Consider the following 114510-nt stretch of genomic DNA (forward strand, 5'->3'; position numbering starts at 1 on the left):
ACTGTTTGTCTCTTTGCTCTTGGCTTTGGTGAGACTTATCTCCAATAATCCACCAGAAAACCAGAAGTGGTGCTGTGGCTCAAGTGGTAGAGTGCTCACCTTGAGCTGAAGAGCTCAGGGACAGCACCCAGACCTAGAGTTCAAGCCCCATGACCAACCCCCCCCCCAAAAAAAAGGTCCAATAAGTATTCAGATAAGAAAGCAAAGAGAAGGGGCAAATAACTCAGGAATTCAAGGGTAGACTCAGGGAGATGTTCTGCCAGAAGAACCATCTAAGATTAGATACAACAAAGAACATCTGGCCAGCCAATAATAGAGCACACAACAAGACCCAGTAGCAGGAAATAACACCATGGGTTAGGGCCCTTGAGAAACTAGTTTGAGTACAGACACCCAGGAAACTGGTGGGAGAGAAAGGGAGAAGAAAACCATTCTTTGTATTTTATTTTAACTCAATCTGCTAACAGTATATCCAGCATTATAGCTACACTTACAGCTCCTATAGTCATATTTGATGTTTCAGAGCAAACCTAGAGACAGGCTCTGGTGGCTCATGCCTGTAATACTAGCTACTCAGGAAGCTGAGATCTGAGGATCATGATTAGAAGCCAGCCTAGGCAGGAAAGTTCATGAGACAGTTCAATTAATCACCCAATGACTGGAAGGAGGAGAAGGGAAGGGAGGGAGAGAGGGAGGAGGAGGAGAAGAAGAAAGAAAGATAAAGAAAAAAGCAAGCAAGAAAGAAAGAAAGAAGGGAGGGAGGGAGGAAGTGAGCAAGTGAGCGAGTAAAAGAAAATAAGAGAAAAAGAAAGAAAAAGAAGGAAGAGAAAGAAAGAAAGATGGAAAGAAGGAAAGAGGAAAGAAAGAAAGAACAGAAAAGAAAAAAGAAAAGAAAAGAGCAAACCTAGAAGCTCATGGTCTTGTCCAAGCATGTGGGAGAAAGCTGGCAGAAAAGACCCTTATTGCCAGTCTAGAAAGACCCCAGGGCACAGAGTGGCAGACGTTGACATAAGATTAAGGCTCTGTCCTACCAAAGTATAGGGTTTATTCTAAGTCCCATAAGAGTTGCCACTCCACAATGAGGCTCAACGAAGTCGCACATATAAAGTTCATTTTGTGAGTGATCAGTTTGTGCATTTCCAGTAGGGGCTGCTTCACATGCTTTTTTTTACAAGTCCACTCCATTTCTTTCAGGTCACTTCCTCAGTGGTCATGGTCTAGTTTCTGGATATCCTAAGGAAGATTTCATCAGTCTCTTACTTTGTTTCCTCTCAGGGGATTGGTGATGAAAGTCTTTCTCAAAATTCTTTACAGTCACATCATGATGATCAGATTATAAGACACTGACAGGTGGGCATGAACATGGCCATAGCCAGGAGATGTAGAATTCCACGTTACCTGATTGTCAGAGGCCTCTGAGTCTTGGTGATGGTTCTCCTGCCTCCTCAAAGAGATGAAAGTCATCATGGTGGCAGCTTAAAATGGGTGCTGAGTCATGGGAGGTGTCATGAGGATGGTCTGAAAGCAAGGAGGATTGTCTGTGAGGAGGTGATGGAGGGCTGAGTGTCTATAAGTTTTCCCACAGTGGAGGTTTGAGTTTCTGGTAACATCCACACAGTATTGAAGCAGGAAACTAGTGTGACTCTCCACAAAGAACATCTAGCCCACATAATCTCTGTCAGGAAATGCTTGAAATGGAGATCTTTTACAAGATCTATAAATGGCTTCCTTTTCTGGGTTGCCATATCACTTTAGAAAGAATCACAGTAAAACCTTAATCATTCTTTTCATTGATGTGACTTTCTCCACATACCCTCTCTCCATTCCCAATATCTTGCTTATTACCTGGAACATGAAACAAATAGACTATTTACTGCCCAAATGGCCTGAATCAGCACTGGATTAGATTAACTGCTAAGTAAGCAAGGGCTGAACTAAGCTGGCATCCTGACCTTTCAATCAAGGTCCAGAAAGGAAGTCATAATGATGGAGTCAAGCCAGTGCTGGGAATACAAGCAGGCAAACTGGCAACAGTTTAGAGTGTTGTCATATATGGTCTAATTACTAAGGGATCCAGGTTTATGCAATGGATGAGAGCCTAATATTATTGGAACCAATGATATGCCCAGGAGAGATCTCTAGAAGGAAAGAAGAACCCACCTGGCTCTTGAGTACTGAATGTGTTATGTTGTCAAAAAGAAGGAGGAGAAAGAAAAGGAGGAGGAAGAATTTTAATATACATTGAGGTAGAGTTTATTCGTTTACTAATAAACTGAAGTAAAGTTTATTGGTAAAGCAGAGCCAGGGCAGACATATATATGGACACATCTGACAATAGGTGGATGAGTGTCCTAACATTCTGAGTGCTTATGGTGGAAAAAGTAGGCCACAGGGTTAGTTCCAATTCACCTTAGGGTAAGTGATCCCCATTGCTCTGATACCCAGTATGATTAGTAATTCTTGCTGTCACCTTGTCTTATTAATTGGGCCCAGTGATTTCAAAGTGGATCTGCTTACTAAGTTTGGGTGTGTTATGACATAGAAAACACCTTTTAAACAAAGAATGGGTCTACCCAATACTCCATTCAAGACAGGTGTCCATCTTGGACTAAGTATTCACCTTTTTAAACACCTTTTATACCCAGAGGAGTCATTTTTCCCCAAGGATACATTTTTTTTTCTTTAAGATATTCCAAAGTTCCCCAAGTACACTAAATATTTTGGCAAGTGAACAAAGTCAGAAGGGAAAAACTGTAGTTTTCCCTCTTTAAAAAAATCGGCAGCTTATTGAGAAATTATAAGACTTAAAGGAAGAAGTACCTTTGTGGTTTCAATCATACTACTTGTTAATATAGTGTTTATCTCTGAATTCCTGGCTCTAGTTTCTCATGCTTCATTTTTCTTGATCTATCCTGCCTCAGTACTATGGGCAAACTACATACCTCTCCATGTAGGGTCAGTATAATGGGGTGAAGTATGGACTTCTGGGATGACATTGCCTTCAGAGAAAATTTGTTTAATCTCTCAAAACCTGTTTTCTCAGCTGTAAAGTGAGGGTGGTAGCATCCCCTGTATCATATTTATTTTTCTCATTAAATGAGATAATGAATGTAGATTGTTTAGCACGACGTACATAGGTATATACTCAGTATCTGGTATATTTTTTGTTACTCTGGCTATGGTTTTTAGTCTGCCTTAGGCAGCAATCTATGCCCTTCAAGAGATTATCACTGCCTAATTCACTCAACTGCAATTCTGGAATCAACGTTGGAAAGTACACATAGGTGAAAACTACATATTCCACATTCAGAATTCCCTTTGTCACTTAGGTATTCTATATAATCCACTTTTAATGCCCACTATGTTACATAATTTATGGCAGTAGATCTTTTTTGTAAGCCAATTACTAATAGATGGTTTTTAACAGCTAAATTATTAGACAAAAGTAAAAATTTGCTAATTGACACAGAAAAGATTCCATTTGCAATATATTATAATGCCTTTTTAGTGTTTGGCATAAATATTTTGTACAGTTAAATCAAGATGGCTGTGAAATACCCTATTTTAAAGTACTAAGGGTATCTAGAGTCAACATTTACATTCTTAGCAAATCTGGAGCAAAATTCAATGCCTTACACTGAAATCCTCTCATAGAATAATTTGCTATGATAATTGCCTTTTTAACTCAAATAGAATTGTAATTATAAGCTATGGTTACAGCGAATTAGTGTATGAACCACAGAAAAATAATCAATTAAGCAATTATAAGAAATATATTAACCTCATTAGAATTCAATTCCTTGAGAATAGTTGAGAGACTGCCTTTCATTGCTGAGTCATTTTTATTGAAGTGTGTACACACACACACACACACACATAATATTATATATATTTAAAACATATGTTCTAAACTGAAGTTGTGACTAAATTATACTTTTCTTTCAACTTAAAAATCAGATGTAGGCTGGGAAGGTGGCTCAGTGATAGAGTGCTTGCCTTCCATGCATGAGACCCTGGATTCAATTCCTCAGCACCACATAAGCAGAAAAAGCTGGAAGTGGTGCTATGGCTCAAGTGGTAGAGCTCTCACCTTGAGCTGAAGAGCTGAGGGACAGTGCCCAGGCCCAGAGTTCAGGCCCCACAACCGACAAAAAAAAAATCAGATGTAGTTGCAACATAAAATACATTTAGTTCTTTAATTGGAAAAAAAAAACCCACTACAATCCTGAGCAAGGCCAATTGAATTAGCATGTTGACATACAGTCTGAGTATCACTCTCTAATCCCTTTGAAATCATGTTTGCAAGAATGTTGAGCCTTGATATTGTACTTCAATGTAAAAATTTCTTTGAGGTTATGCCAGATGTTTATGGATATCAAGCACATCTTCGAGACTTTTTGACTACACACAAATTTCTAGAAGTATAATGAGTGAGGTGCTAGTGTCTCATATCTGTATCCTAGCTACTCAGGAGGCTGAGATATGAGGATCTGGTTCAAAGCCAGTCAGGACAAACAACTCCAAGAGACTCTTATCTTCATTTAACCGGCAAAAGGCCAGAAGTGGAGGTGTAGCTCAGGTCATAGAGTTCTAGCCTTGAGCCAAAAAGGCTAAGCAAAAACTAAGTTTCTGAGTTCAAGCCCCACTACTAGCACAGAAAAAGTGGGGGAAAGGCATATAGTGGAAAAGAAAAAGGAAATCTAATTGCTCAGAAACCTTTAAATTTAATATTACTGGTTTGTTTGTTTGTTTGTTTTTTTGTCCTGTTGTGGGGCCTGAACTCTGGGCCTGGACACTGTCCCTCAGCTCTTCAGCTCAAGGTTGGAGCTCTACTTCTTGAGCCACAGTACCACTTCTGGCTTTTTTCTTTTTGCTTATGTGGTGCTGAGGAATCAAACCCAGGGCCTCATGCATGCAAGGTAAGCACTCTACCACTGAGCCACCTTCCCAGCCCTTAAATTTAATATTAACAAAGGAAAAATAGTGTTTGGATTTCTGGGAGTAAAGGTTGGGGAAATTTCAAAGATAAGACTTAGACCTCAATCCAGTGTTTCCAGCTTTTTATCACCATCAGATTAAGAATTCAAACATGACCAGGTGCCAGTGGCTTTTGTCTAGTTACTCAAGAGGCTGAGATCTGAGGATCATAAGTTCAATATCAGCCCAGGCAACAAAGTCATTTTTTAAAAAAAGCCAAAAAGCTGTGGCTCAAATGTTAGAGTGGTAGCTTTAAGCAAAAAAACTTCAGGGACAGTGCCTAAGACCTGAGTTCAAACCCCAGGACACACACATACACACACACACACACACACACACACACACACACACAATTTACACTCTGTCATTAACTCCCATTTCCTGCATGGGGAATAGGAAATATTTCTTTCTTTTTCTGTTTTTCCCTACTTTAACTCTGTTTTACTAATTTATTGTTAAAACTAATTTTTAAAATCAGACAAAGCAAGACAGTAGGAGGAAGTTTTCTTTGGGGGCAGAAGGAGGGAACATCACATCACTCAAGATTTTGGGTAGCACTTTATGGAAAATGAGTTAAGGAGAGGCAGAGAATTCCAGGAATGAGTCACAATTTTTCCAAAATAGGGTTTAATTCCCTTTTGTACTTTTTATTGGTTTTAACTGCTACAAGACAAGGTGGAATAATAGAACCAAGTGGACCTAATTCTACCAAAATGGGTACTTCTCAGCATCTGTACATACATAGTATATTACTTAACTTCTCTGACCTGGAGATAATAATGCATACATGTCTTTGCAGTACTGTTTAGGAAACTGGGACTTAATGGTGTTTGACACCCTTTTATAGGGTCCTTTTATGGGGCTTCAGATGTCTCTTAGTCCCAGATGAGTGATGGGAGTAACCAGTTTTGCAAGGCTATTAATATGGAGACACCATTAAACTAAACAAATGACGGTAGTCCCAGCTGGCTTGGGATGTCTTGGACATTTTACCATTTAAGAGGTCATATGATGTCTTGCTTGTAACATAACTCTGCCACTGTATCAACCTCTAGCCACCATATGGTTTACCATTTTCCCCCATGCTTGTTGAGCCTTTTATATGAATGACTCAATTAAAAGTCCAGTGCCAAGTCTACATCTTCTGGCTTCTTGCTTCATATCCAAGTTTCCTTTTGCACTGATATAGGTAAGAGGTGAAAATAAATAGATTTGTAGAAAACATGATAAATAGTTTCCCACATCTTCAAAAGAGATCTTATAAAATTACCAAAATACTGGTAGCCATAATAACTCACCACATTTCTTATTGCCCATTGTGTGCCAAACATTATCTGGTACCAGTTTGCCACAACAGTACTGCAAGACATGCATTATTATCTCCAGGTCAGAGAAGATAAGTAATATACTGTGCACATGCAGATACGAAGAAGCATAAGTGGGTGGAATTGAGTCAGCTTGACTTTGTTATTCTTACCTTGTAACAATGAAAACAAAATAAAAACTTCTCATGAAGGTTTCCCTATGATCAAGAATGGATTCAGATTTTGTGGAGCCTATGCTTACATACTATAGAATATAGAACTTCTCCTTTTATATAATAAATACAAAAAATCTCATTTTGCAAGTTTTATAAAAATATATGTGTTCACTTCAGGAGACACAGTAAGTGATACTTCAGCTTCTTAACATAAAAAATTCACTTCTGGGGCTGGGAAGGTAGCTCAGTGGTAGAGCGCTTGCCTTGTATGCATGAGGCCCTGGGTTTGATTCCTCAGCACCACATAAGCAAAAAGAAAAAAAGCCAGAAGTGGTGCTGTGGCTCAAGTGGTAGAGCGCTAGCCTTGAGCTGAAGAGCTGAGGGACAGTGCCCAGGCCCAGAGTTCAGGCTCCATGACCGGACCCTCCCCAAAAAAATCACTTCTGCTGGGCATAGTAGCTCACATCTGTAATCCCAGCCAACCAGGAGGAATAGACAGGAAGACTGGACTGAGACCATAAGACCCTACCTGAAAATAGCTAAAGCAAAAAAGGGGCTGTGAGCTGGGCACTGGTGGCTCATGCATATAACCCTAGCTACTCAGGAGGCTGAGATCTGAGAATCAAAGCCAGTCCAGGCAAGTTCATCTCCAACTGACCACCAGAAAACCGGAAGTGGCACCGTGGCTTAAAGTGGCAGAGCACTAGCCTTGAACGGAAGAGCTCAATGACAGTGCCCAGGCCAAAGTTCAAGCCCTATGACTGACAAAAAAGGGGGGAGGGCATTGTGGTTGGGGGGTCAAATAGTACAACAGTTACCTAGCAAGCACAGGGTCCTTAGCTCAAACTCCAATACCCACAAAAAGAAAAAGAAAAAAAAAACATTTCACTTTTTCAGATTAAGAGTATGTAGGAATTACTTTTGTGAAGCAAGAGCACATTCTGACGACACCAGACAATTTCTTCTACCAGAAAATGTAATAGCCATTGTTGAAATTTACATGTTTCCAGGAAGGAGCTTCTATTGGTCAGCATAAGCAACAGGTGAGAGAGAATTACTCCTGGAAAGTTTGGAAGAACTTGTTACTTTCTATTCCAAATTCAAATGTTTCAGAATTGATGGCCTTGATTGTCATAACCCAAATAGAAAGCAGATAAAAGCAACAAGATAGATCTCTAGGAGATCATTTACCAGAAAGATAAAGAAAGACAGGCTGAGATCAGTTGGGAAAAGTGAATCTTAAATCTGGATTCATTAACGGATCTGCCCTTAACATAGCCAACTTAAGGTAGAGTCCAAGAAAGAACCCAAATGAATCATAGGAGTTTGAAAGCGAAGAAGCTTGGCCTCTTTTTGTACAGACCCATTTGACTACAAATTTCACACATCTCTTCTATCCAATGAAGAATCCATACACTCCTCAACACTATATCCCTGGTGGCCAAAATTAAAACGGGGCCCAGCTTGAACACAGCTGTTTGAGTTGTTCTATTGGACAGCACTCCTGAGGTTCTGCTTCAATGACAACGTGGAAAAGGTGGGCAAAGTCCCTGGGAAGCAGGAACACGGCATGGTCAGGTCAGCCAAATGGCTCTGCATGTGGGGCACTGGCCATCTATTAACTGTACCAGCAGCACATTCTGAAATTGCAGCAAGGAAGTAACTCTGTGGGTTCCTTTAGCCTCAAGGGGCCACACTGCATTTGAAATCTGAAACAAAAAACCCAGTCCCCTGGACATGAGCCAACACTCCTAGGGCTTCTTGGATCCACTTGGGAAGGTAAACTCCAAGCATGACTAGACTTTCTGCAGCATGTATGGCCATGCCAAAGCAAGTGCGTCTGTGTCTAGTTAGGATCATGTGAGGACATGTTTTTCCATGTCACTCAGAACACTTCTTTGCCTCTGTTGTATTCTTCCTATTCTTCACCTCTCATTCAGTAATTTGTTTTTTTTCATTTATTTTTTTTCCTTAGAGGTCTGCACTGTATCTTCAATGGCTTTCTGGACATGTTTGCATATATATATATATATATATATATGCAAAAAATAAAATACCTAGGAATTAACTTAACCAAAGAAGTGAAGGACCTCTAAGATGAAAACTTTAAAAACTTGAAAAAGGAAATCAAAACAGAACTTAGAAAGTGGCAATACCTCCCATGTTCCTGGATTGGAAGGATCAACATCGTGAAAATGGCAATACTTCCCAAGGCTATCTACAAATTCAATGCAATACCTATCAATATTCCAACCTCATTCTTCAAGGAAATAGAAGAGTCAATCCAAAAATTCATATGGAACAATAAAAGACCCCGAATAGCAAAAACAATCCTCAACAGAAAGAACACTGTTGGAGGAATATCAATACCAAATTTCAAACTCTACTATAAAGCCATAGTAATCAAAACAGCTTGGTACTGGCACAAGAAGAGACCTCAGGACCAATGGAATAGAATTGAAAACCCAGAAATGAACCTACAGACGTATAGCCATCTAATCTTCGATAAGGGAGCTAAAAAATAGAATGGAAGAAAGACAGCCTCTTCAGTAAATGGTGCTGGCAAAATTGGTTAACTACTTGTAGAAAACTAAAGTTAGATCCTTATATATCACCCTGCACCAGAATCAACTCCAAATGGATCAAAGACCTCGAAGTCAAAGCAGACACTCTGAAAACATTACAGGATAGAATAGGAGAAACCCTAGGTCTCCTTGGCCCAGGCTGAAATTTTCTTAATAGAGACCCAGAAACACAACAAATCAAAGAAAGGTTGGACAAATGGGATTGCATGAAATTGCATAGCTTCTGCATGGCAAAGGACATAGCTAGCAAGATCAATAGAAAGCCCACAGATTGGGAGAAGATCTTCACTAGCCATACAACAGACAAGGGTCTCATATCTAAAATATACCTGGAACTTAAAAAATTAAATCCCCCAAAAACAAATCTTCAAAGAAACAACTGCCCAATAAATAAGTGGGCTAAAGACTTAAAGAGAAACTTCTCTGAAGAGGAAAGAAGGATGGCCAATAGACACATGAAGAAATGCTCAACCTCCCTAGCCATAAAAGAAATGCAAATCAAAACAACATTGAGATACCACCTCACTCCAGTTAGAATGGTTAAAATCAAGAACTCTAATAACAACAGATGCTGGAGGGGATGTGGACAGAAGGGAACCTTACTGCATTGTTGGTGGGAATGTAAACTTGTTCAACCACTTTGGAAAGCAGTATGGAGGTTCCCCAAAAGACTCCACATAGAGCTCCCCTATGACCCAGCAATCCCACTTTTGGGCATTTACCCAAATGTTTACAAACAAGACCACACTAAAGCTACCAGCACAACTATGTTTATTGCAGCATTATTTACCATAGCTAAGATCTGGAACCAACCCAGATGCCCCTCAGTAGATGAGTGGATCAAGAAAATGTGGTATATATACACAATGAAATTCTATGCCTCCATTAGAAAGAATGACATTGCTCCATTTGTCAGGAAATGGAAAGACTTGGAAAAAATTATATTAAGTGAAGTAAGCCAGGCCCAAAGCAACATAGGTCCCATGGTTTCCCTTATTTGCAATAACTAGTATATGTCTGAGTGAAGCAGAAAAGGTCGGATAAGTTGATGTTAGGGAAATGAACCCTAAGATATATATTCAAATGGTTTTTTTTTCTTTCATGTGATTGTTTCTAACACATTTATAAGATTATTTCTTTGGGGGCTGGGAAGGTGGCTCAGTGGTAGAGCACTTACCTTGCATGCCTGAGGCCCTGGGTTCATTCCTCAGCACCACTTAAGCAAAAAAGAAAAAAGCGGAAGTGGTGTTGTGGCTCAAGTGGTAGAGTGCTAGCCTTGAGCTGAAGAGCTGAGAGACAGCACCCAGGCCCAGAGTTCAGGCCCCACAACCGGACCCTCCCCCCCCAAAAAAGATTATTTCTTTGTTGCTTTGTATGTCCTGCCCCCACAGTATAACACCTGCTTTCACTGTATTTGATGTCGGTATAATTTGTGGAGGGGAAGGGAAAAAACAAATCATTTAAATAGGGATACAGGTGGACCCATTGCAACAATGAGATATACAAGTCATTACGTTGAAAATGAACTTTACAACTTTGGGGGGGGGCAGGCCGCGGGAGGAGGATTGGGGGGGCAGGGGGGGGGGGAAGAATGGGAAAGGATGGGAAGGGGAAACAAAGGAGGAGGCTAAAATCTTGATAAGAAATGTACTCATTGGGGCTGGGAAGGTGGCTCAGTGGTAGAGCGCATGCCTTGCATGCCTGAGGCCCTGGGTTCGATTCCTCAGCACCACATAAGCAAAAAAGAAAAAAGCCGGAAGTGGCGCTGTGGCTCAAGTTGTAGAGCGCTAGCCTTGAGCTGAAGAGCTGAGGGACAGCGCCCAGGCCCAGAGTTCGGGCCCCACGACCGGATCCCCCCCCCCAAAAAGAAAGAAATGTACTCATTATCTTGCCCATGTAATTGTAACCCCTCTGCACAGTATTTTCACAATAAAAAAAAAAATCAGCTAGTTAGAAGATCATAGACTGTCATCATCTATACTACACTAGTTATTTTCTCATTGCTGTGGACAAATGCCTGTCAGAAAACCTCAAGAGAGGGTTCAATCCATGGTTGGTTGGTCCCATGCACTTCTATGGGACATTACAATAGTAGGATCACGTGAAGAAGTAAAGTCTTCAGACAGAATGAGGGAGGAGGGGAGAGAGAAAAGGAAGGAGGGAGGGGGAGGGGGGCAGACTAGGTATGACCTTCAAAGGCACATCCTCCAGTAGCCTATTTATTCTCAGTAAGCTCCACCTTCTGAAGTTTCTAAAATCTCTCAAAATAATGCTATCAGCTGAGAACCAAACATTAAAACCATGGTCCTGTGGACAACAGTCTATAATCAAACCTCACCATTGCATCCCTGGCTCCCAATCACTTAATAGCCATTTTATAATGAATAATATATTCAGTCCGTCTCCAAGAGTCCTGAATGTTTTAACACTTTTGAATCATTGTTTAAAAAACCCAAGCTCAAAGGGGCTGGGAAGGTGGCTCAGTGGTAGAGCACTTGCCTTGCATGCATGAGGCCCTGGGTTTGATTCCTCAGCACCACATTAGAAAAAAGCTGGAAGTGGTGCTGTGGCTCAAGTGGTAGAATGCTAGCCTTGAGCTGAAGAGCTGAGGGACAGCACCCAGGCCCAGAGTTCAGGCCCCAGGACCGGACCAAAAAAAAACAAAAAAACCCAAGTTCAAAGTCTTGAGAGTAAAGGCAAATTTATAACTATAAGTCCTTGTAACAACTAAAAAAAAAACAAGTTACATACTTACAATATACAATAACAGAGTAAATATTTCCATTCCAGGGCTGGGAAGGTGGCTCAGTGGTACAGCACTTGCCTTGAATGCCTGGGGCCCTGGGTTCAATTCCTCAGCATCACATAAGCAGAAAAAAAAAGCCTGAAGGCGCTGTGGCTCAAGTGGTAGAGCACTAGCCTTGAGCTGAAGAGCTGAGGGACAGCTCCCAGGCCCAGAGTTAAGGCCCATGACTGAACACCCCTCCCCCGAAAAAAAAAATCCATACCAAAAGCGAGAAATAGAGCATAGAAAAGTGGAATGGACCCAAACCAAGACTGAAACTCAACAGGGAGAACACTAAATTCTACAGCTTCATGTTCAGCATCTGGGACACAAGGTGTTGTAACATAAACTTTAATGGGCTAAGGCATACCCATCTCTACGTCCTTGCGAGATGCAGTCCACATGGCCTGTTCCCTCTTGGTCTGGCTCCTATATTGATTAAAGTGACTTGTGTCTAGTTGTTGGTATGACTGTTTTTTTGTTTTGTTTTTGTTTTTGACAAACATCCTCTCAGATGTGATGTCCGGAACTTGGGACTAGTGTGTGTTTGGGAAGTGACCGTTTGTGCATTTCTAGTTAGCTGTATGTGTGGTTCATCTTTAAGGGATAAGTTTTAGTTAGAGTTAATGCTTAAGAATTAGAATAGGAGCTGGGTGCCAGTGGCTCATGCCTATAATCCTAGCTACTCAGGAGGGTGAGATCTGAGTATCCACGTTCAAAGCCAGCCTGAGCAGGAATGTCCCCGAGACTCTAATCTCCAATTAACCACCAGAAAACCAGAAGTGGCACTGTGACTCAAGTAGTAGAGCGCTAGCCTTGAGCTGAAGAGCTCAGGGACAGCACCCAGGCCCAGAGTACAAGACCCACAACCAACAAAAAGAAAGGAAGGGAGAAAGAGAGAGAGAGAGAGAGAGAGAGAGAGAGAGAGGGAGAGGGAGAGGGAGAGGGAGAGGGAGAGGGAGGGAGAGAGGGAGAGAGAAAGAGGGGGAGGAGGGGAGAGAGAGAGGGAGAGAGAGAGTGAGCGAGCTAGAGAGAGAGAGAGAGAAATAGCCAGGTGCTGCTGGGAGGCAAAATGATCTTTAGTTGGAGATCATCAAAGGACCTCAAAAAGAAGAGAAGAAAGAGGAGGAAATGAGGGAAAAAAGAGGAGAATGAGGAGAACAGAAGAAGAGTAAAGAGGAGCTAGATTGGCTATTGGAGAGATGGACTATTACAGATCAACACAGGGCCTCAGTAGGAGGGCACTCTTAACATTTGAATCATGCCTCCAGGTCTACTTTTTGTGAACCATTTGGAGATAGAATCAGATTTATCTTGCAGGGCTGGGTATGAATCACAAAAGATTTTAACTCTAAGTGTCTTAGAGGCTTGAGCCACTAGTGCCTGGCTTATTTTAAGTCTTTTATCTTTTATCTTTTGTGTCTGACCAAACATTCTAATGTATTATTAAGCTTAGAAAACCTCTAACTTGGGCTGGGAAGGTGGCTCAGTGGTAGAGTGCTTGCCTTGCAAGCCGGAGGCCCTGGTTTCGATTCCTCAGCACCACATAAGCAAAAAGAAAAAAGCCGGAAGTGGCGCTGTGGCTTGAGTGGTAGAGTGCTAGCCTTGAGCTGAAGAGCTGAGGGACAGCGGCCAGGCCCAGAGTTCAAGCCCCACAACCGGACCCAAAAAAAAAAAAAAAAAAACCTCTAACTTCTATCTTTCTAAAGTTAAAAATGCTATTTAAAGTTACATACTTCCAAAACAACAACAAAAAATGCTATCACCATCTAAAACCTGTAAATTGCTTAGCACTGTTGCAGCCTGTATACCTGGTAATCTCACCAACGTATTTGGTAAAGATATTGATTTATGATGCATTTATTCCATGATGATAAAACTTCATGTAACCTCTTCACATTGTACATGACATTTAGACTGAGTCAAATCTGTGTTCCAAGGCTATAGACACTCATGTTTGGCTTAAAGAAACTATTTTCTCTAAAACAAAAGTGTGATGTAGACAATAATGAATACTGTTTTACATAAAACATGTCCCTATAAAGTCCTATATAGATCTAAATAATAAACTAAGGATACGTAGAAATTTTCAGAATAAAAGCATATAATACCAAATAATTCTGTATATATACCTAAACACCAAAAGCAATAAAACTATAGTTGCAAAGAGCATTTCCCAGCTTGGTGGGACAGTTCTATGTTCCCTTAGAACACTTGGCAAAGCCTAACTGAAGATTTCTGGAGATAACACCCAATTTCAGTTTTAACAGAGTTAAGCCCATCGCATAGGAGATGCTGTGTTCTTGCATTATGAATCCCCAGCAAATACATCTTGCGTTCCGTGTAGTAAACCCGTTCCTTGCAGTACATCTTTAATAAATAATAAGTTCTGCGAGGGCTGGGAAGGTGGCTCAGTGGTAGAGTACTTGCCTCACATGCATGAGGCCCTAGGTTCGATTCCTCAGCACCACATAAGCAGAAAAAGCCAGAAGTGGGTGCTGTGGCTAAGTGGTAGATTAGCTACTTAGGAAGCTGAGATCTGAGGATCGCGATTGGAAGCCAAGCCTGGACAGGAAAATCCATAAGATGCTTGTCTCCACTTAACCATCAAAAAAGCTGCAAGTGGAGCGGTGGCTCAAGTGGTAGAGCACTAGCCTTGAGCACAAAAGCTCTGGGACAGGGCCCAGACAAGCCCCAATACCAGCACCCACGAAAGAAAAAGGGACCGGAGACAGCAAGGCTAGGCTCTGTGTCACAGGGAAGAAAACACCAACGCTGCTCTCCACGAACTTCCTTCAGGAGAGATTTTACAGAGTGATCCTGTGATCTAAACCGGGAATCTCCTTGGCACGCGAAGGCACGAGCGACCTGGGACCAACTCCGGAGCAGTAAACAAACCACTCTGCTCTGGGAAGAAAAAAAAAAATACCAGCCGCACCAGCTGCACTCAGGCGCAACCGCGCTGGGGGGGGAGGGGGGCACGCACGGCGGTGACGTGCTCCCTCCAGCTGCCCCTCCCCTCCCCTGGGCGCAGTGCGCAGGCTCCGCTGCTGGCCAGCACTCAGCGGCGGACGTGGCTCACCCGCAACGTCTCCCCTCACGCTCCGGAGCTCCAGAGCGGGCCGCCGCGGGCCTCGTCCTCTCCCAGCGGTCCGGCCGGCGGCCCCCTACCCCCCTCCCCCTCTCGGAAGCAGCCCTGACCGCCCCCTGTCCGTCGTTACCAGCATCCCCAGCGAGCTCGGGGAAGCGCTAGGCCCTTGCCCGTCCCGGCGAGACCCCCCCCCCCCCCCCCCGGCGTCCACCGCGCAGTGGGAGTATGGCAGCCTCGGGGGTGGAGAAAAGCGGTAAGAAGAAGTCCGAGAAGAAACTTGCTGCTCGAGAAGAAGCTAAATTGTTGGCAGGTTTTATGGGCGTCATGAATAACATGCGGAAACAGGTACCGCCTCTGTGGGAGTGACGGCCGGCGTGGGGGGCGGGGGTCGGGGCGCAGGCCCAGGCGCCCGGGCCGGGCCGCGGGCCGCGGGCCCCGGGCACGGTGGACCCTCCTCTCCCCGCCTGCTCGGCCGCTCGTCCGGGCGGGATCTGGTGGGAGCGGAGGGGGGCGCTGGACGGTTCTCGAGCCAAAGCGCCTCCGCCGCTGTGGTGGCCTGCGAGTCCGACTCCCGGGATGGCGGGGGGCTCGGGCTGGCCGGGCGTCGGGTGCGGGTTGTGTAACAGACCGCTCTGCCCTAGTTATCTCTTTGTGAAGCGAGCAGCCTGCCATTTGGCGAGCCCTGCGTAAGGTGGAGCGAGATCTTGGGGCGGGGGGGGGGGGGCGGCGGAGAAGCGCCCAGCTGGCATAGCCCGATCCGCAGCCCCCGGGGGGGACGGGCTGCCGGCCTGGCAGTCAGCTGCTCTTAAGTAAGGATCCCGCCCCCACCGCCTGCGCTACCCAGGTGGAACTAGTTGGCGACAACCCTCCTTCCTGTACGTGTTCATTCAGAGCAGAAACAGCCATTGGTAAATGCCATCTTGGAAGGGACATGGGGTTATTAAAGAGGATGTCTTTGTTCTGTCTTTGATGTGTGGTGCGTTCTTGAAAGTCTGCGGCACGTCAGCGGCGAAAGGTGGGTTTGAAAGAACGAGTTTGAACAGTGGAAAAGGTGATTTGGTAAAGGATAGGTTCTGGGTTTGTAGGTGTGTGTTGATTTCATCACATCTGATCCCTCCATCAGCATAGAAAAGTAGTTTACTCACTTTTGGAGTCTCTTGTAGAAAACATACGTGTAAGGAGGTGGTGTAATATTTCTGTTTTGTTGATTGTGGTCCTGTTTTTCAAGAGGAAGAGGTGATGGATGTGAGCAAGACTAAGAAACCTGGTTTGTTCCTTTATCTATTGGTTTCGCTGTGAGTGTGAAGCGTAATAGAGGAATTTAAGGAGCTGCTGCTGCTGCTTCTGCTTCTGCTCCTGCTCCTCCTCCTCCTGCTCCTGCTCCTCCTCCTCCTCCTCCTCCTCCTCCTCCTCCTCCTCCTCCTCCTCCTGCCCCTCCCCCTCTTCCCCCTCCCCCTCCCCTCCTCCTCCCCCTCCCCCTCCCCCTCCTCCTCCTCCTCCTCCTCCTCCTCCTCCTCCTCCTCCTCCTCCTCCTCCTCCTCCTCCTCCTCCTCTTGCTGCTCCTGCTCCTCCTGCTCCTCTTGCTCCTCTTTCTCTTCCTCTCCTTTTATGAAAGCCTTAACTCTTGGTTTCTTCACTCAAATGCGGGCCACAGAGATCGTCTTTATTCACCAACTGCTAGCACAGTGTACTAGTTCAGTAGCTATCTATGGGAATAAATCTCCCCTGGCCCTTGTGCTGAAGTAGCTGTGAATGGCTCGATTAATTATTTTATACAATTTTTCATGTTATTCACATTCCTGCTCTTTCTTTCATGTAACCATTTTGTATTGCTCAAGTCTTTGTCTGCCTGTAAAAGTAGTTGAACACAGTTACCAGTGCTTAAAATTGGTGAAGATTCCTTTATGGAAACCTCCCCCAAAACATATCTTCATCGTGGACTGTACAACTGTAAACCATTACCTCATTCCTTAAATAGGTACAGTGCAACTGGGCTGCAGCTCAGCTGTTTACTTGCAGAGGAAGGAATTGTCTGAGGCTATATGGTTAGCTTTTGGGATTTAAATTTGGATTCACAAAGCTGGAGGCATGGCTCAGCAGTAGCCCTACCAAATGCAAGACATTGAATTCTGAATTCAAACCCCAGTACCACCAATAAGGAAATTAATTAACTCACATAATATTTCTTAGAGTTTGTCTTAGGCCTTTTTTTGGTGAGCAGTACTTACTGGAACTTAAACCCAGTATCCAGGGTTTTTTGTTTTTGTTTTTAAATCTTTTTAAAAAGTTGTAATAATTCCAAAAAATCATACACCACGATCAAACAGGATTCATTTCAGGGATGCAAAGCTGGTTCAATATACACAAATCAATTAATATTATTCATCACATCAACAGGAGCAAGAATAAGAACCACATGGTTATCTCAATAGACGCAGAAAAAGCATTCGACAAGATCCAACACCCCTTTATGATGAAGGTTTTGGAAAAATTAGGAATCCATGGAACATTCCTCAATACAATAAAGGCTGTATATGACAAACCTACAGCCAGCATTATACTCAATGGTGAAAAACTAAAGCCATTTCCTCTTAACTCAGGAACAAGACAAGGATGCCCACTCTCTCCACTTCTCTTCAATCTAGTATTAGAATGCCTAGCTACAGCAATAAGACAAGATGCAGACATAAAGGGGATCCAAATAGGAAAAGAAGAAATAAAACTCTCCCTCTTTGCAGATGACATGATCTTGTATTTAAAGAATCCCATAGACTCCACTCCCAAATTACTCAAGCTGATTCAAAACTTTGGCAAAGTAGCAGGTTATAAAATTAACCCCCAAAAATCAATGGCTTTTCTGTATGCCAACAATGAGAAAAGTGTGGCTGAAATTAGGAAAGCAACTCCATTTGTAATAGCCCCACAAAAAATAAAATACCTAGGAATTAACTTAACTAAAGAAGTGAAGGACCTCTATGATGAAAACTTTAAAATCTTGAAAAAGGAAATCAACACAGAACTTAAAAAATGGCAAAACCTCCCATGCTCCTGGATTGGAAAGATTAACATCGTGAAAATGGCAATACTTCCCAAGGCTATCTACAAATTCAACGCAATACCTATCAAAATTCCACCCTCATTCTTCAAGGAAATAGAAGAGGCAATCCAAAAATTCATATGGAACAATAAAAGACCCCGAATAGCAAAAACGCTCCTCAATGGAAAGAACACTGCTGGAGGAATATCAATACCAAATTTCAAACTCTACTATAAAGCCATAGTAATCAAAACAGCTTGGTATTGGCATAAGAACAGACCTCAGGACCAATGGAATAGAATTGAAAACCCAGAAATGAACCTACAGACCTATAGCCATCTAATCTTCGATAAGGGAGCTAAAACAATAGAATGGAAGACAGACAGCCTCTTCAGTAAATGGTGCTGGCAAAACTGGTTAACTACATGTAGAAAACTAAAGCTAGATCCTTATATATCACCCTGCACCAGAATCAACTCCAAATGGATCAAAGACCTTGAACTCAAAGCAGACACTCTGAAAACATTACAGGATGGAATAGGAGAAACCCTGGGTCTCCTTGGCTCAGGCCGAAATTTTCTGAATAGAGACCCGGAAACACAACAAATCAAAGAAAGGCTGGACAAATGGGATTGTATAAGGTTGCAGAGCTTCTGCAGGGCAAATGACATAGCTAGCAAGATCAATAGAAAGCCCACGGACTGGGAGAAGATCTTTACTAGCCATACAACGGACAAGGGTCTCATATCTAAAATATACTTGGAACTCAAAAAATTAAACCACCCAACAACAAATCCTCAAAGAAACAACTGCCCAATAAGTAAGTGGGCGAAAGACTTAAAGAGAAGCTTCTCTGAAGAAGAAAGAAGGATGGCCAATAGACACATGAAGAAATGTTCAACATCCCTAGCCATAAAAGAAATGCAAATCAAAACAACATTGAGATATCACCTCACTCCAGTTAGAACGGCAAAAATCAAGAACTCTAACAACAACAGATGCTGGAGGGGATGTGGACAGAAAGGAACCTTACTTCATTGTTGGTGGGAATGTAAACTTGTTCAACCACTTTGGAAAGCAGTATGGAGGTTCCTCAAAAGACTCCACATAGAGCTCCCCAACGACCCAGCAATCCCACTTTTGGGCATTTACCCAAATGATCACAAACAAGGCCACACTAAAGCTACCAGCACAACTATGTTTATTGCAGCATTATTTACCATAGCTAAGACATGGAACCAACCCAGATGCCCCTCAGTAGATGAATGGATCAAGAAGATGTGGTATATATACACAATGGAATTCTATGCCTCCATCAGAAAGAATGACATTTCCCCATTTGTTAGGAAATGGAAAGGCTTGGAAAAAATTATATTAAGTGAAGTAAGCCAGGCCCAAAGCAACATAGGTCCCATGGTTTCCCTTATTTGCAATATCTAGTATAGGTATGAGTCAAGCGGAAAAAGTCAGATAATGTGATGTTAGGAAAACGAAACCTCAAGTATGTATTTTAATGTTTTTGTTTCTTTCATGCATGTGTTTCTAACGCATTTATAAGATTATTTCTTTGTTGCTTTGTATGTCCCTCCCCCACAGTGTAACCCCCGCTTTCACTATATTTGATGTCAGTATAACATGTGGAGGAGATGGGGACAAACAAGTCGTTTAAGGATTCAGGTGGACCTGTTGCAACAATGAGAAGTACAAAATGTCATGTCAAAACCAGCTTTACAATGTCGGTGGGGGGGGGGAGGGGGGGTATGATTGGTTGGGAGGGAGGGGGGAGGCTGGGAAGGGAGGTGAAGGGTAAACAAAGGAGGAGGCTGCAATGCTTGGTAAGAAATGTATGCATTATCCTGCCCATGTAATTGTAACCTCTCTGTACAGTATGTTCTCAAATAAAATAAAATAAAATTAAAAAAAAAAAAAAAGTTGTAATATTAAGGTGATGTACAAAGGGGTTACCATTTCATAAGTCAATAAGTTACCGATTTATAATTCAGATAATGAAAAGTCCTATGTTTTGAATTATATTCTCCATCTCCTAGACTTAGCTTTTTAGACTACAGTATCATCTACTATTAAAATAGAAATACAGACCAGGAGCTGGTGGCTTATGCTTGTAATCTTAGCTACTCAGGAGGGTAAAGGTCAGAAGTGGAGCTGTGGTTCAAGTTGTAGAGCTTTAGCCTTGAGCAAAAAGCTCAGGAACAACACCCAGGCCTTGGGTTCAAGCCCAATGACTGGTACAAAAAAGAAAAAAGTAGAAATATGGTTACTAAATCACTGTTACTGAAAAATCAAGGTTCTGCTACTGAGTAAGAAAGAAAAATGAGTATTTGATGATCAACCTGGGATCTCTTTCACAAAGATGTTGCCTTAATCTGCCTGATTCTCCTTAAATTATTGGTTTTGAATGTGTTACAAACTGTCCTTCAGTAGCACATTTTGTGTGTATGTGTGTGTCAGTGCTGGAGCTTGAACTTGGGGCCTGGGCACTGTCCCTTAGCTTTTTCACTTAAGGTAAGCACTGTACCACTTCACCTATAGCTCCACTTCCAGCTTCTTGCTGGCCATTTGGAGAGAAGTCTCATGGACTTTCCTATTAGTCTAGCTTTAAATGGTGATCCTTATATCTCAGCCACATGAGCAGCTAGGATTACAGGCTCAAGCCACTGATGATCCAACTTTTAGTAGAACTTTTAACAGCCTCATGGACTCTACGTCCTTTGCAAGATACAGTTTCACTTTGCAGTTGACTTACATTATATTGTTTAACATTGAAACAGAAATAAGATTTCACCAAAAATGACAGAGCAGATGATGGGAATTTGGAGAAACACAAACTGTTCTGAATCAGAGGAGGAATGTTTTAGTGAGAGTGAGAATTTTATAAGTGTTCTTGATAACCATTTTATGTGTTCTTGTTCTTTAGTAAATGTTTTTGTGCTATGACTATTTTTGTTTACCTTTACAACCTCATTGCTTTAGGGATCAGGATAATGAGTAGATGACAAGGACCATCTGCATATTACCCAAAATCATCCTTTCAAGACTATGAGAATACTCTGAAATTAGCAGTCCTCAACTGCAATCCCTGCTCTACCATTCATTTGTTTTGTGAGTTTAGCACGCCAATTCATCTCTTTCTAGTTATATTAGTCATTTGCTGTTGCTATAACGAAATATCTAAGGGAAAGAAATTTATAAAGAGGTTGACTTAGCTTACAGTTCTAGAGAGCCAAGACATAGCCAGCATCTGTTCAGCTTCTGAAGACCCCCTGACTGCACCATGAAAACCAGAAGGGAATCTGATACATGTAGAAGATAAGTCATGTGTGAGAGCAACCAAGCAATAAGCTGTCATGGTAACTGAGCCACTCATGTGAAAGCTACATCAAGCCTTCATGAGTATAGATCCTTCATGACCTAATCACCTCTTAAAAGGACAATTACAGGCCAAATTTGTCAATGTATGGATTTCAACATTAGTTTTAGCAAAAATACAGTAACCAGTTCTATACATGAAAGCAAAAGGAGACCACAACCTTAGCTTCTTAAGATCTTTTCTTCCACATCCTTTTTGGTCATTTCTAGCCTTTTGTTTTTTAAGTAAACCATCCCATGAAGTATAGACTTCATAGAGACCACATATCATAAGCACAAAGCACAATAACTATGGCAAAGTAAATATACCATCAACAAGAGGAATAGCATGACCAGTACACAAAAAGTCACCTAGTTTGTCCTTCTGAGTTACTAATTTCCCATGGTAATCACTGTTCTATCACCATAGATTTGCTTTTATAAATATAAATGGAATCATGCAGTATATACTCCTTAATTTTATTTTTGTTCTCTTTTTGCACAACTGAGGATCAAAGCTAGAGCCTCGTACATGCTAGTAGGCAAGTGGTCTACCACTGAGCTATACCCCTAATCCTGTGTTCTGTTTCTTAAAACCAACATTGAGATTCATCTGTGTTGTGATTTGTAATACTAGTTTGTCCTTGTGGTGTACACTAGTATTTTATTGTGTGGCAGTGCCATTCTATCATTATGGACATTTCAGTTGTTTTCATCTTGGTGCTATTGAGTAGTACTACTTTAAACAGTTTTATATGATTTGTATATGCCTTGTGTGCTCATGTAATTTTTGTTTGGGAAATACTGAGAAAAGGTGTCTTAGAGTAATAGAGTATAACACATTCAGCTTTTTTTGTTGTGCTTTTTTGGGGAGAAAGGTACTGAGGATTGAACACAAGAACTTTGTATATGCTAGGATAATGTTCTACCACTTGAGTGGTAGGGTTAGTATAGCCCTTTTGTTTATATTTTGTTTTTGAGATTTGGCTCTCACTTTGAGTTGACCACAAACTCCAGATCCCCCTGCTTCTGCCTACAAGTAATTGATACAGACATACACTATCACATCCAACTATACATTCTGTTTCATTTATAGCTGTCATCAAGTTTTACAAGTGATTATTCTAATTTATACTTTTGCTAGTTTGGTATTACCAGTGTTTGTAACTTTAGCCATTTTCATGAATGTATAGTGGCATCATATTTGATTAGGTTAATATTTTTATTTATTTCCCTAACTCTGAACTACTTTTATTACTTGTTATGTTAGAAACAGACTCTGCAAAGATTGAATCATAATCACTATTACTTGTGATTACCTTCTTTTGTGTTAATGAAGCTAAAAGTTATGAGCATTTTTGAGGGACATGTCTTGAGATCTTCTAGAGCACCAGTATAGTTTGCGTTATCTCCACACTGAATTAAATCATAATTGACACTTAAATCAATCATAATTAAATCATAATTAGCACTTAAAATCTTATATTTGGCCCTTATTATGAGTTGTGCGAGAAAACCACAAAGTTGATTTGAGGTCACCTGGACTTACTAGCTAAAATAGCTTTGCTTCAATTGTGCATTCAACTATCCAAGATTTTAAGTTACTATGTGTCATGGTTTCTTGTGAATAAGCCTTCAGCATTAAACTCTCAAAATAGAAACACTTCTTGAGTATTCACTCTATATCAGGCATTCTGCAAAATGTTTTATGCTTTATAACATTTAATTTTCATGACTCCATTTGGCAGCTCTCATAACCCAGATACTTCTATTCTTAACTCATGTCCATCTGGCAGAATTTCAGTATTGATGATTATTTATGGAAGACTTCTAATCACAACTGGATAATATTTATTATTGGTCAGTCATTAGTGGCTAATTAAGTTCTTTGCCATTAACTTCTGCTCTACTAATATAAAATTACACTTACTATTTACTTAGTTGTTTTCCTCTGGTCTAAGTCCCTTCTCTGAATCCTTTCAGGAAATCACTTTGGGGAAGGGGGAGGTGTTACAATACTTGGGTTTGAACTCAGAGCCTTGGTCTTGCTAATTGCTAGTCTAGCATTCTACAACTTGAGCCACCCATCCAGCCTTGCTTTTTGTTGGTTATTTTAGGATGAAGTTTAGCAAATTTTCTTCTCTGATTCAGTTGAACTGTGATCCTAGGTATCAGCTACTTGATACCTAGGAATCAAGCATGAGCCACCATTACTTGCCATCTTCTGACATTATGGATATGTAGATATTTTTAAAGTGTCTTTTTAAAGTGTCTTTTTTTTTTTTGGCGGTTGTGGGGCTTGAACTCTGGGCCTGGGCGCTTGTCCCTCAGCTCTTCAGCTCAAGGCGAGAGCTCTACCACTTGAGCTACAGCACCACTTCCATGTAGATATTTTTAGCTGGAACTATTTCACCTGTTCCTTTCTACCACCAAGTCAGTGGTAGAAAGTAACACATCCTCTTTTTTTAAATTTTACTACAATGGAGAACCAGCTTAAGGAAGAGGAAGGATTTATTTTGGCTCAAGTTGTACAGGGTTCAATCCATAGTTGCTTGGCCCTATACTTTTTGGCAGAATGAGCCAAAGTGTGTAGCAGAGGACCTTTTACCTCATGGTAGAAATGAAGCAGAGGGAAGGAGAAACAAGAGTCTACCCGCACTGGCCTGTTTTCTAAACTTCGCACAGACTTTCAAAATAATACCACAGCTGAGGACTAAGCATTTAAAAATATAGCCTTTTTAGGTAACACTTTGTAATCCACATCATAACATTCTTCTCTTCACTCCCAAGATGCTCATGTCCATCTTACAATGCAAAATGCAATCCAATAGGTCTATCTTCAAGAGTCTTAATAAGGGCCGGGAAGGTAGCTCAGTGGTAGAGCGCTTGCCTTGCATGCATGAAGCCCTGGGTTCAATTCCTCAGCACCACATAAGCAAAAAGAAAAAAGCCAGAAGTGGCGCTGTGGCTCAAGTGGTAGAGCGCTAGCTTTGAGCTGAAGAGCTGAGGGACAGCACCCAGGCCCAGAGTTCAGGCCCCATGACTGGACCTCCCCCCCCCCAAAAAAAAAGAGTCTTAATAATTCCAGCATTGTTCAGGCATCTAAGCTCCAAGTCTCTCTGAGACTCCAGAAAAACTTTTAACTATGAACCTCTATAAAAATAAGTTACATACTTCTTAATAAACAGTGGCTCAGAGTGAACATTCTAATTCCTGAAGTGGGGAATGGGAACATAGAAAGGAAGGATTACACCAAAGCAAATACATGAGGGCAAACGTTAAATTCTGTTGAATTCAGAACACACAGTTGTATGGTTCAGTGGATTTGGTCAGTTTCAGCCCTGTAAACTTGCTGGCTGCAGTTCATGGGGCTTCTCTCCTGGACAGGCCTTGTTTGCTCCCTGTGACTACTCAACAGCTGTCTTATATTCCTGGCATCACCATTATCCTTGTCACTTGAAATGTGGCACTCCCCCTGCCACCCCACCCCCCACCCCACACCCGCTTCATGAATCACCTCAGAGGCTGATAGTGGGGACTCTGGCCCTGTCATGCAATACCCAACTTCACAGAATTTCCTTTGAAATCTAGATGGAAGTCTCTAGTACCTGTAACCCTTGTGTTCTGCATGCCTGCTAAACCAATGAATAATGTCAGAGTCTGTTTCCATCTTGAGTGATAGCTGTGCTCCTTTGTACTAGGATGTCAGTGGAATCTTGAGTGTCTGGGTGGTAAACTTAGGGGAAATGAATCCTAGGGAAACAACTTCCTTAGGTAGCCTTGTGTACATGGGATGCCATAAGAAGCCCTCTTAAGAGATATTCTTTCAAATGAGTTTACACTTTCAAACCTTTAGCCTGTCATGAGGGGCCCAGCCCGTTCCTGAAATACCTCAAAATGCCTTTTCTTGTTGTCCTGTTGCAAAGCATTTAGCTTATTTTTAATGACACCAATCTCCTCAGAATCCATTCCTTTCTTAGCCCCAACTTGACATGGATTCCTCAGACCAAACTGCAATTCTTTCAGATCTTTCTGCTTTTATGTACTCCTGATTATCACTATAAACCTGCCTAGAGGCAGCCTACAATAACCTGCCACAGCACACTACTTCTACCAGTTAGGCTCTACCTAAATTTTATAGCATTTCCCAAAATAGAACCTACTACTGGGGAACCAAACCTTTTGTGTTTTCTGTTTGGTTTTGGTTTTTTGTCAGTTGTAGGGCTTGAACTCAGGGACTGGAGTCTGTCCCTGGGATTTTTTTGCTCAAGGTTAGAGCTGTATCACTTTGAGCTACAGCACCACTTCCAGTTTTTGAGTGGTTAATTGGATATAAGAGTTTCATGGGGACTTTCTGCACGGGCTAGCGTTGAACCATGATCCTCAGACCTCAGCCTCCTGAATAGCTAGAATTACAGGCATGAGCCGTTGGTGCACAGCTTGTCTTTTCTTTTTTTAATCTTAACTGTAATAATAACATCAGTACTTCTATGTAGCCTTTAGCTTTTTTGATATAGGCCTCCTCTGTTATAACAAATGAAAAGTTGTATTGTTTATTCCATCTTTGTTGAGCATCTTCAAGCATGTTTTAACTTCTTCAGCTCTTGAACCAACCAATAATCTTTTGCATCATTCTTAGTTTTAACATTACTCTCTAAACAGTACTCTCTTTCCCCTGTTGATCTCCAGAGTTGGTTGAGTTCAGTGCTTTTCTGTACTCACTATTCATTATTGCCCTATTTCAGTTTGGCTTTCTAACTCATTCAAATGAATTCTTATTGAGAACCCACTATATGCTAGGCATTTTACTATATTCCAGAGTTGCAGTGTTAAACAAAATCTGATGAGCCTTACCCTTAAATAACTTATAGTCTAGAAAAAGAATGAGACATTAGTAAAGCCATCACACAAAGCAACGTAAAATTATAGCCAGGGTAGAAATTATTAAGGAGAAGGTAATTGAGGGCATGTGGGATGCATGATTTAACCAAAAGAAAAGTCTAACAACAGCTAACATAAGAGGAGGTGTTACCTAGGCACAGAAAAGAGAGTCTCTCAAATGGACCAGTATATATAGAATTGGAGGCCTTCTTTACTATAGAATGACAAGTACAAGAGATTGATTTTTAAAGGCTAGTGTGTCTAGAGCATAGAACATGAGGAGTAGCTAGTAAACTGGCCTTGTGTATCACTTTAGAAATCTAGCGCTGTGGATGCAGCTTAGTGGTAGTGTGCTTGTCTGGCATGCACAGGATCTTGAGATCAGCCCTCAACTTTGCAAAAGGAGGAAGGGGCATCAATTTAGTAGAATTTGCTTTTATTCTAAAAAACCTTTTGTTAATGGGAGAAGGAATGTTGTATTTTAAAAAAGAAAAACATGGCTTTTGCTTTGTACTGGATGAACTAGAGAGTCCTCAGTGGTTGTTAGTAAGCCTTTAGATGTCATTGTTGCAGTACAGACAATGTGACTGATATATATTTTTAATTAGGCAATAAAATCAACAAGGCTAAGTGAGTATGACTAATATATGTGGTTGTAATAAGCAAACTAGGATAACTTAAAGCAGTACTGAAAATAAGACATGTCAATAAGTGTTAATTTGTTGTTTTACCATGGCTAGTGGTTGATTGGATTTAATACAAATTATAATACTAATGAATTTTGGTATCTTATAATGCATAACTAGATGGACATGCACCAGAGAATTGGAGAAAGGTTTATAATTTGTTATTGTCAAGTTGGGATGTCAGTGGGACTTTACAGTATATATGGTTAGTATACAGATCTGGAGAGTTGTGGGTTAGAAGTGTAAACTTGTGAATTATCTGCATTTGAAGCTATGAAGAGTTGAGAGTCTAGGATAAAGGCTGCAATGAGCCTGTGAACGAGATGGGAAAGGAATGGCCAGAAGAACAGGAGAAAAATGTAAGAATTTTGAAAATCATGGAAGAAATAGTTTCAAAAAGAGGATTGCCAATTTTGAAGCTAATGAGAGGTCAAAGTAAGAACATAACTAAAGCTGACAGAATGTAGCCACAGAGGGATTTGCTGACTGTAGTGAGTTATTTGGATGGAGAGACAGATAGGAATCAGACAGGTATGAGTTGAACTAAATAAGACTTGAAATAGAGATAGCTTTTTTTAGATATGATCCTGAAGGGATTGAGGCAGTCAAATGAAGCTTGCTTGTTTGGATTTATTTGTTTAAATTAGTAGAATATAAAATATTTTTTAAAACTAGTGTCATTTGAGATGTAAAGGTTGACCATATGAGGAATAGAATGGACAGTTAATAATTTCTGATTTGAGATCCAAAATAATTGTGATTAATTTCAGTTGGAGGGGTCAATTCCTTTTCTGAAGTAGGAAAAAAGAAAACATTTATATTGGTGATGTGGAATCAGAAAACCAGAAGATTCTATCCAGAGACTTATGTGATAGGATCATGTGCTATCATGGAAGAGGAAGAAGATGAAATGAAAAATGAAAAAACATTCATTGCAAATGGCATAGTGACTGATAGGGTTTTTTTGATGTTATGAATTTATAATAGATATTTTTCCTTTACTGGCTTTTAGAACCTTACCTTTTCTGATCTCAACCTACTCTTCAATCATATGTTCATTTAGCCAGTTTTGTAGTAGTGTTTTTGTATCATTTTGTTAAAATCATTTCATCTGAAAGAAAGTGTTTTGAATTCATCTGTCTTCTTCCTAATTTTGCCTTATGAGAGGGGCCAAATCTAAGTTAAAACTTTTAGAGCATTACTGTTTTTTTTTTTTGGGTCCGTTCATGGGGCCTGAACTCAGGGCCTGGGCGCTGTCCCTCAGCTCTTCAGCTCAAGGCTAGCGCTCTACCACTTGAGCCACAGCGCCACTTCCGGCTTTTTTATTTTTGCTTATATGGTGCTGAGGAATTGAACCCAGGGCCTCATGCATGCAAGGCAAGCGCTCTACCACTGAGCCATCTTCCCAGCCCCAGCATTACTGTTTAAATGGTAAGATTTCTCTGATAAGAAGTATGTTCTTCTTGGAAATCAAAACAGAACTTAGAAAATGGCAAAACCTCCCATGCTCCTGGATTGGAAAGATTAACATCGTGAAAATGGCAATACTTCCCAAGGCTATCTACAAATTCAACGCGATACCTATCAAAATTCCAACCTCATTCTTCAAGGAAATAGAAGAGGCAATCCAAAAATTCATATGGAACAATAAAAGACCCCGAATAGCAAAAACAATCCTCAGCAGAAAGAACACTGCTGGAGGAATATTAATACCAAATTTCAAACTCTACTATAAAGCCATAGTAACCAAAACAGCTTGGTATTGGCATAAGAACAGACCTCAGGACCAATGGAATAGAATTGAAAATCCAGAAATGAACCCACAGACCTATAGCCATCTAATCTTCGATAAGGGAGCTAAAACAATAGAATGGAAGAAAGACAGCCTCTTCAGTAAATGGTGCTGGCAAAATTGGTTAACTACTTGTAGAAAACTAAAGCTAGATCCTTATATATCACCCTGCACCAGAATCAACTCCAAATGGATCAAAGGCCTCGAAGTCAAAGCAGACACTCTGAAAACATTACAGGATGGAATAGGAGAAACCCTACGTCTCCTTGGCTCCGGCTGAAATTATCTTAATAGAGAACCAGAAACACAACAAATCAAAGAAAGGTTGGACAAATGGGATTGCATGAAGTTGCAGAGCTTCTGCATGGCAAAGGACATAGCTAGCAAGATCAATAGAAAGCCCACAGATTGGGAGAAGATCTTCACTAGCCATACAACAGACAAGGGTCTCATATCTAAAATATACTTGGAACTCAAAAAATTAAATCCCCCAACAACAAATCCTCAAAGAAACAACTGCCCAATAAATAAGTGGGCTAAAGACTTGAAGAGAAACTTCTCTGAAGAAGAAAGAAGGATGGCCAATAGACACATGAAGAAATGCTCAACCTCCCTAGCCATAAAAGAAATGTAAATCAAAACAACATGGAGATACCACCTCACCCCAGTTAGAATGGCTATAATCAAGAACTCTAACAACAACAGATGCTGGAGGGGATGTGGACAGAAGGGAACCTTACTTCATTGTTGGTGGGAGTGTAAACTTGTTCAACCACTTTGGAAAGCAGTATGGAGGTTCCTCAAAAGACTTCACATAGAGCTCCCCTATGACCCAGCAATCCCACTTTTGGGCATTTACCCCAATGTTTACAAACAAAACCACACTAAAGCTACCAGCACAACTATGTTTATTGCAGCATTATTTACCATAGCTAAGATCTGGAACCAACCCAGATGCCCCTCAGTAGATGAATGGATCAAGAAAATGTGGTATATATACACAATGGAATTCTATGCCTCCATCAGAAAGAATGACACTGCCCCATTTGTTAGGAAATGGAAAAACTTGGAAAAAATTATATTAAGTGAAGTAAGCCAGGCCCAAAGAAACATAGGTCCCATGGTTTCCCTTATTTGCAATATCTAGTATATGTATGAGTCAAGCGGAAAAGGTCAGATAATGTGATGTTAGGAAAATGAACCCTTAGATATGTATTTTAATGCTTTTTTATTTCATGCATTTGTTTCTAACGCATATATAAGATTATCTATTTATTGCTTTGTGTGTCCCTCCCCCACAGTATAATCCCTTCTATCACTATATTTGATGTCAGTATAAATTGTGGAGGAGATGGGGAAAAACAAGTCGTTTAAGGATACAGGTGGACCTGTTGCAACAATGAGAAGTACAAGGTTATGTAGAAAACGAGCTTTACAACGTTGGTGCGGGGAGGGGGGGGAGGAGGGGGGAGGATTGGGTGGTGGGGCGGTAGGGGGGAGGTAGGGAAGGGATGTGAAGGGTAAACAAAGGAGGAGGCTGCAATGCTTGGTAAGAAATGTATGCATTATCCTGCCCATGTAATTGTAACCCCTCTGTACAGTATGTTCACAAAAAAAAAATTAAATTAAATTAAAAAAAAAAAGAAGTATGTTCTTCTTAAAGCTTCCATCTGCTAAGCAGGACTGTTAAGGTGTGTGTTATTGTAGGCTCCATGAGTTGGGCTTACACCCAACTATTCCTCTTTTATCCCTTCTAGGATATGTGGATGTCGATAACTGGGGTATTTACAGGTGATTTTAAGGCCTTGCTGCCTTGGCTTCTCAAGCAAAGCCTCATTTTTCAGCTTTGTTTTACCAGTGCATATGGGGGATCACCAAGAACTTGATCCTCATTTGGCATTGTGTTTTATTGTGTCTTACTTGAGTTTCGATCTTCATAATAGCTCCCTATGTTGAGAATTTCAGAGAGCTAAGTGGTACAATTTAGGCACTGAAGCTCTAACACAAGTTAACTGGACCAGGTAACTGTCTTTTTTTGTTGGTTGTTTGTTCGTCATGGGGCTTGAACTCATGCCTGGGTGCTGTCCCTGAGCTTTCAAGGCTAGCACTCTACAATTTTGAGCCACAGCTCCACTTCCCATTTTCTGGTGGTTAATTGGAGATAAGAGTCTCATGGACTTTCCTGCCTGAACTGGCTTTGAACTGTGATCCTCAGATCTCAGCCTCCTGAGTAGCTAAGATTACAGGTGTGAGCCGTTGGCACCCAGCCATAACTGTCATTTTATTTCTAAGTTTGCCTCATCTTTTGGATTTTCTTTAAAACAATACTACCACCACCAGAACAGGAACTGCTTTGTTCTATCTTCAGTACTTAGTGAAGCTTCTCTTCTCTGTCAATAACTATTCTTTTTTCTATCCACCACTTTAGGAGGTTATTTAAATTTTTATTCCAGAAAGCTGTGATATGGGTAGATATGTGTTAAATTAACATAGGCCTTAAGACATTAACTACAGGCTGGAAGTTCAACTTCTGTTTCTCATCTCAGATTTATGACTTTGGTGGTGGTGGTGGTCATGGAGCCTGAACTCTGGACCTGGGTGCTGTCCCTAAGCTCTTCAGCTCAAGGCTAGCACCCTACCACTTGAGCCACAGCGCTACTTTCAGGTTTTTTCTGCTTATGTGATGCTGAGGAATCAAACCTAGGGCCTCATGCATCTGAGACAAGCACTCTACCACTGAGCCAACTTCCCAGACCAGATTTATGACTTATCCATAGCTCTTGAATATTCTGCAGTGAACCAAATGACAGAACTTAAGCCACCATATCTGATTCCATTCTAGCAACATAAAACCTTCCAAATTTAGCATGTCAATTCTCTCCCTCTGACTTAAAAGGCAAATAAGTTCTAAATACCTGTTCTCGTTTCTTATATGACACAGCCTCCTCATCAGAAAGCTCTTGCTCAGGATAGCTCTTTCAGCAGCTGCAGGCTAAACTGTCTTCTGGTGAAACAGATTTAGTTAGTGTGACAGATCCAAAGCTAAATTCTCCATTTCAGGATAGTTGGTCCCACACCTTTTTTGTATGACATGGGGCCTTAAAATGTTTAAAAATAGCACAGTGTTGCTCCAGAAAACTGAAAATAGACAATTCCATCTCTGTAGTACACTTCACAAATACTAACAGATTATTATATAGTCTAGCTCATGTTATTTCTGGCCAAAAACAGAACAGAAACTTCTTGTTAACAGATGGTTATCAAAGAAAATGAGAAAAGCAAATCTTGGCTTTGGCCTTAACAGGTTGCCATCTATGTTACTATCTATGGTTTACTGATAGTCAAACTCAACTCAGCTGGGAAGAATTCTCTACCAGGAGCTTAGTGGGACTATTTACCCTCTATGTAAAGACCACATGTATATATATTGTGCTTCTCTAACAAATTCTTTTAGGGTCACAAAATGTTAGAAAATTTTCAGAGTGATAGAATCAGCCACTAGGTCATGTACAGTTTTCTTTTTCTCCCCATTGTCCATCATATATATTTATGGTTAATTTAAACTTGCTTTTTGGACCCTGTGTTCTTGACAACTAATGCTGAATAAGGCTTATCTAATGACAGAGCTTGAAGGAAGAGTGATCCACATTAGTTGCAGGCAATTCTGGAAAGCACAATTTGCAGCCTTACATTCTCTACAGTTTTAGTCTCCTGATTGTTCTTCATCTTTGTGCCATATGATTCTATCCTGGTCTGAAGTTACTCATATCTATGAATCCTGTTTGGGGGAGTCTTTTCTCTCACCTTCATTTGTGTGTAGCCGAAAAATGGCCAATAACATATTTCTTTAAGGTCTGTGGTTCCATAGGAGCCAGTTTGACTGTTTTAGCATTTCAATTTTCCCTATCTTGCCAACTCAGCAGCAGATGTTTCTCTTACCTATTTATAACAAAATGGGCTATTTATTTGCATCTATTATCCCTTTCAGGCATCCTTTGCTGACTAGTGGACCTGCTTCTAAATAGCTTCTTTTTCTTTCTATCTTAAAAAGTTGACATTGCTTAGATAAAAATACTTACCTTCCTTCCTCTTTTAATTTGGACATAAATGTTTGTGTGTGTATGTGTGCATATATATATATATATATATATATATATATATATATATATATATATATATATACGGTGTGTGTGTGTGTGGAGAGAGAGAGAGAGAGAGAGAGAGATTGTTAGTACACAGAAAGGCTACTGACTTCTGTGGGTTGAGTTTTGTATCCTGCTACTTCACCTAAGTTATTGATCAGCTCTAGGAGCTTGGTGATGGAGTTTCCCAGGTCCTCAAGATATAAAACCATGTCCTCTCAGGAAGGGGTGCCATCAAAAACAAAAACAAAAAACTACTGCTTACCTGACTTGTGAAATGGTCACCCCTCTGTACACACCATAATAATAACAGTAAAATAATTTTAAAAAATTATGTCTGCAGCCAGGTGTTGTTGCCTCATACCTGTAATTCTAGCTGCTCAGCAGGTTGAGATCTGAGGATCACGGTTCAAAGCCTGCCCAGGAAGGAAAGTCCATGAAACTTATCCCTGATTAACCACCAGAAAAAAAATCCAGAAGTGGCGCTGTGGCTCCAAGTTGTAGAGTACTAGCCTTGAGCAAAACAGCTCAGAGACAGCGCGCTCAGGCCCTGAGTTCAAGTCCCATGACCAACAACAACAACAAAAAATTATGCCTGCAGATGGGGATAGTTTAACTTCTCTCTCCATGTATATTCTTTTTATGTTTTTCTCTTGCCTAATTGCTCCAGGTAAGAGCTCCAGAATTATATTGAAAAGAAGTGAAAAGAATGGACATCCTTGCCTTGTTCCTGATTTTAAAGGAAATGGTTTTAGTTTTTCACCATTTAGTATGTTGTTGGCTGTTGGTCTGGCATATATAGCCTTTATTATTTTGAGGTAGGTTCTTTCTAATCTTAGCTTCTCCAGAGCTTTAAATGGGTATGGATGTTGAATTTTACCAAAAGCTTTTTCTGCATCTATGGAGATAATTATGTGATTCTTATCTTTGGCTTTATTGATGTGATACATTGCTTTTATTGACTTACATATATTAAACCAGCCTTGCCATCTCTGGAATAAAACCTACCTGATCATAGTGCATAATTCTTGTGATTAGTTGCCAAATTCTGTTGGCAAGTACTTTAGTGAAGAGCTTTGCATCTGTGTTCATCAGAGAGATTGGTCCATAGTTCTTTTTTCATTGGATCCCTACTTGGTTTTGGTATGAATGTAATGCTGGCTTTATAAGATGTGTTTGCAGTTGGTCCTTCTGTTTCTATGTCAGGAAATCTTACATTTAAACATTTTTGGTTAATATACTTTGGGTGCAATTAGAAAATATTTGGCAGATGTGGAAGTCCATAAACTAAGAAAAATGTGCAAAGAAAATGTCAACTAAATAGCAACTGGAATTTTAACTGTCTGCTAAAGAAGAAGGAAGACAAAAAGAAGCATAATAAATAGTATAACAGAAGATGGCATATATAAACCTAAATGTTATATTAAACTTAAATAAATAAACTAAATCCTACTAAAAATAGGGATAACTTCAAAATCAACCTTAGTCTATTTTTTGCTGTAGTATAATACAATACCACAAACTAGGTAATTTATAAACAATAGTTTATTTGATTCATGGTTCTAGAGGCTGGTAAGTTCAAGAACATGTTACCAGTATTTCTCCATGGCCTTCATGTTCTGTTATAACATGATAGAAGGCAGAAAGGCAAGAGGCAAAGACAAGAAACTTGTCAAACCTTACCCTTTTTGTCAGGAAACCACTTCCATAATAACTGAGGGCAGAGTCCTCATAACCTAATCATCTTTTAAAGGGCCTACCCTCTTAATATCAATTAAAATAGCAATTAAATTTCAACTGAGATTTGGAGGAAACATTCAAACCATAGTAGTCACATAAACCTATGCTGTTTATAAAAGATAAAAATTCAAAACCTGAGATTAATAAAGATATAGTAAATGTGGTAGGACATGAACAGAGGAATTGCAAGTTTTTCCCCCTTAAGTTTAATATGTGAACGTGTACTGCTCCAAAGCTAATGCTTTTTGTTGTTTTAGGTTATATTACCCTAGTTTCAAGGAATTGTTACATTTCATATCTCCAGTCTACCTGGGTATCTGTCTGTCTGTGAAAATATACATCTTTCATTAGTAAGAGGTAAAATTATAGGTGAGTCCTGACTTGCAGCATAGTTAAATAAATGTACCATTTGGACACAAATGATCCTTCCTACTTCATCCCCACACATACAGTAACATTAATATGTACATACAGATTAATCTTAGATTAAAATGTACTTACTTATACCTTAAAAAAAAATTAGAGACTCCTCTTTGGGCCCCTCTCCAGTTGGAGAGTCATACTACTTTCATGGCTTTCCTTTCAATTTCATAGAAACTTACTCTTTTTACCTTGACCGATGAAGAGAGGAAAGGAGGTGGGGATGAAATCATAACATTTAATGCATATCTGCAAAATTCAGAAAATTGAAGGAAAAGATGTTGGGAAGGATGGGGGAGAATGATAAAAGAGGTGATGAGGACGTATATTAATGAACTACTTACATTTAAAGCTCGCTAGATACTTTTTTAATATTTTTATTGTTATCTTTAAGTAGTTGTACAAAGAAGTTACCATTCTACAAAACAGTATATGAATAAATATCTTTAGTACCTATAAATTTATTCTACTTTCAAACCTCAAGTTTCTTGATTTAAAGAAAAATTAGTCTGCTAGCCTATGGCCCTTTAACAAATCTTCAAGTAATATCTAAAAACTATGAAGTAGTACTGTAAAATGCTTGCTATTTAATCAAATAGTTAAATTTGTATATGTAATACCTGCTGAGCTACTGAGCCTTTATTTAGATTTATGAGTGACAGTTTTACTCTTCAGTATATTTGTTAATGCCTCCTATTTCCAGTGCCTAGGAGAATGCTTTTTAATACTTTGTAGGCACTCAAATAAGTCTAACCTTTAGCTTCATTAAGTATTTTATTGAAAAAATTATTTTAATTTGTAAGGGCTACAATAATCCTTTAAAAAAATTTTAATCAAGGACTGGGGGATGTTACTCTAGTGGTAGAATTCTTGCCTAGCAAGCTCAAGGGTCTGAGTTCAATTTGTAATACCAAAGAATGAATGAATGAAATTTTCCAACTTCTTAGATTATTTACTCTAGACCTATCTTATTTCAGCAGCCTAAAGTGACAACACGTTAGCTGTGGTCAGAAAACCAGATTTGAGACGATGCTATCCAGTTTTCATTAGACATGTTTGAAAGAAGAGATATTTGAGGGAAGATTAATGAAAGGACAGTTAGTTCATCTACTCTGTGTATTCTGCATTATGTCTATTTCAGTTTAGATCTCTGAAGGCTACTTTCTTGGGAAATGTTGTATATGTTATATATGTTTTATATCATATTAAGGTTATATAGATACAAAATAATTGTTATGTTTGAAAAATTGTCAAAGGTACTGCTATTATGTCATTTAGGTTTTGTCAGAAAAGTCCACCAAGCCCGGTGCTGGTGGCTCACGCTTGTAATCCTAGCTACTCAGGAGGCTGAGATCTGAGGATCATGGTTCAAAGCCAGCCCAAGCAGAAAGTCCATGAGACTCTTACCTCCAATAAACCACTAGAAAACTGGAAGTGGTGCTGTGGCTCAAGAGGTAGAGTGCTCCCCTTGAGCTGAAGAGCTCAGGGACAGCGCCCAAGCCCAGAGTTCAAGCCCCACGACCAACAAAAAAAAAAAAGAAAAGAAAAAGAAAAAAAAAACTCCTTAGACCTTGTGCCAGGAAAAAAAAGTTTTGGCTTCCTTGAAGTAGCCTTTTTGTTTTTAACTATGAAGAACATTTTCTCCCTGACTTTTGGGAAGTTTAATCCAGATTTTGGTGCCACTTGATAGCAACTGCCTCCAGAGTATCTTCAAAACAAGTTCTATGGTGGAAAAAGAAGGGATTTATTAAGTTAAAAACACTGGTTAATAGTGATGTGGTTAGCAACTGTTTTATATGTATTGCCAACTAGGCCTAGTGAGTCCTTTTTAATTTAAGTATTTTCCTTTTTGATTAGAAAACATTGTGTGATGTAATCCTCATGGTCCAGGACAGAAAGATACCTGCACATCGTGTTGTCCTCGCTGCAGCCAGTCATTTCTTTAACTTAATGTTCACCAGTAAGTATCTTAAGGTAAAAAGAATGCTTTTCTTTTCTCTTTAAGAATTAGGTGGACTCCAAGTTAAAAAAAAAAAAAAGATACAATCTAGCAAGTTAGACTTTAAAAAGAAAGAAAAATGAAATATAGCATATTATAGTGATCACAACACCTAGATTTTGGTCTATGTTCTAGATCCTCTACTTAGTACTGTTATATGATCTTAATCAGGTTAAATAACATACCTGTCTGAAGTTTTCTCTTTGGTGTTCTAGCTACCTACAAAAATTCCTAGAAGAAATAACAGCTTTGCATGCAATATATCATTGTTCCATATATTTTTGCAATCATTGTTCTCATAAATTTGTTGGAGCTACATCAGGCATTTTGCTTGTAACAATTTAAGAGTACTACTAAATTATTTTGAGATTGGAAAAACTGAATCTAGTTTAGATGCTGTGGGTTTCTCAATTAAATTTGTGGTGATCCTGATGCCATTTTTGTTTCTCCACTTCAATTTTAGCTAACATGCTTGAGTCGAAGTCCTTTGAAGTAGAACTTAAAGATGCTGAACCTGACATTATTGAACAACTTGTGGAATTTGCTTATACTGCTAGGTGAGTTAAGGATTGTTTCTGTTTTAGAAGAGTAATAATACCATAGCAAAGAATGCTCCAAATTCTTCAGAACGAAAAGCTATAAAGGTGGACGAGTTTGCGAATCCCATACCTTACTAGGATTCTACAATAGCATTATTTAATAAAAAATTACTTGAAATTAATATTGTTTAACTTATTTGCAGGATTTCTGTGAATAGCAACAATGTTCAGTCTTTGTTAGATGCAGCAAATCAGTACCAGATTGAACCTGTGAAGAAAATGTGTGTTGAATTTTTGAAAGAACAAGTTGATGCTTCAAATTGTCTTGGTAAGAAATACCAGATTCGGATTTGGGGTTTTTATTTAGTTTTGTTTTACTCTTCATTGTGTCTTTCAGTAAAGAAAAATGTAATGATAAACCTTCCTCCTTTAGGACATTTTGGTGTTCCTTTCTGCACACACTGGCACTGTGGGCACAGAGGGGAACTAGAAAGCAAGTAAAAGGAAGCAGATTAATTTCAGAAAAAATAATAAAATATAGGCAAAGGGGATAAAATTGAGAATGTCCTAATGTCCAGAAAAAAGGAACTGGACTAAATGAAGCAGGAAGGAAGACAGCTATGCAAATGAACAGACTGATGGAATTTCTTAAATGGCAATTTTTATCAATTCTCTGGTGATTAGATTAGTCAAGACTTACAGAAAGCTTGGGGAAACCTAGTAGTTTGATGCTAAATCATGCTAAACAACCTAAAAGAATGGCTCCTGTTGACAAATGCATGTAAGAAATGGAAAGAACATTTCCAATGTAAGAAAAAGAAAGGATGCATTTGAACAGGAAAACCTTCATAATTTTATATTTTTGACTTTCAATCAAATTAAAAACAATAGATACAAGACTCAAACTAAGGAAGATCAGACAGGGAACATTGCTTCATGATACCAAACAAATAGCAAAGAAAAAGTCATTTGTGAAAGTATGGAAGACTTGAGAGGAAGACATGAACACTAATGTGAAGAAATAGGAGTTTCCAAAGAATCAGTTGGAAGAAAAGGAAGAATCAAACTTTTTTGGCTTAAAAAAATTAACTTTTGCTGGGCGCTGATGTCTCATGCCTGTAATCCTAGCTACTCAGGAGGCTTTGATCTGAGGATTGCAATTCAAAGCCAGCCCAGGCAGGAAAGTCCGAGACACTCTTATCTCCAGTAAACCACTAGAAAACTGGAAGTGGTGCTGTGGCTCAAGTGGTAGAGCGCTTGCCTTGAGCTGAAGAGCTCAGGGACAGCACCCAAGCCCAGAGTTCAAGCCCCACGACTGCCAAAAAAAAAAAAAAATATGTTTTTACTTCTGTACTGGTGGTTCATGCCTGTAATCCTAGCTACTCAGGAGGTTAAGATCTGAGGATCACTGTTCAAAGTGAAACCAAGCAGGAAAGTCTATGAGACTCTTATCTCCAATTGACCCACAGAAAATCAGAAATGGTTCTGTGGCTCAAAATGGTAGAGTACTAGCTTGTGCAAAAAAGCTCACAGACAGCCCCCAGGGCCTGAGTTCAAGCTTCATGACCGAAAAAATTAACTTTTAGGCTAAGTTATACTCAGGCCTGATCAGTGGACTAAGGTATTCCTTTCTTACATATATCCTAGTGATATTTTTTTATTTCCAGTTATTGGTAATTACATTTAGGTTGGTGGCTTAACATTGTAACTGTACAAAATGGAATGAAACCTCTGAGACTTTAGACCTATAAAATCTTTTCTCCTTTAAGTTATTGATAGCAAGGGTTTTTGTTTGTTTGTTTGTTTTATTTTGGGTGGTTTTGGTTTTTTTTTTACAGTGATGAAGGGCTGTCTAATAGCCTTCCCTATCTATATACCTTTTTGCAATGTGATTTTGTAGTTCCTAAGTAATGGAGTCTGTTTTCCCTCCTTATAATCTAGGTGCTGCCTCTTGACTTACTTTAGCCTTGAAAATGTGCATTGGGCATTGCCCACTTTAACTGCCATGAACTGTTTTGCTGCCACAACATGAAGGCTAGTCTAGTTAGGACACAGATGAGTTGCTCTAACTGACCTCCCCAAGACCAACCATCACGCCTATTACCTGGTATGTGAATGAAGCTAGTTTAAACTGTCCACCCCATCCAGACAACCAATTGACAATAGAAATGAGCCAAACTAGCCCAGGTTAAAAGAGTTACCACTTGCCCCACAGAATTACAATAATAAAATCTGCAGCCCCAAATTATAAGGTAACAGTACAAGATTTGCAAATACAAGAGAATTATGCTCTAAGATATTATTCATTTATGATATTAATGAAAATGTATAACCAGATATATATGTATGTATACATTCTAAAAAAATACTAAGAAAAAATTCAAGAAGTACTACAACCAAATGAAAGATAGAATTTAAGATAATACTGTTCTGGTTCATAGTTGCAAGCAAAATAAGCTTGCTGGTTTAAATAGAAAGGAATTGTATTGAGCTGCTAACAGCTAAAGAATTACTTAGAAATTGCAAAATCTTAGAAAAAGTAGAAAAGTTTTGAATAACAAAATTTTTGGATAATTATGTAATGTCTTACCCTGTGATGAGAGAATACAAACTCTTTTCATATTTACTTGGAGTACTTACAAGTTCTTGTCACCAGCAACAGAAAATCTGGAGCTCCTTAGAAAACAAGAGAAACAGGCCCCATCCTTTAAGTACAGTGTAATAAAAGTAGAAATTTACCATAAGGGGACATCTGTTTTCTCCAGTCCCTTTCTCAGCACTTGGAAATTTAACTGAAGAATTATTTAGAAAATTTTTGTCTTCAGAAAAAGAGCAACAAGCTAAACCCCAATCCAGTAGATGGAAACAAATAATTAAAATTAAATGAATTAGAGTCCACAAACACCATTGAAAGAAACAACAAAACAGAGTTGATTCTTCAAAAAAATTAACAAAATTGACAGACCCTTAGCAAATCTGATCAGGAAAAGGAGAGAACACACCCAAATAAATTCAGAGCTGCGAATGGAAACATCATCACAGAAACAACCAAGATTCAGAACATTATAAGGGAATAATTCTCAAACCTTTATGCTAATAAGTTTGAGAATCTGGAAGAAATGAAAAAATTTCTAGCAAAGATTGACATGCCCAAACTAAACCAAGGTGAGTTAAATCAACTTAACAGACCCATATCAAGCATCAAAATAGCAATAAGAGACCTCCCACCCAACAAAAGCCTAGGACCGGATAGATTTACAGCTGAATTCTATAAGTCCTTCAAAGCAAAACTCACGTCAATACTCCTCCAACTCTTCAATGAAATTGAAAGTCAGAGTTCACTACCAAACTCTTAAGCCATCATAACCCTCATCCCAAAACCAGGCAGGGATGTATCAAACAAAGAGAAAGACGCTGGTAGCTCATGCCTATAATCCTAGCTACGCAGGAGGCTGAGATCTGAGGATCACAGTTCAAAGCCATCCCGGGCAGAAAAGTCCATGAAACTCTTTATCTCCAGTAAAACACCAGAAAACCAGAAGTAGCACTGTAGCTCAAATGGTAGAGTGCTATCCTTGAGCTGAATTGCTGAGGGACAGTGTTCTGGCCCAGAGTTCAAGCCCCATGACCGACCAAAAAAAAAAAAAAAAAAGGAAAAACAAATAAGAACTATAGACCCATTTCTTTCATGAACATCAATGCAAAACTTCTCAACAAAATTTTGGCCAATCGACCTTAACAACTCAACAAAAAGATCATATACCACAATCAAAACAGAATTCATTTCAGGGATGCAAAGCTGGTTCAATCTACGCAAATCAATATAACTCATCACATCAACAAGAGCAAGGATAAGAACCACATGATTATCTCAATAGATGCAGAAAAAGCGTTCGACAAGATCTAACACCCCTTTATGATGAAAGTTCTGGAAAAACTAGTAATCCATGGAACATTTCTCAATATAATAAAGGCTGTATATGACAAACCTACAGCCAGCATTATACTTAATGGTGAAAAGCTAAAGCCATTTCCTTTAAATTCAGGAATGTGACAAGGATGTCCACTCTCTCCATGTCTCTTCAATTTAGTTTTGGAATGCTGAGCTAGAGCAATAAGACAAGGTAAGATGCAAACATAAAGGGGATCCAAATAGGGAAAGATGAAGTAAAACTCTCCCTCTTTGCTGATGACATGATCTTGTATTTAAAGAACCCCATGGATTCCACTACCAAGTTACTCGAGCTGATCTGGAACTTGGGCAAAGTAGCAGGGTATAAAATTAACCCTCAAAAATCAATGGCTTTTCTGTATGCCAATAATAAGAAGAGTGTGACTGAAATTGAGAAAGCAACTCCTTTTGTAATAGCCCCACAAAAAAAGAAGATACCTGAGAGTTAACTAAAGAAGTGAGGGACCTCTGTAATGAAAACTTTAAAAACCTGAACAGGGGAATTAAAGGAGAATGAAGGAAGTGGAAAAACCTCCCATACTCCTGGATTGGAAGGATCAACATCATGAAAATGGCAATACTGCTAAAGGCTAGCTACATATTCAGTGTGATACCTATCAATATTCCAACCTCATTCTTCAGTGAAATAGAAGAAGCAACCCAAAAATTCATAGGGAACAATAAAACACCCTGAATAGAAAAACCAATCCTTAGCAGAAAGAACAGTGTTGGAAGAATATCAATACCAAGTTTCAGACTCTACTACAAAGCCATAGTAATCAAAACAGCTTGGTACTGGCACAAGAACAGACCGGGAATAGAAGACCAGTGGAATAGAACTGAAGATCCAGAAATGAACCCACAGACCTATAGCCACTTAATCTTCGATAAGGGAGCTAAAAAAAATAGAATGGAAGAAAGACAGCCTCTTCAGTAAATGGTGCTGGCAAAATTGGTTAAACACCTATAGAAAACTAAAGCTAAAAGAAAACTAAAACTAGATCCTTATATATCACCCTGCACCAGAATCAACTCCAAATGGATCAAAGACCTCAAAGTAAAAGCAGACACCCTGAAAATATTACAGGAAGGAATAGGAGAAATATCTAGGGCTCCTTGGCACAGGCCAAAATTTTCTTAATGAAGACCTAGAAACACAACAAATAAAGGTTGGACAAATGGGATTGCATGAAACTGCAGAGCTTCTGCATGGCAAAAGACATAGCCCAGCAAGATCAATAGAAAGCCCACAGATTTGGAGAAGATCTTCACTAGCCATACAACAGACAAGGGTCTTATATCTAAATAGACCCCTTAATAGATGAATGGATCAAGAAAATGTGGTCTATTTATACAATGGAATTCTATGCCTCCATCAGAAAGAATGACATTGCCCCATTTGTTAGGAAATGGAAAGACTTGGAAAAAACTATATTAAGTGAAGTAAGCCAGGCCCAAAGAAACATAAGTCCCATGGTGTCCCTTATTTGCAGTAACTAGTGTAAGTCTATGACAAGCAGAAATAGTCAAAAGCTATGTACATATGACCATATAAGATGATGCTAAGTGTCCCAAGATAGGGACACAAGTGGTTTTTTCTTAATTGTTATTGTTTTTAACGTATTTAAAATGTACAGTGTGATTTTTATGTTTCTCTTGTATGTTCTTCCCCCATGGTATAACCCATTTTCACTGTATTTGATGTCAGTGCCTTGCATCTTGTATATACATTTTTCTAATTTGAGGAGGGGAAGGAAAATAACAAAATGCTGAAATAAGGATACAGGTTGCCCGACAAAAAATAAAATAAAATATATTTAGAACTCAAAAAGTTAAATCCCCCAACAACTAATCCTCAAAGAAACAATCTCCCAATTAATAAGTGGGCTAAAGACTTAAAGAGAGACTTCTCTGAAAAAGAAATAAGAATGTCCAATAGACACATGAAGAAATGTTCAATTTTTCTAGCCATAAAAGAAATGCAAATCAAAACAATATTAAGATTCCATCTCACCCCAGTTAGAGTGGATATGATCAAGAAATCTAATAACAACAGATGCTGGAGGGGATGTGCCCAAAAGGGAACCCTACTGCATTATTGGTGGGAGTGTAAACTTGTTCAACCACTTTGGAAAGCAGTATGGGGGTTCCTCAAAAGACTACACATAGAGCTCCCCTATAGCCCAGCAATTCCACTTCTGGGCATTTACCCAAATGATCACAAACAAGGCCATACTAAAGCTACCACCACAACTATATTTATCACAGCATTATTCACCATAGCTAAGATATGCAACCAACCCAGATGCCCCTCAGTAGATGAATGCATCAAGAAAATGTGGTATATTTATACAATGGAATTTTATGCATCCATCAGAAAGAATGACACTGCCCCATTTGTTAGGACATGGAAAGACTTGGAAAAAATTATACTAAGTGAAGTAAGCCAGGCCCAAAGAAATATAGGTTTGCAATAACTAGTATATGTCTAGGACAAGCAGAAAAGGTCAAAAGCTATGTACATATGACCATATAAGATGATGCTAAGCAAAATGAACCCCAGGATAGGGACACAACTTTTTTTTTCCTTGCTATTGTTTTTAACATATCTAAAATGTACTATGTGATTCTTTTTGTTTCTTTTGTATGTCTTCCCCCATGGTATAACCCCTGTTTTCATTGTATTCGATTCCCATGCCTGGCATCTTGTATATACATTTTTCTAATTTGGGGAGGGGAAGGGAAATACCAAAATTCTGAAATAAGCATACAGGTTGACCCATTGTAACAATGAAATGTACAAGACAGTATGTTGAAAATGAACTTTACAACTTTGGCAGGGGTGGGGGGGATGAGGGGGATTTGGAGGTGGAGAGGGAGGGATGGTAGAGGAAAAACAAAGGAGGGGGTAAAAATGCTCGATAGGAAATGTACTCACTACCTTACTCATGTAACTGTAACCCCTCTGTACAGTCTTTACAATAAAAAATATTTTTAAAATTGCCAATTAGTTTAGCCAATAAACAGGGCTTAAATGGCCGTAGTCATAGCTATGTGCTTTATTCGAGACTAATAAACTCAATAAGTTAATAACAGTTTTTAAAAAAGAAAATTTTTATCTTTTTTTTTTTTTATGCTAGGGATTGACCTAAAACTAAAGTTTTAGGCTCCTGGCTCAAACTCTAAGGTCAGATGTCATATCCAGCTACTCATCTCTATATGCAAATAAAGGGACTGGTGGACTGGGCACTAGTGGCTCATGTTTATAATCCTAGTCACTCAGGAGGCTGAAATCTGAGGGCTATAGTATGATGCCAACCTCAGCAGAAAAATCTGTTAGACTCATCTCCAATTAACTAGCAAATAGCCAGAAGTAGAGCTGTGTCTCAGATGGTAAAATGCCAGTTTTAAGGCAAAAAGCCAAATAAGAGCTCAAAGCCCTAAGTTCAAGCCATAGAAAAACAACAACAAAATGTAAAGGGCAGAGAAAGGAGGTTCAGTATGCAACATAGGACATACCACAGGAGTAGGTTAAGTAAGCCAGGTACTGGTAGCTCATGCCTGTAATCTTAGCTACTCAGGAAGCTGAGATCTAAGGATTGCAGTTCAAAGGTAGCCATGGCAGGTAAGCCCTTGAGACTGTTATCTCTAATACTTAGAAAAAGCTGGAAGTCACACTGTGGCTCAAGCAGCAGAGGACTAGCCTTGAGATAAAAGAATCTCAGGGACAGTGCCCACATCCTGAGTTCAAGCCCTAGGACCAGCACAAAAAAATTTTTTTAAAAGAATAGGTAAAGTAAGCACCCATCTTTGGAAGTGGAGGCAGGGGGAAGAGTTATTCATAAACTTAAACTTGAAACATGAAAAAAATACTTAGAAAGCATGCCACAGGATTATATTTTTTAAAGAAAATCAGTGTTTTCATCTTTCTTTGTAGAGGAGGGATTGCTACAATTTTCTGTGAAGTGTCTGTAGATAGCAAATATCAGGTTTTGTAGGCCAGATGTATTACTTCTCTCTACTTCCCTAACTTTCCCTCTTCTTCCCTTCCTTTTTTTTTTTTTTTTAAACAAACATTTAAAAAGGGAAACAGGGAGAACTTACCTGCCTCTAAGGAGAGAAACTGTGTGTAGGAAGGATTTGGCCTATGGACAATACTTTGACTCCTGTTGTGGAATGTAAGAAACCAATTTGGGCAGAAGCTCTCTCTAAAGCAAAAAGTAAAATAGGAAAAGACGGAAGGGAAAGTATGTAAGGCTTATATAAAGAAAATTTTGTGTTTAATAATGGTGTATTTATATTATGTTTACATTAAAAGTTGTACCAAAATCTAAATGGTATGAATAAGTTTTGTCGAAAGGAATTTGAAATAAGTTATATGTTTGTTTTTGCTATACTGGAGCTTGAACTGTATGCTTTACATGTATGTCGCCTTAAATGAAGCTCTTCCATGTTTCAAAAGTCACCTATCCTCAGAGTAATCCAAAAGTCTAAATCTATCCTAGTTGAAATAGCACTAGAACTTTTAAATTTTAAATGTATTAGAGAAAATACTTAGTGATATCCAAATAAAGTCAAGCCCTTGCTTGCTCTTTGAATATCAAAATCAAGTATAAGACAGTCTATATTGGTACAAAAATAGATATATCATTGGAACTGAAAAGAGTTAAGATTTTTCAAATTCTATAAAATTTTCCTGAAGTCATGCTTTTATTTTTGATGTATATTTACTTAGTTTGTTTTTTGTTGGTTTTGTTTTGGTTTTAGGCAGACTGGGACTCGAACTCAGTACCTGATGTTTTCACTTATTGGCTACCACTCTACCAACTAAGCCCCTTATTTTGTTTTTGGTTTGGTTTGGTTTCCCTTTTTAGGAGAGAATATATATTATAGACAGACAGACAGCAGCTCAGGATGGCCTTGAACTCACAGTTTTCCTTCTTCCTCCTCCCAAGTGCTAGTATATTTTTGGTTTTTTAAAAATAATTTTCTGTTCTCTTGTGTTTTTGTTTTTTTTCCCATTTTTTAGGTATAAGTGTGCTTGCAGAGTGTCTGGATTGTCCTGAACTGAAAGCAACAGCAGATGACTTTATTCATCAGCATTTTACTGAAGTTTACAAAACTGATGAATTTCTGCAACTTGATGTAAAACGAGTAACCCATCTGCTCAACCAGGACACTCTCACTGTGAGGGCAGAGGATCAGGTGACTAAATTGCCTTCTCACATTTTGCTTAGAAATCAATGAGGAAATTTTTATATCTGATATTTAGATACCTAATGAAAAGTGCCATATTAGGAGAGAATATATATTCTTTACAATAATACTGGATTCCAAATCCTATGAATCTCCACAGTTTTTATAAGGACAGGCTATTTGAGAAATTAATCACTTGACAGAGAGGAAACTACTAGGTTCCATGGAATGCAGAAAAATGCCTATCCCCAAATACCTAACCCCTAAAGGATCTTGGAATTAGGGAGTCAGGTAGATCGAATACAGTTACAAAGATCCTTAAATGTTCAAAGATACACAGTATACAAAAGAGTGGACCAGCCATTACTCACTTTGAAAATGGAGGGAGGCTACAAGCCAAGAAATGAAGGCAGATGTTAGATGTCGCAAAAGGTAAGGAAATTGTTCATCCTATAGAGCCTCCAGGTAGCTCTCCCATACCTTGATTTTAGTCCTGTACAACCTGTTTGACACTGTGTCTTCTAGAACTGTCAGGCAAATTGTGAGAACTGTGAGCTACAGGATATTTGGGTACTGAGTTAGGGAATACTTTGATAAACAGACTTAATCTTTATTTTCAGCCCCATATCCTTCACTGTGTTTTAAGCCACTAAATTTGTGGTAAAAATTTCTTAATAGCAGCATTAGAAACTAAATGATGAGGTCACATTTTTTGAGTTGCTTTTGTTCTAAAAATAAAAGTTTACACTAAGCTATATTCTTTTGCCCTGTCCTCTTCAAGGCTTATAGTATCTATTTGCAAATTGACTGAGCATAGAAGATCTATTAATTTTTGTAAATAAAAACAAAAAACTCAGCTCTAGCCAGGTACCAGTGGCTTGTACCTGTAATCTTTACTACTCAGAAGGCTAAAATCTGAGGATCACAGTTCAAAGCTAGCCCAACAGGAAAGTCCATGAGACATTATCAGTTAACTAGCGAAAAGTCAGAAGTGGAGCTGTGACTCAAATGGTAGCGTGCTAGCCTTGAGTGAAAAAGCTCAGGGTCAGTGCCCAGGCCCTGAGTTCAAGCCCCAGGACAAGCTCAGGAAAAAAAAAAAAAGACAAAAAACTTGGGTCTGTATCTCAGGCATCTCAGGTACCCTGAAGTGTAAGGTAGGAGGATCACTTGGGCTAAAGAGGTCAAGACCAGTTTGAGCAATAAAGTGAGACCCTTTGTCCAAAAAAAAATAAAGCAATGATTACAAAATTAACTGGTTTCTATGCAAGGAAAGGAAAAGTAGTTTTGTATTGGAGAAACCTGACAAATATTATCTGCAGGTAGTCCAAGTTAACATCAGTAATAAATTATATTGATGACATGTGCTCTTGATATAGTTATAATACCATATCACCTTTGTGTTGGTCCTACCAAAACACAAAAAAGCTAGTTGAATGAATAAAGCATGGTACAAACTCAAATTGAGAGACATTCTCTCAAATACCTGACTGGAACTCAAAACTGTTACGATCATCAAAGATAAGAAAAGTCTGAAATACTGTCATTTACTAGAAAAGCCTAAGGTGACCTAGTTAATAAATGCAACTAACTAGTATTTGTTAGTTTGTTACAAACAAACAAGCTAATGTATGTTTGTTTGTTGGCACCAGTCCTGAGACTTGAACTCAGGGCCTGGGTACTGTCTCTGAGCTTTATTTACTCAAGGATACTGCTCTACCACTGGAGCTGCTGCTTCATTTCTATGTTTTGGGTGATTAATTGAATATAAGAGTCCCATGTACTTTCTTGCCCAGATTGGCTATGAAACATGATCCTTATATCTCAACCTCCTGAGTAGCTAATATTACAAGTATGAGCCACCAGCACCTTATTATGTGGTATTTTTATGGGATCATAAGATAGAAAAATAACATTAGTTAAAAAGTAAAGAGATTAAAAAATGTATAGATGGATTTTCAGGTATCAGTGATTGTTCTTAGAGCTCATGTATCATACTGAAGGTACCAAGAACTGGGTGTAAAGTGCTATATATCAGAAGTCTGTATTATCTTTGCAATTTTACTGTAAATCTAAAACTGATTTAAAGTCCTTTAATAAAAGTAACAATTCAACTCATAAGAATATCAGAAATGACTTGGGCTTTATTAATACCGTCTAATTAATTAGCTAGCTCAAACATAAAGTGGTAAATGAAATATATATATTAAATTATTTTTAATATGCTTAAGAATTTGTAAATTAAAGCACATTAATGAATTTGTTCAGTGCAGTTAAATTAATGCTACAATATTTCGGAAAACAATTCCTATATAAATAATTTATTAAGTATAGAATTTTATATTTTAAAATTTACTAGAAAGTAGACAATTGCAGTGTATTAGTTGAAATTAATCATGGAAGATCTTTATATCTCCTGGGTAGAAGCCTTCTTGATAAACTTGTTTTCCTGGTACTGACTATACATTGGAAATATCACTGAACAATAGACTTCTTTCAGGTGAATGTACTTTCAGAAAGGAAGCTGAATTGTTATTTTTTAACCCATCTACTTAACATCATCTCAGTTACATTATTTAGTAGTTACATCTAGAAAATAGGTAACCTATGATACTACAGATGAGTCAATAAACTTATGAAATATAGTCAGGAAAATATTAGAGAGAAATATTGTCTCCTGATAAGGTTTTCCCTCTTCAATATGAGAGTAAACATAGGTAATTGAAATGTGGCTGCCAACCAAGAACTTTACTAAGCTATTTTTCTTCTTTAGGTTTATGATGCTGCAGTCAGATGGTTGAAATATGATGAACCTAATCGCCAGCCATTTATGGTTGATATCCTTGCTAAAGTCAGGTTTCCTCTTATATCAAAGAATTTCTTAAGTAAAACAGTACAAGCTGAACCACTTATACAAGATAATCCTGAATGCCTGAAGATGGTGATAAGTAAGTTCTCTTCATAACCATTTATATCCTGATCATGTGTCCAGTTGCTTAAAACCTTTTGGAATGGATTAGACTTAGTAGCCAAGGAGATATGTAAAGACTTTTGTCATCTTCCTAGAAAGTTAATCTCTTGAGTTTCTCATTCTCCTAAATATTGAAATGTTTGGAATTTATTGAAATATTTGATTTATGTGACAAGATGAAAACTGTTTCTTCTTTTCCTACTTGTGTATACAATTGATTTCATGCCCTTTGTTTCTAGTGTTTCCTTTTTCACTGAACCAAATAGTGTCCTGGAGCTTGAACTCAGGGCCTGGACACTGTCTCCAAGCTTTTTTGCTCAAGACTACGCACTCTGCCACTTGAGCCACAGCTCCACTTGCAGCTTTTTGGGGGATAGTTGGTAATAAGAGTCTCATGGACTTAATTGCATGCACTGGCATCCAACCATGACCCTCAGATCTCAGCCTCCTAAGTAGCTAGAATTAAGGTGTGTGAACTTGGCTCACATTTTGTTTCTTAAGCAGCTTTTGTAGTTTTTGTCTCGAGTTCATAATTGCCAAATGTAGCGGAGCATAATGGTACACTCCTATACTCTGGAGATAGACGTAGCAGGAGGATAATAAGTTCCAGTAACCTTGGACAAAGTTAGGGAAACTCTCAAAAACAGTATGCAAACAAAATGCAAATATTACAAGTGTGAGCCACCAATGCCTGGCCTCTAATTACTCTTATGAAAAAGTGCTTCTCTGCAGTGAAATGAAATACTAAATATTTATAATTATTTTCTTTCATTCACAAACATGCCTCCAAGCATATCTATCTCTTTTGTAAAGGCTTAACACAACTTCATTTATAAAAGTAGGATCACGTTTTATTTATTTCTCCCATAATTTGATTGATAGCTAGTACTGAGGCTTGAACTCTGGGCCTTCAACTCTTGCTCAGCTTTCTTGTTAAGGGATGTCACTCTACCCATTTTATCATTTTACTGATTAATTGGAAATGTAGTTTTTATGACTTTTTCTGCCCAGGTTGACTTTGAACAGAGATTATCCAGGTCTCAGCTAGGATTATAGGCAAGAGTCACCAGCACTCAGCTATAATCTTTCTTTTAAATAATACTGTACATCATGCACAATTCAAAAAATCATAAAAGAATATATTATGGAAAGGTCTTTCTGATATCCCTGGTCCCTATATTACATTCCCTTACATAGGTTACTTTACACACACACATATCCTAGATAGTCTTCCTGACATAGCTTTGAAATTACTATATCATGTACACATATAAACTATATATAATGAAATATGTTACTGTGAAAACATACATTTTAAAACAAATGGTATTACATTTTGTAGCCTTCTACATCAGACTTTGTTTTTTCATCCCATACCATTTCATGGATGTCATTTCATGTGTGCATTAACCTTTCCTGTTCTTCATAACAGACAATATAATATTCTATTATGTAGATATACCATACTTTTCAACCACTTTTCCTAACATGAACATTAGGGGATTCCTGGGCTAAAGGGTGGTATGTACATTTGTGATTTTATTGTGTCTCACTATATCCTTCCAATGGTTATGGCCCCCTCAAGATGTTTATAACCACCCATACCCCAGAGCAGCAGAAGATACTGCTCACCCACAACACAGAACAGTTAATCTTGGCTAGTATGGTAGGTGAAAAAAAAGTATAGTTTTAATTTTTATTTCTCTTAAGCAGTGCAGTTAAATATGTTTTCATAAGTTTAAAATTATATTTTTTTTCTGTGGACTATATTCAGATTCCTAATTTACTGTTAAATTGGTTGCTTTAATCTTATTAATTGGATATCCTTACAAAATTGTGTGTGTGTTTGCTTTGGCAGCACATATACTAAAATTGGAACAAAATTGTGTGTGTGTGTGTATATATGATATATATAAAACTTTTCCTAACTTTGTCACTGTATTTTGATTCCATTGTTTTTGCCATGCAGTGTCTTAAATTACAATTTAATATACTTTTATTTATTTGTTTATTTGGCTGAGACCAGGACTAAAACCCCATTTCTGATTCCTTCACTCATTGGCTGGCACTCTACTATACCTGAACCATGCCTGCAACCCCAAATACATACTTGTCTGAAAGTTTTTTAATGGTCCCTTTTTTTTCAGGGACTCCTTTTTTCCAGGCTACAGTTTTTTTTTTTATTATTTTTAAGTGGTCTGTGGCTAAATTAAAGAAGTGCTAAAGGAAGAGAGTCATGTTAGGTCACAGAAGTTCCGAATCCCCATGACATTTGAGAGCTGTCTCAGATAGTGCTTCACAAAGTTTTATGTATATCTGAATTACCTTGGAATTTTGTTAAGTAGGGCCTGGGATTTGGCATTTCTAATGAACTCCCAGATGTTGAAGCTTCTACTCTTTAAACTATTCTTTAAATGGCAAGTATTTAAAAACTCTAAAATGCCAAGGTCTAGTCTCTATCACTAGATATTTTAATTGGTTTGTGGTATAAATAGTTCCAGTATTCCCTTGTTGATTCAAATACACAGGATTGAGACGATTGTACTACATGTCTATAATCCCAACACTTACAAGCCTGAGCAGAAGGATCAGAAGATCAAGGCCAACTTGCACTATGTAGCAAGATCAAAGCCAGCCTAGGTTACATTATGTATAGGAGACCATGACCAAATAAAAAGATTGAAAACTACTTAATTAAGAAATTTGGATTTCAGGGCTGGGAAGGTGGCTCAGTGGTAGAGCGCTTGCCTTGCATGCATGAGGCCCTGGGTTCGATTCCTCAGCACCACATAAGCAAAAAGAAAAACACCGGAAGTGGCACTGTGGCTCAAGTGGTAGAGCCTTGAGCTGAAGAGCTGAGGGATAGCGCCCAGGCCCAGAGTTCAGGCCCCACTACCGGACCAAAAAAAAAAGAAAAAAGAAATCTGGATTTCAGTAATTATTATCTTGTCAGCTATTGGTAGAGAAACAAGGTAAATTCAGTTACATAGTGAGTCACACGGTCTTAGAATGTTGGTTGCCTCAAATAATAACTTGGTTAGGAAGCAATTACTTAATATATTTCTCTAGCCTCTTTCCCTCCTCACATTCCTAAATGCTGTAGAGAAATAACACAAGAAAGGTACAGAAATTAATGGAGTATGATGTCTAAGAATTTCCTTTTAGAGCATCCATTAGTGATTGAGGTTCCTAAAAAGTTGCATGTATTTTTCTACAGGTGGGATGAGGTATCACCTACTATCTCCAGAGGACCGAGAAGAACTTGTAGATGGAACAAGGCCTCGAAGAAAAAAACATGATTACCGCATAGCTTTGTTTGGAGGCTCCCAACCACAATCTTGTAGATATTTTAATCCAAAGGTAACAATTTTTATTCTCTTTTTGCTTTTGAGAGCTCTGAACAGATAGGCACTCTCCTAAGTCTTATTTTTAAAGATACTGGTCTTTCTTATTCTTTTATAACCTTATGAGGTACTTAGTTACTATCTTCGTTACATAGATAAGAAAATTCAGACTTAGATTTCAAATGTTCTGTGATTACTCTGCCTGGTGTGCTTTATAGTATAGTATCCACTACCAAAGAAAACAGGAACCTACTCATGGCAGTACATACCTGTAATCCCAGCTTCTTGGAATACAGATCACAATTTAGAAACTAGTGCAGGTAAAATCTAGGACAAAATACCACAGTTACTGAAACAACACAAAATGAAAGGGCTGAGACTATGGCTCAAGTAGTACAGGCTTTCCTGGAATATATGAGGCCCTGGTTACATTCCCCAGTATTACCAAAAAAAAAAAATCCAGGAGCTATTTTTTCTGTCTTACCTCTTTTTGAGCAAGCGTTTACAGGACCTAGTTCTATCTTACCTCTTGATTACCAAGTCATTTTAATTCCTGAATTTTTAAATATATATTATTGTTATATAATATATAATCATATGTTAATATATAATAAATATATATTATACATATATCATATATGTAATATAATATATAATTATATATAACTATGTATATTATATATTACATATAATGTATATATAACATAATTATATATTATATATAACAAATATATAACATTTTATTGTTATTAAGGCGTTGTACAGAGGGGTTACTCTTTCATAAGTCAGGTAATAAGTACATTTCTTTTTAGACAGTGTCACCCCTTCCTTCACTTTCCTTCAGTTTCCTCCTCCTGTCCCTGACTACAAGTTGCATAGTTCATTTTAATTCCTGCTTTTATTGTGTGCTTTTTTTAGGGAAAGTTCTGTTTCTGGGACTTTAGTAATTATAATTTAGTGTAAAATATGCATAGTCATTCTAGACAGTTTTGAAAACCTAGTAAATAAGAAAAATAAAATTACTTTTAATTCAAAGATCAGGAAACAATCAATTTTAGTGTTATTTCTAGTAGATATTATGCCACTTGGATTAGCAGTCTGTCTGATACATAGATTTAGGAATACAAGTTTAAAAAGCAAAAGATAAGTACTTGTAACCTTGAGAGAATCTACTAACATTTCTATTTCTTGACAGGAGGTGTAGCTCAGCAGTATTGCACCTTCCTAGCAAGTGCAAGAATCTAGTTCAAATCTCAGAACCACAAAAAATTAAAAAAATGAGAGAAGCCATGCACTGGTGGCTGATGCCTGTAATCCTAGCTACTCAGGAGGCTGAGATCTGAGAATCATAGATCAAAGCCATGCAAGAAAGTCAGTGAGAAGTGGAGAGGTAGAGCTCAAGTGGTAGAAGGCCACCTTGAACAAAAGCTTCTTGAGTAGGCCCCAAGCCCTGAGTTCAGGACGGACACACACACACACACACACACACACACACACACACACACACACACACACACACACACACACACACACACACACACACACACACACACACACACACACACACACACACACACACACACACACACACACACACACACACACACACACACACACACACACACACACACACACACACACACTCTCTCTCTCTCTCTCTCTCACTCTCTCTCTCTCTCTCTCTCTCTCTCTCTCTCTCTCTCTCCCTCTCTCCCTCTCCCTCTCTCCCTCTCCCTCTCTCTCTCTCCTCCCTCCCCCACCCCCCCTTGGAAGACTTCATGGAGCAGCTACATCCTTTCCTGAATTATCACCTCCTTTTGTAATATGGTCTACTAAGAATAGATTTAACTTCATTTTCTATACTTAAAAAATATTTTGACGTCTTTGTCAAATGGTTTTCAGCTGTAGAGAATATAGCATTATTTGTTTCTATACTACATACATTGCTAGGGCAGAGCAATTTCACAAACTTAACAAGTAGCACCTAAAACTTGCAAAGTATCCAGAACTTATGCTGAATCCAATCACGTAATAGTCTTTCATAAGCCCATTTTATGTGTGTATATGTGTGTGTGTGTATATTCAGGTAAAGAAAGATTGGAGCCAGGCACTGATGGCTCACACCTGTAATCCTAGCTACTCAGGAGGCTGAGATCTGAGGATCATGCTTCAAGGCCAGCCAAGGCAGGAGAGTCCATGAGACTCTTATCTCCAATAAACTACTCAAAGAAGCCAGAAGTGGAGCTGTGGTTCAAGTAATAGAGCACTAGCCTTCAGTAAAAGAAGCTCAGGAACAGTGCCCAGGCCCAGAGTCCAAGCCCCAGGACTGGCAAAAGAAAAAAAAAAAGTTCAGAACACATTTGTTCTGTCCTCCTGACCTGTCTTCCAAATTAGGGATATAGAGTCACAGTCTTACTTTCAAGTACATTTTAACACACTGCTTTGTAGTTTTATTCTATATATTATCCTCACAAGCCCTTCTGCCCTACCTTGGTCCAGTGCATAAAGTTCCCACCCTCAGAAATGTGAAAATAGGCCTGACCTTAGAAGGGATGATAGGAAACTCCATAAGCCCAACCAGCTTTTTAATCATCATAAATTTACAGATCATACAGGAGAGAGTGGAAACAGCTGCAGGTCTTTGAGAGCTGTAAGTGGAAAGAGTGGAAGAAAATGGGAGTGGGATCTGTGTGATAGTGCTTTAAGAGACTAGCATCAAGAAGCAGCTGGAGAAAAGTAGACTCAAACACCGGTTAGAATGTTAAAAATCAGGCTTGAGAGTAATGTCACCTAATACTTTGGTTGACAGCCTTTTGTAATGGAGTCCCTAGATGAGGGGTAAGAGGACTCCTTCAACTTCCAAGTATCCATGCAAAATGATCAAGATATATTATTATTTATAAACTCTTTGTTCAATGGCAACTCCTTTGTACAAATTACTTAAAGATAATTTTTTTTTTTGGTTGGTTGTGGGGTTTGAACTCTGGGCCTGAGTGCTGTCCCTCAGCTCTTCAGCTCAAGGCGAGCGCTCTACCACTTGAGCTACAGCGCCACTTCCAGTTTTCTGGTAGTTTATTGGAGATAAGAGTTTCTTGGACTTTCCTGCCCAGACTGGATTTGAACCGAGACCCTCAGATCTCAGCCTCCTGAGTAGCTAGGATTACAGGTGTGAGCCACCAGCGCCCGGCTATAAAGATCATTTTTAAGTGGAAAAAAATACTTTAGGTCAACACATGAAAAGAATTTTAAGGTATCTTACAGGAGAGTATCACAAGAACAAAGTTTTATTAGCAGGATTCATTTTAGTAACAATAAAATAGACCAGGTGCTAGTGGCTCATGCCTTAATCCTAGCTACTCAGAAGGCTGAGATCTGAGGATCATGGTTCAAAGCAAGTCTGGGCAGGAAAGTAAATGAGACTCTTATCTCAGAAAACCAGAAGTGGTGCTGTGGCTCAAGAAGTAGAGCAGTAGCCTTGAGCTGAAGAGCTGAGGGTCAGCACCCAGGCCTGGAGTTCAAGCCCCATGATTGACAAAAAAATAAAATAGGGAGAAATTTTTTTAAAAAGGGAGAAACTACTTTTTCCACACATGAAGTGAAAATAAAGACAAAGTGACAGCTCTTGTCTGTGGTCTTTATGGTTTTAAACTGAGGAAATACACCTGAATGTTAAGACAATAATTTGGGGTAGGTACAATGGGTGCTGTTTACTATTCTAAGACATGGAAATGTGTTCTAGATCTACCCAAAATGGATAGTAGTTGAGATTTTCCCTCCTTACTCCTTAGTAGATGAGTTTGGAGGTTTTTAAAATTCCAAAGAAGGCAGAATTAGATACCCCTTTATGTTTTCATATGCTTATAACATCTGAAAGATGTTTTGTTTTTCAGCTTACTTCTTGGTTTTAATTTCTAAGACTGACCCTTTTAGTTTAGTTTTTGTTGATCCTGGAGCATGAGCTCAGGCCTGGTTGCTGTCCCTGAGCTCTTCAGCTCAAGGCTAGTGCTCTTCCACTTTGAGACACAGCACCACTTCCGGTTTTCTGGTGGTCAGTTGAAGATAAGAATCTTACAGACTTTCCTGCCCAGGCTGGCTTCAAACTGTAATCCTTAGCACTCAGCCTCTTGTGTACATAGGATTGTAGGTATAAGCCACCACCGCTGGGCTAGGTTGACCCTTTTTTTTTTCCCCAAAATCAACTACAGTGACAACAGGAGATATACCATAGGGGGAAGCACATACAAAAGAAACAAGAAATCACATAGTACATTAAAAATAATAACAAAAAAACCTCTTGTGTCCATGTCTTGGAGTTCATTTTTGCTTAGCATCATCTTATATGATCATATGTATGTAGCTATTGAGCTATTCTGCTCATCTGCTAAGATTATCTTAGATGTATACTAATCATTGCAAATAAGAGAAACTATGGGACCTATGTTTCTTTTGCTCTGGCTTACTTCATTTAATATTTTTAATACTAATTTTCTTTTCCTGTCTATCCAGCCTCAGTGATTGGTCCTATTATGTCCCAGAGCCACAATAAGACCTGTCTGCTCAGAAGTACTAAATCATATTCCATTGTGTTTGATATGAATTATGTTCTTTGAAAATTGGTAATGCAAGCATGCAAAATAATTACCCTTAGCTTATGACATAATGTATTCTATAATTAGCTGGTTGTAAAAACATCAGTTTAAACAAAGACTGCTTTAGCATATATTAACAGGATCACAGCTGATTTGAAATTTGTAGTCTGGTACCCACAAAAGGATATGCATACATAATATAGTTCTGTCCACAATTTGAGTGTATGAGATGTACATAGAAGCAGGAAGCAGTGAGTACAAAGTGGATGAGGGTCAATGGGATGCTCAATTGAATTAATCAATGTCTCACATGTGTACACAGTGCTAATGTGAAAAGAGGACAGCTTCTGGGTTGGATTTGTCAACAAACCAGGAAGTCTTCATGGGGTTCATGGAAATTTTTTTAAGAGACTTGCAGAGTTTGAATGAAAGAAAGAGAAAAGACTTGAGAATATCTTTCTGGCTTGAAAAGTGTAATCATACTTTTTCATAAAAGCTCCCAAAATGAGGGAAAAACTGGAAGATATCAAGAGAAAAAGTGACATTGTCCAAAAAGAAACGTACTCTTTACCTGGTTTATGTATCTGTAACCTCTCTGTACATCACCTTTATAATAATACACTAAAGTAAAAGCTATCAAAATATTATTTAACTGAATGGAATTCACCTTAGCTTTTGACTTTATGTATAAAAATCAGACATGGTAAAAGAACTGAAGGACCAGCTAGTGCTGATCATTTTTCTGAGATCAGTTTTTGGGCCTTTTTACTTTGGTTTTATTAAAGCAAAGTATCTGTATTATACAAAGAATATTTAAGGCTGGGAATGTGGCTTAGTAGTGGAGTACTTGCCCAGCATGCATGAAGCCCTGGGCTTGATTCCTTAGCACCACATAAACAGAAAAAGCCAGAAGTAGCACTGTGGCTCAAGTGGTAGAGTGCTATCCTTGAGCAAAAGAAGCTCAGGAATAGTGCCCAGATCCTGAGTTCAAGCCCCAAGACTGGTAAAAAAAAAAAAAAAAGAGAGAATTATTTAAATATAGGTTTATGAGTTTAGGCAAGTTCTAGCCTTCTGTGTCCTGGTCTAAAAACAAAAAGTTTAACTCTCATTATTTGTGTAAATATCTATTCTTTTTGTCCAATTGTTTTTCATATCTCTGGTCTTCTTCAGTTTCTCACTATCATCCTTAGGTTCCATATGTAAGTGTATACAGACTTAACATCTTTTTATTTCCCTTAACCTCTCTAGAGCTAGCCACATTATTTTTTATATTCTACACTTCTGAGCACAATGAACTTCATTGGTGAGAACATTTTCTTAAATGAGTATGTTCTCACATTCTGGAATTTGATGTGATTTAAACTGAAATATTCTCTACTGTTTAAAGATTAAGTTACATTTCACAATCCATGTGTATACAACTTAATCCTAGCTGCTTGGGAGACTTGAGATGAGGACAGTGTAGGAAAAAGTTAGAAAGACACCTGTCTCAACCAACAAACTGTGCCTAATAGTATACATCTGTGGTCCCAGCTCTGTGGCAGGGGTTGTAAGAAACACAATACCCTATCCAAAATTCAACTAAAGCAAAAGAGGCTAGAGGCATGGTTCAAGAGGTAAAGTGCCTCCTCCTAAGTATAAGGCCCTAAATTCAAGCCCTAGTATTGAAAACAAAAACTACCTACATATCACAGGTTAGTAGAGACAAATATGTTGAAGATAACTTGACAGTATGCTAACATGAGAATTCTTCCTTAAGATATATTTCTGCTCAGGTATTTTCAAGGATTATATTTAGGTGAAGTTTCACTTTGACACTGAGTTTTTATTTTATACTTGAATTTCTGATGAGTTAAAGTTTGGGTTTGGTTTTAGTTTGAGAGTAGGGAAAGAAAGAACATTTTATGACCTGATGAAATATATGTGATCCTCAGGAGTTCCCTTGGAGTTGGTTTCTCTAGTCATTAATAGCTGAGAAATAACCATTTATATGTTATTTGTCACTACTTGAACCTAATTTTATCAAGCAGCCTGCTATAGCACATCCAGTTTCCTACCCCAACAATGCAGAAGGTTTTTTTTTTTAAATCAAGCTATCCTGTTATTGTTGAAGTTAAGCCACAAGAGTAGTTTTTCCTGGTCTGGGTGGTTAGCTCAGTAATTCAGCACTTGTCTAGTACTCAGAAGGCCCTACGTTCAGTCTGTAGTACTGATTAAACTCAGGATATGATATTATATAATAAATACTACATCATATTTTTCCTAATCACTGATTAAATCTCTTCCTAAACTGAGTTTGTAACAAGTTAATTTTGGGTTTTTTGGTTTTTGTTTTAGTTGTTTTTGTTTTTTCTGATGGTGGGGCTTAATTCCAGGGGCTAGGCACTGTCCCTGAGCTTCTCTTGCTCAAAGCCAGTGCTCTACCACTTTAGCCAGAGTTCTACTTGCAGCTTTTTTTAGTAGTTTATTTGAGATAAGAGTTTCACCTTGATTCCTACCTACCTATCCACTTATCTACCAGATATCCATTTTTATATCTGAAAGTAAATCTCATATTTTGTTACACAATAAACCTAAAATTTAAAAAGACTTAAATTTTTCTTATATATAATCTTCACAAAGAAGACATATCCAAATATATTTAAGTTTACTTCAAAGCTATGAAAGTTACAGAGTAACCATGTCCTTCCTTTACCGGTTGCCTCAACTAGAATTCTGAAGAATCACAGATTAAATCAGAGTACAGTCTCAAACCAAATGTTTGTATATTCTAGTAAGACTTATGTTTTAGAAAAATTTTTATTACTGTAAAAGTGGTCTATAGAGATGCTCCAGTACATAAGTTAGATAAAGGGTACATTTCTTTTTAACCCCTTACCTGGAGCTCTCCCAGTTTTTCCCTCCTGTCCCAACCTACAAGTTGTATAGTTCATTTTTGACATAGTGTCTAGTGAGGATCACCGCTGCATTTGTTCACCCTTTGTCCTATTTTTGGTACATTTTCTCTACCAATGCTGTCTTTTCTGGTTTCATTTTCCCTTTTTGAAAGTTGTTCCTTTCTGCTTTAGGACTATAGCTGGACGGACATTCGCTGCCCCTTTGAAAAGCGAAGAGATGCAGCATGTGTATTTTGGGACAATGTAGTGTACATTTTGGGTGGCTCTCAGCTTTTCCCCATTAAACGAATGGACTGCTATAATGTTGTGAAGGACAGCTGGTATTCCAAACTGGGCCCTCCAACACCTCGAGATAGTCTTGCTGCCTGTGCTGCAGAAGGCAAGATTTACACATCTGGAGGCTCAGAAGTAGGTAAGGCTTGTTAATATTTTTGTTCAAAGGAAACTCTTTAAAGCCAGCTGGCTTGACTTTCACATCTAAATAAAAATTGATCTTATCCAGATAAGTCCATATCTAACATATTAGAGCCCATTTCGTTGAAGATATACCTTAATCCTTGTAAATTACTAATTTACAAGACTGTTGCTTCATATGTTGTTAATTGCCCACTTTTATTATGGGACTATAACAATTGGCACTATCTGAATTGTAGTTGGGAAGTGTTTTGGGTGTTTTTTGTTTTTTGTTTTTTTTTGTTAGTATTATTTGCTAGGTTAGACTTATAGACCCTTTAAAAACCCTATATACTCAAGCTTTTAAAATCTGTTTTCTTTATGTTTCTTTGTATTAGAAGAAAGATATAACTGTTGGTTTTGTTGTTGTCAATATGTATGTGTTGAATGTTTCAATATGTATCCCAGGTTGGTCCTAAACTCCTGATCCTCCTGCCTCAGCCTTCCTTGTGCAGGCACTATGCCCAGCTCAGTAATACCTTTTCATTTGCTTTCTTTAACATTTCTAATCTAATGATTTATGTGGTCATTTATGCTTATGGGTCAGGTCAGGTTCTCATTTGTAAGTATCCAATAGTCTTTTGCTAAATAAATGTTTTTTTCAATGAATATTCTAGGTATAGACTAGACACATAGTAGCTTTAATATACTCTCATCTTTTCAAGTTATTCCGTTAATTACATAATGTTATTAAGAAGAACTAAGAATATCAAGTAAACCCTTAGCTATGGAATTTAAATATGTTAATTTTTTAATACGTGTGTATGCTGGTACTGGGTCCCAAATTCAGAGCCTTGTAGTCTTGTCACTTAGCTTTTTCTCTCAAGCTGATGCTCTGCCACTAGATCCACACCTCTTCTTCCTTTAACTTTCTTTTTTAGTGGTACTAGCTTTTTGAGCTCAGGACCTTGCACTTGCTGAGGAGGCACTCTACTACTTAAACCATGCGCCTAACACTTTACTTTTGTTATTTTTCAAGCACTCTCTACATCCAGGCCGGTCCTGGCAGATATCTTCCTATTTACATGTGTTACTGCATCCATTTATTTGTTGTTGTTATTGTTTAAGTGAGTCTCTCAAACTTTTTGCCCAGGCTAGCCTTAAGTTAAGATCCTGCTATTGGCAGATTACAGGCTGTGGCTCACGCCTGTAATCCTATATACTAAGGAGGCTGAGATCTGAAGATCACGGTTCAAAGCCAGCCTGGGCAGGAAAGTCCATGAGACTCTTAGCACCAGTTAACCACCAGAAAACCAGAAGTGAGCTACGGCTCAAGTGGTAGAACACTTGCCTTAAGCTGAAGAGCTCAGGGACAGTGCCTAGGCCCAGAGTCCAAACCCCATAATGAACAAACAAACAAAAAAGATCCTGCTGAGCTATTATCTCAAGTGGCTTTTTTTTTTTCACCAGTCCTAGGGCTTGAACTCAGGGCCAGGCCTCTGTCCCTGAGGCTCTCTGTACTCAAAGCTAGCACTCTACCACTTGAGCCACAATGCCACTTCAGCTTTTTCTGAGTATTTTATTGGAGATAAGAATCTCATGGACTTTCTTGCCCAGGCTGGCTTCAAACTATGATCCTCAGATCTCAGCCTCCTGAGTAGCTAGGATTTCAGTGTGAGCCACAATGTCTTGGTCTGTGATTTACCCCTTTTCCCCCCATCCTAATATGGAGGCTTGAATTAAGGTCTGGGTACATTGTTCCTTAGCTTTTTCACTGGAATCCTACCACTTTAGCTACAGCTCCACTTCTGACTTTTTGAATGGTCAATTAGAGATAAAAAGTCTCATGGACTTTCCTGCCCTGGCTGAGGGCTGACTTGGAGCTCTTCAGCCTCTTGAATAACTAGGAATAGCCATGAGCCACCAGTGCCTGATTTGCTCTGTGATTTTTATATTAACCGAGAACATTATTTACTTTTAATCAGATGTGTTTTAAGTTTTTACCTTTTACTACATGTCAAATGAATACAGGAAAAATGATGATTTTTTAAAATTTAATCTAAATTTAACTTGAGGTGATCTTTATATTATTAAGTTTTTACTTAAGTAGGAGGACTTCTGTATGGTTGTTTTGTATTGTTTTTTGTTTTGTTTTGTTTTTTACTTCTTGCTCAGCTTGCTTGTTGGGCTGGCATTCTACAACTTGCACTATGCCTTTAGCCTGGCTTTTTGCTAATTATTTTTGGAAATTGAAACTTAAAGATATTTTTGCCCAGGTTATCCTCAAACTGTGATCCTCCTGATATCAGCTTCCTGAATAGTTAGGATTATAGGCAAGAGACACTGACACTGGCTAACAGCAGATCTTTAATATTTTCCATATACAATATGTTTTCCCCTAGTATCCACCAGCTTGAATCTACAAAATCAAAAAGATTTGTTTCATTATGGTCATTGCTGCTTTGATTTGTCTTCTCTGAACCTTTTCATATACATTGGTTGCAGTGAAGAGCTCTAGATGTCTTAGTGCTGTATTTAACAGTGAAAGATAAAAAGTAGTTTGGCAAAATACTAATTTCCTTTTTATTAGGAAAGGGAAAAGTGATCTTTAATAGTATGATTGCTAAGATTTTCTATTGAGCTACTACAGTGTGAAAAAGTTGCAAAACATAAATGTATAGTCAATATGCATCAGAAATGTAGAGACTTCCTAGGGACTTCCACTAAAGGAGGGACTGGTATCCTTCAGGGCTTACCAACCCAGTCACTAAGAACACAATCGCAAAATCACAATTACGATTTTGGCAGAGGTGAAATAGCTTTTAGACTAGTAAGTTAAGGGGCTGGGAATGTGAATTGGTGGTAGAATGCTTGCCTAGCATGCATGAAACCCTGGGTTCAATTCCTCAGTACCATATATACAGAAAAAGCTGGAAGTGGCACTGTGGCTCAAATGGTAGAGTGCTAGCCTTGAGCAAAAGAAGCTCAGGGACAGTGCTTAGTGGCTCACGTTCAAGCCCCAGGACTGGCAAAAATAATATATTAAATAAGCCTCAGAATACTATTAGTAATTTTCATGTTTTAGCTATGGTTTTCCAATCTATATAATATATATTTGAAATTTAAATAATTCTCAGCATGTTATAACTGGACTCCAAGACCTACATAATGTTTCTTATTTTACTTTTGAAATCAGACCAATATATCTTCCTAAAAGTTTACTACCAAGGAACTTTCCAACAGATGTTTTCTTGAATGTTTTCCAAGGACTATACAGAGTTTTAGCTTCTTAAAGTATTACTACATTTTCATTGAACATAAAAATGACTCCTAAATTTTTCCCTCCCATAACTTATGATGTAGCTCTGCTTATTGACTCCTAACCCACATACACAGTAAGTCAAGTTTCTATGGAACCCTCTTCTTTCTGTTACTTTTGTTTCCTTTGTTGGTTGGTTGTTTAGGTTTTTTTCTGGTTTTTGAGAAAGGATCTTAATGTCAGCCCGAGATAGCCTTAAACTTTCAATCCTCCTACCTCAGACTCCTAAGTGGTCTCATTCTTTACAGGAAATTCAGCTTTGTATTTATTTGAGTGCTATGACACAAGAACTGAAAGCTGGCACACCAAGCCTAGCATGCTGACGCAGCGCTGCAGCCATGGCATGGTAGAAGCCAATGGCCTCATCTACGTTTGTGGTGGAAGTTTAGGGAATAATGTTTCTGGGAGAGTGCTTAGTTCCTGTGAAGTGTATGATCCTGCCACAGAAACGTATGTATCAATTTAAAGTTCTAAGTTCACTGTTACTGTATTCTATGAGTTCAGTTGCATAAAGTATAAAATGGTAGAAGGGACCCATTTCAAGCATTTAGTTCTTATATTAAAAATGTACATTCACTTGAACAACCTGGACTCTTCCTTTGCACCTTCAGACATGCCCTGACTTTATGGGAACTCCTCTCTTTCTAGTTCTGCTTATGCAATAAATATCTGGACAACATACCCGATTGATTCATCAAATTTATAAAACATTTTTGTTTGGGAGATCAGGAAATAAAAGGGGAGTGAGCAGGAAATTAATAATCAGAAGTAAACTTTCCTTAAGTAGAAATATAACATATTGGTTTATGATATTAATATATCATGTTCTTGTTGGATACAATATTGTCTTTAGGATTTTCCTAAAATATCATTAGATTCATGTTAAAATTCTTAAATCATATGAGAAAACATTTATTTAGGAAGTAGTAGGGGTTAATATCAGGGTCTAATAATTGGTAGGCAAGTACTTTACCACTTAACATGTCCCAGTTCCTTTTTGTTTTAGTTTATCTTTCAGATAGGATCTTGTGTTTTTGCCAGGCTGGCCTTGGACTTATCCTCTTTTTTTTTTTTTGACTTATCCTCTTACCTCTGCCTCCTGAGTTAGTAGCTGAAAATTGCTTTATAAAAGGCAAAATGCTCAGTTGAGCTGAGCGCTGGTGGCTCAGGCCTATTTTCCTAGCAATTGAGGAGGTTAAGATCTGAGGATAGAAGTTTGAAGCCATCCCAGGCAAGAAAGTCCATGAATCTCTTATCTCCATTTAATCACCAAAAAGCTGGAAGTAGAAGTGTTACTCAATTGGTAGAGTATTAGCTTATCACTTGAAATCAGACCAGTTTCTCTTCCTAAAAGTTAAGCATCAGTGGTTCAAGCCTGTAATCCTGGCTACTCAGGAGATCTGAGGATTACAGTTCCAAGCCAGCCAAAAGCCAGAAGTAGTTCTGTGGCTCCAGAGATACAGCACTCACCTTGAGCAAAAGAAGCTCAGGGGCAGTGCCAAGGCCCTGAGCTCAAGCCCCAGGATTGGCTTTTTTTAAAAAAAGTTAAACTACCAATGAATCTTTTCAACAGATCTTTTTTTGAATCTTTTCCAAGAACTATACAAAGTTATTAGCTTCTTAAATTTAAAATGGTTTCCAAGAACTATACAGTTATTAGTGTTTTAAAGAAATAGTTTAACCTTGTAGTTATGGAGCCCATTTAATGTAACCAAATTTGTTAATCAGTGAATATGGGGTATTGGTGAATGCAGTGACATTAAAGATAATTCAGAAATAAAATAAGTAATATCTCAATTCTATGCCCCCATCAGAAAGAATGACATTGCCCTATTTGTTAGGAAATGGAAAGACTTGGGAAAATTATATTAAGTAAAGTAAGCCAGGCCTGAAGAAACATAGGTCCCATGGTTTCCCTTATTTGCAATAACTAGTATATGTCTGAGACAAGCAGAAACAGTCAGATAAGTTGATGTTAGGTGAAATGAACCCTAAGATATGTATTCAAATGTTTTTTTTCTTTTATGCAATTGTTTCTAGCACATTTATAAGATGATTTCTTTGTTGCTTGGTATGTTCCTCCCCCACAGTATAACCCCTGTTTTCACTGTATTTGATGTTGGTATACTTTGTGGAGGGGAAGGGAAAAAACAAATTGTTTAAATAGGAATACAGGTGGACCCATTGCAACAATGAGATGTACAAGATGTTATGTCGAAAAACGAACTTTACGACTTTGGCGTTCAGGGGAGGGGGAAAGGGGAGAGATGGGAAGGGATGGGAAGGGGAAACAAAGGAGGAGGCAACAATGCTTGATAAGAAATGTACTCATTACCTTGCTCACGTAATTGTAACCCCTCTGTACGGTATTTTCACAATTAAAAAAAAGATATATTCCCCTACTTTGAAAAAAAAAAGAATTTTTTTGGTGCTGTGACTTGAACTCAGGGCCTAGACACTCTCCTGAGGTTTTTTTGGGTTTTTTTGTTTTTTTTGTTTTTTGCTAAATACTAGTGTTCCACCACTTGAACCATTAGCCTACTTCCAGCTTTGTGTTGGTTAATTTAGGAGTCTCATAGACTTTTCTGCCTGGGCTGGCTTCAAACCACAATCCTCAGAACTCAGCTTTCAGTAGCTAGGGTTAAAAACATAAGCTACTGGTAAAGCCAGAGGTGGCTCTGTGTCTCAAGTTGTAGAATGCTAGCCTTGAGCTGAAATGCTCAGGGACAGCACCCAGGCCCAGAGGTTAAGCCCCATGACTGACAAAAAACAAAAAACAAAAAACATGAGCTACTTGCGCTCAGCTCCATCTATTTTTAAAGGATTTAAGGAAGCATAATAAAAGTATAATTTAATTTATTTGTTTTGGGGGATATTTTTGTTTTGTGTTCAGTGAATTACCAAGGAAGAGAAGCAAGTTAACATTCCTTGTTATTTATCTTTTGCTAAAGTGTTGAAACTAGAAATCTCTTGATATATTGCTTCCCAGTGTTTTCAGAGTATGCCTAGTAGTTGCCAGAGCTCATGCTATGGATACCTCTGTCCTTATCCTGTGTTTTAGTTTAGATAGATAGATAGATAGATAGATAGATAGATAGATAGATAGATAGATAGATAGATAGATAGATAGATAGATAGATAGATATAGACATAGATATAGATATATATACACCCTCATCTTGTCCCAAACCATGGGGGCACAGCAGCTGAACTCCCTCCATTAGGAACCTCTACCTCACTTCCTTCCTATAAGCCCTGTGCTCAAAACATGTTACAGCATACTACTTGGAAAGCTATAATCTGACTCATACTGATGACTAACCGTTTCCTCATTTCTAAAAAAACAAACTTGAAAGTGTAGCCAGTAACCAGTAACCTAAGCTTCTAAATTTTAAGATATTAATTCAGGTAGTATCAGTTTCTATCATATGTTCGTGTATACTAGCAGGGGGGGAAAATGTGTGAAAGGTTTCTATATCCTCTACCTGATCCAGGACAGGGAAACAAGAAGTTATTTTTCCTGGCCGGGAAGGTGGCCTAAGTGGTAGAGTCCTTGCCTAGCGTGCATGAGGCCCTGGGTTTGCTCAGTACTACATAAACATAAATTTTAAAGAAAAGACTTTAAAGTTGAGCTTATTTTTTAAAGTTTTTCATTTGATGCTGTTTTCTTTTCTTTTTGTCTTGTTTGTTCGTTTGTCTTTGGGAAGGTGGGGGACAAAAGGCAAACAAATGCAGCAGTGGTACTCACTAGATACTATGTTGAAAATGAATTGTACAACTTGTAGGTGGAAGTAGGAGGGAAAAACTGGGAAAAAGAGCAAGAGAAAGAGTGACATTGTCCAAAAAGAAATGTATTCTTTACCTGACTTAATGTAACTGTAACCCCTCTGTACATCACCTTTATAATAACAACTAAAAATTAAATTATCATAAAAATAAAAATCTACCTGAATATTCAGGTTCAGGAGTATGTAAAAACTTTCAACCAGTGGCTGAAACCTATAATCCTAGCTACTCAGGAAGCTGAGGTCTGAAGATTGAGGTTTAAAGCCAGCCCAGCAGGAAAGTCTGTAAGACTCCAATTAACCAACAAAAAGCTCTAAGTGAACTGTGGCTCAAGTGGTAGAGCACTAGCCGTGAACAAAAGAAAATTTTAAAATATATATATTTTTTTTTTGGGGGGGGGGGGTCTGGTCGTGGGGCCTGAACTCTGGGCCTGGGTGCTGTCCCTCAGTTCTTCAGCTCAAGGCTAGCGCTCTACCATTTGAGCCACAGCGCCACTTCTGGCTTTTTTTTTCTTTTTGCTTATAGTGGTGCTGAGGAATCGAACCCAGGGCCTCATGCATGCAAGGCAAGTACTCTACCACTGAGCCACCTTCCCAGCCCCTTAAAATATATTTCTAAAACCCTCAGGGACAGCACCCAGGCCCTGAGTTTAAGCCCCAGGACCAGCACAAAAAAAAAAATCTTTCAATTTACTATTTCTTTTGTTTATATTGAACTTGTATTAAACTTGAATTCTATATAGTCTTTTATCCTTAAATTTTCTTAAGCTAAGTGGATATAATAATTCTAAATTCTAATTCTAAAACATTAAATATCATGATTTCATTACTAAAATGATGTCTCACTAGGGATGTCACATGGTGGTTGAGCACTTGTGTAGCATACTCAAGGCCCTGGGTTCAATCCCCAGCAATAGAAAGAAAAGCAAAATGTGATTTAAACACTTGTTATTTTTGAAAAAAAAATTTCCAAACTTAGACTCTTTAAGTTTTTTGGCATTATTTGTTTAATTGGAAACTAAGAAATTAAGCCTCTGAAATTACATGACAGTTTTTTTTTTTCTTCTTTTTTTTTTATTGTGAGAATACCGTACAGAGGAGTTACAATTACATGGGCAAGATAACGAGTACATTTCTTATTTGGGTTTGGGGGATTTGTTTTGTTTTGTTTGCCAGTCCTGAGACTTGAACTAAGGACCTGGGCTCTGTCCCTGAGCTTGTGTGTGCTCAAGATTAGTGCTCTACCACTTGAGCCACAGTGCCACTTCTGGCTTTTTCTGAGTAGTTTATTAGCAAAAGAGTCTCCCAGACTTTCCTTCCCCCGGCTGTTTCAAACTGTGATCCTCAGATCTCAGCCTCCTGAGTAGCTAGGATTACAGATATGAACCACCAGCACCTGGTCTCCACATGACAGTTTGAGCAATATTAATTTTAAGAAAAGTTTCTAAACACTAAACTTCAGGTTGATAAGCAGGAGCAAAGTACATACTCTACATATACATATAGAAGAAAGAAAACATGCTCTTGCTTTAAATCATTGACATATTTAGAGAAGAAGGTGGCATGTAAATTGAATTTTTCCAAGCCAAATTGTATTTTCTTTCGTTTTGTTTTTGTTGTTGGTCATGGGGCTTGAACTATGGACCTGGGCATTATCCCTCAGCTCTTCAGCTCAAGGCCACCACTCTACCACTTGAGCCACAATGCCATTTCCAGATTTTTCTGTGAATGTGGTGCTGAGGAATCGAACCCAGGGCCTCATGCATGCAAGGCAAGCACTCTACCACTGAGCCACTTTCCCAGCCCCCAAATAGTATTTTCTACGTAGTGACATCTTGCCATGTGGAGAGACAGTGGAGATTTAGTACTTACTGGTTTTCCCAGGAAGTACTTCCCCATTTGTTTGTTGTTTTTCCATGTCAGGAATCTTACACTCTGGGCATCAAGCTCTCCTTGCCTTTTTCACTCAGAGCTGGCTCTCTACCATTTGAGTCACAGCACCACTTAGAGCTTTTTACTGATTAATTGAAGATAAGAGTCTGTTGGACTTTGCCTGCCCAGGCTGGCTTCAAACTGGGATCCTCAGCTCTCAGCCTCCTGAGTAGCTAGGATTACAGGCGTGAGCTGCTTGCATCCAGCTGCTTCCATTTTGTTGTTCTTTGTTGTCTTTTAGTATGTGTTAGCATACTATGAGCACCTGGGTTGCAGTACTTTCACAGTCACAGGAGTCAATCGTGAGAGTGTATACAGAAGTAGTGATTAATTTAAAAAAAAAATGGCCAACACAGTTGTTTTTAATGAAATATTACCTGTGAAACTAGTATCCTTGGACACTTAGATCCACCTTTATACTCTCAATTTCATTATTTGTGATAGTGGCTGGAACATATCAATAACAAGTTATTAAACTCGACAAAATGATAAAACTTTTAAAAAACTATTTCATAGTAGATCTAAACATGGATTTATCAAGGCCTACTGTGATGGCATATGCCTATAATCCTTGCATTTGGAAGGTTGAGGCAGAAAGATCCCAAATTCTCCCAATCTGGACTACATAATAAGATTTTATTGAAAAAATACATTGATAACAACAAAAAGTATGAATAATAACAAATGGTACTAACATGATAATTGAGGCTAATTTTAGGTTGTTGTTTGTTTACTAATACATATTAAGTAAAAACTACATGTGACAGAATTATCTTCCTCTACTTTTGTTGCCATTATAAAATATAAGAAATGGATTTATACAAAATACATATTAGACGGGTACCAGGGACTCTTGTGGTAATCCTACCTAGTCAAAAGAATAAGGTCCAGAAAAAAAGATTGGAGCCAGCCCAGGCAGAAAAGTCCACAAACTTCACCTACCAAAAAATAGTAAAAAGCAGGGTTAGAGGTGTGGCTTAAGTGATGAGGGAGTGCAAGCCAGTCAGGCGAGCAAGCAAGCTGAGTCAAGACCTGAGTTCATGTCCTTTATATGGTCTTTGTTTTTGAGACAGAGTTTCACTATGTAGCCCAGACTGGTCTCAAATTCACAATCCTTCTACTTCTACCTCCCAAATGCTGAGGTTATAAGTGTGTACCACTAAGGCCATTCTGTTTCCCATCTCCTGCCAGAATTAAAAGAAGTAAGGTCCCAAATGTACCTCATCTATTAAAAAAAAATTACCCATAATCACTTCAGCTTTTTCTGGACTTCTAAACATTTTATATGCACGTGACATGGTAGTAAATACTTAGTTGGAATAACATTTTCTTATTAGAGTCCTTTTACTTCCTGTAAATAAGCAAAGTAAAAACTTTCTTTTCTTTTTACAGATGGACTGAACTATGTCCAATGATTGAGCCCAGGAAGAATCATGGGCTGGTATTTGTAAAAGACAAGATATTTGCTGTGGGTGGCCAGAATGGCTTAGGTACATGATATTAACTCAATGTCCTGATAAGTTTACTGATAGTTTATTATTTTGAATTTTTTAAAGTATTTCTTGAAGTACATTTAAATATAATCCTGTTCCATGTATATGATTGTATCTGTTTCAAGGGTTTGTGCACCAACATATTCCAAAGTGAAGATATTAAACATTCATGTCTATGAATTGTCAGCAGTGGCTACCAGGCATTGTAACAATCTCATCATCCATGTGTCCCCCAAGGAATAGTATCATACCAGCTTAGAACTATTAAGCTGAACAAATGATTGAATCTTAAATTGTTTTAGCTTTTCAACGTGTTACAAAAAAAACTTTTAAAAGAGAAGTTTTAGTTAGGTCTTGTATGCAAGTTCTTTTTTTTTTGGGGGGGGGGGGGGGGGATCCGGTTGTGGGGCCTGAACTCTGGGCCTGGGCACTGTCCCTCAGCTCTTCAGCTCAAGGCTAGCGCTCTACCACTTGAGCCACAGCACCACTTCTGGCTTTTTTCTTTTTGCTTACGTGGTGCTGAGGAATTGAACCCAGGGCCTCATGCATGCAAGGCAAGCGCTCTACGACTGAGCCACCTTCCCAGCCCTTGTATTCAAGTTCTAATTAGCCAAGTTTTCTGAACATTTAAACATTGCATGAAAATAGTGTTATTTTTTAAAAATGGAAGTTAAATCTTACATTTTTCCTAGAAAATTGCATCCTAGAAGTCTTAAATATTTGTTATAAGTAATGGGAAATCTGAAATGCATGTTTAAAGGAAATTCACAAGTTTTATTTTATCAGAAAATGTAGCATCATTTTAGTACAACGAAGTACAAATAGCTTAAGTTAAAAAAAATTTTTCTCTGTCATTCTCATCCATTTCTGTTTTCTATGAGTTGCAAAATACAGAAAGAAAATAATATTTAGATAATTATAATCATAGTTACTCAGAGAAGAAATCCCACTAGCTTAAGTTTTTCATTTTTCCAGCATAGGTAGAATATTTTAAATGTTAACAAAAAAATCAGTATTTATAATTTTTAAAATTATAGATTAAATATCTATTGTGTTAATGTAAGAATAAAAATTCAGCTGGTGGGCATTTGGGTATTCGTTCTAAGATTCCTATAACCATTCTGTGTGTTTAAAATTTTTATTTTGAAAATTAGATACTGGAAAAATACACAAATGACTGTGACCTTGAGATTATTCATATAATTTTTGATGTTTTCTTATTTTGCAGGTGGTTTGGACAATGTGGAATATTATGATATTAAATTAGATGAGTGGAAGATGGTATCACCAATGCCATGGAAAGGTGTAACAGTGAAGTGTGCCGCAGTTGGCTCTATCATTTATGTCTTGGCTGGTTTTCAAGGTGTAGGCAGATTAGGACACATCCTGGAATATAATACTGAGACAGATAAATGGATAGCCAATTCCAAAGTCCGTGCTTTTCCAGTCACAAGTTGTTTAATTTGTGTGGTTGATACTTGTGGAGCAAATGAAGAGACTCTTGAAACATGAAAAACAAGGGGACTTGAAAACTCAGCAGAGACTCAAAAATATAACCACCACGGCTTTGTTCCAAGAGTTTTGGTTACAAAGTTCTGGATTGGTATTTTGGTAAAGGAAGTTTCAAGTGAGTGAAGGAAGATCCTATAAAATATTTCTTTTATATGGATTTCCTACTTAATTCAAAAATGATATTTAACTGGCTACCTACCCAAGAACATATTAGCCAGAAAACTTGGAAAATGATAAGCATTTTTCAGTGAGTTTCTTAAACAAATTTCTGATTTGGCAGAGTGGGGGATGCTCATCAGTGAAACAGCCTCATCTTAGCTCTAGATTCTATATTCCTATGTCATATACGTGCTCTGTAGTTAAGTCTGTCTGCTTTATTCAGTCAATCAAGAACTAAGAAGTAAGCCAGATGTGGTGGTGCTTGTAATCCAAGAAGCTCTTGGGAAGCTGAGGCAGGAAGATCCTGAGTTTGAGGTCAGCCTGGGCTACATAGCAAGATCCTGTCCCAAAAAACAACAAACAAAGGAACTAAGAAATAGTATATGAGTTGTATTCAAGATGGGAGCAGTTGACAGTCACCTAGTTTTGCTCATCTTCATTTGTTTCATTTAGTGCCAAATGTATGCCTTTTTTAATTATAACCATACCCATGCCCCATAAAATGTATTTAATCCAACCTATATTTTCAACATAAATGTTAAGCTTAGCTCCCAACATTAATATATATGGTTTTATTTCGTTTAAAAAGTGTTCTGGCCAGGCAATAGTGGCTCATACCTGTAATCCTAACTATTCAGGAGGCTGACATCTGAGGATCACAGTTGGAAGTAAGCCTGGGCAGGAGAAATCCATAAGATCTTATCTCTAATTAACCACCCCAAAAAACCATAAGTGGAGCTGTGGTTCAAGGTGGTAGCCTTGAGCAAAAGTTCAGGGACAACACCCAGACCCCAAGTTCAAACGCTGCACCCAACTACCCCTCAAAAAAAACATGTTCTATGCCTTTAGTCCTCAGTTAAATAAAATCCACTCATAATAAGAATGATTAGCCAGTAAAAGATAAAACTATTTATAGGAAGCTTCTTGGAAAAGCACTGCTCATTTGAAAAGCACTGGTAGTTCCACCACAATCAGTGTTGACTTTAAAGTTTTGTTTTTAGCAGTAATAAGGTATTTTGACTCATGGCTTCGCACTTGCTAGACAGGCACTTGTTGCTTGAGCCACACTTCCAGACCTTTTGCTCTAGTTATTTTTAAGATAGGGTCATATTTTTTGCTCACTCCAGCCGGGACTGAAATCTCCTACCGATGCTTCTCAGCACAGCTATGATTACAGGCCTACACAACCATGCCTGATTTTTTTTCTGTTGAAATTGGGTCTCCAAAACTTTTGGGAGGTAGGGGCCTGGGCTGGCATGGAACCTTGATCTTCCTGATTTCAGCCTCTCACATAGCTGAGATGACAGGCATCCATTCCCTCACCCCCAAATTGGCCTAGAGTTTTAATCCACTTCCTAGGTAGCTTTGAGCCACTGGGACCTAGCAACTTTGAACTTTGTATGAGTTAAATATATATATGTTTTCTTGTCCCTTGGAAGATCACACAAGAAATATTTAATGCAGTTGTCTCCAAAGGTTTTGTAATCTTTTTGAGTTAAATTATGTCATCTTTCATCTGTTATGTGATCAACAAATTGTTTACCAGCTCAATTACTTTCCTAGTGGTGTTTGCCCTTTTCACTACATGTAGAATGAGTCATATCAAATTGTCATCAATGTTTTTATCTGATATTAAATATTTTTAACTTAAAACAGATTGATCAGTTTTATTTATTCAAAAGGAAGTTTTAAAGCAACTTTATTGACATGTAATTCATATAACCATGCAAATCACCTATTTATACTGTTGGGTAGTTTTTAGTATATACATAGAGTTGTTCAGTCATCACCATAATTTTCTAATGCTGTCATCACCTCAAAGGAAAGCCTGGACTCAGCACTCAGCAATTCCCTTGTGTTAATTTCCTAGATCTGCTGTAACAAGGTACCTCAAATTTGGTGGTTTAACAAGAGATTTTTCCCTGCAGTTCAGGAGACCAGGTATCCTAAATCAGAGCGTCGGCAGGATTAGTTCCTTCTGGTGGCCCCAAGTCAGAAATTTCCCAGACTTCTCCCCTAGCTTCTGGTAGTTTCCAGCTGTATCACATGGTCTCTGACTCTGTATTTTCATAAAGACAACATCCAATTAGATTTCACACACACACTACTACCACCACCAATCTCTATTATAGTCACTACTTACAACAACCCTATTTCCAAATGATGTCACATACTGTTTTAGGTAGGGATGAATTTGAGAGGAAAGAATACTATTCAATCCTCCAACCTTGGGCAACCACTAATCTTTCTGCCTCCAGATTGACTGTGATGAACATTTTTATGTAGGAGCTTGAATTTTTTAGTTTTTGATTTTTAAATGAACTAATTTTCTTGAGGACAGAATATCCATTTGTCATAATATTAGCTTAGTAGGGTAATCTCCCTATATTCAATCTGGTCAAAGTATTTTAAATATATGAGGTGTTCTTTTTCAGGCTCTGTCAACTATACCATATTACTTAAACTATATGAACAGGAATTATGTAAGTCATAATAAAATTGTTGTCCCCTTAGTAATCATTATCATAATTTCCAATAAGCGTCCTTTTCCCTCATTACTGTTTTACACAATTGTCAATGCCATGATAATAGACAAAAGCACACTATACTGAAAATGTATTTTCTGTTATTTATTTTCTCCGATAGATCCTGTCCTGTAATCTGTTCTACTTCGTTTTTGTGGCTACTGAATGTGTGTCCTTTGCCACAATGCTTTGATGACAGTAATTCAGTCCATACTTTTGAAAATCATAATATGAACATGAATGTTTAGCATCTTGAGAAAAGTTTTTGAATGAACAACAGTAATTAAACTGTGACTTTCTGGCCTAGCTTTCAAGCTTTGACAGTCTCATGAAAAAATTTTAAGTTGTTTAACTATATTGGTATATCAAAATTTGCCAGTCAGTAAACAATTATTCTACCATTCCTCTGTCCATTTTACCTTATACACTGTTAGCAGGCAAAAATAAATTTATTGCATCTGCCAAAATGAAGGAGATATTTAAAGAACATTTTGGTTTTTAAGATTGACACTATTATTTACAGTTATATGATATTTGCAAAGAGAGGAAAAAAGATAATCTTTTCAATAATTAATGTTGGGAAAACTGGGCGTCCATATGCAAAAAACTAAAAGTGGATCCCTAATTTGTCACCATGCCCAAATATCAACTCAAAGTGGATCAACATCAGACCTGAAACCTTGAAATCACTGCAAGAAGGATTAGGAGAAACTTTAGAATGTGTAGGCATAGGCAGAAACCTTTTTGAAAGGACACAGCAGGTAGGAGAGAGATGAGAAATAGGATTAAATCAATATTAAAGCTTTCTGCACAGCAAAGGAGTTACTAAACTAGAAAGACAGTCACAGATTGGGAAAAGATCTGTACCAGCAACACATCAAACAAAAACCTAATATTCAAAATATGCAAGAAGCTCAAGAAACACCTCCCAAAGCTAATAAACTAATCACTAAATGGGAAAAAGTGCTAAGGAGAGACTTTTCAGAAGAGGCAAGCATGGCAACGAACCACATTAGGAAATGTTCAATATCCCTTAGCTATAAAGGAAATGCAAATCAAAACAACTCTGAGGTTCCATCTCACCCCAGTTAGAGTAGCAAATATTGTGAACTCAAACAACAACAAATATTGGTGGGGATATGGCAAAAAAAAAACCCTATTGTACAGTGGGAATTTAAACTAGTGCAACCACTCTGGACAGCAGTCTGGAGTTTCCTCAAAACAATATAGATCTACAAATATGGTATATAACATGTGAACACTGTTATATATTACAGACTGTGGTAGACAGTTTGCTCCAGGGAAGTTAGAATGAACTTGTGACTTTGAAATTATGTAATCATTTAATCACAATCAAAAAAAAAAAAAAAGAACCTCGGGGAAGGGAGGGAGGGAGGGGATGGTAGGGGGAAAACAATGGAGGGGGTAACAATGTTCAAGAGGAAGTGTACTCATTACCTCACTCATGTAACTGTAACCCTCTGTATAGTAGCTTTACAATTAAAAAAAAATATATATATATATAGATCTTCCCTTTGACCCAGCCACACCACTCCTAGGCATCCCAAAACATTACAACCCAGGATACCATAAAAGTACTTACACATTCATGATCATTGCTGCATTATTCACAATAGCCAAGTTATGGAAACTGCCCAGATGCCCTACAGTAGATAACTGGATCCCTAAAATGTGGTACCTATATACAGTGGAATTTTACACAGCAATTAGAATGTTATTTGCAGGGAAATGGATGGACCTAGAAAATAATTATGTAAAGTGAGATATGCCAAGCTCAGAGAGACAAACAGCTCATGTTTTCTCTCACACAGAAGATAGATCTAAAATACACTGTGACATGATATACAGGATTGTAGGCATTCACACAGACCAAAGTAGGATACTCTTAGGAACTCAAAGGCACAAGCCTGCAAGCATCTGATCATGTAATATTTATCCAAATGAACTCCAGGAAATGGAAATGGGGTTTTTTCCTTTGTGGCTGGTTTTGTTTCTATCTAATTAGTTTATCTGTCTTTGGGAGGGAAAGGTGGGTCACAGAAATGGAGGGACAAAGGGTGAACACATGCAGCAGTGGTACTCACTAGACACATGTTGAAAATAAGCTATACAACTTGTGGGTGGGGTGAGAGGGGAAAACAGCAAGGCAAGGGGTGACATCCAAAAAGAAATGTATTCTACATGACTTATGTAACTGTAATCCCTCTGTACATAATCATCATAACAATTTAAAAAGACTGATACTGTTAACAAGAGTTTAAGAAAAGTCCTCAGGAAGCCTCATGAAGTTGGTACTGTTTGGATGTTGTACAGGTTGTTTTATTCAACACGTGAATTTTTCTTTACCTTCTTTCATCTTACAGTTGCCTCAAGAGATTTTAAAGAGTTCTACTTTCATCTTCCTAATATTCCCTCTTTCCAACATGACTTATTTGGGGGCAGGGGGGAGGTATCAAGTATCTGAGCCAGGTGCCAGTGGCTCACGCTGTAATCCTAGCTACTCAGGAGGCTGAGATCTGAAGATGGTGGTTCAAAAGCAAATACAGGCAGGAAAGTTCATGGGATTCTTATTTCCAATAAACTATTAAGAAAAAAGCCAGAAGTGGCACTGTGGCTCACATGGTAGAGTGCTAGCCTTCAGCTGGCTCAGGGACAGCACCCAGGCCCAGAGTTCAAGCCACAGGGCTTGCAAAAAAAAAAAAATCTGACCAGGTATTGGTGGCTCAACACCTGTAATCCTGGTTACTCAGCTGTCTGAGACCTGAGCACCAAGGTTCAAAGCCAGCCCAGGTAGTAGTCTGTGAGTCTTTTATCTTTAACCTCCCAAAAGCCCAAAGTGTAGCTAGCTATACCTCAAGTGATGGAGCACTGGCCTTGAACAGAAAAGCCCAGTGACAGTACTCAGGCCCAGAGAGGGAGACAATCCATCGAGGCACAGTGAAAGGTGGACACAAGTTTACTTACACTCTTGACACCAGAAAGGGGTCCTGAGACCACCTTGTCCTGAGCTAGATCCCCAGAACCAAGAGCAGCCTCGACCACCAAACCTCCAAGCCTCCCATAGGCAGTCCTGACCCCCTGACCTTTGTTAGTTGGTCTGCAAGCCTCCAAGCCTCAGACCTCCAGAAGGGAAGGCTTTTCCCTTTCTTCCCTTCCTCCTCTGCAGCCTCTCCACTCTGCACAGCCTGGCCTGCCTGTGGGCTCCGGGAGGCGCCTCTCCACACGCCTCTCTAGCGGGAGGTCCCCCAGGCCTGCCCTGCTCTGCTCTGCCAGGTTTTCCCCTACGCCCTCCTCTACTCCCCTCAGGACTCCGGTTTTTCCCTTGGTCTCCTTTTCTCAGGACTCCCGGTCTCCTCCGGTCTCCTCTCCCCTCAGGACTTTCGGTCTTTCTCCTACTCCCTGCCCCCCACCCCCACTAATAATTTCAAACTGCCATTCATGCTCCTCCCCCAAGCTTCCCTCTGTCCAATCCCAATAGGCAGCCCGCCATGTGGGGCTAGACGCCCCACCCCCTCTAGTAGCACGCCCCGCCCCCTTTTGCCGGCGCGGGGGCGGGGGGGGGGGCATCCCTTTCCTTGGCTTGCCCCACCCCATGCAGGCCGCGGTGATGTCAGCCGCTCAAAGCCCTGCTCTAACCGGTGGTCCACGTCTATGGAGTGGTGAGGCTCGCCTCTTGATGCCCCGGGGCCCCACAGTAACACAGTAACAGTGTAATAACAGTTCAAACCCCAGCACCAGCACACACATACAAAAGTAATCTGTGCTGATGAATCTTCTGAAGTGGTGTCTTACTAACTAGAAAGCTGTTTTCTAAAGTTATGTATATTCTCTCATAACCAAGTATAAAGGTTCAAGATCTAGTTTATTCAAGTCTTAGCAAGGATTACCCCAAAGTTGACTTCTAACTCTATAAAAATTTCCTATTTTCAACTCCCCAGATAACTTTTCATTTTTGTTATTCTTTTATAGAAAGCATTCTCGTTTAATAATCTAAGGGTAATTTAATATTAACCTTTCTACTTTGCTACATATTCCATGGTTTAAAAAAAACCCCAGAGATGGGGCTGGGAAGTTGGCTCAGTGGTAGAGCACTTGCCTTGCATGCCTGAGGCCCTGGGTTCGATTCCTCAGCACCACATAAGCAAAAAGAAAAAAGCCGGAAGTGGCGCTGTGGCTCAAGTGGTAGGGCACTAGCCTTGAGCTGAAGAGCTGAGGGACAGCGCTCAGGTCCAGAGTTCAGGCCCCACAACCGGACCCCCCCCCCTAAAAAAAACAAAAAAACAGAGTTTGCACTGTCCTCAAATATGTGTTCCCTGGCTGCGCACTTATATCTGAAACTAAACATTAAACAGACAATAATCAGTGAATATCTCAGGGTGGAGTTTGATGGTAAAACGTGTGCTCAGTCTGCCTGCACTAGATCCTGGGTACAGTTCCCAAATAACCAATCCCCTCCTAAAAATACTCACTGGGACCATATGAGGGAAGACTAGTTCTGTTGGAAATCCATGAGAACCATAGGCATTTTTCTGGAACATTACATTCTGCAGAAAATAATCAATTTCCTTCCCCTTGTGGGTAGTTGGGATGAAGGGGCTTCCCAATTCCATTCAGCCTCTCATGTGTGCGTTTTTTTTTTAATGCCTTACTAGATGGGACTTTGGAGCCAAATTCTACAGATTTTTTGACAATAGATTTTCTGACAACTCACCCATCTCTGGGACCTGCTAGCTCTTAGAAGACTTAGCATATGCCTTGTAGGAACTTAATTTGATCTTTTTTTTTTTTTTGGGTCCGGTCATGGGGCCTGAACTCTGGGCCTGGGCGCTGTCCCTCAGCTCTTCAGCTCAAGGCTAGCACTCTACCACTAGAGCCACAGCACCACTTCTGGCTTTTTTCTTTTTGCTCATGTGGTGCTGAGGAATCGAACCCAGGGCCTCATGCATGCAAGGCAAGCGCTCTACCACTGAGCCACCTTCCCAGCCCCTTGATCTTTTTCTATCTTCTAAGTAATTCACTATCAGCTTTTCTGTGAGCATTCAGTCTTTATAAATTGTGGTTTGAGTTTGTGGATATCCTAGTACAATCAAAAAATTGTTTTAAAATTTTTTCCTTCTTGTGTGATGACTTTCAAGAAGAAAGGAAGGCATGCACAGTTTTATTCTACCATCTTAAAACAAGAAGTTTCCTTCCTACAACATTCTTCTGGTTTCTACCATACCTCTCACAAAACTGATCACTACCAAGTTCAGCCTAAGCCTTTGACTCTCATCCTCTCACATCCTCTGCCAAGACAGTCTCAACTCTAGCTGTGTCTATCCCTCCACATGCAACAAACATGCTCACCTTAAAGTTCATCCACTAGTATTTGAGTATCTGATCCCAGCAAAGTCCTTACATAGCATGCATTTGCAGGAATGTGAGTGGCTACAGAGAACTTAATTATACAAGGGGAAAAAACTATTAAAAATAGAAAGCAAGCTTCACACTATCAAAGAAGAAAAATTATACAAATCCTGTGATCTTAGGTTGAAATTTCAGATTATATCTTTGAGATAGATGGAGACATACATAGGAAAGTGAATGTATGCATTACACGTATATATCTGGTAGCAATGGTCCATGAAAGGGCCTGGGAGCAACGCTATCTCAATAGTTATAAGGGCACCTAAAGCTCAAATCTTGCATCTTTTTAAAATTTTATCGTTAAGTAGTTGTGTAAAGGGAGTTACCATTTAACACATCAGTTCATAAATACGTGCATCTTTATCGATGTCACTTTCTGATCCTATTTTAAATATCAACATTTACGTGAACTCTGAAGAATTCTCAGTATCTAGGGTACAGGGGCTGCTGTAAGTGCTTTTCGGTTGCAAAGTGTCCTAAGTGTTTCCTGTTCACAGCTGCCTTCTTTCTCCTCCCCTTACTCATCCAGACGACTGGCTGGGCAAGACTTTGTCACCCCGAGTTTTTACTTTTTCGGCAGTTACAAATGAAAAGAACCGCTCGATCTCTGAGATCCATTCCAACCCTCTCCTCAGAACCTTTGCTTAAATTTGCTCATTTCCATCCCGCACGCGGGCCAACCGTTTCTTTTCTCGAGGTTACGGTTCAAACAGCAGCTCCCAACGTACCAGCACAGTCCCGCCCTTCTCGAATTTTTATTGGCTAAAATTCACGCTTCTCATTGCATTGTGGGCGGGACAAGAGGGGAACAGCCTTTCCCGGCGCATGGCGATGACGCCACAGTGGCGCGACCAAGTCTTCCGTTGCTTAGTCTTGTGGTCTCACCGGCTGCTGCCAACTAACTGATGACTGCTCCGCCGGCAACGCCGTCGTAATGACCATTTGTCAATTCTTCCTTCAGGGCAGGTGTCGCTTTGGAGACCGGTGCTGGAATGAACACCCCGGAGCCCGGAGTGCGGGCGGGGCGCGGCAGCAACCGCAGCCACAGGCCTCAGGTGACGTTTCCCGTTATCCACGGCCACCGGCCCCAGCCGGGAACGGCCTTGCGTTGGGGTCCTGCTGGTGGGGTCCGGACACCCCCTGTCTGCCCCCCAGGAGCCCCAGATTGGCGTCGCGCCGCCCCGCTATGGTCAGTGACGCGGACGGCCCCGCGTCGCTGCCCTCTCCAGGCCCACCGGGCGCCGCTCTGCGTGGTGGTCGGATGCTCTCCTCCCGGAGTTGGGCAAGTCGGGTTTTGCCGAGTACCTGTGGGCCGGGGTTTGGCCCCCGATGCTAGTGCCAAACAGTGAGTATCAAAATTAGAAGTATGAATCCAAGCCGCGGTGTGCGGGGGTCGTGGTAGTGGTCGGGAGAACTCGCGTGTGGCGACCCCGGACTCCGCCTTGAGGACCCTAAAGAATACTTGATCTTCTCTCTAGACACCAAGAAGCTGATTTTTATTATATTCTTTTCTGGGGGGAGAAGCAAACGATGTAGGTCAGAATCTTCATTTGAGGGAAGTGGCAAATTCATTTGAAAATGAAAGGTAGTCACCTCTCAGAAAAATGCGCACATATGTTTAAAATTTTAGGATAACATTAGGAGGGTTAAACTAGACCTAATGAGAAAAATGTAATTTAAGATTTGAAAGAGAAGTCCCCAGTAAGTGTGTGATTTTATTGTTTGTTTTAGGTAATAACAGGCGTGGATGGAATGGCACCAGCCAGAGATACTCCAGTGTCATCCAGCCATCTAGTTTTTCCAAATCCACACCATGGGGAGGCAGCAGAGATCAAGAAAAGCCATCGTTCAATTCTTTTGATTCTGGAACTTCAACTAGCAGGAACAGAGGTTTTGGATTATCTCAGAACCCATTTGCTTCAACTGCCTCTGAGGAGCAGAAAGAAGAAAAGAAACTTCTGTAAGTCAAAGTTTTAATCACTACCAATTTGCCCATTTTCCATAAGCACCTATAGTTTGTTTGTTTGTTGTTGTTGTTGATTTTTTTAAAAAAAGTAAACTGGGGCTGGGAAGGTGGCTCAGTGGTAGAACGCTTGCCTTGCATGCATGAGGCCCTGGGTTCAATTCCTCAGCACCGCATAAGCAAAAAGAAAAAGATCCGAAAGTGGCGCTGTGGCTCAAGTGGTAGAGTGCTAGCCTTGAGCTGAAGAGCTGAGGGACAGCGCCCAGGCCCAGAGTTCAGGCCCCACGACCGTACCAAAAAAAAAAAAAAAAGGTAATCTAAAATGGGCATCAGTGACTCATGCCTGTAATTCTGCCACTCAAGAGGCTGAGATCTGATCTTGATTCAGATCCAGCCAGGACAGACACAGAAGTCCATGAAAATCTTAACTCTGATTAACACCCTCCCCGGCCCCGCCCCCCCCCCCCCCCCCAAAAAAAAATACAACCTGGAAGTAGAGCTGTGGCTCAAGTGATAGAACACTAACCTTGAGCACAAAAACTCATGGACAACATCTATGCTTGTTCAAACCCCAGGAACAGCATACACAAAAAAGTAATCTATTATTTAGAAACAGATAAATCAAGAAAAGAAAATTACCCATGATCTTATCACAGATCTAATTACTGTTTTGCTATGTATCCTCTAGATTTTATTTCACTTAAAAGTACATATTTTTCCATATTAGTAGAATGTTTTTGTAGGCTTGATTATGCATTTTCCATTTTCTAATGATAACATTATACTATGAATATCTTCTCTAAGGCTAGTTCTGCTGAAGATGATTAGAAATTGTGAACTTCTTTACAAAGTATCAGGTAGTCTAGAATATAATGTAATCTTCATGACCAATATCATCAATCTTTCTAAAAATTATACTTTACCTTACTAGACTGATTTTGTTTTCCTTCATTATTGTTTGGTAGATTTATGGTATTCCTAAAGAACATTAGTGGTAAAATTCATGACCAGCGCCAAAATAGTCTCACTAATAATTTCATAAATAATAAATCTTAATGAGCAAGTAAATAACCACTCTTCATTCCCCCTGCTTTTTCAGGGAAGGAATTGTAAAAGATATGGAAGTTTGGGAATCATCAGGGCAGTGGATGTTTTCTGCCTATTCACCTATGAAAAAGAAACCTAATATTTCAGGTAACTAAATTCTAAGTTCAAATTAATGTGTTTTGGGTTGTTTGTTTGGTGGTCTGGGAATCAAACCTGGGGTCTCACTAACACCAAGATCATAATTACACAGACATTAACTTTAAATACAAACTTAGCTTCAATTAGGACACTTAAGACCTTGTTTATAGTATTCAAAAAATAATTCAGATTGAGGTTGGAGAATGTAGTTCATTTTCTTCTTTCTTTTTTTCTTTTTTGTCAGTTGAGGGGGCTAAACTCTGGGCCTGGGCCCTGTCTTTCAGCTCTTCAGCTCAAGGCTAGCGCCCTACCACTTGAGCCACAGCACCACTTCAAGCTTTTTTTGCTTACATGATGCTGAGGAATCAAGCCCAGGGCCTCATGCATGCTAGGCAAGCACTCTACCACTGAGCTAACTTCAAGCCCCAGAATAGTAGTTCTTTTAAGATATATAGTTCTTATGGAACTAGTAAAACTAGTTCTTATGGAAATAGTAAAAAGAAGACCCACCACAGTTCTAATTCCATATAACTAAAAAGTTCTGCTTTCTTAGTTCCTAGTATGTAAAACTTTCTAATCTCCTGGCTGCCTGCAGTGAAGACAAAGAGTTACAGATCCTGCCTGCCATTAAAGCATTAACTTCCTGGTTCTAGTCATTCTTTCTTGTGTTTTCTTCTAAGAATAGTTACTTTTCATAAACCATGTTGAGTCCTGTCATGGAAATAATGTTTGAAGATGACCTACAGAGATGCCATTTCTGTAAAACACTTTGATTTTCATTTTCTTTTGACCCTAGTCCCTTTCTGGGCTGAAACTTAAACCAACAGGCTTTTCCAAGCCTACTTTGAGCAGCCCTGAGCCTTTGTCCTATTGTATAAATAGCTAGCAGATGGTAGATATCTATGCACCAGAATTCTAGGATCCCCACTCTGTCTCAGCTCTATCTCTTCTTCCTCTTTCTCTGTGATTATAGCATGCTTTAATCATTCTTTTATTCACTTAACAAATATTTAGTGAATTTATATTGTGCCATGTTCTATGTTCCAAGTGCTAGTGACATAGTAGTAAGCTAGGTAAACAAAATTTCACCCTTATGATGCTTAGGTTTTGGAGAAGGGAAGCAAGAAACAATGCAAATAGGTAATTTTAAATAGTGATGTTTTAGACAGGAAATAAAATAGTAATGAGCCTTTAATAAGTTCAAATATTAGTACTTCAAGTATTAAGTCTTAATCAGTTCAAAAGTAAAGCTGATGCCTAAGGCCTTAAACAGTGATTCTCAGAATGTAAAATGTAGATACTGAGTAGGCTGCCATATAAAATGTTACACAGTTAACATTTCAGACAAACCAGTAGAGTGTGTGTGTGTGTGTGTGTGTGTGTGTGTGCGCGCGCGCACGTGCGCGTGCGTGTGCCTGTGTGCGTGTGTGTGCTCGCGCTGTGCCTTAGCTCTTTCACTGAAGGCTGGTATTCTATCACCTGAGCTATAGCTCCATTTCAGCTTTTTTTCTGGTTAATTAGAGATACTAGTCTCACAGACTTGTTTTTGCCTAGGTTGGCTTCAAACTTCATTCCTCATATTGCAGCCTCCTGAGTAGCTAGGATTACAGGCATGAGTCACCAGCACCCAGCCCAAAAATATTTTAATATATGTGTAATATGTAATATTTGAAACATACTCATGTTTTATAATGTATTATGTTTGAAATTACCTGGACATCCTGTATTTTTATTTGCTAAATCTGACACCCATTCCCTGAGATTTCTTTAGGAATTATATAAGTAAAAGTCTTTTTAAAGTAATAAGAAATCAATTGCTTTTTTTCACTGTATTGACATTTGTATTGTATAAGTAAAACTATTACACTTGTATCTTAGTGTGAATCAAATCACAGATAACAAATTACTAGCTGACTATAGTAGTTGCAGTAGAGAAAAATTTTACATGCCATTTGAAGGTAATGAAGGAATAAAAATAACTAATTTTGTTAAGTCTTGTCACTTGAGTATATGTGTTAAGTACTATATGACAAGATGGTAAATCCAATGAAGACCTTCTGGCCATTCTCAAGTGTGATATGTGTCTTAAGGGAAAAATGCCTGTGTATAGCCATCCTCTTTTTTCCAGACCTTTCTTTATTGGAAAGGACAACTATGATTATTAGACTTAGGCATTTGGCAGACATATTCTAAAGAAAATGAGTAAATAAATGGAATGAGCCTGTCACTTCAAAGAAAAAAAGACAGCATTTATTGCCAATGGTAAAATTCAAGCTTTCATGCAACACTTAGAATTGTGGTAAACTTTTTTCTCACTATGAGCATAATAGCTTCTTAATAATCCAGATCTCTTAAATGACATTGAAGTCAACACTAACAAATGTGAGGGAGGTCAGTTTGTTGTTACTCTGTTTTGCCATTCTTTTTCATTACCATATATTAGTTGTACAAGGGAGGATTTTGTATAATATTTCCATACATGTTTACCATGTATTACAGTCTCATCCCCTCTATCACATTCTCTTTACTTGCTTCCCCAAAACAATTTCATTTCTACTTTTGTTTTTTTATTGGTTGTAGGGCTTGAACTCTGGGCCTGGGCACTGTCTCTGAGCTTGAGGTCCAGAAGACATCTATTGTAAATCATAAATTAACCTTTCCCATGCAGCTAGAATAATGCTCCTTTGTTCCACCATTGTAAAAAAAAATTTGGGGGGGGGTCCGGTCGTGGGGCCTGAACTCTGGAACTGGGCGTTGTCCTTCAGCTCTTCAGCTCAAGGCTAGCGCCCTACCGCTTGAGCCACAGCGCCAATTTCGGCTCTTTTTCTTTTTGCTTATATGGTGCTGAGGAATCAAACCCAGGGCCTCATGCATGCAAGGCAAGTGTTTTACCACTGAGCCACCTTCCCAGCCCTACCATTGTAAAAATTAAGAAAGTAGTTACTCAAGTCATTTCCTGTGTTCTGTAGTTCAGATAAGGAACTTGGTTGATCACCAGGTTCAAGTTAGATTACTGGGAGGAATAGGCAATAACTATGAGGACAGTGTTCATGACTAAGGTAATGAATACATTTCCTATCGAACATTGTTACCTCTTTCTTTGTTTTTCCCCTACAATCCCTTCCCACCCCACCTCTCCCACTCCTCCCTCCCCCCCAAGTTGTAAAGTTTGTTTTCAACATAGTGTTTTGTACATCTCATTAACTTTAACATTTTTATATTGTTAGGTAAAAATAATTAAAATAATACTATATAAATACCTATATACCACAGAATCTTACAAAATAGCAAAAACTCCGCAATACAGAATTAAATTTTTTTTTAAACCCATGATACAGTGAAGCTGCAATAAGTGAACCACAATACAGCAAGGGATGACTATAGTGTGTGTGTGTGTGTGTGTGTGTGTCTGTCTGTCTGTGTGTCTGTGTGTGTCTGTGTGGCTGCACTGGGTTTGAGCTTGGCCTTAAGCTTGTTAGGTAAGTGTTCTGCCACATGAGCCACATCCACAGCCCTTTTGTGAGGGAGGAGGCTTTTAGCTATTTTTCAGGTGGGATCTTGTATTTTTGCCTAGGAATAGCCTTAGATCTTTGAAGCATCTGGGACCACACATCTGGCTTACTTTTTGAGATTGGGAATTGCTAACTTTTCTGCCCACACTGGCCTCAAAACTATCTTCTCAGTCTCTACTTGGATTTGCAGATATGAACCACCATGCCTGGCATCATTTACCTTTTAGTTTTGTTTATTGTAGACTGTGACAGAAATGTTTTAGACTGAAGTTTGAATGTATATGTTGATAAATCTCTTATTGTTTCTGCTCCACTTAGCTTTAGAAAATTCTTGCCTATTCAGAGTAACTATTCTAATTTTTTATACTTTACTAAACATCAGAATGAAAACTTTGAATTTTTTCCTTATGATTATGAAAATCTTAATGATAATCAACATTAGCATATTTTCTTGTTTAGCACTTCAAGCATTACTGTCACAATTATTGGTCTGATTCCTCACTCAGGTTTTACAGACATTTCGCCAGAGGAATTGAGATTTGAGTACCTTAACTTCTTAACCAGCAATAACTTACAAAGTTATGTAAGTTTGTTTACTGTTCATCTACTTCAGTAGTAAATTGGCTGTCAATTACTATGTTCTGTGTTTGTAGTGGCTTGCTTATATTTCAGCAATGCAGTCTGCTGATTTTTTTCAGGTCAATACTTTTAGAAGTTGTCTTCTAGATTATTTTCTTTGAAATTGGCTAGCTACTTAAATTGATAATATATTTTGGCAGTGGTAATCAGGAATATTGTTTTTAATAACAAATTACCCACCCTCCAGACTCAGAAATCAAATACTTTTTTATTGTTTGATAAACACTTACTGAACATTTGTTAGGTATGGATGCCATGATGAATTTTAGGGAAAGGTAAAATGAAGCTGGGCACCAGTGGCTCATGCCTGTAATCATAGCTACTCAAGAGGCTGAGATCTAAGGATTGTGGATCAAAGCCAACCTAGGCAGCAAAGCCCATCAGACTCTAGTACACTACCAAAAAGCTAGACATAAACTATGGGTAAATGGTAGAGCCCTAGCCTTGAGCAAAAGAAGCTCAGGGATAGTGCCCAGTCATGAGTTTAAGGCCCAGTACTGGCGTGACCATACACACACACCAAAAACAAAATCCCCAAACAGATGAAGCTGGAACAGTAGCTCATACCTATGGTTCATGTCTGTGGTGCTAGCTATTCAGTCGGCTGAGATTTGAAGCTCATGGTTTAAGCCAGCCTAAGCAGGAAAATCCATGATTTCTTATCTGAAAAAAAAAAAAAAGCAAAAACCTGGACATGAAAGTATGGCCCAAGTGGTAGAATGCCAGCCTTGAGTGAAAAAACTGAGGGACAATGATTAAGCACTGAGTTCAAGCCTTCATTCTGGCCTTCTCTCCCTTCCCCCTCTCCCCCCAAAAAAGCCTGTTACATGAACTTTTTGTGATTTTTGGCAAATGATGTGAAGAAATTAACCACTCAATATTGAGTTAGAATCTTTTTGTTTTTTCTCTTCAGCTCACCTCTGTCCAACAGTTAATAAATCAGTGGAGGAATAGGATAAATGAATTGAAGAGTCTAAATACTTCGACTAAAGTAGCTCTGGTGAGTACCTGAGTGTTGTTCAGGGAAGTAGTTTATTGGTGGTTCTTTTGCAGGGTATTTCACTTTGAGTTTGGAGTGCAAAGCACAAAAAACATAAATATTCATGGACATCAACATAAGTATATACCTGTGTACATAATTTTATATGTGGATAAACAGCACATGAATCTAAGGGACTATTTAGGAGAAGGAGAAGTGAAGGAGGAAAAAGAAAGATGGAGGGTGAGTAGTTTTGTAATATAATGCAAGTTTATATGAAAACATCATAAAGAACCTTAATGAGATCTATTGATCAATAAAGGGTTGGGGGTTGGGCAAGAGAAACAGGTTCCATAAGAGGAGGTACTAGTTAGGAGGACTTAGATGACAGGAGGTTGAATACAGTCGAGATAAGATTGTGTCCATCTCTTAAAATAGACCATGAAACTTGTTGAAATTGTTTTGGGAAAGGGGAAGAACAAGTGATAAAGGAGTGAGATGGATTGTAATACATTGTAAATGTGAACATGTAAGTGAAATCCTCCTCTGTATAATAATCCTTTTCTGTATAACTAATTTTAAAAAAACCTGTTAAAATTAGGATACATACATTTTCACAGTATCATTTAGAGTGGAGATCCTATAATTGTTTTCTCTCTTCTTCCTTAGTCAGTAGGGACAGCTGTGTGTGGTGACCTGTGACCTATAATAGAACTTTAGAAACAGGCCGAGCTGAACACCAGTGGCTTATGCCTATAATCCTAGCTAATACTCAGGAGTTTGAGATCTGAGGATCATGGTTTGAAGCCTGCAAAGTCTGTGACACTCTTATCTCCAGTTAGCCACCAAAAAGCTAGAGATGGAGGAGTTGCTCAAGTGATGAGAGCCTTGAGAAAAACAAAAAAAGTTAAGAGATAGCACTCAGGCCCTGAGTTCAAGGTCCAGCAGTGACACCAAAGAAAAAGGAAAGAAGAAAACTGTAGCTAGAAGATCATGAGTCAGAAGCCAGGGTGGAATACATAATGAATCTATCTCAACTCCCCAGAGTAGAAGAGGAGGAGGAAAGAAAATAGGTACAATTTTGCTTTTTTAAAAGTTTTTTTTAGGCTGAGCACCAGTGGCTCACTCCTATAATTGTAGCTACTCAGAAGCCTGAGATCTGAGGAGCACAATTTGGAGCCAGCCTGGGCAGAAAAGTACCTGTGAGACTTTTTAACTGAAGTGGCACTGTGGCTCAACTGGTAGAGCACTAGCTTTGAGCACAAAGAGGCTCAGGGACAGAACTGAGGCCCCACATTGACAGGAGGAAAAAACAAAGTTTTTAGGATAAAGCTTTTAACTTTGATAGTACTAGTTTTGAAAATTGGGAAATACAAGTATTTAGAGTTATCTGTGTTTAAAAAGGAATTACTTGGCCATGTACCAATAGCACATGCTTGTAATCCTAGCTACTCAGGAAGCTGAGATCTGAGAATCACAATTCAAAACCAGCCCAACAGGAAGGTCTGTGAAACTCATCTCCAGTTAACCACCAAAAAGCCAGAAATAGAGCTGTGGCTCAAGTGGTAGAACATTAGCTAACACTAACAAAAGCTCAGGGAACAGTAACCCAATCCCTGAGTTTAATCCCTAGAACCAACACACACACACACACACACACACACACACACACACACACACACACACACGGGTGTGGGTAAAGGTGAGGGTGGGAGACAGGGAAATTTTTTGAAAAATAATCTGAATATTCATTGAGACTTAGGTGACTTAGGTGTACTATTTTGACTCAAGGACACTAACCAGATACATAGTCCTGACTAGACTCCTGGTGAAAGCTTTCAGTTATACCATTTAGCAATACTGGCGTTTGAACTCAGGCGCACTCTGACTTGAGCCATGTCTCCAGCCCCAAGTTGTAATGTCAGCTGAATTTAGTAGGACTTTTTGGAAATATTATATCCCTAGGTAAGAAATGAACAATTTACAGTTGACTGGGCCCCTCAATATTAATAAGAGTTGATGAGATAAGGCTGAGTCTAAGGAACTGCAGAACCTCCCACAGGACTGGAAGTTCTTTGTTCTTTACTTCTCTCCTCTGGCCCTTCCATCCTCAGCTGGCTAAGCATGTGTCAGTAATTTGTTTCTTTTCCTGAAGACCATTGCATTGTATGCATATGTTATGATTTGTTTATCTGTTTACCTATTAGTGTTAGCTGTGGAACAGTCGCCTTTGACAGAAAGTAAGAAAAGACTAGGAAGAGACAAAGAGAAATTTTTAACAGTAATGTTCTGATCTTGATTATGGTGAGGACTGTAAGTGTGTTCAAATTCGTGTGTGCGTGTGTATGTGTGTATTGGAGTTTCCAAATGAGAATTCCACCTGCTTAATTAGGAGAATCTTGGAGGGAGTCAGCAAAAAGTTCCTTGAAAAGGGCATTAAAATTTCGCTTAGTGGAGGTGAAAAAGCCTAAGAATATTTTTAAGGAATAAAAGATGCTTAATGAATTTTTGTGGTGAACTTTTCATACTGTAATCCACTTTTTCAAACATGAAAGTAGTCTAAATATTATCTAAAATACTATCTAGCTTTCTTGATAAATGTAGCTATAACCTTAATAGACACTGAAAAGTTATTTGTCGCTGGGGTTTTTTGTTTGCTTGTTTTTGTTTTTGGTGGTACTGAGGTTTGAACTCAGAGTTCATGCCTGTTGAAGGCAGATGTTCTGTCACTGAGCTATACCTCCAGCTCCTTTTGCACTATTTGATGTTAAATAGAGTATTAGTTTGAATCTAGACCAGCCTGAACCATGATCCTCCTATTTATGCTATCTACTGTAGCTAAAATGGCAGATATGTGCCACTATGTCCAGCCTTCCTATAGAGCTGAAGGTCTTGTGGACTGCCCAGATTGGCCTGATCCAGTCTTTTTTTTTATCTCAGTCTCCCATATTGGTGGGATGGCAGGTATATACTACTTTGCCAAGCTATTAGTTGAGATGGGGTCTCAACAAATGTTTTCCTGTGCTAGCCTTGACTTAAACAATTCTCCTGATCTTTACCTCCCAAATAGCTAGGATTGCAAGTATTAGCTACCAGCTCTCAAGTGAAGTTTTTGTTTTGTTTTGGTTTGTTTTTTCCTTACATCAATACAAGGGGGAATCTCATTGTTACATTTCCACACATGTTTACAATGTTTTCCAATTGTTCTCACCCATTCTTTCACTCTTGAGAAGTTTTGAGGTTTTTTTGTTTTAATGCCTGTCCTGGGGCTTAAACTCAGAGTTTAGATACTGTCCCTGAGCCTTTTATGCTCAAGGCTGGTACTCTAGCAGTTGCCCATATATACATACATATATTTTCACCCCATGGGCTAGAGGTGTGTCAAGGCCCTGAACTCAAATCTCAGTCACACACAGAAGAAAATTATTATTATACTATTTTGTACTCTTTGTAGAAATTTAGAGAGTATAAAATTAAAAGCATCCATAATTACTCAGACAGAGATAGTCTCCCTCATTTTTTTGTGTTTGGTTTTTTGTGTGTGGGTACTGAGGCTTAAACTTGGGGTCTTAGATTCTTGGTTAGCTCTCCCCCGCTCCACCCCGGTAAGTTGTGGGGCTTGAACTCTGGGCTTGGGCATTGTCCCTGCCCTCTTCAGCTCAAGGTGAGCGCTCTAACACTTGAGCCAAAGCGCCACTTCTGGTTTTCTAGTGGTTTATTGGAGATGAGTCTCATGGACTTTCCTGCCCGGGCTGGCTTTGTACCTCGATCCTCAGATCTCAGCCTCCTGAGTAGCTAGGATTACAGGTGTGAGCCCAGCTTTGCTTAGCTCTTTTGCTCAAGTTGACATTCCCCCAACTTGAACCACACCCTCATTTGCTGCTTTTTACTGGTTAATTGGAGATAAGAGTCTCATGCTTCTTTGCCTGGGCTGTCTTCAAACCTCAGATCTTAACCTCCTAAGTTGCTAAAATTATAGGTGTGAACCACTAATGCCCAGCACTATTTATTTCTTGATGTATATTTTTATGTATATTCATATTTTGATTGATATTATATTTTATATAATATTCTGTTCTGTTCAACCTACTATGGGCATATTTCCATGTTAAACATTGAACACCACATTTAATGTTTAAAATGTATGTTTTAAAATTTGAGTTTGGCTGTAAAGTGTGTACAAAGCTGCTTAAGAATTCTTCATAAAGCACATAATTATTTGCATATTCTTTTTAAAGCTCTCTGATACAAAGGATGGAGCAAATCCAGTGAGCCCACCCTTTGGCTTTGGAAGTGGGCAAGTAGGAGCATTTGGGGCATCAGGTAAGTATAAAGCAATGCAAGACTTCACTGATTCAGAGAAGTAAAATTTCATAACTTTTGGGTTATAAAATCTGAATCACCATTTCAAATCACTCTTGTAATTAATGTCAACTTCCATTAGGGAGCCTCAGAAACATTTGTAGAAAGCAGGCCAGGATGGACATGTGTTTTGAAAGGCACTCAGCTCAGGTTGTAAAAGTACACTCTTAAGAGCCAGGCACCAGTGGCTCACACCTGTACTCCTAGCTCCTCAGGAAGCTGAGATCTGAGGATAGGTCAAAGCCAACCTGGGTGGGAATGTCCATGAGACTCTTATCTCCATTTAACCACTAGAAAACTGGAATTGGAACTATGGCTCAAAGTGGTAGAGCACTAGCCTTAAGCAAAAGAGCTCAGGAAAAGTGCCCAGGCCTGGGTTCCAGCCTCATGACCCACCAACATAAAAGTACACTTTAAGAATTTCTCTCAGGAGTTTCATAGGAATTCACAGCTGTGTTAGCAACACCTTTGAGAATTTTCTTGTCGCTATAAAGTTGTCAGATGACAGCTCTGGTGAGAGAGATTGGCAAAACAAAGGGGAAATCACTGTTGTCCTTGAGATTTCTTGTGGGTGCAAGTAATACACAGTAGCAGAAACATCAGGGAATTGGAGTATAGTGGTTCATTCTGACCTCTCATTTTCATTCTTCCAGTAAGCTACTTTCTCAGTATCCAGACATGGCAGACATACAAGAAAAGGGTCCTGTGGCTACATTTTTTTATTCTACCAAATTGTTGTTTCCATTTTCTGTGTTTTGTAGGTTTTCCCGTGAATAGCAGCAGCAGTGGCAGTGCTCAGAACTTTAGTTTTAAAACAAACCCTGGATTTGGCGCAAACCCTGGAAGCCCATCTGTGTTTGGTAGTCCTCCAGCATTTGGAGCTGTCCCCTCTGGCAGTTCTGCCATTTCAGCTTCCACTCCAGCTTTTGGATTCAGGAAACCTGATGTCACATCTGCAGCTGCATTTTCATTTAAGAGCCCTGCGGCTTCTGGTTTTGAGTCACCTGGATTTTCAGGATTTCCAGCAGGCCCCATAGGGGCTCCAGCCTTTGGAAGCAGCAGTGCCGTGGCTGGCTTTGGTAGTCCTAGTTCTCAGTCTCACACTGTGTTTTCTAAACAACCTAATGACATCTTCGGAGGTAGCAGTGTTTCCACCTCTCTCCCAGTCTCAAATGTCATCATCACTACACAGAATGAATTATTTACACCCAGGGATCAACTGACAGTGGAAGAACTGGAGCAATATCAATCCAAGAAATTTACACTGGGAAGAATTCCTTTAAAACCTCCACCTATGGAACTCCTAAGCATCTAAAGGGTAATTTTAAATACAGACTAGAATAGCTTTTCTATTTTTTTAGTTTTTTTTGTGGTTTAGGGGATCAAACTTGAGCTTTATGTGTGCTGGGTAAGCACTTTTACCTCCGAGCTATACCCTCAACCCTAAGAATAGATTTTGAAGTTATTCTGTGTGATTCATATGAAAGAGCAAAAGTACACACACACACACACACACACACATTGTGCGTGAGGAATATCTTTGGATAATTTTAGTAATTTTAAAGTTTTTTTCCTTAAGCCTAACTAAACAAAACATACCTCCCAGGTTTAAAAAAACAACAAAACAAAAACATCATGCAAGGGATGATTTTTTTTTTTTTTGGTACTGTAATCATGAGCAGAACTGAAAAACATTAAATAATTTTCTCATTGTGTACTGTCTCTTTAAAGCTTATGTGTAAGCCCTATGATCAAACTTAGGGCTAAGCAAGTACTCTGAGGTACATCACTGATTTTTTTTTTTTAATGTAAATAGCATTACCTAAGAAAAGGTATGTAAGCCAGATCACATCTGGAAAGGAGTCAGTCCACAAAGGATTCAACGTCTGATGTAGTCTATGAAGAACTTATCTCCAACTAACAGTAGTAAAATCCTAGAATTTTCCTGCCCCTATACTACCTATAGATTGATGTCTTTGTCTTTTCCTGCTGCTATAAGAAAACATCTGAGCCTGTGTAATTTATAAAGAGCAGAAATTTATTCTTCATAGTTGTCAAAGGTGGAAGTTTCAAAGTGTGGGTTTGCTTTAGTTCTGTTGTGTGCCTGAACTCCTTCCAGCCTTCCAAGATGGTACCTTGTTGCTGCATGCTCACATGGCAGAGAGAAAATGACAATAGCAACAACAAAAACCATGAATGCTGTGTCCTCATAGGATCAGTGGAAAGGAACAAGCCTGTTTTCTGAAGCCTATAGAGATTGAATCCATAGAGATTGAATCCCTTTTTTAAAAGCCCTACTTTTAGTAGTAGAACATTGTTGATTCAGTGAAGAAATATAGATAAGCACATAGGCAAATCCTGGTCCTAGCAATTGATTACAGGTATCCTCAGGTCCTAATTGAACTTTACCGTTCCCTTTCAGCTCTCAGAAGGTTACAAATAAAGGGCTCACTTGCTAAATGTGCCTGAATATGGGAAGGGTGCTTGATTAGTATATCCAGACAGGATGGGTGTTGATGGCTCATGCCTATAACCCTAGCTATTCAGGAGGCTGAGATCTGAGGAGGCCCAATTCCAGCAGAAAAGTCCCTGAGACTTTTTTTTTTTGGTCCAGTCCTGGGGCTTGAACTCTGGGCCTGGGCGCTGTCCCTCAGCTCTTCAGCTCAAGGCTAGCGCTCTACCACTTGAGCCACAGTGCCACTTCCGGCCTTTTTCTGCTTATGTGGTGCTGAGAAATCGAACCCAGGGCCTCATGCATGTGAGGCAAGCGCTCTACCACTGAGCCACCTTCCCGGCCCCATCCCTGAGACTCTTCTCCCCAGTTAGCCACCAGAAAAACAAGTGGAGCTTAAAGTGGTAGTGCTCTAGCCTTGATCAAAAAAGTTCAGGGACAGCACCCAGGCCCTGAGTTCAAGCCCCACAACAGACAAAAAAAAAAAAAAGGACAAATAATAGAAAACAGCACTTTAGACAACATCCTCAGCCATCTGCTACATCTTTAGAGGTACAGACATTGACCTTCAGTTAAACAGGGAGAATTGGGAACAAGGTGTGAGCTGATATGCATGGTTAAAACAGTCCAAGTCATTGTGTAGTTAGAGGTGGTTGCTGGTAGTCTGATAGTCTATTATCAGGATTGTTCAAGTGGGGCTTTGTCCCAATAAGTTTTTTGATTGGTTGATTTTGGTTTTTTGTTGTTTTATGCTGGCAGCTGGCTGGGTACCATCCCTTAGCCTTTTTGCTCAAGGCTGGCACTTTACCACTTGAGTTACAGCTCCACTTCTGGCTTTGTGGTGGTTAACTGGAAATAAGACACAGACTTTTCTGCCCAGGCTACTTTTGAACTGCAATCCTCAGATCTGTCTCTTTAGTAGCTATGAAGGGTAACAGACTGGTCAGGTGAGAGTCCATGCCAGTAACATACTTGGGACCAATTTTAAAATAGAAAATTAGTGGAAATAGTAGAATCTGTTAAGTTTGGATAGCTAAGTTTGATAAAAGCCATCTTTTGGCCTGGTTCCCATGCTCCAGGGGGTCACATCTGCAATGACAAAAGACTTAAACTAGCTGTGATGTCTTAGAAAAAAAAAAAAAAAGGCCATTGATTAAAGTGCATACAGCATTTAAGGATGGAGTTAAGATTGACAGCATTGTTAGAAACACTTAAGACTTTCTCATTACAATTAGGAACACATGAATATAAGCCTGTATTAGGGTGGTATCATTAATTTAGAGGGTACTTGGTATGGTGTCTTCCCAGCTTTGGTATCCTAGAAGGCTTACATACGTGGAACAGAAATACATCAAACGTACAAGCAAGCCAGCAACAGGTAGCTTTAAAGCTCTACATTCTGAATCACAGAAGGTAGACAAAAGACCTTGACAAAAACAGACATTCAAGTGAACTTTGAACTCAGTTTCTTAAGTAGTCAAAACTCAACAAGATCAATAGTACATAAGTAATTACTTTGATATTAAAGCCAAGTTTCTTGCAAATGTTACTAAGCAGTAAAATGAAAGGGGTTTAATTCATCAGAAACTCAGGAAAACCAAGGAACTGTTCACAGTAGCAGAGTGGAACATCATTTAGAATGGACATCATTTAGAATGCCCTGAACAGACACATCTGGTATCCCTTTCACAGAGTTACATCCTTTAAAAGGGACATGAGACATTATGGTAGGAAAAAAATCAAGTGACATCAGAAAAAGCCTAGAAAGGCAATCAGGGCAAAGGCCGCCTCCATAGAGTTTCTACATCCATCATTATGGCCTTTAGCAGTTGCACATGCTGACCTCTGGACATATGGCCCATTGCTCCTGGAATACTTGAGTGTGAACAGTGAGCTGGTTGGACCCCCCAAGGTGTGTGTCATTAAAGGCACTCAGTCAGATGGACTAAAGGATGCATGGAGAGCTTGTCCAGGCTGGGTCTGAGAACTTAAATGGCCCACACATTATCCAGTGATCTTGAGCATTTCATAGTTCTTGTCTAGAGATACCTTATCAACCCCTGCACAATGCCCCTTCCATCCACCCCTGGCTGTTCCTGTTTTGGGATAAGTTCCTAGCAAAACTTCACTTATTTTCTTCAATAAATTTTTGCCATTTTCTCTTTCTGAGTCTGTGGACTCGCTTGTTGAGACCACAAAGACAAAGGGTCCTATTCAGGAGTTGAGATTTTCCACTATCATATTTGGGACTCATCCAAGACAAGACGAAGTAAGTGAAACATAAATACTTTTTCTCCTGTTGCACTTTTTCTTTGGGAGCTCTTGTCTTCTGCTATTCAAACTATCAAAATACCAGGCACCTGTAGGCCATTTAAAGCCAACAGCACTGCCTCTAGTCTGAAAGACACAAGTAACAGGCTTTGTAGGGCAAGCTCTGTCTGATTCCCTCCTCCACCACAACATGAAGGAAATGGCAGCTTTGCCTCAGTTTCCTTTTGTGGAGTAAAGAACTTTAAAGGAATTGGTCAAGAACCATTCACTGACAATTTTTAGGGAATTGGCTGTCAGACCTGTTGGATTCCCAAGATCCTAAAGTTTGCTTTTCTTCTTTCAATCTCCTGCTTCCTACTATAAGCTATATGCCAGCTTTTCTCAAACCTCTTTCTCCTGAAATAAAGACCAAACCACCAGATTCTGTGGGCAAAAAATCAAGTTTAATTAGACACTAGGTCTCTGACCTGCTCCTCAAGACCTGCTATTAAGGTTTTTGTCAAATCTTCACTTCTGTCAAAACTATAGAGAGACAAAATTTGTGCTAAAGTTCTTTTATTAGGGGATATTGGAAAATATTTTTACCCTGGACTTACGTAATTAGATTTAAATGCATGTTTCTATATCCAAAACTGCAATTACAGGGTTAAAGTATTACACTTCTTGTATTCTATTCAAGGTGGTTTGAAAGCTTGTTATCTTTCTTTGATGGTTGTAGTGGAATGTAGGTTCCCAGATTCATGTTGAAGAAAAAAGAAAAACATGCTTAAAGGCATTAAAAAAAATACAGCTAGGAATGTGACTAGTGGTAAAGTGCCTCACATGCATGAAGCTGGATTTGATTCCCCAGTGCCACATAAAAAAAAAAGGGGGGGGGGGGAGAAAATAGCCAGATGCCAGCGGCTCATACCTGTAAGCCTAGAAAACTCTGAGGCTGAGGTCTGAGAATCACAGTTTACAGCTAGCCCAGACAGGAAAATTTGTGAGACTCTTATCTCCAATTAATCAAAGAAAAAAGCTGGAAGTGGAGCTGTGGCTCAATGGTAGAGCACTAGCCTTAGCAAAAGGATTTCAGGGAAAACTCCCAAGCCCAGAATTCAAGCCCCAGGACTTGGGGTGGGGGTGGGGGGGGAGGTGGCAACACAGTTTATATAACATGAATAAAACAGGATTGTAAGGTTGTTGCAGAAGCTTTGTCATAAACTGTATAAAGAAAAAGTAGATGAGATGTAAAGAAAGGTAGAAATGAACATTTTTGGATAAGGGAGGATTCTGTGTGCAATTAAAGTTTTGTCCAGACATGAAAAAGGGGAACTGTTTGGAAAGCAGGGATTGACATGTGATATATAACACATGTCCCATCATGACGTCTCATTCCCATAGTGCTGTGTGCTCCTAATAAATGCTGCTGCTTCGCATAATGTTGTGGGTTTCTACTCAAATACTTCTTCCCATACTGCCCAGATTCCCTGCTCAACCAATGAAAAGAGCCCAGGTAGTGCATGCACAAACCATCAAGTAATTAGTTCAAAGCTGAGGGGAGGAGACAGGGAGAGGAACCTTATCCCCTAAATCTGTCCTCTGAGTAAACTTCACTTTACTTCTCTTTGGGCCCCTCTCCAGATGGAGAGTTTCTGCTCCTTTCTTAAGGCTTTCTTCTTACTTCCAAATAACCATACTCTGCTTTAAACATTTCCCTGCCTTTTAATTTTTTTTAAATGGCAGAAAAACAAATATGGTCCTCTAGGGGGCATCAGATGATTAAAACCCAATGTTGCCTTGATGGATTTATAAAAATTTCTCCTAAACAAGTGAAACTCTCAATATTTTGGTGCTCTGATTCAGATACAATTGTTTCTATCTTGAATATGGCTGTTTAGGATATGTTATTGGTGGGTGGTCTCCTGCTCCCATGCAGGAAAAGGAAGTTAAAAGACTCAAAAATACCTGCTATCTTTGTTCTTTCTGAGCTAGGGGAATAGAGGCAATTATGAGGTCTAGCATCTCCCAACCCTTAAGGTAATGATCCCAAGTAGCCAAGATGGGTGCTACTTAGTATTCTAGTATGTAGAGGTGTCTCTAGATTTGGGGGCTTCCTCCTCTTTCCTTTGTTGCTATTTTTGTTTTCTTTTTGTCTTGTCTGTTTTTGGGAGGTAAGGGGGGCACAGCAATGGAGGGACAAAGGGTAAACAAATGCAGCAGTGATACTCATTAGACACTGTTGAAAATGAACAACCTGTAGGTGGGGACAGGCAGGAAAAACCGGGAGAGAGCAAGTGAAGGGGGAGGGAGGGACATTGTCCAAAAAGAAATGAACTCTTAGGCCAGGCGCTTGTGGCCCACGCCTAAAATATTAGCTACTTAGAAGATTTGATCTGAGGATCATTTTTGGAAGCCATCCCAGGCAGGAAAGTCTGTGAGATTCTAATCTCTACTTAACCACCTGAAAAATAGAAGCGGAGCTATGGCTCAAAGTGTTAGAGCGCAACCACTTTGGAAAGTAGTATGGAGGTTCCTCAAAAGACTCCACATAGAGCTCCCCTATGACCCAGCAATCCCACTTTTGGACATTTACCCAAATGTTCACAAACAAGACCACACTAAAGCTACCAGCACAACTATGTTTATTGCAGCCTTATTTACCATAGCTAAGATATGGAACCAACCCAGATGCCCCTCAGTAGATGAATGGATCAAGAAAATGTGGTATATATACACAATGGAATTCTATGCCTCCATCAGAAAGAATGAAATTGACCCATTTGTTAGGAAATGGAAAGACTTGGAAAAAATTGTATTAAGTGAAGTAAACCAGGCCCAAAGAAACATGGTTTCCCTTATTTGCAAAAACTAGTATATGTCTGAGTCAAGCAGAAAAGGTCAGATAAGTTGATGTTAGGGAAATGAACCCTAAGATATGCATTCAAATGTTTTTTTCTTTCATGCAATTGTTTCTAACATAAGATTATTTCTTTGTTGCTTTGTATGTCCCTCCCCCACGGTATAACCCCTGCTTTCACTGTATTTGATGATGTTATAATTTGTGGAGGGGAAGGGAAAAAACAAATCATTTAAATAGGGATACAGGTGGACCCATTGCAACAATGAGATGTACAAGTCGTTATGTCGAAAAAGAACTTTACAACTTAGGTGGGGGTGGGGGAGAGGATGGGATGGGAAGGGGAAACAAAGGAAGAGGCTAAAATACTTGATAAGAAATGTACTCATTATCTTGCCCTTGTAATTGTAACCCCTCTGTACAGTATTTTCACAATAAAAAAACTAAAGTAAAATTAAAATTTTTTTTAAAAAGTGTTAGAGCGCTAGCCTTGAACAAAAAAGTTCAGGGACAGGGCCCAGGCCCTGAGTTTAAGTCCTACAACCAACAACAACAAAAAGAGCTAGAGCTGGAATTCCACGGGGCCATGCTGGAGTCCATGTTCTGTACAGAATATCCACAGGCATGGTATGTACAGATTTTAGTAATCTACTTTTCATTTTCAAGGATAAAATGAAAGCTACCAAGAAATAAGTAATAAAAAATAACAGTTCCAGCTCAAAGTGATGAGTGCTAGCGTTGAACAAAAAAGTTCAGGGTCAGAACCCTGGCCCTGAGTTCAACTCCCATGACCGACAAAAAATAATGTACTCAGCCTGGTGCCGGTGGCTCACGCCTGTAATCCTAGCTACTCAGGAGGCTGAGATCTGACTGAGGATCGTGGTTCAAAGCCAGCCCAGGCAGGAAGGTCCATGACACTCTTATCTCCAATAAGCCACTAAAAACCAGAAGTGGTGCTGTGGCTCAAGTGGTAGAGTGCTCGCCTTGAGCTGAAGAGCTCAGGGACAGTGCCCAGGCCCAGAGTTCAAGCCCCACAACTGACTAAAAACAAAAACAAAAAAAAAACTCTTTATCTGACTTATATAACTGTAACCCCTCTTTGTATCATCCTTATAACAATAATAAAAAACATTGTGTGTTACAGAGAGTTACCAAGTTTTTACCATTTCAAAAGAAAAGTCAGTTTTAGATAGGTAGCCCTTTTCCCATCTCTCAGTTTCAACTTTTGAATCTTGCCCTTTATATATTAAAAAGAATAAAAGCTGGGTGCCCATGGATCATACCTGTCATCCTCACTACTCAGGAGGTTGAGATCTGAAGATCTGGATTCAAAGCCAGCCCAGCAGGAAACTCTGAGACTATTATCTCCACTGAAGTACCAAAAGCCAGAGGTGAAACTGTGGCTCAGGTGAGCAAAAGAAGCTCAGGGACAGTGCCCAGGCCCTGAGTTCAAGCCGCAGGACCAGCACCAAAAAAAAAACTTTCTGTAATCAGTGGCTAAAAGCTTTGGTATAAAATAGTATGTACAATGTGATCTAATTTGGAGGTAAATTTGGCTGGAGAGAGGAAGGAATTAAAAAATAACCCAAGTTTTAGTTTTTAGTTTTGGTTGTATGCCATACAAATCATTTTATACCTAATAACTAACGTTATCCTCACAACTTACAATTTTAGTTGATATTATGATTTGCATTTTCTAAATGAGAAGTCTCAGGAACTTAGGGCCATCACTACTAAGGGAGCTGCTTAACTATCTGCAGTTTGCCTGGTGAAATAAAAGAATCACTAGCCAGCTATTTGTAAACATACCAAACCAGAGTCACCAAATGATTTGTGAACATATGAACGTATGGGAAACTACTGAATGATCAAAGAGCTATGGAAAAAAAAACCCAGTCATAGTAGCAAAACATGGAAACAACCAAGATAATAAATAAACTTTGGTCTAATGAGGTACAGCTGTATGACAACTCAAGTTACATGTATAAACAACCAGAAAAGGGAGGTATAGAATGAGATGGGTGAGAGACTACTTGAAGTATAAAGTGCAAGACAAGGTCTGTTACTTACGGATACCTGAACCTAAGAATGACAACATGGGAAGAAGCTTCAGATTCAGAATAGTGTTTACCTAGACAAGGGGCCGCTTGGGGGAAGAAAAAGGATCAGAGAGGTTTAAACAGGAGTGTTTATATGAGACTTTTTTAAAAGTGGAAGTTTTAGGGGCTGGGAAGATGGCTGAGTGGTAGAGTGCTTGCCTCCCATGCTTGAGGCCCTGGGTTTGATTCCTCAGCATCATATAAGCAGGGGGAAAAAAGCCAGAAGTGATGCTGTGGCTCAAGTGGTAGAGTGCTAGACTTGAGCTGAAGAGCTGAGGGACAGCGCCCAGGCCCCACGACCGGACCCCCCCCAAAAAAATAGAAGCTTTGCATGGCAATGATAAAGTTTTATAGTAGATGATAAGTCAGTCCATAGTTATTTAATGTAACTATGGTTGACTTGGAACTGCAGTCTTCAGTTCTCAGCTCCTGAGTAGCTAGGATTACAAATGTGAGCCACCAGTGCCAGATTATACAAACTTTTAAAGATTGAATTTATAAAAGAGAGAGCACCTTGTTTTGCCATCCTAAATTGTATATTACCAAGTAGCTTTCAGAATCTGACGTGATCTCTGTGAGTTGTCATGTTTGTCAAATTGTGTCCGTACCCATTGGATTAAATGTGACACCCTGATGAAAGCTTGTCATTCAAATACTGAATCTTGCAGATGTAGAAAATGAAGTTTTGGTCATTTGGCTGATAAGATGTTCAGTACACACATTTAAATGGTTGTGTGTGTGCTTATTTGCCTTTGAGTTTGTTTGTCAAATTGCATCAGACAAAAAAGACAGTCCCAAATCAAATATTAGGTGGCCTTGATTGAGGCTCTTCTCAACTCTGCCTCTTCCAGCAGTGGGCCAGGAAGTGTACATTGTCTCCATGGGCATTTATAATGTAAGCAGCATTCAGCTTTCACTGCTTTGGAGAACAAGACTAGAGGAATTCTTATGTTTTTAGACACTGGCAAGCTTTTTCCATTGGAAACAAATTCGCAACCCTTCTTGACTTCTTTGAGTGAGTCCAAGTCAGAAAAAGACATACTGAATCCCTGACTTCATGGTCAATACCATACAGTTTAGGGCAGCTAAACAACCCTGGCCCTTGAGCCTGGAAAGAGAAAAGCTCATGCAAAATACAAACGAAATAAAGGTGATAGGAAAGTTTCTTAGAAAAGAAATATGACAGAGAAAGAGAACCTGTGGCGCACACATGCCTTGGGAAGATACTGGAGCCCATCTCTACCATCTTACAGAGCTTGGCCTTGGATTAAATATTTCGAATTGGAGTTGAAAGCCACCATCCCAAAAGACCACGTGGACACAGTCGTGTACAGCAAGCGGAGTTTATTGTCAGCAGGGGCTGACAATGACACTTCCATCATGGTAGAAGGAGAAAAGGCACCTGTCCTTCATTTAGGGTTCATTTTATGGTCAGGAAACTAGAGGCAAGAACTTTTTTTTTTTTTTTTTGGTTCTGGGCCTTGAACTCTGGGCCTGAGTGCTGTCCCTCAGCTCTTCAGCTCAAGGCTAGCACTCTACCACTTGAGCCACAGTGCCACTTCTGGCTTTTTCTGCTTATATAGTACTGAGAATCGAACCCAGGGCCTCATGCATGCAAGGCAAGACTCTACCACTGAGCCACCTTCCCAGCCCCAAGAGGAGGGAACTTTTATTGGGGGCAGGAAGTACTCTGCTGTGTGTACAGTTTACTGCTAAAAATAGCACAAAGCAGGGACAGGGTTTTCGGTAACAGTTACAGTTACAATTAGGCAGCATTCCCCCGATGCAGCTGGGAGTTAAAGATACTAACAAGAGTCATTGAAGATGGTTTACTAGTTCCTGTAAGGTTATGACTTCAATAATTTGCTGTCTTATCCTTATCTCTTCAATCTTTTGTATGCCTCCATTTCATTGTCAGGAAGGCTTTGGTTTATGAGATTTTTCTGTAAGTATTATAAGATGCAACTCCCTGATTGACTGCTTTTCTACTAATTCATATCACAAGGACTTGAATTATTTACTGTGTCAGAAACTGCTTAACTCAGAGTCATTATACATAATTCACTAGGTTTTGTTTTGTTTTTGTATTCTGAGATTGGGGCTTAAACTCAAGGCTTCGGCGCTCTCCTTTAGCTTTCTTTCTCAAGGCTGGTGCCACTTGAGCCACAGCTCCACTTCTGGCTTTTTGCTGGTTATTGGAGATGAGTCTCATAGACTTTCCTGCCCAGGCTGGTTTCGAACCTCAATCTTTAGATCTCAACCTCCTGAGTAGCAAGGATTATAGACATGAGCCTCTGGCACTCATCCAAAATTCAGTAGCTTTGATATATAGTCCTGTAAAAGAAAAAGGTACTTTGGTTTATTGGCTTGTTTCTCATAGCTAGAAAGAACCCAGCAAATGCAAACACTACATGGAAGATTCAGGCTAAGCACTAAGCTCCTAGGAAAGTCCCAAATAGTAGGTAAAGTCTCCTGAGTTAGTCATAATAAAGATAATGATGAGCAGGACAAGAAATGTTGTGTAAAAATTCAACTAGTAACAAGTCTGCAAAGGCACCAAAAAGATTAATCACATGCGAAGGAGTGGAATCAATGAAATCACAAAAACCTATCAGACTATGGTAATTTCTTAGAGGAAATGAATTTTATTAGTTTTGAAAAAAGTGAAACCATAACGGGATGGAGAGAAATAGCCAAAATAACAAGAAGTAAACTTCCATTTATTTACTTACTTATCTTCGTAGCGCTGAGGATTAAATTCAGGTCCTCACATGCTATGCAAGAACTCTCCTCCTGAACCACACCCCAGTCCAGAAGTGAGTTTCTAAATAGAGTTAAAGATGAGTCTGTGAACATTGCATTCACTTGAGATGAAGTTTGGAAAGTTTGCATCTCCTCTAATAGTCTTTATTACCCTAGCTACTTATATTACTAGAAAGCTGGAAGTGGAGGTGTGGCTTAAGTGGTTGAGTGCTAGCCTTGAGCAACAAAAGGCAAGGGACAACACCCAAGTCCTGAATTCAAGACCCAATACTGGTACACATACAAATTTATAAAAGAAAAGAATCTTTACTCTGTAGTTAGTCTGTAATCTGTAGAATAAATAATATCTATCACCTAGTAATTACATAAATACTAAAAATTTTAAATACAGGCGGGTGGCTAATGCCTGTAATCCTCTCTACTCGGGAGACTGAGGTTTGAGGAACACAAATCAAAGCCAGCCCACATAGAAAATCTGACTCATCTCCAACCAACTAGCAAAAAGCCAGAAGTTGAGGTATGACTTCAGTGGTAGAACACCAGCTGGAATAGAAAAAAAAATAGAGTGTGAGGCCCTGAGTTAGGTGTCAGTACTGTCACACACAGACACATACACACACACACACACACACACACACACACACATACACACATGTCACCGGTTTACTGTGGATTTGATGTGTTTTGACAACCATAAACACTTGTGTGACATTAGCCCACTTAAGATATAGAACATTTCCATCAGCCCAGAAAGTTTCTTGCCTCCTTGAAAGCACCACTCAACCCCTCTAGTAATAAATATGGTAGTTTAGAAGTTTATACCCTGTACCTTGCCTCTTTCATCCAGCATGTCTTTGAGAGTCATGTATAGTTTGTTCATTTTTATCATTATGTAGTTACTATTATGTTTGGACATCACAGTCCATTAACTTGCTGACAGGCTGTGCCTCCATTTGATGTTTATCATTAAAGCTGTGCAGATTTGGTGTGGCTATGTTTTCATTTCTCACAAGTCAGCTCTTAGTTCATGTGGTCAGTGTATGCACAGCACATTTGTTTATCAACATATTAATTGCACATATAATCAAGCTCCAGTGCAATATTTCCAAATGTGCAAATAGTGGACCAAATCTTTTTTGTTTTTGTTTTTTTCTTGTCCTGTCGTGGGGCCTGAACTCTGGGCCTGGGCGCTGTCCCTCAGCTCTTCAGCTCAAGGCTAGCGCTCTACCACTTGAGCCACAGCGCCACTTCCGGCTTTTTTCTTTTTGCTTATGTGGTGCTGAGGAATCGAACCCAGGGCCTCAGGCATGCAAGGCAAGCGCTCTACCACTGAGCCACCTTCCCAGCCCTAGTGGACCAAATCTTAATCTCCAGGCTGAACTAACATTGAAAATGCCAGACTTAGCAAAAGGCGAAACAGAGCATCCTTAAATAAACATTTTGGCAAATGCTAAGTTTTAATGTATATTCTCTGCAATTAGGACATTCTTACCCTGTAAAAGTGTTCATTATTTATTTGAAATTCACATTTAACATCTTGTATGTTTTCTGACAACCCTATTTACTCCAAAAATCACCAGCTTTAAGTTGGACAGCAGTGGCTTATCCTGTAATCCTAGGTACTCAGGAGGCTGAGATCTAAGGATCTCGTGTAAAAGCCAGGCCAGGTAAGGAAGTCCGTGAGACTATTATCTCTAATTAATTATAGAAGAAGCCAGAAACAGCACTGTGGCTCAAGTGGTAGAATGCTATTCTTGAGCAAAAGGAGCCCAGAAACAGTGCCCAGGCAGAGTTCAAGCCTCAGGACTTGCAAAAGAAAAATCACCAGGTTTGATAATAGCTGGCTCCATCATGTTTATTTAATAATGTAGTTCTATAATAATTTTAAGCAAGCTGAGCACCTATAGCTCATGACTATGATCCTAGCTACTCAAGAAACTGAGATCTGAGCATTGCAGTTCAAAGCCATCATGGCCAGGAAAGTCCAATAGACTTATATCTCCAATTAGCACAAAATTGGAAGTAGAGCTGTGGCTCAAGTGGTAGAGTGCAAGTCTTGATATTAAAAAACTAAGGGACAGCATGCAACACTCAAGCTCCAGTACTGGCAAACAAAAAAAAAATGATAATTTTAAGTAATATGGACAAATACGGACAATAAAAATTTAAATCTCTTATGATGGTTGCACATATTAGTGCCACTTTTCCAGGTGAGGGGTTGTGAGGTTTCCCTCTCGAAGTAGGGATCCTCTGTTTAAGGTTTTAGTACTTGGTCCTTGATTTTAATTACAGAATAAGAATTTACAGACAGGTCACAATGGGAAGAAAACTTAGCAGAGCTTTATTGAATAAACAAGCAAGTGGGCAAGCTGGAAGGCAGAGCGGCACTCTGACAGGTAGATGCTCCAAGGGAGACACATTAAGTTCTTTGACATCAGAGAGATATATAACAAAGGCAGAGACTGAGTTAAAGCTATTCTAAAGGACGAGTGTTTTTCTTGGTCCTCACACCTGGCATATTTAACCCCTCTTGGTGTTGCACCATTATCCCGTGGGGGGGGGGGGGGGTGGGGCTTGAACTTAGGGTCTGAGCACTGTTCTTGACCTCTTTTGCCCAAAGCTAACTTTCTGCCACCTAAGCCACAGCACCACTTCCAGCTTTTTTTGTACCTAATTGGAGAGAAGAGTCTCACAGATTTTCCTGCCTGGGCTAGCTTTGAACCTCAATTCTCAGATCCTCAGGCTCCTGAGCAGCTGGGATTACAGGTGTGGTCCATCAGCACCCAGCTTTTTACATTTTTTTGTATTTCTTTTATGGCCACAGATATTGAACATTTCTTCCATGTGTCTATTGGCCATTATTATTTCCTCTCCAGAGAAGTCTCTTTTTAATTCTTTATCCCACTTATTAATGGAGTGGTTGTTCTTTGAGGATTTGTTTTTTGGGGTTCTGCCATACATTTTTAAGACAGATGTCCATCCTTGAGAATAGAACTCTGTGCGAGGAGAAGTCATTCCCCAAGTATTACCTTTTCCAGGATACATGGTTTTTTTTAAATGATGTCCTAGCTCAGTTTTCAGAGCGCACTAATTATTCAGGGCCAGTGGGCAAGTCAGATGGAGAAAGCTATTCTTGCTTTTCTTTTTCCTTGTACTAATACTGCAGCTTATGAAGGAGTATAAGGTCTCAAACAAAGATAATAGTGCTTCTATGTTCCTAAATATACTGTTTGTTTCTGAATTCTTGGCTGCAGCTTACTATGCCTCATTTTCTCTATCCCATTTCAATAGGGACATATAAAAATCATTTTTGGTGGTGGTGGTGGTTTTGAGATATGAACTCGGGACATTTTACTTGTTAGGCCAACATTGTACCATTTGAACCACACCTCCATCCTTAAAGCCATCCTACTGGAAACTTCTAGTGGTTTCATTCCATGCCATATGACATATATCACAATAGACCTGCTAAAAAAGGAAGTAACCACACAGCTTCCTGCCCCTCAAATGGAGATTTTCCCCTCCAGTCACAATAGAAGAAATCACTGTGTTCTAAGCAAGAGCTTAGAAACTGCTTTATCCATTAACCAACACCAGTCAGCAAGAAGCAGGGACCACAAAGCCCAGCAGAGAACATGTTTGCAACTGTTCAGGGCAGGGGGAAAGCACCAAGTATGTTATTAAAGATCAAAAGGAATGTCCCAGACAATGAGTTCTTGAACCATTTAAAGCTGACAGATCACTGGAGCCTGAGGTGCAGCCGGAATGCTTCAGGGCATATGTGAGCTTTGAGTCTGGCATTGGGTAAAAGGAGGATTCTACTGAGGGAAATGGAAAAGGGTTTCTTCCAGATAGGCTGACATGAGAGCAAAACTGTGAGGGTAGAAAGTTCAGAGCAGACTTAGAAGCAGTTTATCATGGGAACCTGTACATGTGGGAGCAGGGCCAGTGAAGTGAAAGCAGAAGGATCAAGAAGTTCAAAACCAGCCCAGTGAAAATGTTAATGAGACCCCATTTCAACAAGCCCAAGTGTGCTGTGCCATGTCTATAAGCACAGCTACACAGGAGGTGTAAGTATGAGGATCAAAGTCTGAGGCCAGCCCCTGGCCAAAACACAGGAGCTTATCTGAAAGAAAAAATAGAGTGCTTACCTACCAAGTACAAAGCCCTGAGTTCAAGCCTCATTACTACCAGAAAAGAAAAAAACGTGCAAGGTAGATTGTATGTAGAATTATAGGTGAGAGGCAAGACTCTAAATGTGTGATCGTGCCACAAAGTAGGTGGTGTGAGATCCCAGACAGCTGTGCAGCCACAGGCACAAGTCGGGAGAGAGTGGCAGGTTCAACTAGGAGACTTGCAGGGTGGCCCTGCCCCGGTGCTGAGAGGGGGCAGGGAGGAATCTGAGGGGACGTGCGCCTCCCAGCCATGTGGGAGCCTCCCAGCTCCCCTGTGGTGCTCACTGCCCTCTGGTTGATTGTTCCACAAGTGGAATTGTATCAGCTCATCACATCACCCCATAAATGTCACAGGACCACCCACCAGTGAGAGGAGACCACCCTCCAGGTGTCAGGAGTGCCTGTCCTCTTGTCAGTCTCCCCTTCCATTTGGAATCCCAGTCCCCACCACCAAGTTTAACAGTGATTTTTCCTCCCAGCACACAAGGTGACCCAGATCTGTCTGCAGTCACATGCAACCACCCACTGGAGCCCTCCAGGGCTTCACAACTGAGAAGCCAGAACTACATTCCCCAGAATCCTCTTTTCCACTAAGTTCTGAGTTCAAATGTGCCCACCAGTGCTCAATTTGCAAGGAGGCTCCCATTTTCCTGCAGAGGCAGTCTGCCCCAGACAGGTTAGGAGCCATGAAGTTCAAAGCCATGCTTGGAAACCTGATAGAAACCACGCTTTTCATAATTCCCTTCAATGAACCCTTCACACCTGCAGCATGCTGACCAAATGGAATACAAGAATATACCTGAGTCTTTTTAATGGCTGTATGGTATCCCACTGCACAGATGTGTCCTAAGTTATTTATTATTAAAAGACAATGGGCTTTCCTAGCAATCTATGAAAACAAATAATGTCAAGATGCATACATTGCATGCACACACATATGAACACACAGACCTTTCTTCACCAGCCTCATCAAGCACTTGACTGCTGAGTTGTGCTTTCTGTGTCTTTAAGGCACTTCCTATCACACCACCAACACATCCTGTTGTCAGGTTTCTGTGCCCACTGTGAGGGGGACGGGGAGGGGACCCTGGAGGCTGCAATGTATATCCTTTCTCTTCATTGTCTTCACCAGTTCTATACAAAGGGGCTCCTTGAAGAGACCTCTAAATTTAAAACAGACTTCCAATTTCTAAGGAAGCTTCACTTGCCTCCTAATCAGTCTTCTAGCTGACTCAATCATGTCAGAAGTATGCCTTGAGTCCTGGCCTAGGTACATGGTTAAATCATCACTATCATCACCATCATTCCCACCACCATACCATCATCATCACTGTCATCTTTTGCTCTCCAGTTAATAATGCCCCACTTTACTTCCCGCCCTTGTTGGTTTTGCTGATAAAATAGACTTTCCTTTTACTTTAAAAAATAATTTTTCCAGAGCTGGGAAGGTGGCTCAGTGGTAGAGCGCTTGCCTTGCATGCATGAGGCCCTGGGTTCGATTCCTCAGCACCACATAAGCAGAAAAAGCCAGAAGTGGTGGTGTGGCTCAAGTGGTAGAGCACTAGCCTTGAGCTGAAGAGCTGAGGGACAGTGCCCAGGCCCAGAGTTCAGGCCCATGACCGACCAAAAAAAAAAAAATTAAAAATCCAGTTTATTTTTTCTCTTTGCCTTCATATCCAGTTATGTTCTCTCTGCCCCAGCATCTGACAAGATCCTGCTGCTCTCCTGGGCTGTCTCCTGTGCTACAGGGCTCAGGGCACACCCACAATCTGCTGTAGCTAGCTTGCTTCAGCTTACAACATAGGCTCATATCTTATAAATGAGACCCTTGATGGTCCTTGGTGAACTGAATGAACAAAGTACTTGTCATAAAATAAGGAGAATATAATATAACCCTTGACATTGTTTCCAAAAGGCTCTACCAAGACTGTCCTGTTGGCAATAGGAATCACATGTGTTTTAAGGGCTTGGTGTTTAGTTGTTTTGTTTTTTTTCAGAAGAAAGTTCCAATCAGAAACCAGAATGAGAACTAGTGGCTCATGCCTGTAATCCTAGCTATTCAGGAGGCTGAGATCTGAGGATCATGGTTCAAAGCCAGCCCAGGTAGGAAAGTCCATGAGACTCTTTTCTCCAATTAACCACCAGAAAACTGGAAGTGGCACTGTGGCTCAAAGTGGTAGAGTGCTCACCTTGAGCAAAAGAGTTCAGGGACAGAGTCCAGGCCCTGAGTTCAAGCCCCATGACTAAGAAAAAAGAAAAAGAAATCAGAATGGTATAAAAGTTAAAGGTTCTGATTATTTGTGGGTTTATTTCTATAGTTCTTCAGGTATTCTTTATGCTTTACAAGTAACAATTTATCTCAACATATGTAGCTCCTTCTTGTTTATGAGATTTAGAATAGACCAGCTCAAAAGAGGACTTATCCAGAGCTGGGTGCTGGTGGCTTTCACTTACAATCCTAGCTACTCAGGAGGCTGAGATCTGAGGATAGGGTTCAAAGCCAATCCAGACAGGAAAGTCCGTGAGACTCTTATCTATAATTAACCACCAGAAAACTGGAAGTGCGCTGTGGCTTAAAATGGTAGAGCACTGCCTTGAACAAAAGAGCTCAGGGGCAGTGCACTGAGCTCATGCCCCACGGTTGAAACAACAAACAAACAAAAACAAAACAAATGTTATCCAACTTGCAACAGGATTTCTTAGTAAATTACTGATACTTGAAGTAGTAGATAAGCCAACTGATCCATGGCTGCAAATTAAGAAAGCAGAATCAAGCCCAGAGTGGCTCAAGCCTGTTAACTGTTGCTACTTGGAATGCAGAGATCAGGGGATTGAGTTTCCACACCAGCTCAGACAAAAAGAAGTTTGAAAGATTCCATCTCAACCAATGAGTGGGTGCAGTAGTGTGTGCCTATTATTCCAGCTATGGGGAAAGCACAATGTCTGGGACAGAAGCATTCATCCCCAGCAACATGAGGAAGTACAAATTGGAGAATCATAGCTCAGGCTGGCCCAGAAATAAAGTGAGACTCCACCAAGGCAAAGGGGGGACTGACAGAATGGCCCAAATGTTAGAGCACTTGTCCATCAACTACAAGGCTCTGGGTTCAATCCCCAGTACCACCAGAAGAAAAAGGAGGAGGAAGAAGAGGAGCACGGCTGTGATCCTAGTTACTTGGAATACTGAAAACTGGAGGATCACGGTTTGAAGCCAAATCTGGGCAGAAAAGTTTGCCCACCCCTTCTCAACCCATAGTTGGGTGCAATCCTAAACTATGTAGAAGGCTGAGATTAGGAGGATCACCGTGCCAGCTAGCCAGCCTGAACTGAAAAATCCATGAGACTTTATCTCCATTAAGAGAAGCTGGACATGGTGGAATGTGCTGGTCATTCCATCAGTGATGTGACACCTGAGTAGTTTGTCAAGAGGCTACAGGTATGCTCATGGACAGGAAGTGATACTCTAGCCCTAAAATAACCAGTGAAAAATAGATCTAGCGTGGTACAGCAGTATCACACCAGCCCAGCAAATGTGAGGCTCTGAGTTCAACACCAGCACTGCCAGAAACAAAAGAGGGTGGGGTCCATGCTCATGGGTATGTTAACTTGCTGAAGTTGTTGGGTCAGCTTCTTCCATGTGGCCTAGAGTGTGGCCTGTCTCTCACTTGTGAGATGACTTCGGGATGCATGTGAAGGTGTTTTTAATATTAATAAATATCCATTTGATGATAGATTGGGAGATTGCAACAAGTCTATCAAACTCCTGATTTCATGGGCGTTACTGCTTTGGATGAATTAAAGTACAGCTAAGGATGGAAAAGTAAATATTTAGAATAATGCATATATAATAAATTTTTTCCAGATAAACTAGGATGACCAAAGTACAGAAAACCTTGGCTTATAAAATACTGTGGTGGGTCATCACATTGGACAATGTGATGCCCTGACCCACAGCCATCTCTTCTCCTGGTATGGGTCAGATCATCCACCCTGGCAGAGCAAGTGCATTAGTAGCTGGCTTTTTGTGCTACACTTCTCCAGAATGAGATCCACTAGCTCCATTGTGCTGCCCTTGGGTGTCAAAAAAAAAAAAAAGGTCATCAGAAACTAGACAATGGTGGTTCACGCCTGTAATCTCAGCTACCCAGGAGGATCAAAGTTTGATGCCAACCCAGGTATGAAATTGGAGCTGTGGCTCAAGTGGTAATGCACCAGCCTTGAGACAAAAAAAACCAAGTGAGAGCTTAAAGCCCTGATTCA

At 39.4% G+C, this 114510-nt stretch overlaps 2 protein-coding genes and 1 long non-coding RNA gene across 5 annotated transcripts; 2 read left to right on the forward strand and 1 right to left on the reverse strand.

Moving 5' to 3' along the window:
• The first annotated feature begins 14893 nt into the window (after positions 1–14893).
• Klhl7 (kelch like family member 7) lies at positions 14894–73126 on the forward strand. Of its 2 annotated transcripts, none has more exons than XM_042684983.1 (11): positions 14894–15263; positions 36840–36942; positions 37445–37538; positions 37724–37848; positions 46502–46677; positions 49439–49613; positions 52854–52996; positions 60638–60878; positions 64427–64628; positions 71288–71385; positions 72617–73126. In XM_042684983.1, the coding sequence occupies exons 1-11, from the start codon at positions 15144–15146 to the stop codon at positions 72898–72900; spliced, it is 1761 nt and encodes a 586-aa protein (XP_042540917.1). In that variant the 5' UTR covers positions 14894–15143; the 3' UTR covers positions 72901–73126. The 2 variants fall into 2 exon arrangements, with proteins under 2 accessions (XP_042540917.1, XP_042540918.1); XM_042684984.1 differs by having other exon boundaries at positions 14894–15171.
• Positions 73127–73452: 326 nt separating this feature from the next.
• On the reverse strand, positions 73453–90157 carry LOC122112136. The gene is made up of 2 exons (XR_006148108.1): positions 90116–90157; positions 73453–73757 (listed from the first exon to the last, which is right to left on the reverse strand). It is a non-coding gene; the product is annotated as an uncharacterized LOC122112136 (long non-coding RNA).
• Nup42 (nucleoporin 42) lies at positions 81853–95607 on the forward strand. Of its 2 annotated transcripts, none has more exons than XM_042684985.1 (7): positions 81853–82066; positions 82743–82971; positions 84074–84168; positions 88178–88254; positions 89224–89310; positions 93528–93612; positions 94413–95607. In XM_042684985.1, exons 1-7 carry the CDS (start codon positions 81946–81948, stop codon positions 94964–94966), a joined length of 1248 nt encoding a protein of 415 aa, XP_042540919.1. In that variant the 5' UTR covers positions 81853–81945; the 3' UTR covers positions 94967–95607. The 2 variants fall into 2 exon arrangements, with proteins under 2 accessions (XP_042540919.1, XP_042540920.1); XM_042684986.1 differs by lacking the exon at positions 81853–82066 and adding an exon at positions 82199–82356.
• Positions 95608–114510: the final 18903 nt, after the last annotated feature.

Source organism: Dipodomys spectabilis, unplaced genomic scaffold (genome assembly GCF_019054845.1).
Source record: "Dipodomys spectabilis isolate Male_0828 unplaced genomic scaffold, ASM1905484v1 ptg000092l, whole genome shotgun sequence".
NCBI lineage: Eukaryota > Metazoa > Chordata > Mammalia > Rodentia > Heteromyidae > Dipodomys > Dipodomys spectabilis.

Bases quoted from the DNA above. Each gene is read 5' to 3' on its own strand.
- Klhl7 (XM_042684983.1), top strand. From the start codon at position 15,144: ATGGCAGCCTCGGGGGTGGAGAAAAGCGGTAAGAAGAAGTCCGAGAAG. The intron at 64,629-71,287 runs GTATGTATCAAT...TTCTTTTTACAG, and splicing joins TATGATCCTGCCACAGAAAC to ATGGACTGAACTATGTCCAA. The intron at 71,386-72,616 runs GTACATGATATT...CTTATTTTGCAG, and splicing joins GGGTGGCCAGAATGGCTTAG to GTGGTTTGGACAATGTGGAA.
- Nup42 (XM_042684985.1), top strand. From the start codon at position 81,946: ATGACCATTTGTCAATTCTTCCTTCAGGGCAGGTGTCGCTTTGGAGAC. The intron at 82,972-84,073 runs GTAAGTCAAAGT...CTGCTTTTTCAG, and splicing joins AAAGAAGAAAAGAAACTTCT to GGAAGGAATTGTAAAAGATA. The intron at 84,169-88,177 runs GTAACTAAATTC...TTCCTCACTCAG, and splicing joins AAAGAAACCTAATATTTCAG to GTTTTACAGACATTTCGCCA.